Below are 144,179 nucleotides of genomic sequence, written 5' to 3'. Positions count from 1 at the left end.
GCAGCCTGTGGAAATAGAATCCAAAATGGCACCTCACGCTCTTTTTTATTTCTTCCTTGCCTGACTCACTCAGGCTAACCTATCATTAAGCTAGAAGGTCTAGTAGTTTTTCCAGATTAGGAGGAGAACCATTTTTCCAACCATGCAATTACTGCTCAAACTGTCTGGGGACTAGAGATAACCCTGATTTGTGTTGGTGAATTAATATATTCCTGCTACTTAACACTGTAGCCCCTGAGTCCTCACTGGTGGTATCCCATTGATACAAAATCAGTCACCATAAAACCTTTGACTCAAGTATTAGACACTAACTGATAAATCAAAAGCAAGAATACTCATGCCACTTAATAGAAAACAAGAATAAGGATTATCAAAATATGACGATCCAGACATAATCTGAGTCATACTCTCCCACTAATGCACATGAAATCCTTGAGGGAGAGTGGGAACACATTTACAGAAATGTAGGAAATAGGAAAGCCCATGAATTCAGGGCAATTTGCTACTCTGGACCGAAGGTCCCATTATCCTACATCTCCCTAGGAAACAGCTGCTAGGCAAAACTACTTTGCTACTATTTTCTTTCTGGTCCTCACAGTTCTCTTACTAAGTAAAATCAAGTCTCTGATACTCTTAGGATACTAAAACCATGACAAACTCTTTTAGCACACAGCCACCTCTTTTAAACTGCTAAGAATGTGTTACTCTCTTTCAGTGACATGACGTTCCCTTACATCAGAAAACTGCCAAGTGTATCTTCTCTGAAGTTCTAAAGAATTTCTCCCTCTTAGGCTGTAGATGGTGATGGGGCCGCGGAGGCTTTCCCCAGGCAGCTCTTCAAATAGCAGAGTAGTCTTATTTGTCCAATCATCTCTCAGAAAAGCCAAGTCTCTTTTCACAGCAAAGATGCTGCAAAGTCCATTTTCTGCCACTGTCTCTCCTCAAAACAGAGAGCAATTGAAAGCAACACAGGCACATCTGAGAGCTTTCATGGCTTCAAGTCTATAGATGTCACTAGATAGCAATAAGCTCAGATAGCTTTCCACATAGAGTCAAGATTCAGTTCATCTCCAATAAGCCAATCAGTGCTTAAATTCCAATCAGCTTATCTCCCTACAAAGCATCTACAAAACCTTCTAGTAAACTCAGCTCCTGTATTTTGTCATTTGGAAGCAGTTGTTCTGATAGCCTCTTGTGACTTCTGTCCCCAAATCCTTCTGTGCTCTGTTTCTTTGTCTTTTCTTTTCCCTCTCTTCTATTGTTGTCTTCTTCCTATAACTTCTCTTCTATCTTTTAATGCCTCAGATCAGTGTATCTTAATAAGAAGTGACTCATCTTTAACTTATGTTGTGAAACTCAACCATCCAACCTTTCTACAGGTATTACCCCAGCCATCCTTAAATAATCTTCCCATAATCCCTAAACAGTTAATTTATATTTTGTAAGTTATAATTTTTAAAATTCAAAAAAGTTTTATACAGGTGAACTGATAGTCCATAATGCCCTGTAGTCATTATTGCCTCTAATTACTCTACTTTCAAGCAGGTCCTTTTGTAACATTTATCTGAAGGGCAGTTTTCCCCCAGGTCTTAGAGAAGTCTGCAACTCTCCTTAGCATTTTATCGAAGAGACTGTGTTTCTTTTTTCAGGCTTATTTATATTAGTTTTCCTTATAAAAATTCTATCCCTTTCAATGAACAAAATATCCACATGCTAAAAGGACAACTTACATTTGAGTTAAACTTATATTGATGATTGTATTCAATATAGAAAATAGATACATTATAGAAAAAAACATATCTTGTTTGGGCATAGGGCCACCAACCATGTTGTAGTCAAACTATGAAACAACATATTTTTACTATATGTAATTGATATATTTTGGAAGATATGATTGCAGTTCAGTGTAACAAACATCTTTTTGGTTTCCATTATATGAATGGTGTCATACTAAGTGCTAAGTATATGTAAGACAAGGTCCCTATACTAAAAATTTACCATCTAGTAGAGGAGGAAAGACCTAGGTGAACATTTAATTAATTGATTGATTGATTGGTGTGCTTGCGGTTTGTTCTGAGCCTGGGTGTCCATCATATCTTGTCCAAGTGGAGACACAATGACCACACATAGGTCAGATACCGCTACTGATCAGCAGGGAATCTCTGACTTGATCATTTTCTGATCCACTGTGCTTTCCCACTTCATAGGCAGATTGATGCTAACACCCCACCCTCCACCGCCTCCTGGGGACTCACCATATTGGTGTCAGACTTGGGATGGTTACGCAATCAGTTTTACCCTACTTTGCTTCAGAACTCCCAAGATTAACTCCCACCAACATCAGCACCCTCAGTAGCAGGGATTATAGGTGAGCATGCCACCATGCCCAGGTCAACAATCATTTATTAAGCACTTGTGGTAGCTCACATTTATATAATGTTTTATAATTATAACATATCTTACATACATTAATTTGAATCTTGTGATCATTGTGTTAATTTGACAAGTATATCATTATTCCTATTTTACAGCTAAGAAAACAAAAGTTAAATGACTTTCCTAAGGTATATAGCCAGTAACTAGTAGAGGTAGAACCAGGTCTTCTTCCCTCAGACCCAGTTTCTCTAGTACAAAAAAAATTTAGAAGGGACAAATCACTTGGGTTTGACTGAAGAAATTACATAAGGGTACATGTGAGAGCATTTGAGGAGAGCCTTAATGACAAAAAGAATTTCATATGACAGAAATGTGGAGGGAAATGGCATTTGGGGTATAAGCGACTGTACAAGGAGTGCATTAAAGGCAGGAAAATATGGACTTCTTTGGGGAATAATGATTAAACCTGTCTGATTAGGGCAAAAGCATGTGAAAAGGAGGAGAAATGAAATAAAGGCAGAGGTGTGTTGGTAAATGTTTAACAACAGCCTTTCCAGAAATGCACAACACATTTTTTTAAGTTTACTAGGCATTTTTCTAGTTTTCTCCTTTACTTTCTTAAGTCTAGACAACCAACAAAACATCCAATGAAGCCCTGATCTGTAGCATTTACTGATTTCTAAGGTATAATTGCTCTAACTGAAATTTTAATAATCAGTTCTCATGAGCCAGTAAGAGCTGGCTCCAGCACATAATATAATACATAGCTATATAGCATCATGGTTCAATATGATAGAAATCTGGCTAGCTCATTCATTCAATTGTCTTTTTTCTATATCTCCTCATTTTCACTCCCACAGCCACCTCCCTTGTTCAACAACAACCCTGGATAAAGGTCAGAAAGGTAGATTGTAACCAGATTATGGAGGTGCTTGAATGCCGAGCAAAGGGGTTTACAGAGTATATAGCAGTTAATAAGGAATCAATTAAAGATTAGGGTTAAGGTTAGCAGAGGAATAGCATGATTAGGTCTGAGCCTTGGAAAGATAAATCTGGCATAGGAGTATGGAAAACATGGGAATAGGAACTCTTTTTGAGAAACTGTTATGGAGGTCTAGTTGAGACATAATGAATCCCTGAACCAGGAAGGTGGAAGGGAGTAGCAACAAGGAAATGTAGAAAAAAGGATAATTTAATTAATGGTCTATCTATATCATAAAGTCAAATCTAAATCATAAAAAGCCATATTGCTATACATCTCCTCTCTCAAAGAGTCCTTTTACAAAGATCATTTTATTTGAGTTTCAGAGAATTGTTATTTTTTAATGAATTTACACAAACATTAGAATCATAGCTATATGGGCAAGGATCAGTTTCCCTACCAACTATTTTGAGTAATATCATGGCTCTAATAATTAGTTGTGAGATTGAATTTATTTATCATTTCATTGGATTAATCCATCAGTTTGAATATTCTTGGTTAGAGAAGGGGATCAATGCGATCATGATGAAAAGTAATACAGATAAATGTTAAATCCTTTACTTGAGTTAAAAAATTCAACTACACAAATATGTGGCTAGAAAGAAGTTCATTTGAAAAAGATTTTAGGATTTTAGTGAACCTCTACCTCAGTATAAGTCAGCAATATATTGAATGAAAATTCAACCTTAAACTTCATGAATAGAAGTACAGTGCACAGTAGAAGCATAGGAAGCTATAGAAGTATAGAACTATAGAAGTGTAGGAAAAATGAGATGATGATCGAATTTTATACTGACCAGGTGAGGTGATATATGGAGCATTGTTCAGTTCCATGGAATCATATTTTAGAAAAGATTTTGAAAAGCTGAAGCATGTCCTAGAGTAACAGAACTTCAAACTATGTGAGTTGAAGGAATTGGAAATGTCTAGTCTGGAGAATAGAAATCTTAACTAAAGATCTATTACTATTTTCAAATATTTAAGGATGCTTCAGTTCTTTTTCAATCATGTCCAACTCTTTATGACCCCATTAGGGGTTTTCTTGGCAAAGATACTGGAGTGGTTTGCCATTCCCTTCTCCAGCTCATTTTATAGATGAGGAAACTGAGGCAAGAAGGGTTAAGTGCCTTGCCCAGGGTCATACAGCTACTAAGTGTCTGAGGTCAAATTTGAACTCAAGTCTTCTCGACTCCATGCTTGACACTCTATCTAAGTATTATCTTTTTTTCCTTCAGCATTTTTTGGGGTCTCCTTTAGCAAGGTGTTGACCTGCTTCTCACTCTTTTCTTGCATCTCTCTCATTTCTCTTCCCAGTTTTTCCTCCACCTCTCTTACTTGATTTTCAAAATCCTTTTTGAGCTCTTCCATGGCCTGAGCCTATGGTATATTTATTTTGGATGTGTGGGATACAGAAGCCTTGACTTCTGTGTCTTTCCCTGATGGTAAGCATTGTTCTTCTTCATCTGAGAGGAAGGGAGGAATTATCTGTTCACCAACAAAGTAACCTTCTATAGTCTTATTTTTTTTCCCTTTTCTGGGCATTTTCCCAGCCAGTGACTTGACTTCTGAGTTTTCTTTCCAGCCCTACCTCACCTCCAGATCTGCCCAGCTAGTGCTTGGGGTCTGAGATTCAAATGCTGCTTTCCAGCCCCAGGGCTTTGGGGAGGGCAGGGCTGCTATTCAGTTGAGATTAAGTTCAGGTGCTTGGGTGGGGGCAGGGCCTCCTCAAGGGGCTCAGTTCCCTCAGGGGGTTTATGCAAAGACCTTCAACAATGGATCTGGGCTCCTGCCTGCTTGGGGAGCCCCTGTCCGCCACAGCCCCCACTGCTGCCTCCTGAGGGGACCTGAGTTATGGAGACACCCTGCTCCCCTGTTGGCCACCCAAAAAGACTCTCTCACTCACACACCCCCCCCCCCCCCCCCCCCCCCCGTGCCCATGGGTGGAGGGACCCACGTGGCCTCTGGAGATTCTGTCCCTGAAGCCCGCTCGGATCTGTTCCTCTCAGTGCTGCGAGGCCAAGGCAGGGCTGGGCTCTGCTCTGGTCCAGTGCACAATGGACCTTTCCCATCAGGTTTTCAGGCCTCTCTGGAACAGTAATCTCCTCCACTCTGTTGTTCTGTGGCTTCTGCTGCTCCAGAATTTGTTGGGAGTTCTTCTTTACAGATATTTTATGGGCTGTGGGTTCGGACCTAGCATATGTGTGTCTTTCTACTCCGCCATCTTGGCTTCTCCCCCCATTATCTTTTTTTAATACCAAAACTTAAGTACGCGATAAGAAAAAAAACATTATAAATTTAAATATCAAAACAAATACAAAATAAGAAATGAAAAAAGCATGTCATGCGCACAGCAGACTATGAGAAGATGCAAAATATTTTGCACTAAATTTCCATTTCATTAAAGCATATATAAGAAATACTACACATTGTGTTGAGAGCTGCCCATCTCTTCTTTGCTTCCTTGTTAGTTTTCTTTTAATCTCTGATGTTTCCTTTTTACTTTACTCTTTTTTCCCCTTCCTCCCCAGCCCACCCCCATCAATAAAACTACAATTAAGAGTGGATATATTTATGTATAGATATATAGATAGACATATATATACATATATCTACATACATAAACACATACATACATACATACATAGACTCATACTCTCCCTAACAAATTTTACTTCTGATCTTTGTTTTTATGTTTGTCCATATCTTTTATTTCCTATCCCTCCTAACTCCTTTGCTTTTCTTCTACCTACTACTTTGCCCTCCTTTTACTTAGCCTACTCTCCCTCCAAAGATTCCTCCTTTATCCTCTCATTCCCATAAATGTAAACACCCTTCTGCAGCCTCCCTTTAACCTATTCCCTCAGCCTCCCCTCTAAAGATCCCTCCTTTATCCTTTCCTCCATCCCCTTAGTTTTTTTATTTATTTCTGAATTTAGAAGACTTTTATACTCTTCTAGACATACATGTGTGTATGTATTATTCCCTCTTGAACCTACTCCTGTTGAAAGTAAATTTCCAGAACTAATTCCTCTGTCAATTCTTCTTCTTGTACCTTATTTGTAAAAAATTATTATTCTTTTTAACCGTTCCTAATGGTTTTACTTTTTCAAGTCATATCATCCTCAGTTCTAACCCAATCTTTCTTACAAACTATCCAATTATTAATAACAGTCTTAGATATGTCTTTTACATTTTACATACATAAAAAAGTAAACAGTCTGTCCTTATTGAGTCCCTTGTAATTAGTCTTTGGTATGCACCTTGGATTTCTGCTGGCTCTTGTATGTCAAATCTTCTCTCAAGTTCAAGTTGGTTGATCTTTTTTTTTTAAAAAACAAAGTCCTGAAAGTCTGACAGTTCATTAAATGTCCACATATTTTTCCATTCAGGATTATGCTAAGCTTTGCTAGGTATGATATTTTCAGCCAGAACTCCAGTTCTTTTGCTCTTTGATATATAGTGTTCCAAGACCTGTGGTCTTTTGGTGTCACTGCTGCTAGGTCTTGTGTGATTCTAATTGTGGCACTGTCATATTTAAATTGTTTTTTTCCTGTTACTTATAATATTTAATCCTTGAGCTAGGGGTTTCTGAATTTAACTAAGTGTTGTCTTGTGGAAAATAGATTAGGATTAGTTTTGCATAGAAAAACATTGTGTGAAAACAAAGTTTTCAGTAATTGGAAGTATTCCAAAATGGGATGAGTTGCTTTTGGAACTAGTAAGTTCTCATTACTAGAGGTCTTTATGCAGAGGTTATATGACCACTCTAGGGGATGTTGTGTATGCAATTCATTTTGAGACAATCAGAGTTAAGTGACTTATCCATGGCCACGCAGTTAATGTCTGCAGCTGGATTTGAACTTAGGTTCTCCAGACTCTAGGGCTGGTACTCTATCCATTGTGGTACCTAGTTGCCCCCAATTTATTCTTTGGGTAGCAGAATGAACTAGATTACCACTGAGATTCATCCCAACTCTGCTATTCTGTGATTCAATTCAATCAAAACAATTGAAATGATTGTATACTTACGATTGATTAGCTGTATCTTTTTTGAGATTTTCTGAAAAGCTTTTCCTACAGCAATAAAGAAAAATTCTATTTCATTAGAAGTAATAGAAGAAGAGAAAAACTGGACAATTGATTTCATTGGAAAAAGCAGATAAGGAAGACTCTTCCACCAAAAGAGAATTTTATCTCTAGAGAACTGAGAAATATCTAAGTCATGGTGCCTGTATATGTCAAAGACAGAACTTGAACACAGGTCTTCCTGATTTCAAGGTCAGCTTTTTATCTAATACATCATGATGCCTCTAGAAGTAAAATAATTCAATGTATTTACTTACATTAAACCATACAACTATTTACTGTGTGATATGCCTTCCTTTTCTTGCAGTTACATGTTTCATGTGTTTTGGCATTGAGTTCAGAAGATTTTGTTGTATAATGCTCAATTCATCATTAACCCATATTTTTATTATCTTGGATATGTGAGGAACAGTACATTTTTCTAAGATCAGTTTTTATCATAACCCATAGTTTTTCAATGGAGTTTAAATTAGACCACTGAAGCAAGTTTATTTCCATATCTTAGATAAATTATTTAACCTTTCGTAATATGTGGCATCGAACAAGGTCATGTTAAAATATTATGATGCTACTTTGAAATTTTGTAATTCTGTTACAATTCTGCTTCTCAGCATACCAATGTATCAATTAGAATTCATCATTCATCTAACAGTGACAAAATTTTCAGACCTAATGGAGGTTTAAAATATAGATTCCTCAAGAATATGGGAAGGTGCAAATGTTTTAGTCAATGAAGATGACTAGATCTCACTGTTTTGGTAGTATTGAGTGAAAAAGTGAGTTTCATAGATGAATTACATTTTTTCCAATTTTCAGTACTCCAGTTTTTGTATTGTTCTGCCCATGAAAAGTGTTTTCCCCCTTCATAGCAGTAGTTAGTTGTTGTTTTCAACTGGTCTCCCCTTTGTTCTTGAAATTTCAAGAAGCTTATCCAACAGTGTTGAGGAATAAAAAACAACTTTTCTAGCTGCCAGGTGTCTCTGAGGAGTAATTAGTCTGTTTCGAAAGTTTGTCAGTTCTTGTCTTTCATTTTCATTTTTGATGTTACTTTCCTTTGCTGCCATGCTATTGTTGTTATTTTTTTTTGTGGGTTTCAATAATCCTTGAAAATCTTGACTTTCCTGTACCAACAATGGCTACAATATATTTAACAGTCATTGATACATGCTTTTCTAAAGAATTTGCACATGTACTTGAAATAAGAGCCATTCTTAAGGGATGAATGGAGTGTTCAAGTAAGACTAGCATCTCTGATGTGATGGCTTACCTAACCTTATCCAAGGCTGTGCATCCATGTTTGGTGTCTACCTGGCACTCAACTCTCATCTGTGGTTCCAAGAAGCTGTAGCATGGGTAGTGGCCATATCCCAGTAAACTTCTTGGCAGATGGGCTAAATCAGGTTTAGGGTAACTGATAGACTTCAAATCCATCAATGAATTAGAGGGATGCCTTCTCCAAACAAGTGAGCATTTCTCAAGGTGGAACAGGGGAATGAGAAGAATTTTTCCCAAAGACCATGAAGAAGGAGCAATGGAGAGCTTAGAGTTTGGTCAGACACTGAAGATGCCAAAATCATCCACTGCATCCAGGGCCATCATCTAACTCATGTTGCCACTGGATTTCAATGACTCTGGAACAGAGAGTGAGGGTGATGACTTTGTGCAACTCTGTCACTTAAATCCAATTCATGCACAAGTCAAGACATCAATCCATGTCTTGGTCCTCTTCAAAAACAAAGGACAAACAACAGTGATTCTTAAGGACCATGGAATAAGAAACAGAAAAAAAGTGAGCAAGGAAACACTTGTGTACATAGCACAAAATCCAGCACTCACATAGCAAAGGACATATTGAAAGTTAGGGAAACTAACTCATTTCAGTTTTTTCTGGTCAAGTTCCGAATTCTGAGTTAGCCTAGAGTCAGTAAAAGCACATGCTGTGCACATTGTTGTCACTAAATGATTGCCCCAAATAATTTGCACACCATTATGCTATGATAGCAGCAGTTATTTTCTTACTCAGTTTGCAACTTGTTTTGTTGTTCGCTTTCAGAGAGGACCAGTAACATCCCAGGGTGATATCTTGATGTGTATATGAATTGGATTTAAGTGACACAGGGTTGCACAAAGTGATCACCCTCACTCTCTGTTCCAGAGTCATTGAAATCCAGTGGCAAGACAAGTCAGAATGACCAGAGATGGCCCTGGATGCCGTGGATGATCTTGGCATCTTCAATGTCTGACCAAGCTCTAAGCTCTCCATAGCACCTTCTTCAGCCTCCTTCATGACTTTTGAAACAAATTCTTCTTATTTTCCCATTCCGCCACGGGAAGTCTTCACATGCTTGGGGAAGATACCCCTCTAACTCACTGTTGGGTCTGAGGCCCATCAGTTACCCTCAACCTGATTTAGCCCATTTGCCAAGAGGGTTTACTGGGATATGGCCACTAACCATACTACAGCTTCTTGGAGACATAGATGAGAGCTGAGTGCTAGGTAGATATCAAATGTGGATGAGCAGCCTTGAAAAGGTCTCAGCAAGCCCTCACACCAGAGGTGTTAGTCCTCCCTGAACACTGTATACTACTTAAATGTTTCCTGTCACATGAAATACATTGTAAGTATATATTAATCAGTGATTGAATCTTGGGATTTTTTATATTTTTTCATCACCTTTTCTATACTATATTATATAGGAGCTATCCAGGGCATATCCACGACAAGAAAAAAATGATCCTGAAATTCTAGGAAATATCCTCTTTTAAAACTAATACCACAATCAGTTTATTTCCCTAACCTTTGATTATGGAAGTTAAAAACTACGATACAATAACACAGATAGAGTATTGGTTTGTTTCTTAACCCATGCATCACTGAAAAAACTAAAAAGTGTGTTTCTGCTGTGTCAGTCTAGCACATTTTATTATCTAATGTATCCAGGTTCATCTTATTAAATAAGTATCAATCTATGTAAATTCCTATCACTCAGGGATGAAGGAAGTTATCAAAGAGGAAATTACTCAAAGTATACATGAATACCCTCATTCCCATCTGAGAAATGGTAGATTCTGAATGAACTCAGAATTTTATGTGATTATACGGCCTATTTTTTCTTCAAAGGGAACTTGTTTTAGGTAGTAAGGACAGCTATTTCAGAAGAAATGCATCTTGTTAAGGAAAAATTTTTCCTTCATAATAAAAGAAAGTATTTATATGTTTTGAGGAAGCATTATATAAATTCATATTTGCACTATTATACACTAGTATTTTTCCACTTTATAGATGAGGAGACTAAGGTGGATAGTGCTTAAAAGAAAGAAAAAGACAGGAAGGAAGGAAGGAAGGAAGGAAGGAAGGAAGGAAGGAAGGAAGGAAGGAAGGAAGGAAGGGAGGGAGGGAGGAAGGAAGGAAGGAAGGAAGGAAGGAAGGAAGGAAGGAAGGAAGGAAGGAAGGAAGGAAGGAAGGAAGGAAGGAAGGAAGGAAGGAAGGAAAGGAAGAGAGAGCCAGCCTTGGAATCTGGATGATTTAGGTTTCAGTCTTACCTCTGACTCATACTAGGTGTGAGACTTGGAACAAAATGCTCAATCTATCAATACCCTAAGTTCCAAAGGAGTGGCCAGTTTGTGTTGGTGGAGTTTCCTTCAGATGTTCCCTATACTGCTGAAATCATTGGTTTACTATTCCCCCACCCCCACCCCCACCAAATAGATAGATAGAGTTTATGTTTTTATAGTATATTTTTAGCTTTTGAAAAAAAGGTATTTGGTGCTCAGTGTTCAAAAGTAACTATCTTTGGAAATACCTTGTCATTCAGCAGATAATATACTGAAATTACTCACAATGCTAAAACAAACTTTGATCTCTGAATCACAGGTGTAGAATTTTAGAGATAGTTGAACCACTGCAATTCTCAAGGTCAACTAAGACCTTGAGAGATAGAGAATTTTGACTACAGTTTATGTCGTAGTAGTGGGATAGGAGGAAATAATTGGGTAAAAAATAAGACCTGAAAAGAAATAGTTCCTCTTTGCTTATCTGATCTGTGTTTTTGATGCACAATCAGCTATTTTCTTAGACACAGGATATGCCATGAAAGACACAGAATGGAGTTAATATGATTTTACAAAAAGTAAAAATATATATATATATGTCGTATCTGGAGTTAAAGGATGTAGGGTGAAGTTTGGGCTCTGCTTCATGCTGTCTGAGTGCCTTGGGTCAAGTTACCTTGGTATCCTGGTGGTAGTGATGTTAATGCTGGGAAGAAGAAAGTTACCTTAAATAATATCAAAGGTCCTTTCTAACTCTAAACTCTATCAGATTAATCCATGACAGAGATACAGATTTGGTAAATAAAGGAAAGAGGAAACATTCCAAGATTCAACCACTGATTAATAGGTCTTACAATGTATTTTAGTGTGAGAAAGAACATTTAGATAGTTAACATAAGGCTGTCTACAAGTTCTAAAGTGAGTAAGAAAATAATCTATTTTGGCCTTAAGCAAACTTTTGCATTATGTTGTACGTTACGTATTCCTCAATATGTCATGGTCCAGATAAAGGAAATATTGCTATTCGGTATTTCATTGTACTTAGAGACTGTAACAATATAAAAATTATAAAGCTCTTTTTTTTCTGGTGAAATCAGATTTGACCAGCTTTGCTTGACATTTTCATGGTATAATAATGATAATTATATATATATACAGTAAACAATAATTTGTATCTATATTACATATAAAATTTAATGTGCAATACCTATATAATATAAAAACCTATTACCTCATCTTAAGGCAGGAAATTAGATTATATGACCTATCAAAGTAACTATGGTTGTTTGCAAGTACTTAATGCACTATTTCATGGACAATTTTTATCTAGGGTTGCTTTGTTCAGTCAATATTTATCGGGCACTATAGAAAAAGGACAAGAGAACATGATGTCTGTTCTAAAGGAGCTCGTAGTAGGTAACATCCATATAGGCATTTAGGGTTAAAAACACTTTGCATACATGATCGCAGTTGAGCCCCAAACCCTATCAGACAGATACTACAAATACTATTATCCTTCTTTTACAGATAAGTAAATGGAGACTCAAAGAAGTTAAATAGTTGCAAGGCAGCTGGTGGCACAGTGGATAGTTAGAGCACTGTCTGGATTCAGGAAGTCTTAAGTTCAAATCTGGCATCAGACACTTACTAGCTGTATGACCATGGGCAAGTCACTTAACCTCTCTGTGCCCTCAGTTTTCTCAACTATAAAATAGGGATGATAACAGCACCTACCTCACAAAGGTACAGTAGGGATCAAGTGAGATAACAGTTGTAAAAAGCACTTAGCTGCCTGGTACATAGTAGTATAAATATAAAGTGGTACAGTATAAATGCTTACCTCTTCCACTTCCTTTGCCCAGGGTCAGAGAGCTAATAAGTGTCAGAGAAAGGATTGAAGTACAGGTCATCTTGAGTACAACAATCTATTGTTTCTTTAAATCTACATGGATGCATTTAGGTGGCATTCCAAAAAATATTTTTATGAATATTTAAAAGAATATATTTCAGATGTTATATGTATATGCTATTTAAGCATATAATAATGATATCAGGTATTTATATAGCTTTATTCAAAGTGCTTTATACACTTTTTTCATCTGATACTCAAAACAGCTTGGAAGTCTAAATAGTATCCTCATTTTTTAAAATGAAGAAACTGCACATCAGAGATATCATGTCAATTGTTAAAGGCTACACAGCTATAAATGGCAAATCCAGGACTCCTACAGGTTCTTCTGCCTCTCCCCCACATCCCACCCCACCCATTTCAATTCAGTTTAACAAGTTTTTCTTAAGCACCTACTATGTGCAAGTCTACATAATAGTCACAGCAGATACAAAGATAAAATCGATCTCTGACTTCCTGGAGTGAGTATTATATTTAATGGGAAAGATCATTTCCACAAATATATACAAATTGAATACAAAGTAATTTCCTTGAGGTTGGGGGGAGAAGGGGAGCACTAATGACTATGGAAATGAGTAAAGGCTATGTGTAGGAAGTGGCATTTGAGATAAATCTTGAGAAGAACCAGAAATTCCAAGTGGCAGAGATAAGGAAATGCATTTTTCCTGGCATCACAGGTGTGTGTGTGTATGTGTGTGTGTGTGCCATGTCTCTTGTTGGAGGAATGAGCAAAGAATAGTGGAAACAAAAAGGAAAAAATTATTATCACATTTTAATATCAACTTTGCATAACGTTTTACCATTACAGGAAGGGGCAGGTAGGGAGAGGGGAAAACCATCACTTTTCAGTACGAGTTGTTGATGGTTTAGTTTTTTGTGTCAGAAGGTGAAGCTATAGGCTGAACACAGTGGAATATAACAAAAGTGACTATGGGGATTAAAAAGTAGTAGATTAATTGTGTTTCTATTTACATTTCTAGTCTCAATTCTAAATGCTTTAAACTCTTGGGTTTTGGTACATTTGTATATTAACATTTTATCATCTGGACCCCTCCTACAAAAAGTAAGGCTTAAATTCTAATACGCCTGAGATGTGCTTTCATACTAAGGGGCATACTGTAGAAAGAAATCTTTAAGAAAGTCTAGTTTAAGAAACATGCTGTTTTGAAAATAGAAGTATAAACAGAAGTATGGTTCATAAGATCATATGTTCACTTAATAGCCTGTGCATGACTATATGCCCTCACAGCACATACTACAATGAGATATAGGTAATGGGTCAAACTCAAAAGTCTTTAATCCAAAGGAAAATAAATTTATTTCTCAGCAGTTGTGATGCATATGTTAATTCTAAAGTGTTCTGCTTTCTATTGTTAATTTCTAAATTTTAGTATTTTAAGTTCATATTTTATTCAAAATAAATACTAATGATACATGTATTATACTAACTTCAATTTATCCTGAATATGTTTTGAGGGGGTAGATTCTATTAATTTGGAAATAAGAATTATCATCAGCAATGGAAGATAGAAAAAATGAGCAAATTCTCTCCATACTTTGGAGGAAGCAGGGAATAATTGGAATATACAGCATTGCTCTGCTCCTTTTTGATGTGCATAGGCACAGGATTAAGAGGGGCTGTGCCCATGTTTTAACAGCTCAGAGAGAGATTATACACTGCTCTGGAGTAAGGTTTTCTTCTCTTCTGCAGCCTGTGCTAGGCAAACAATGGTGGCTAGTGAGGAGAACACTAGAACTCAGCGCTTACACACCCTTATACATGAAAGGCAAAAAAAAGAGTACATTGAGGAACACAAGATGTATATTAATAGAAAGTTGAAACTCCTCATGTCACAAAAATATGGACATACCATCTCCTAGAGACTCACATTAAACCCCCAAGTCCGTACCATTGTTATTCTAAGATTCTAGCTATATGATACCAAATATGGGAGTAAAGACTGAAAAATTCAATCAGATATTTAGATCTTTCAAGATATTTAGATGATTTTACACTAGTTATATACAAACTCATGGTACAGATACATCTAGGTAAAACGGGAGAAATACAGATTTAATCTTCATGTGGAAAGATTTTTCTTCTCTATAAATGTAGGCATGTAACTAGTGAAATAAATTATTTTATGAGCCAAGAAGGAAAGTTTTAACTATAGGGACCTTATGTTTGTTTGAACTGACATTGTTTTTAAAACTGATACTTTAATTTTTTATTATTTTTATTTCAAGTTTATACTAAGACACATTGTAATACAACCAGAGAAAAATAACCCATGTGAACCTCCATGAGCATTTTCATATCATATATATATCTTAATTTTATATACACAATTTATAGTTTCAACCTCTGAATCAATCAATCTTTTAAGTTTGTCTAAAATCACATGCAAAGACTTTTACGTCTCTGTGATTTTGCATGTCAGTTTCAACTTTTCTAGTTCAATTTTAGAACCCCCAAAGTCTCAAATGCATTTTTCAAAAAGAAGTATTTCCTCATTGTATAAAGCTTAAAAAAAGGGGAGGGGAGAACTGTATTGATTTCTATTAAAAGTACTGTTCCATACTTTATAACTAAAATTACTCTTAGAAAAAAATAAGTCAGTAACTTTTCCCAACAGAAGAAAAGTCCTGTTTCTTCTAAACAAAGCTTTCAAAGATTCTTGCATCATATACTGCAGAACATGGAAATTAGAAATTAAATATTCAAATTATATACATATATACTTACATATATATTTACATGTTTCTTGGAATCTACATGGACATATATAGGAGACACTCAGAAAAGTGAAATTATTACTAATATCAAAATGATATTTATGTTTTCAAACAGTTTGGTCTACACATCGGGTTTGGGAGAGGATTAAATATTCAGGAAAAATAACTGTAGCCTTTGAGAGAGAATTGGATTGAAATATTTTTGTTAGCTATAACTGTCATAAATCTATCTATTTTTGTTATTTATTCTTTAAATTAGCACAGATGTCAAGGAAAATTTAGATCTATAATTCTCCAGAATTTTATAAGTAGCTATTTAAATACAGTGAGGAGGAGAAGTTAATTGCAGAGTTAGTTTACTAACTTCTAAAAAATACGAAAGATAAGAATAATTTTTTAGAATTGGCAGTTCAGCTATGTAAATCATCTGGGGTGACCAAACTTAAAAAAATCTTCTCAAGTTAAATTAATATAATAATTTCAATTTTGATATATGTCTATATTCAGTTTAGGGCACGATAGTGTCATTTTCAACAATAATAATTTTATTAAAATGCTACATTATTTGAGGCTATAAATCTCTCCTGATAGTTGAGAGACTCTTTGAAGCAAATTTGTGCCCCCAGATTTAGTTCACAGTGTAAATAGAAAAGGGGAGAAATGTTGCTTCTGTCTTTTTCATCCGTGAAAAGCAGGTATTTGACTTCACTCCTAAATGTTTGGTCAGTTTGTATATTAAACCAGGACATCTCAAAGTGAAGACACCTGAGCTAAAGGAAATTTTACCCAGCACGTAGAAGCCCAATTAACATGATTTAAATTCCTACTGATTTACAAAACAAACAAACAAATTAAAAATGTCCTTTGAAAATGAATGCTGGAACTGCATATATAACTGATATGCCTAAAATGAGGGAAATTACCCATAAATTTAGTTTTCCATTTTAAGTCATGTGAAAAAAAAGTTAAATTTACTCAACTCTATAACATTGAATTTAACTAGATTCAAATGGGGATTTTGTACAGATAATTTTTAGCAGACATTTAAAAAAACTTATGTAAAGAAAGTAATAGTTAACCTTATTCATTTTGCCTAACCTTTATCAGTTCTCCCCCCCTCCAAGTAGCAATATAAGCTAACATTATGTAGTAAAATGTATGTTATTTCAGTGCTGTTAGGTCTTCAAAATTCTGATTTCAAGGAGATGAAATGTGCATCTTTTTCAACAATAGTTCCTTTTGGGAGAGTTCCAGGAGTTAGGGTTCTGTCTCCTATGCCTCCAATTATGCAGATGAATGATCCCCACATTAAAAGAATATCTTTTATGAGATTGAGAAAAGAAATAGCAATCAGGGCAGAACCAAAACATTTTAAAGTTCGACCTTCTGTATCACAATCAGGCACAATCCCTGTGTGGTTGGCACAGGATTTTTTGTTACTGGATGGGGCATGAAAGTGGTATTAAATGTTGAGAAGCAGTGAGGTCAAAAGGGGAAATTCCTATACTGGTACTGAAAGAAAATCTAGACGGGGCTAAAGGGATGTGATTGTAATTCCGTTGCCCTAATGCCAGTCAAAGACTACATTATTGAGGAAAGTTCCAGCACATCCTTAGTGCTTCTGAAACAAGTGGGTAATACCATTTTAATGACATTCTCCCCCTCTGCACCACACCCCTCACCCCCAAGATAATAGTAAAGCTGTACTTCAGAGAGGTACAGAAATGATTTTGGAGACGTTCTATTAGTGACAGTTCCCAGATAACCAAGAAATACAGTTTTCCAGGAAAGCATTCCTGAGCTTGGTGAAGAAGGAATTTCCTGACAGACCAGCCAGCCGGGCACTCAGAAGGGGCTGATGGGTTGCCCCTTCCTGTTAACTCTCACTACTTTGTTCTTTGAGTCCTCATAAAACCCTCTGCCAGATAGAAAGTGCAGCCTCTGTTCGATGTAGGCATGGGGAAATGAAGGCATTTCAAGAGTTGAGAATCATGACAGAGGCAAAAACTGGCAAAGCTATGCAATAGGTTTCCTACCTCCCAATCAATCATTTGTGGTGGTTGTTCAGTTGTTTCATTTACATCTGACTCTTCATGAACCTATTTGGAGTCATGAACAAGAAGTACTGGGGTGGTATTGTCATTTCCTTCTCCAGCTCATTTTACAGATGAGGAAATTGAGGTAAACAGAGGTTATGTGACTTGTTCAGGTTCACACAGCTAGTAAGTGTCTGAGGCTGGATTTGATCTCAGGTCTTTTGACTCCAGGCCTGACAATCTAGCCTCTGAGCCATACCTCCAAGTAAAATGAGAAATGAAATTTTTATCCAGACACTATACCTCCCTTCCCACCAAACCCCTCAAACTTACCGGCTTTAAATATCTAGATTACTTCTGCAAAAGTACTTTTTTTGTTGCCACATTAGCTCAATCTCTATGTCAGTTCTACCCCATCCTTCCTTGATCTGGCAGGTAGACATTATAAACGCAAGAAGCTGCTTTCTGTAGCAGTTCTCCAGAGGAGATTTTCGAGAGAGCCCACTAGATGGCATGAATGCACCATCCTGGGACCACTCTGCCCACTGCCTTGGGAGACAGTGTTGGATTCATTCTTTTCATGCTGTTGGCCCAGTGTTTAGTGATGTATGATACACTTTCGGAAAGATCTTTCTGTCGCATGACTCTTTTCAGGACACAAAAGAGATTTTTTTTCTCTCCACGGAAAAGGGGGATTGAATTTGGAATGACAAAAGATCTTTTCAATATTTACTAGTTTTTCAGGAGAAATTTACCTTTGGGCACTTGGGGAGACATTCTGCTATTTGTTGGCTGGCCTTACTTAATAGGGTGTTTCTTTGAAATAAGGGTCCCTTCAGCATTATTTTATGCCGAAACAACTGCAGATAAAGTTCACATGTTCTCAGCCAGACCTCTCTAATGTTCCCTGTTTTTTGTCATCAAAAATTCTCTTTGTCTTTTTTCCCCTGATAGCATAGGGGTGGTAATTAAGGCCTATAATACAAAGAGCTGAATTTTATATTGCTAACTGAATAGGAGTTGGGGTTTTTTTAATACTATTTATCAATGATGCCAAAGGAAACAGGCCAATAACTTGTTCTCCAAATGCTACATTTTTATTTTTAAGTGTTTCTATCTGACTTAATCCACCCTTCAGTGCTTATGAGACAGAAGTACATTTAAACTCAAAATATTGTTCTTACTTTTCCAATATATTAGACACTTTATACCTAGCCATTCAACTCAACAAAAAATTATCCCCCTCCTCCTGTTGTTATCATTTTCTACCAAAATAATTTCTTTGCAAAATGTCCATTTAAAAGTGGTTTTGATCTTTGGTAAATGTCTTAATTTAAAATAAAATGTAAAATTAGGCCTCTATGCTCAGCAGTGCATGAATGACAAATCTGTTGTAGTTGGGGTGTATTTTTAAGACACTCCTTTTAAATCCCTTACAGCAAATTTACATGTGCTCAAAAAAGATGTTACACATTGGCAAACTGAAGTTTATACTCCTGATATATCTATGTTTATACATAACTATAATAACTTAAAACTGCACTAAGATTTTTGGAATTTCCCGTATAAGATTTTGCAGTTTTTGAAATACTGTCTTATATACTCATCTAATCTGAAAGATTTTAAAATTCAATTCCATTTAAATTTTTTTTTTCCATTCACAAATGAGTTTCCCTCCCATCAAATAGAATGTAGTACATACTACAAAAATTTCAGTGTAATCGTTTGTGACAGTGAACTTGGGAAAATCGTGACCTTTTTTTTTAGGACATTGAGATAGTTAAGCAAGTTAGAAAACTTGGAATATGGCTAAATATAATGAGACACCTGGTATTGAGAAATAGTATTCTATCAGGCTGTGAATACCTGTATACAAGTACATGTGAATAATTTGACTGATCATATTAATAAATAGATCTAAGTCATAATAAGTTCTGTTGTAGTTGGATTTTACCATATTGTGCTATGTGAAGAGTCCATTTGGGATATAATCACTAAATATTGTTTAAAAATACAAAGTAAGTTATTGTAGAGTGTTAAAAAGACTGATGCAAGAAGTAATAGCCAAGTGGAAAAAAGAAATTCTATGTATGTGCCTTTTAACTAATTTTCCTAGAAAAGCAGAGATAAATTACAATTACAGGTTATGTATTTAAACATCGGCTAGGTCATTCAAGACCAAATGGGATATTTTGATATTACAGTGGTTAATTCTACATATTCATCTGATCAAATTTCAAGAGAAGTTGTTTTAGCTGATTGATATTGGCAACCAAGCTTTTCTTGGCATCTGCACATACAACACAAGGAAATAGTGCAATGCGAAGTGATTATGTGAAGCCATCTGGGTTATGCCCAAATGCAGAATAACTAAGAGAGTATATTTACCATGGAAAAGATCCACTGTGTTCTGTTCAAACTCTTGTCAAAAGGTTAACAGTTTGTTGGATTTGTTGTCATCGTTGGCATTGCTGCTATTGGGAGAGATACATTTTCTTCTGTCACGACTGCAGAGTGATAATTTGAAAATAGTTCTGAAAGTTTCTTTTATCTGAAAATTCACATCACATCATTTATGAAGAAATGGCTATCAATAATTTCCCCAAAAAACTGTGGGGACCAGTGATGTTTTGTTGTAAGGATGTAGGAGGGTCATGGAGAAATTAATATATAATACTTCATTATGTTTCCTATAAAATCCTATATTTGGAACACTTAGTAAACTCAGGAATAAGAGACTATGGAAAATTATGATGGGAAAACAGGATGGTTAATTTGATAGTTAATGTTATGTTAAGTATCCAAGTTTAAAATACTAAATAATGTTAGAACAGTAAGCTATTTTAAGTAGATTTTCAAATTAATTATAATGCATTTCATTCTTATGTGTAAAATTTTCAGTAATATGCATAATCTGATATACAAAATGAATTACTGGTTGTGTGTTTTTCTCTTTACATTTAAAAGGTAAGAAAAATTTGGGGGACATTTTTTAATCTTGTTTTTCTTGTTTTATTTTGCTTTTTTGATCTTCTATGGTTGGCTTTCTGGCCACATTGAAATTGAATATCAAATCTGACAGTGTGACCATGCTAAATATTAATATTAAATAACACATACTAAATAGCAGAGCACTGAGCTTCATGTTTCCCTTCACCAGGAATTTTTCAATTCATGATATGTGTTGTTTAGAACTCATTGTGAATAGTCAACAAAATCCAAACACTTCCTTAAAAGAAAGAAAACATACTGAAAAGGAATTTGCCTTTTAAGCACTTTAAGAATTCCAAAATATGTAATAAAAACATGTTTTTTTCATGAAAGAACTTTTTCTTTGCTTTATTGCTTTGGAACTGGGGTTCTATAAACAGAAAGTATGTTTTTATGCTAATCAATATCTTGAGATGAAATAAGCAATGAAAGAAAATGAGACTTTAAAATGTTCTTAGACTACAGAAAACAGGTAGACCACATGGCTTTCATTTCACTGCAACATCATAGGGTGCCTAAAACACGGAGACATACTTCCTTGACTTGTAAAATAAAGAAGGAAATATTGGAAGAGACAATGCTGATGGGGGCAAAGAAAGTGGAGTTCTTACTCCACTGGTCTTATGAGGTTACTATTAATGTCATTTTTCTCATAATTTCATAGAAGAATCAACACTCAAATTAATACATTTCAGGAAATCAATAAGAAATGAACTCATTTATCCATCTTTTGATCCCCCTTTTCCATGTGTTTTTGCCAAGCACCATCTACCTAGCACACTGCCTTAGGCCATTTAATGTGTAAAAAGCCTAGTTTCACAACTGAACCCAAAGTGAAAACTCATAACTACAGTCACCATTTCCCTGAGCTCCAATCAGAGGTTTGGCAGTCTCTTTAGTTTAGAACCAAGCCTAAGTCAGAGGAATATGTTTCCATTTCTTCTGCATCCTAAGCAACAACCACCAAAGAAAGCCTCCTTTTGAAGGAGAACAATGTTAGAGCCGTCTTATTTAATAACAACATGAGAATTGTGTGCCTCTGCTTCTTCTCTGCTTCTCTATTAAGTGAACTATTTGAAAAACATCTAAGGTGTTTCTGACTTGAACTAGGGGAATCAAATCTATCCCAGACATAAATTTGAAATCCAGGAATCTGAGCAGGAAATTCTATATGGGGGCATATCCTACTGATCCCTTCAAAGGATAGATTGGGTTGACAAAAAAAATCACACGCATGCACACACACACAAAAAAAAACCCCACCCCTAACCAAAACTGAAATAAAAGGGACATGTGTTGCTAATCCTGCTGAAAGACCATTTGCACCTGGCGTTGGCAATAGCAATGAAAAGCCAATATCCCATCCAAGGCTATTTTCTATATTACAGTTCATTAAAATGCCATCGACAAGAAGCTTATGTGAAACAATACATATCCTATTCCTAAAGCAGAACTCAGGTAACAAGAAATAAAATGTGGCTCTCGTGCTCATTTTCTTTAAGATCCACTATTTTGAAACATAGATCTAGTGCCAGGGATCAAAAAGAAAGACTGAGATAACAGTAAATTTGACTGAAGTACAAAAATATTATGCAAAAGTTGACAAAAAACCCCACTATTATCTCTTCATTTGAAGTTACATAGGTCTTGAAGAATCAAGGTTCATTTCTAGTCTTATTTCACTGCTTCTCAATCCTACATTATTAAGACCATTAGCAACTAGGAGAGTGACTGGAACATAGTAGGCATTTCTTAAGCATTCATTGAATTAATAGGTGGAGAATTTTCATCATTTTCCAAGAATACAATGTGACACGAAATGCCTTGCTCATGATTAAATAAGTTTAGAACTCAGTATTGTAGAAACCTCACTTAAAACTTTTACCACCAGGTCACATTCTCTCTATCTTTGTCAATACAAACAACGACATTTCTCTTGCCAATATCATATGGTTGCACAATTTTGATTTTTGATGCCCCTTTCATGTTTGCCATTTAATAGTGGTGCATGATTTGACCGGAGAAAGCAGTGGTATCCTTGCATAAAGAGTCACAATTCTAAGATTTAGTGTACAAACAAGAAAATGGCATTGGGGAAAACTCAGAATTCATATGTTTTTCCTAGCTACATTTTTACTTGGCATAATATAAAAAGTCAAACTATTTCTACCAAAAACAGATGTAGATCCTGGGAATAGAAATCCAATAAACCAATAGCTGAAGGTCACGTTATTGTCCTGTCCTCCTCCCCTACCTCATTTATGAAATAACATGTTTTTCTTCCCAATGTTTTCCCCCTCCTCTCTCTTTAGTGGCAGTAATGCTTACTGTTCTTGACATAATCCTTCGTTCACCCCTGACAATCATTTTTTTGAATACTATCCCAGCAATAAAACACCTGACCTGGAGTCTTTCAGATAGCCATTGGCTTGAGTTACCCCAATTAGTTAGAATCACTTGGTAATACCCGGAGAAGTCAGGTGTTCTTTTTTTCCTTTTGGCTGAACACAACATTATGGGAGAATTCAACATTTTATTCAGGTCAGCTTATCATTTCAGAAGATTTCTTATTCCTCCATGGTTTTAATACAGTTAAATAGGAATCTTAAAATATGCATATAGAAATGGGCAGGTTTTTATACCGACCATTCTGCCTTGACTGTCATGTAACACAACCTTCCTATCCCCTTATCCCCCAATTCACCCAAGAGCTTACTTCTTTATAGCAGTTAAAGAGATGTTTGTGAATGGATACTTATAATCTATTTAATATAAATTTATATGCATGTACCTTGTACATTGTACATGTACACTGTATTACATTACATCTGATGTATTTACATATGCACATAAGTAAATGTGCATACTCATGCATGTGTCTTGTTTTTGTGTGTAGATGTATATGTCTATATGTGTTCTGGGTTTATTCTTTTGGAAGCCATTGAGAACTCTCTAATGCATGGGGAGAGAGGGGGGATAAATGGAGAAAGTTATATGGACCACCAGAGTTGAAGGCAACGTGTTCTAATATGGGGACACGGACATGGACATGAATGTGTCTATCTCAGGAATAATACTAGAAGGTTTTTTCAAATTTTTTTCCTAAATCATGTCCTGAAAATTTGGGAACTGAGATAAATTTACTCAAAAGAATTTGGCAGTTTAAAACTGTCTAAATTGTACATCAAGAAATGAAATAAAGCAGTATGTTTTAATCATATTAAAAGGAGTTTTTTCATGTTTTTCTTAAAACAACCAGATAGTACAGATTTGGGTCTGTCAATTTTTTTTAACTTTATTTTGTATTTAGTACATTATCAGTACACAGCAAACACGTTTGTGTCTGTGAGTAGTATTCTTTAATTGTAGTATGATATTTTCACAATTCTTTTCTCTGTAAATCACTTAGTGGTCACATATTTTGCCCTTTTTAAAAAAAGGAAGCACCTAAGTTCACATGATAAGTAATAATACTTTATAGGGGCAAGGAAGTCCACGCAGATGAAGGTGGACGACAAATAACAAAGACTGAAATGAATGCATGTCTCTTCTTTTGACATGCAAACAGTCCACTAAGGAGAGGAAAGAGTAGAAATTGAATTTAGCTGATGCAAATGAAATTAAACCTAAATTGGTTGTCATATCAAACTGATGTTAACTATGTAAATGTTTGCTGTTTATTAAGCTACAATTTAGAATTTATAATGCTGCAAATAATAAGAATCTCTTCATATTCATTTAAAATACAAATTAAAAGGACATGTAAAATTATTTATTCTGCTTCCTCTTTTGAAAATTATTTAAAATCTCTGCTGCTTTCCCATGTGATACTTCAGTGATTATAGTTCATGAGTACTGTAGTCTAATATATGTACACTTCTGCACACACTCACACACACATATGCATTTACTTTTCTGGCCAGGCAGTATCCCATTACATCACTGTGCTGCAAATGCATTCATTCTCTTCAATATTGTTGGCTGTTTCAGGTTAACTACCAAAATCATTTGCCTGAGAAACGAAATTTAATTGTCTTACAACTACCTCTGTGAGGTACAATAGGGATTACAAGTACCCATTGATTATATTATTGGGTAGAATAAGGGACTCTTATTCTAGCGTTTCTCATTCACTTTGTCATTGCATTCTCTTTGAAAGAGACCAAATGGGTCCCAGCAGGTGAAAGCAAAGAAACCTGAAAGGCCCCCTTTGATGAATGACAATACCACAACCGCCCTCCCCCCATTTTGGGAGATTATAAAACCTTATTAAATCATGCCCTGTTAGATATTGATTGAGAGGGAGCTAAACGAAACCAACAATAGCAGCGTGAATCAGAGAACAGTGCTTTCATCAGTGGGCACTAAACACAGCTAAGCTTTCCAATCCTTTGGGGGGGGGGCAAAGGGAGGAGGTTAGTATTTTTTTTTTTTACTATTTAGTTTTGTTTAAAGCATTATCCAAGAAAGTCATACAGTTATAGCAGCTTTGTCAATCAAGAATGGATTGTAGTTGTCTAGCAATTCATCTTTTAAAATATAACAATAACATACAGACAACATTGTACTTAAAGTTAGGATTCTAGATTATTATTAGTGGAGGGGGGCAATTCTGGATAATTATCCCAACTGTCACTGACTTCATGACAAGACTGCATTAAAACATACTGCTTGGACATAACAAATTACGAAAGTTGAAAAGAGGTAGTTGCTAGAATCCAAGTTGAAAACTTACCCATGTTTTAAGGTTACCTTTGATACCAGGCAGTTTTCGTTTCTTGGCTGTCATGTCAGCCATCTGTGAACCCCACAGTAAACAACCCCTTTATGACAATCACCTCAGTATTGCTTGAATATGCCTGCTTTAGAGGAGATTTCTGTAATAAAGACTGTGTGTTAATTAACTGTCAACTTTTCTTCTTTTCCGTTTTTTTCCCCTCTTCTTTATAAACTGAGTGGATTTTAGGCAGTAGGGAGAAAAATATCCCCCTTTTCCCCCCTTTACAGAAAAACCAAATTTTTTCTTTTGAAAAACCAATCACGTTAAGCTAAAATTTACTTTCCCCTCCTTGGACTAACAGCCAGGCCTGATTTTATGTCCTTTGTTTTCCTTTAGTACTTTTCATTTGATTTATTCCCCTTTTTCCTGACAGCTGGTTGGTTACAGGTGACCACATTTTTTTCCCCTCCACAGGTGGATTCGTGTTCAAGGACATTAGTTTTAAAAAAGAAAAGAAAAATAATTTGGTTGAGAAATCAATTCACTTTGTGTTGGACATAACGGTTACAAGATAAAAAATAATTGAGAGTTAAATTTCAATAACTGCTAATCTTCCTTAAATTAATCCTGGTTAAAGAATGTAATACCCAGGTATTCGTGATAGCAGTATTAATGCTGTTATTAGTTTGATATCAAAGATAAGTAATTTGCACTTCAATAATAATAGCTTTATTTGAGGGAGTAGGATACATGCAGCTGGCAATGGTGTTTGATGCATCCTCTAGTCATAAGCATTGTATTGAACCTGAAATTTTAATGTCAACTTTCTTCCAGCTAACTTTATATATTGCTGTTCACTAAAGACACCCTCGAGGTGCTTAAAAACAAAGCACCAGAAATTAACATGTGCTTTAAAAATAGACAACAGCAGGGTAGATGCAGCAGTATTTGACAGTTAAAAATCTAACCTCTTTATAATACAACTGCAAGTTGAAGGAAAATAGGGTAAGTATAAAAGATATTTGACTTTATAAATAGTGTTTAGGAATGAGAAAAAAGAATATAAAATCATTATATTTCAACTAAATACTTATGCCAATTTTATTTTCCAGTAGTGTTTGAGAAATATCTTTACTTTAAAATCACCCTCTTGAGTGTTTCCTACTTGGAAACATATTTGGAATATGTTGTGCAACATTTGGAATGTTGACTGCCCTGTTTTTGTAAACTTGCACTATTATTCAGTAATAGACTCCCTTAAAATGTTCAAGTATCTGTCAGGAACATTATGTATCTGTCTTATTTTCTGCTTTTGTGTCTTTATTACCAATGCTGTGATATATTTAGATGTAGGTTAATAATGTAAACTTTAGTCTCATACCCTTTAATCAGTGTATCTAATGGTTATATAACCCACTTACATCAAAGATAAAAAAAGTAAAGTGATGTCAAGCTTTTTTTTTGGTATGGATGGTAGTTACTTTTCAATACGTAGTGTCATACATATATTCTTATAAATACAAAATGCCAGTTAAAATGCTTTAAATTTTCACAGGTTACTTGGGATGAATAATTAATCAAATGAAATCTGTTGCTAATTGTATTTTCATTTCATTTGATTTTTTTCAAGTGAAAGTATTATTTGATGCTTTTACACTCAGTTCTATACAGCTTTGAGTTTCGTTTTTTAATATATATATTTCCTTGTATCTACTCCTTGGCAAATTCAAATTCAGGATGTTCTCTGTGTTGGGAAAACTGCTAAAATAGCAGATAACTAACCATTGAATTGTGATATCCATGCTGGACACTTTCTGCTTTGCATGAATAAATATGAAGAATTCTTATCTCTAACTTTTCCAGAAATTTTTAAAAAAGCTTACCAATTAAAAATAAATTGATGCCCTGACTAAATGACAGCCATCACTTTTAGCTTTAATTTTTCTACAATATATCAATGAAGAAAATTAGTAGTAAGTATGCAAATATAAAAATACGTATATCATAATCTCGTTTCTTTTTTCCCCTTTATTGTATTTAGGGACAAGAATGGTCTTATAAAAATATTAAGTAGAAAATTTTGGTTATTACACTTTAAAAAAACAACCTCCCAACTATTTTTATGGAAATAATTTTTTCAACTATTTTTCATAAAAACTGTTTTAATATTTTCTCATATAGATTATTGGAGGGTGTTAAAAACTGTATTTGGATATTTAAAAAGTATGTGACATTACCATGATCATGCACCAGCTTTAGTACATTATCTAATTCCATAAAAATGTGTTTACTAACATAATGGTCCATTTAATATGCAACATTTTAAAGTATTCTACAAAGCTACTTCAAGCAGTTGATATTAGAAACATAATATAGCTATGTGTTATACACTTTACTTAATTATTTCAGAATGTGTAGGTCACAGAAAAAAACACACATAAAACTTAACTCTCCCATCTATATAATACAATCACACTTTTACAAAAAGATCTTTAAGTCAAAATAAAAGGATAGATTTTCTCATATTTTAAAAGGGCTCTAATATCTACCTTGGAAGATTTTATAGAAGAATGATATTAAAAGAGTGTACAACACCCACCTTTTACAGCTTAGAATCATCTTGCCCCACATAGTCTGTCTCACATTCTTGATCTTATATGCTAACACAGTAACAATTTGAATCAAATTTACAAATCAAATATCAATGCTGTAACTATCCCAAAAGACATTAATAATTATCCCAAAAGTCAATTACTATTCATTTTAATGATTTATTTTTTTTCTACTTATGGAAATTATATTGTCCCTTTTTGTGGTATAGCTAATTTTCATTTAAGTTGCTATAGTTTATATTTAAAGATAGACTTAGCATGATGGAATGGATGATGCACTTTTGATTGAAATAGTAGTTAGATAGTGAGTCTCTATTTTCAGACACAAATAAATTTATCTTACTCCGTTCCGTATGGCCTACATCACTTTGTACAGTTCTTTGACCATAGTAGATCCTCAATCAATATTTGCTCAATTAATGAATGAGTATTTGGAGATAATCTCATTTGTAGTGATAATATGCATTGGGAGGTAAAAGCAGAGTATTTAAATATCCCATATTATTAAATATCCCACTATATGCTAATAGCGCTTATTTGAGAAGGGAATGAACATGAAATAGGTTGTGGTTGTTTGTGACAAAAGAAGCCGTTTTCTGCTCCATGATCAATTTGTCATATTTTTTTTATATTTCTGAGGATCTGAGGGTTTTTGAAAGGTAAACTAAGTTCTAAATCCAGGAGTCTTTAAGGTAATTAATCCTTTAAATATTCTTTTTTAAGGAAATTTTATTTTGTCATTGGTGCTTTTTCATATTGTGTATGTTTAACACCAAATTGACAGTTAATCTGCTTCCAAGGTTCATAATTGTAATAAAGAAAATAAATAAATGAATGTAGATAGAAAAATGAAAGAGTGAATGAATGAATAAATAAAAGCCTGACAGTAATCAATACTTGTTTGGATCTTAGAGTGATTCAAAGTTGACTTTACATAGGTGTTGAAAGAGCCAATTGAGAAGGCCTTGCCTGAGAAGTTAAGAATGTGGGTTTACTTGGCATTACTATTCACTATGGGAAGACAACTGAGACATGGTCAATAAGCCAACAAGTACTTATTAAGTGTTAATTGTGTACCAGGCACTATACTAAGAGCTGGGAATATAAAGAAACACAAAATCAGTCCCAACCCTCAAGGAGTTACCATTGTAATAGGGAAGGCAACATATAAATCGTGAGGTACAAACAAGAGACAGATAAGTAGACAGACAGATGGATAGATAGATAGATAGATAGATAGATAGATAGATAGATAGATAGATAGATAGATAGATAGATAGATAGACAGATAGATAGATGATAGAGAGATAGATGATAGATAGATGATAGATGATAGATAGATGATAGATATAGATATATGTGAAAACATATGTGTATATGTGTGTGTATCTATATGTATACACACACACACACACAAAATGAAAGGTTATACGAGAAAGGGAGGTGCTAGTAGCTTATAGGGACCAGGAGAGGCCTCTTGCAGAAGATAGGATTTGAACTAAGTCTTAAAGGAAACCAGGGAAAGTAAGAGGGGAGACATATGAAATCAGAAAAAAAAAATCTTAGGCACAAAATCACTCGTCTCAGGTCACATTTAGCATCATCTACAGAAGAAGATAGAATTTGGGAAATTATCTTTATGACATAAGAATGAAGTAAGCTAACTATATCTCCCCATGCTTCATGGAATACTATCAGGTAGGACTATAAAATAATGGAATTGATTTTTTCATACAGAAACACCAGAAGGCACACATCCAATTAAATAGTTTTTTGTCATTCAGCTCTTTCTCAGTTATGTCCAACACTTTGTGACCCCATTTGAGGTTTTCTTGCAAAGATACTGAAGTGGTTTTCCGTTTCATTCCGCAGCTCATTTTCCAGATGAGGAAACTGAGGTAAACAGGGTTAAGTGACTTGCCCAGAGTCACACAACTAGTGCCTGAGGCCAGATTTGAATGCAAGAAGATGAGTCTTCCTGACCCTAGGCTGGGTGCTCTGTACCTCCTGGATGCCCTATTTAAATAGTGCACATTAGAATTGTCACATCTAAGGGCTACCCACACATTCCAATGCCACCTTTACCAAATGACTCATTTTGGGAATTTCTCTTTTGATGCTGATTTCAGACACAGCTTTCAAACACAGTGGCATCTCTCCTTTATAGCCACAACTTGCTTTTAACCTTAAACAGTATTCCCAACTTAATCCCCTTAATCCTTCTCATTACTTGGACTTAGCTTCACAATATTTTTTACTACTTTAAAATGTTAAACCCACCCTCCAAAGACAAGGTTTCAACATATAGGATGTCCAAGATAATGTGCCTCATCCACTGAAAGTAGTGTATATGCTCCCAATGACTATTCTGAAGGGGATAAGATGTTTTTGGATGTATAAATCTAGAATTTAAAACAAAAATCAATTATACTTCTTTGCAAACATGTAAACCTCTCTGAGACGACCAGTGACATATTAATCATAATATCCAATGGTCTTTTTTTTTTCAGTTCCCATCCTCAACTTTGCTATATCATTCGGCAATACCATCCTTTCTAAGTGAATACTCTTTCCCCCCTGGCTTCAGAGGCAGCATATTATCATGGTTCTCCCTCTATCTTTCTAACTGTTCTTTTTCTCTTTCCTTCCCTAGAGACTTAGCCTCTTCTAGAAACTTAATGTGGCTGTTCCCTAAGGGGCTGCCCTAACCCTTTTTTTGAGAGAATTTCCCCTTGGTGATTAACTCATTTCAATAGGGGCACAGAGGTAGCGCAGTTGATATAGCTTCAAGTCAGAAAGACTGGAGTCCAAATCTGACCTTAGACACTAATGTGATGTGTGACCCTGGGCAAGCCACTTAATCTCTGTTTGCCTCAGTTTATTTTTTAAGTATAAAATGGAAATAACAGTACCTACCTCGCGGGGTTATCGTGAAGATCAAATGAAATCATTGTAATGCATTTAGCACAGTAAGCTCGTAGCATGGGCACCTATATATAAACATCATATTATTAGCTCTCATTTTTGTACAGATGACTCTTAAATTTCTGGTTTCACCCTGACTTCCCTTGACAATTAAACATGTCTAATTGTCTCTAAGGCATTTTCTCCCTAGCTGTAGCCCACTGGCATCTAAAACTCCACATACCCCAAACTGAGTGCATTTTTGCCACTGCTGTCTCACTTTACTACTTCATCTGAAGTGCTACAGGCAACCTCTCATGTCTGTAACCTTCTGATCATCTTTGGCTCTCCCTTCCCCTTTACCTCTCAATCCAAACGATTAGCAAGTCTTGTTGATTAATCCCCGTGGCATCTCTTATATGTGCTCTCTCTTTTCTATGCCTACTTGCTACTTTTCTAGCACAAACTCTCATACCCATCAGCTTGGATGATCATATCTACCTCCTCACAGCTCTTCTTGAAACACTTGTGGCCATAAATCATCTCCCAAAGACCACTGGTACAAGACTCTCTCCTTCTTGGTGGGGATAAATGACTTGGCCTACATAAGGAGAGCAGAGGTAGTGAGAACCAGAGAACTTCAGCTTTCTTGAGTTATCTTCCAAACTCCTCAAGCTTCAGTCCTCTTAGAGCTTCTAGTCACTTCAGGTGCTTCTGGCTTCCAGCTTTGAGAAAAAAGGTAGAAGAGGCCAACCCCATTCATTTCTTATACCTTGATCTGGTCTTACCACACCTCTCCTCAAAAATCTTCAGTGGTATTATTACATTCATCTGTCATTCAAGGCTTTCCACAATATGATAGAACAATGACTTTCCAGACGTAACTTGTTTTACTCCCATCTGGGAACTCTACACTCTAGCCAAACTGGATTACTTTTCCTCTCTCTCTCTGTCCCCTAACACTCACCTACCACAATGTTTTGTAAATTAACGAATGTTTTCTAAATGAATGTATGCATGTATATTTGCTAAGTTTCCTGTATATTTTTTCATACTGTATAAAGCTTTAAGGTGTTCTTACAGATGAAGGGTGGGGAACCTCAGCGTTGAGGCCATGTGTGACTTTGTAGGTTCTTGGTTGTGGCCTTTTGACTGAGTCCAAGTTTTACAACACAAATCCTTTTATTAAGGGGATTCATTCTAGGAAGTCTGGATTCAGTCAAAGGGCCACACTTACAGATCTAGAGGGCCATATGTGACCATGAGATGGCAAGTTCCCCACCTCTGTTGATAGATTTAAGATAGATGGCTCAAGAATGGTTGGAGCTCTTGAGTATTGCCTTGAATGGCTATGAATAAAAATAAAGAAAAATCTTAATAGGGGATTGTGGTTTCCTCTGTCTTCAAAATCCTACTGATTTGAGACTAGCATGAATAGAATTTCACTTTTAATCTACATAAATTCTGACCTTTTAAAAAATAACTGTGCTGGAAAAGATACCTTAAAAGATACAATCTTGGAGAAAATAGATAACAATTGCACAGGATGGTTGACCATGGATAACTTAGCCATTGAATGGAATGTCTAAATTGATGTTCTGGTTTAGAGCAAGTATGTCTACCCACATGCATTTATGTTTGAACAGTGCAGTGTGTTTTACTTTCAGAGGTCCCTTCAAAATGGAAAGGCTTACAGGACAAGTCCTGTGTCCTATTATGTGTTTCTTCTCAGGAATTTGCTTAAATGCAGAGAGGGCTACCATTTTATATTTATGCTACATATTTTCATATATAACTATTATCTCCCCCATTAGAATGAAAGGTTCCCTTTGGGAGTCGAAATTGTTTGATTCTTCATACTTGTATCCCCAGTACATAGAAGTGTGCTTGGTGCATAGTATGTACTTAATAAGTATTGATCAACTGATCAATCACCAGAAGTTTTGCCATAAAATGATGAACATTTTGACCATGGCAACCCAGGAGAGATTAAATATATTATGATCTCTCACAGTCATGCATGCTGCTTGAATTCATTTTAACTCAACAATTTATCAATCATCTATTCAACACCTACTGTGTGCAGAGAATTGCATTGCTGCTAAGAATTAAGCAAAGTTTGTACATGAACATGAGTCATTCAAAACATACATACATGCATACAGCTATATCTATCTACACACACATACACATTATATATATATATATACACATTCACACATGTATGCACATTCATACACACACAGACACATACACATACACACACACACATATATATGTGTATATATACATATATGCTGATATTGCAAATATATGTGAAGGGTTTAGGGAAAGCACATATTCCATAACCTGGATCAGAATCCTAAAATAATCTAAACCTAAAAACAACCTACAGGTAATATTCACAAGTTTTATAATAACAACAGCCATATTTTATGAATATTTACTTATGAAAATTGAATAGCATTTTCAATTATGTAAAATTCTTCACTGTACAGTAAGACTATATTGTGACTTAAGAACTGAATATCCAACTTTATCTAATAGTTCAATTCGCAAATATTATGAAAAAATATTTTCTATAATATGAATTTTTTCAAATCCTTTAATTTTCCTCATTGTTTTCTAGTACCTGCTACCAGAGTGAAAAATCTTTTTTGCCTACTTGGAAACGGAAGAGAAACATATTTATAAGGTGCTGGTAGTGTTATCAGTCTGAGAAACAGGGGTTATGCATGCTTATTCCAATAGAAAAGATTGCTGGCAAACTCATCATCTTCATAGAAACAAAGACTTGGAGCTGTAAGGAACCTTAGAGACCCTTGAATCTAAGCCACCCACCCACTCCACCTCCGCGCATGGAACAAGTGAGGGAACCAAGGCACAGAGAGGTTAAGACATGGTTAATAAATATTGGAAGTGGAATTTAAACCTGATTCCATGTCTAATGTCCTATTCACTCCTCCATTTTGCCTGTAAAACCTGATTCTTCCCCAAACCTGTTTCTCATCCTGACTTTCTTATTTCTATTAATTTCTATTAATTAATGATTTGTAATCACTATTAATGGCTCCATCATTCATTCTACCAGTTACCCTCAGAGTAGTATTGAAACCTACATATCTCCAAAATCACAAACGCCTGTCAATTCCACTTTGGCAACTTCTCCTTCCCTATTATATTTCTCACTTCCTCCATTCTAGTTCAGTTTTTCATTATGTCTCCTGAATTATAGTGATAGCCTTTTACCTATTCTTTCTCCCTCCAGTCTTTCCCAATCCAATACATCCTGATCATGTCATTTTCCTGTTCAAAAGCATGCAATAACTTCCCATTGCCTGCCAGACAGTTAAAAATCTTCAATATGAATAATCACTTCTTAGTCTTATCACCCTTCGAACACCCTACATTCTGACTAAGCTCACCATTCTACAAATGCACCCTATGCTTTCCTGCCTTTTTGATATCATTTGCATACTTATCCTTGAAATGTCTAGCTCTTCATCTCTGTGTTGGACTACTGAGCTGAAAGCTCAGCTGAAATATCTTCTTTTCCACACAAGTTTCCATGGTCCTCCCAGCTTGAAGTTATTTTTCTATACCTTTATCATCACACTTTTATTTTGTATTATAGTTACCTATCTATCAAATGCCACCCATAATTCATCTTAATATTCCAAAATTACCTGGTATACATAGTAAGAGTAAGTACTCAACAAATGAGGAAGGAAGGAAAGAAGGAAGTAAGAAAAGAAAGAAGAAATAAAAAGAGAAATAAAGGGAAAAAGGAAGGGAAGAAAAGAGGAACAGATCATCTGTGCTAATTCAGTGATGGTGTTCTTTTGTAATTTTAGCCTACATACAATTTTCTGATCTACAGAGGTTGTTGCCTCTCCACCTGACTTAATATTTCCATATTTTGTTTTTTTCATAGAATTCTGTCAGTGATATCGAGTGAAATCCACAGTGCATGGCACCTTTCTTAACGCTTTATGTCAAACACTCAGTAACTTCATTGCTTCCAGACTGATGTGTGTGGCTACAGACTATTCATTCAAGAAGCATGGCATTGTTTTAAGAAGAGTATGTAAGATTTTCATGCACATTTTCATTCTGTTACAATTCTTTAAATGGAAGGACTTTTCACTGTACTTACATGTTGATGCCTGATTTCCTTCTTACATGGTTAATGTGATCACCATTTTTCCACAAAAGTCCTCATTCAGTGGAATCTTGTTTTGTTGGTTTAGTCCAGTGGTGTACAACTCAAATAGAAAGAAGCACCACTAAAGCATACATAAGGATCCCTACAGCTCACCTATTAGATAGTTACATATTTATCTATGTTTTATTGTATTTTTATGGATTTTGTTAAACATTTGCCAATTACATTTTAATCTCATTTGGGTCACATTTGGGAGTGTTGTGGGTCACATGTAGCTCATGTATGACATGTTTGATACCTCTGATTTACTCAATAGAAAATAGCTTTTATCTGATTCTATTTTTTAAGTGGCAATTCCTTTTTGTTGATTTTTTCTATAATTTTGATGAGAGGAAATCAAACAAGTCTTTTTTTGTCTGGGGAAAAGATATACTGGAAGTATATATTTTAATCATCAAACAAAGTCAAATGTAAAAACTGTTCCTGCAAGCTGCAATTTACAGGTTTCAGTCAAACCTATAAGTTAGAGCAAAGGAGGTTTATCATTTATTGGGGAGGCCAAAGGGAAGCATGAGAGAGCTATTTTCCTTTAGCACTGAAATGGAGGGGATGTTGGCTAATTGTTGACAAGTGGGAGGCACGCCACAGAGAGGATGAAAGCTGGAGTTTCCTGGTTACATTGGAATTATTGTGAAAATAGAGTGTTCAGGACAATTCCCTAAGAGCATTTTTTGAAAAACAGTTTTATAGAATGTGAAAGCAGGAAAGAAACTTGGAGATCATCTAATCCAACTTCCATATATTACAGATAAAGAAACTGAGATTTAGTAAGATTGAGTGATTTGCCCAAAATGAACTAGTTCGTGACAGAGCTGTCAGTGAACTCCCTATTAGATTGTTCATGGCCTAGACCTACTCTCAGTATTTCAGCCTTCCCCCTCTGCAGCTATTCCTGCTTCTTGGAGGGAATTATATCCAGAACTATCTCACCATTTTGAAGCTTTGCATTTGGATACAACTTTGTATTTGGATACAACAAACCATCCTCCACTCAACTGTCAAAGTGATTTTCCTAAAATGCAGGTCTAATTATGTCAACCAATCCTCAACCCCCTACTCAATAGACTCCAATGGCTTCCTATTACCTCCAGGATCAAATAGAAAGTCTTTTATTTGACTTTTAAAGCCCTGTATCACCTGGCTCCTTTCTATTTTTCCAGTCTTCTTATTATTCTGTTTCCCTCCACACTATGAACTGAGCACACTGAACTACTTGCTGTTTCTTTCACACGATATTCCATTTCCCATCTCAATGCCTTTGCAATGCTTTCCCTTATAAGGAAAGCAACTAGATGGTCCAGTGGACAGAACACTGAGACAGTGATCAGAAACATCTGAGTTCAAATGTGACCTCAGACACTTACTAGATATGTGATCCTGATCAAGTCACTTAACTTCTGCCTGCCTCAGTTTCCTCAACTATAAAATGAGAATAATAATAGCACTTATGTACCAAGATGGTTGTTGAGTCAACTCAGTTGTGTCTGACTCACCATGATCCCATTTGGGGTTTCCTTGTAAATATGCTGGAATGATTTGCCATTTCCTCTTCCAGCTTATCTTATGGATGAGGACCTGAGGCCAACAGGGTTAAGTGACTTCTGAAGGGTCACATAGCTAGCATGTGGCAGAGGCCAGATTTGAACTCAGGTCCTTCTGACTGAAGGGACTGCACACTATCTGCTGTGGCACCTAGTTGCCCCTCCCAGGTTGTAGTGATAATCAAATAGGATAACATTTGTAAAGTGCTTAGATCAGGGCCAGGCACATAGTAGGCACTTAATAAATGCATGTTTTCTTCCTTTTTTTCCTCACTTCTGCCTTTGAGAATCCTTGGCTTCTTTTGAGTTTTATCTCACCTGTCAACTCTTAGCAGGTGATTTAGTGCCTTACCTTCTAAGGTTCCACATACTCTGCATGCATACAGGTATACATTTATTTATATGTCCTCTCACCCTTCCAAATGGTTACTGTGTGAGGACAGAGACTGCTGTTGCCTTTCTTGTCTCAGTCCTTATCACCGGGCCGGTACTTAGTAACTGCTTAAGAAAATCTTGTTCTGATTGAAACTCTCCTGCTTAGTAGCTTTTGCTGCTGCTGAGGGAGGTTTCCATGTTTTTTTTTAAATACTACAACAACTGCTAAGAATTACTGAATTCATATTTTTCTGAAATAAAAAGTTTTCTTTTGTACCTAGGCCCTAGAATTATGGCCTGTGCTCCCTTATACTATGTACCAGCTAATTTTTTTCTTCTAAGCCCTAAACCTTATGACTCCAGTGACTAGTTCTTGACTATTTTTAAAAAATAGAGGTAGACCTCTAATTTTCTTCTTTTCTTAATAGAAGGTTCTAAATTCCTCAAAGAAGGAAATTTAATTCTTCTTTCTTCATCTACTTTCCTGTTTGTCTTCTTTTTTCCTGTTCTCCTCTTTCTCTTCCTGCTTCTTCCTTTCCTCACTTGGTAGACAAGTGGCATCTAATGGATGTTGTTCATTAGCTTTAGAAGGAGCTACTTCTTTCTTCAGAGTGAGGCTCAGAGATCATAGAAGAATTGTCAGGGCAGGAGTCACTGTAGTCAGCAGGCAGATCAACTAGGAACCTGTCAACCAAAAAGTCTTTCTTTCCCTCGCTATTGCAGAGCTTCTGCTACTACTGCTTCTGTCAGAACCAACTCTAAAGGGAAAATGGAATTGTCTTCTGAAATCAGAATATGTTAACTTTCCCCTTACAATAAAAGTTAGCTATTTCCAGAGGAACCATAGCCAGTATCAATATGTTGCTTTACGTATGATTCCAACACCAGAATTTGCTGGGACAGATCTGGGGGCTAGCAGTAGAGGAGAGTCCACATCAACGACATTGTTGCTGAACAGAGCAGAAATAAGGTTGAAAGTGCTGTAAACTGCACTGCTGTTCACATTACTTTCTCCCTGTCTCCCTCTTTACCTCTCTCTGTTCTTGCCCACTCCTCTCCTTCCCTCTCTGTCTATATCTCTCTTTGATTCTCTGTCCCTCTGTGTCTTTGACTGTCTCTTTCCATTCCCCAACTAATAAAATAGATACGCTAAAATGTGCATTTGGTTTTGGCTTTTTTTAAACAAGACATAAAATGGATGTTTTTTATGTGCCAGTTATTCATCATTTTGCTAATAAAAATTGTAAGTATGTGGACATTCAAGAGTTTGTTGTTTTTCCCATTTGATTGGTGCTTTTCTGGGTATTTACCATCATATAATACAGGATGATGCTTTCACTTCTGGTTAACTTCTAGGGTAAGAAACAGGGAAAGAAAAGAGGTGACCTGGGAAAAGACCTGTTTCTTGACAGTAGAAATAGTACAACCATCAGCCAGCATGCATTGAAATCATCAATAGAAAGTTATTTTTTTCTACTTATAATTGCTAACAACGAAAATGATGGACATTATCATTTCTGGTTAAAAATAAAGATAACTATGTAATTTTTTTTTGCTGTATGAAGGTTTCCATTGCAACACACACACACACACACACACACACACACCTATTTTTTCTTGAATTTTTCCAATAAAGTTTGCATTTGGCCTAATTCTGAACTTGTGTCAAAAATGCAAATATCAGATTTCTTACTACATGTTCATGTTCAGGAGAATTTTTATTTTCTTATTTTTAACATGAAAAAGATATATGTATACAGCTGGAACAATAACAATAACTGAACAAAGCATAGTTTATGTCACATCTTAATATCCATGGCTCCTCTTTAGACTCGACATTTTGTTTGTCACTGTTTCTTCTAGGCAAATACATGGCTAGTCCACACTAACTTTATAGAATGTGTCTTTCCCCAAATGCAGAACTTTCAAAAGTGTCAGTAGTAAAAATAACCAAAATTATGCTCACTCAATTCATTGTATTTAAATGAAGTTTCAAGTTCAAACGAACTTAAACAGAAAACTTTTGTTGAAGGGAAATACTGAGTTACCGGTATCCGGTATCAGATAATTGATTTGCCCACTGGACAACTAATTTCTTTGGTTTATAATGGTCTCTTATTTATTTAAGAGGATACCCCATTCCCCACTGTCATATCTTTGGCACCCACACTTAAAGGGGCACCAAATGGCAGCAGCTTCAACACAGAAACTTCCTAATGCTGACCAATATTTTTTGGAATCATCTGTTCATTAGTATACTTGCTAGCTGATTCAGTTTTTCCTCAAGAAACAAACAAAACCCCAAGACAAAAAAGATCCCTTCAGTTGAATTGCTGATCTACCAACATATGACGTTAAGAGAAAACAAGACTTGAAGATCATGCTGTGCCTTAAGAAAAGAAAATATGCTCCCTTAGGAAAATCATACACCACTGCATTTTGGCATTATATGGTAGGAAACAAAGATTTTTTGCTGTATTGTAAAGGAGGCAAATAGGAGGGGAGAGGGGGCACAGCTGTGCATTCTGTTCTCTCTTTTTTATGAAGAGAAGAAAATGTGTGTGATATTGCAAGTGATGATATATGTTTAAATCTCATGCTTGTGGGCATTTATACCCACACTTCTAGTCTTTAGTATTTAATTTCTGTCCAAAAGCCTTTGTTGAAAATGACTTTGTTGGTAACCATGGCTTGGAACAGTTTATTAGTTTATCCTTAACTGTGTGTAGACTGGAGTTTTAAAATACAGGTGTTTGAACTCATTACAACAAAGTTTTGCAAAGTTTAGTAGTTGAAAAAGGCTATTTAAGGTATGGTTTTTTCATGCTTTTAAATTATATATATCTTCTCTTTTAGATGCATTCACTAATCACTAAATCAGATGCCATGTTACTCTAACATTGAAAACCACCACTGAGCACAAGAACCTGGGATATTGAATCTACTCCCTGTTCCCAAGACATCCATCTGCATTGTGCATAGGGATGTGGTCAGAGACATGTTCAACCCTGGGCAAATTTCGCACTCTTCCTTTCCCCCTTCCTCTTATTCCAGAGCTCCAGGGACAAATTTTTTTTAAATTTAGGTTTGGTTGATGTCTAGGTATCCTCAAAAGATAGGGAGTGGAAAGTTACTCAATATATGTGGCATCAGGTATTTATTTCCTGTACATCAAAGAAATGTCAAAAAGCAGAAAAGCCTTTAAGTACCCCAACTGACAAAATGAGTTAAAACAAGATTGTGCAACATAACTTACAACTTTAGGAAGATGATAATTAAAACTTATCAAAACATAAAGCAGTCTGAGGGACTCCTAAATAAGTCTGGTCATATTTCACCTTGTTTCTGTACCATCCAAACCACTAACTCCCCTTCAACTCCCCTTCAGTTGTCATTTGGAAGAAAACATCCCTGGTGAGCTCTATGCCATTGAGGTGGCTAGACCTCTGGATTGCACAAAGTTACCTGCAAACATACAACTTGAAGCTGACATTAACTCATCTACACAATAAAAAACAAACCCAAAATGGAAAGGGCAGGCAGGGTCTAAAACTTGAGCCTGTCTGTTTGAGATTGGTCCACATGATTCTGATGAGGAAAGAGGTCATCCCGTATCCCATGCCTTCCCCCTATCCCCTCAGAGTGGAAGATTTAGAGCAACATGATACTACATGGAAAGTCAATCAGAGTGAGACAGAAGCTATTTCTCTTTTTTTTTTCAACTGACAAAGATTCTACCCTGTCCATTTTCACCTCCTAGTGTCATACCACAGGAGAGGATCAATGAAAGACTCATTTTCTCCTTCATACAAAGGCAACATGTCCTTTCAACTCTGAGTCACCACATAGTTTCCCCAAAGAATCTAAGTGCTAAGTGACATGTGGTTAATCAGAAGCAGTAAGGGAATATATACATGTTCTATACAACCCATGTTATACTATGTTATAGGATTTTCTCAGGAAGGAAGGAAGGAAGGAATCATCTATTAAAGATCCACTGTGTGTCAGCCACTAAGTATTTTACAAATATCTCATTCGATTCTCATAACAATCCTGGGAGTTAGCACTATAATATTTCCTATTTTATAGTTGTATAAATCGAGGCAGGCTGAGTGATTTGCCTAGAGTCGCACAGTTAGTATATGAGGTCAGATTTGAAATTGAGTCTTCATGGCTGCAGGCCTAGAGCTCTATCCACTATAACTCCTAAAGGCTTCAACTTTAAAACATCAATTGCTTAAAGGTATTTTCAATTTTAAACTCTCCTGCAATCAGAATGACATTTTTTGAGAGTGAAGAAGATCATTATTTGAAGAATTTAAGCTGCCCAACATGATTTTGCTTGTGTCTATCCATATATACACACATATATAGATATATATATGTGTGTGTGCATATACATATATATATAATTGTGTATGTCTGTATATATATTTATATAAATAGAGATATATTTATATGTATTATATAGGTGTATATTTATATATGTGTGGGTATATATATATAAGGGTATGCTTATATATGTGTGCATATATATATATATATATGCACACATATATGTAGCATTTGGAGAGTATGTATATACACATTTGAATGTGCATTTATAAAATTCTGGAAACATTTTGCTAACAAAGTGGCTAGTACATCCTTAACCCTTCATCTGGAGACCTGGCTCCTAGGCATGTACTTCAAAGAAATTAAAGAAAAGAAGGTCCCATATACACCAAAATATTTGAAGTAGAACTTTTTGCAGTAGCAAAGAACTGGAAACAAAGTAGATGACCATAGACTGGGTAATGGCTAAACAAACTACACTACCTGATTATAATGGAATATTACTACACTGTAAGAAAAGAGAAATTTGACAATACAGAGAAGTCTGGGAAGACTTATATGAACAGATGCAAAACTAAGCAGAACCAAGAAAATGATATAGACTGACTATGGAATAAAATAAAAATGAAAATAACAATACAAAATAAAAACAATGCTTGATGATTATAATGACCAAATTTGGCCCCAAAGAAGAGATGAGAAAATGTACTTCCCTCCATTCTTTTGCAGCAGTTGGAAACTACGAGTGTACAGTATACTGCCTAAATCCAATTACATAGTGGTTATTTTTGTGGATTTGTTTTTGTTATTATTCCCTGTTATGAAGGATGGTACCTGGATGGGGAAGATATGATGAGATATGGATTATAAAAAGATGTAATAATATTTTAAAAGAAAAAAATACATAAAACTGGATTAAAAAAGGAATTTGAAGTTTTAGTCATCTTGATTCAATTTTCTATTTTATTTTGCTAGTGTAGATCTAGCCCTTTTTCAATGATCTTGGTTTATAAGTTGGTAAAATGCACAAGTAGAATATTTTGAAGAACCTAAAATTAATTATCATGAAGGAAGGTGAAGGATATTAATATACAGATGTTAAATAGCATTAAATGAATTTTGTTTATTGTTTGTGGTGAAGCAAAACAAGTATATTCAAATTCATAAAGTTATTTGCCACCAAATTACATTTCCCCCATATTGACACAATGTGCTCTATTAAACCAAGTTATATTGTAAAATAATGAAGTTAAGACATGATTTACTTTTTATGAAAAATCGGTCAGATTAGATGCTTTACCAACAATACTTAGAATTCAATAATGAAACAGAGAATGGAAAAGAAATACTGATTATGTGGTTCACAATAGGGAGTAAACTAGGTAGGTCAAATTTATGTTGGTATTTTGGAGGGGATGCTTCTCCTTCCTTCTGTATCCCTTATACAGTCCTGATCTTTTTTCAGTTTCACCTATCATTCTGAAATATTTAAATCCTGATTTATCTTCTGGCCTCTCTTGAATACTTACTTCAATGTTTCAAAGGTGTGTGATTTAACCAGTTTGGTAATTCCCTCCATCAACAAAAATCAAAACTGTTTTCCACCTTATAACATCTTTGGGAGTTACCATATTTGAAAAAATAATAGCTAGCACTTTTATGCCACTTTAAAATTTATAGAATGATTTAGAAATATTAGCTTGTTTTATCTGGGAGGTGAAAGGTGTGAAATATCCCCGTTTTACAGATAAGGAAACTTCGCCTTGACAGTGGTTAAGTGATTTGTCCAGGCAGGGTGATATAACTAGGAAGTATCTGAGGCAGCATTTGAACTTGGGTTTTCCTTACTCCAGGTCCAGCACTTTATCTATTGTACCACCTTGCTGCTTAAAAAATCAGCACATGTTAGAAAAAAAAATGCAGCCACTACCACATACCCCACCTTCTAGTGATAAGCCTCTAACTTAGGTTGCTCCTTGTACAATTGTCTCCAGGCCCATGCTGAGTTTGTGATCTGGTTACAGAGTCTTTGAAAACACAAGACTAAATTCTAATGTACTCTTATGCACTATAACCCACTTATAGCCTGCCAGTTTGGAATTAGATGGAGAGAGAAAGAAGAAGTGGGATTGAAAAGAGTATTGTAAGAAAAGAGGGAAATTCAAAGTAGAAGACAAGAAGACTTCTTTCAATGGTTTTTCACACATTCAGAAGTGGGAGAAGAAAATAGAATTCAAGTAGACCCTCCTGTTTGGTTGTCAGTCATGGTACAGTGAAAAGAACACTAGACTGGGAAAAATAAGACTTCTGCCAGTTGTGTGTCTAAAATAGGTGCATGACACTGGCAAAATCATTTCTCTTTCTGTATCTCAGTTTCCCTTATCTGGAAAATAAAAAGCTAGAACCAACTAATCTCTAAAGTCCTTTCTAGTTCTGTTTTGGGATTGCAATCTTTCTCCACTTCATTAATTATATTTCTGATGCATACACTAAAGCATTCTATAGTTCTGAAAGAATTTATGAGCCTAACTTAGAATACAAAGAATCTGGCCTCCTAATGTAGAAATTAATTTTTTTAAATTTCAAGATTATTCCAACTCATGAAACTAAGATAAATTCACCAAAGCTAAAATCTACCAAATGAGCAGTCTGGAAAAAAATAAAGCTAACCAAGGAAAGAAAGTTAATCATAAGTTGATTTTCATTCTATTTTGGTATTAGCTACTGATCTGTCTAGCCCAGCAATTTTGGTTTTTTCCCATTGAATGTCAACAAAATGTACTCTAATTTTTCTTATAAGTCAATATTTGTTGGATCCATGATATAATTGGAGTGGGCATCCTCTCCACCAGTAAAAGGCGATCCCTCTCCTAATGTCCAACTCATTGTGATGTAGTGGTGAGCCTTAATTCTCAACAGTTTTGCCAGCAGAGAGAAAACGTTGGCAAGTATTACTAAACTGGAAAGACTGAGAGTATGGGCCCAGTGTCAGATCAATATGTTGTCCAAGGACTCATTTAGCTTAATGTGTAGAGCTTAGCACATTGCCAGATGGTAGAGGTTTTGAGCCAGAGCCATAGCTGAGTAGTGCTTGCAAGAATACCTATGTATCCTTGTACTTTTATGAAATAGCCACAATATGGAAACAAGTACCACCCCCACCCCAAAACCTCCCCCCACTAACTACTGTATTACATTCTACACCAAAATACTAATCGTTACAGTCAGCAAGTTTCCCTCAGTCATATTCCTGGTTGTCTGTGGAGCGTCTATGTTTCTGGATGCTCAAGGGAGTCCAAATGGCTTGTTAAAATGTTTACCAGAGTACACCCTACCTATTATACCCTGGTTCAAAGCACTCCTGCTCTACAGGTTCAATCTCACTCCTTTTTCCACCTTCCACCTTCTAGAAGTACAACTTTCTCTTACACATCATGACTTTCCCCACTGCAGTTTCAATATATTGTGGGTCACTGTAAGAAATTAAATGGTAGTTTTGGGAGAGCTTTGTGGAAGCTACAGAGGACACACGAATGCTGGCAGACAACACAGAAAAAGTTTAGAAACTCAGAAATGCATAAAATATGTGTATAGAATTATATAAAATAGCATTTTTTATCTTTTAATACCATAAAAATTCAGATTTCTCTGGTAAGAAATGGAAGGTCAAAAAATTTTACGTGGATTTCCTGGATCACAGGAGCACCACGCCCCTAACTCCCCTGATGTGGAAGGGATAACTTTACAAGTATGTCCTAAAGGACCTAATATAAGAAATTATGAGGCCCTAGATTTATAGCTGGAAGAGAACTTCAAAATTGTCTACTCCAACCCCTTCATTTTGTAAGTAGAGAAATTTGAGGCCCAGCAGGTTAAGTGATTATAATTAAGGCTATGCAGGTGCTTAAGAGTAGAAATGAGGTTCAAACTCAGGCCCTGTGACTCCAAATTCAGGTCTTTTTCCACTATGTTCCACTATTACACATAACTTCCCAAGTAAATTCAAAACCTAACAAAACATGCAAACAAACAAGAAAACTCTAAAGTTCTAAAACTATCCTTCTTTCATTCAGGTTAACTTCATTCGGAGCCTAAGGTTCATTCCAGTCCCCACACATCGTTCAATTCAAGGAATCTTAAATGCTCCAGGTTAGTAAGAGTGTAGAGATGGTGACAGGGAACATTTCATAGCCACACTATTATTGTTTGACAGGATTAATCCCTAGCATATGCCTACTGAAAGCATGAGATGGGTTATACAGGAGACACACTTACCATTCCAAGAAATTATCAGAGACACAGTGGTTAGTTAGTGTAATGGACTGAACCACACCTGAAATCAGGAAGATCTGAGTTCAAATCCTGCTGCGTGGTCCTAGTTACATTATTTAATCCATGTCTGCCTCAGTTTATTCATCTTTAAAATGGTATTAAAAATAACAACTACCTCCCAGAGCTGTTTAAGGATAAAATAATGAGATAATAGCTTCAAAATACTTTACAAACCCCTTAAAACATAATGTAAATACTGGTTATTAGTAATTCATCTGTAATAACATGAAGTTTAGTCAATCTTAGTACACCCCATTTTCAGATGAATTTAATTCTGTAAAATCTATAATGCACTTTCCCCTTAATTTTAAAACCGGACAAGTTTGGATTTGCATGTTTTTTTAATCATTTGCATTTTACTCATCAAAATGCTGTTTAATAAGCTATTTGATATCCAAGAATTCCTAGGATCCTTCTGATAATCTTTTCAAAGCTTTTTCCCCCTTTTCTTGAAATAAAAAGATTCTCATTGCTCTTTTATTTCCCCTTTCCCCCACCTCTTTCTTTACTAGCTCTGGAGAAAAATAAAAACCCCACATGGCTTAAACAAACTCAAGAGTTAGGAACTCTGAAATCTGAAGACGTTCTGCATTTGCAAAACTTGCTCTATCATCATCCATAAGTATCATGGGAAATGCAATGTTCCTATATTTAGAGCATTACAAATGCATTCCTAAATAAGCCTTCACATAAATGATTCTTTTCTGGAAACTGTTATGTGTAAGTAAAAATCATATTTTCCCCTCAAGTAAAGATAGTATATTCAAAATGTGTCTAAATTCTATATGTGAATATTCATTGTATGTAGTACTGAACAGAATCTTTTCATTTTTACATGTGGACAATTTCCAAGGTATAGGGTGAACTTACTAAAGGAAAAGGGAAATATGTAATATTTGGGACATAGCAAAGTATATGACATATAGGAGCTATTTTCATTTGGATATTAAAAGTATAAAATGTTAGCTAGCTAGAGTTAAATATATTAAATTGGGCTTCATCTACCACCTACACAACCAGGTTCTCATTTCTGGTTTTCAGTTGACCTAGACTGATCTGGACTCAGATATTCTTCTGAAATTGGGGCATCTTTACTATCAAGTGAATGCATAGTTTGTGGAATCTGCAATTTAGAATAACCTGGTGAATTATAAAAGTGAGTTTCTTTTTAAAAAGGAAGTGTTACAGTGAATTGTCTTCGTCATTTTTTTTTGTTATTAATAGTGCTTGACACCCTCAGTGCTGTACCATGCTTTCACATTATTTTCTCTTGCAAGTACAGCTCAGCTTTCAGATCCTACTGTTTCCCCTGTTCAGGCAGCTAATTAAACACATAAACCTGTGAGGAAGCGACTGTTAAATCCGTCCTGCTTTAAAAAGATGATTTCTCAATAGACCTGATAGCAAATGTGTTTGAGGTACATGGCTGAAACCTCCTCATGGAAAGAAATGCATTTGCTCCTAAGATGCCACGTGATCTCTGTGATTGTCTTAAATTAGACACTAGCATTTGATCACTCACCACAGACCTCTGTGGGAAGACAACTTTGACTTTAATGAATATTCTAAATAAGCTTTCAACAAATGTTGGACCTTTAAAAGGTGTGTGAATCAACATGAAGTGGACATTGACCTTGTTCAACTAAACCTTCGTGGAAACGTAATCTTTTAAAATCATTTTATAGTTTAAAAATGTTTTCTCTCCCTTTCTCCCTAGATAATCACTTAGTTCCACATATTAACTTTGTCTTTCTCAACTAAGACATATCAACTAGGTATTTTTTGGCTATGTGACAAACCAATCAATGTTTTCCATTGAAGTAGAATTAGTCTATAGGGAATATCTGTCATACACTATAAATGTAATCAATTAGTCCTGGTAAATACACTTAAAATTTTTATTCAGCATGATGAAAATAGCTTTTCACTTCAACAAATAGTGTGATGCAAACCCTAGTAAACTAAGTGCTGTTTGACTCATCGCTGCTGAATAATTGAATAAAGAGAAGGGCTAGGTAAATGGTGTGGAAAAAAATATTCTACATCACTCTTATCCAAATGATAGTCATTTCAAAAATGAAAATGATTTCTGTTCTTATAAGTGGTGCAATCACTGCTTAACTTTTATTTCAGGAAAAAATATTTTTTCCTCAATTGACACACATACACATATACATGGACACACACACACACACACACACACACACACACACACTCCACCACTGCCACCATGACACCAAAACAGTCAGGCATGTGCCTGTGTGATAACTTAATACATCAAAAATTTATTATTCTTTTCTTTAATTACATAGTTTGGTTTTTGGAGGAGAGGGTAATACAATTAATCCTAGTCATTTGTTTAGATCAGAGCAGAGTTGCATATATCTGTTTAAAAAAAGAATCCAATGTCTATCAATAAATTCCAATTCTTAGCAATAATATTGTCAATAAAACAGCTGAAATCTATTATGGAGAGCAGTAAATATACAGCACAGTGCTTTGGATCCTTTGGACACCATGGTACCTAAGTCGTGTGCAGTATGTCTTGTGTAACGTATCTTAGTGTTTTTGGTATGATTTTGGATTTTAGGTTTACAGAGAAACTCCCTTCTTGTCTTAGGGTTACCTAAGAAATTGTTAGGGAATTTCAACTACGCTTTCAAAGTTGATCCTTTTCTATTTGTTTGGGATTTTTTGTTTTGAATGTAGAATAACCATGTGATGTGATGTTACCATGGAGAACATGTATTTGTCGATTATTATCAATTAATGTTAATTGAATTCTCACAAGCCTTGTATGTATAGCATAATCCCCAACCCCTCTTGGAATGCACCAATTTCCTCTGGGAGTGGCTATTTGTGGATGAAATCCCTCTCCACAGATACACATTCTGGTACAATCATAAGGACTGTAACTGTCTCATAAAAAATTTCTCTGTGGACAATCTTGCTGTTAGATATGTTTTTACCTGTGGTCTTATGCTGATTTTAGATAATCATAGGGTTTTCCTGACCATGTTTCCGTATCATTACCTAATACAGTTTAAGATGGAAGTGCGACCTGATAGTCTGTTAATAGAAACCTAAGGTTCCTAAGTATGCCTTCAGAGATTACTACATTCAGTTCGACTAGGATTCTGCAGACTTGACCCTTAGTATAGTTAGGAAGGAACTGAATTCCTGAGCAAGGAACTGAGAACACTGTGCCCTCCCTGCTACATGCCTCTGATGCCAACTCCCTGTGACCTGGGGCAAGTTACTTATCCACCCTGGGCCTCAATTTCCTCATCTGTTAAAGGACAGGGTTAACTAGATGACCTCTGGGGTCCCCTCCAGCCCTAGACCTATAAGCACATGATTTAATACACTGATGGTTTATGGCTCAATGCCAGGAAATGAGAAGCAAGGCAAGGAGCTGGAATTCTACGGAAAGGTGATGTTTGAGCTTTAAGGCATTTCCAGAAAAGATTCACTGCAGGTCTCACAATATTGTAAAGAAGCTTTTTGAGCAGAACCCCTCCTGGGAGTTAACTTCAGGAACATAATGCACTGTGTGACTCCTGGAGTTAAACTCAACCCACTTCCCCATTATTCTCTTCTGCCTATTTTCCATTGTGGTTCTAATTCCAAATTACTGACACTTACATTTGTTAATAGAAAACTTCTAATTTTCTAAATTCTCAGTAATTTAGCAGCCATTATACACCATTCAGGTGTGAGTCAATTCCAGAGTTTGGCTATTACTATCATGGAGGCAAAGGATAGATAGGCAGATGATAGAGACAGACAAACAGATGAGAAAGAGAGAGAGAAATAGATACACAGACATATATTATCTATCTATAAATTCCTCTTGTAAGCATCTTGATTTAAGAAAACTTACTGTACAGAAATTGAAATGTAAAGCATTATAATAAATTAGATTACTCTTTGTACTACAAAAGGATCTTTTGCTTTGTGAAATACTCATTACCTGTTCCAATAAGAAATTAACATCTCCCAATATGTTTTACTTATTATATTTCTATTTATGCATGTTTTTTAGGAAGCAACAGGATATGATGGAGAGAGGGCTGGGCTGGTTGTCAGGAGTTCAGTTAAAATCTCACTTCTGTTACCTGGCTACCTTGAGCAAGCCACCTTCTCAAACCTTTATTTCACTATCTGCAAAATGAGCTCTAAGATTCCCTCCAGCTATAAAATCCTGTCATGTTTAGACCTGAAATGGATCTTAAAACTCATCTGATTCAACCCCCTCATTTTATTTTTTAACAAAGAAACCCCATTTATTCAAGTCAACAGCAAAACAGAAATTAGAGAAAGTTTACCTATTAGAATATGCACCAAAAATACAAAGTGAAGGAGTTCTTCACTGAAAGAAAGTAACACAATTCAACCAAGAGAGAGCCCCAGATCTGTGGTGGAATAACTAAGGAAATGATCCAAACTATGTGATTTATTAGCAAAACAACCATGATAAATGGGTCCATAAACTCACTAGTTGGTCCAAAGAGCATAAATACAGAGTGAAACAGATTTCTATTTATGAAAAATAATCAAATAAAACCAATTAATTAAAAGAAAACAATTTACCAGATTATAACATTAGGTAATCTGATTAGGGACCTTCCAGGTTGGGAGGGGGAGAGTGAACAGGTGCAATTCCCTGAAATCTGAAAAAAAAAAAATCTCACTCCTCCCAAGTATCTGTGAACAGTCAAAAGAAAGTGGAAACAATACCCCATCCCTTCATTTTAAAAGGGGGAAGCTGAGAATCATCGAAGCAAAATAACTTTTCTAAAGCCACACAGGGAGTGAACACCAGAACCAAGCTCTGATGTGCCCAAGTCTTCTGACTTCAAATCCTGTGACTAGTGACGGCGTGTAAGGCACACCCACGGGGCACTGACATGGGAAAGCACCTGTTAAAGTGTCTTTTGCTGGGTCATTTTTTTAAAGCAGAATCGTAAGAATGAGTGATCCATTGAAACAATCACTGTCTGAAGGGTTAAGGGAATATAAGATCTTCCCTGTTCATTTATAGGCCCTATATGACCCCATGTGTCTCCTTTTTGCCTTGGAACAAGGGTTGTGTTCCTAGTTCTAAAGGTACAAAGGTATTTCCATCACAGATATCTTGCTGCTTTGAACTGCAGTTCAATTTATAGTTGTTATACCTAATGTGCTGAGTCACATAGGTTTTCACACCTTTCGGTGCTGAGACCATTAGACACTGAGTCATGTAGGTTGTGATACCTTCTGACTCTGAGCCTGTAAGTTCAAAACTATATATATTGGGATGTTGGTATTTTACTTTGGGGCTTACCCAGGGGAAGAATGTTCGCCTGAGGTCTTTGTGATTTGACCAGATGAGACTCTGGGTAGCCATTGTTAAGGGGTTCCCCAACTTTCTGAACCCAGGTGTTGGTGCTCCCTGGTCTGGTGATTATGTATCTATTCTCATTGTTAAATTAAAGTAAGATTATTAACCCCTTTGAAGCTGTCTTTCCTTTAGAAAAGGAGATCAAGAACCTCTGTTAGCATCCCCCCCTCCCAGTGTACTGGTGCTATTGGTCTTACACCCCCCAGCAGCTGCTAGGAGCATTCCTGCTACAATGTCTAAAAGGGAAATCTTTCCTTTATTCAGGAATCTAGTAAACTATTTGATAAAGGGGAAAAGGCAGAAACATTTAATTTGAATTCAACAACTCTATAGGTTTCTACCTCACAGAGAAAGCTGTGCAGGAAAGGATGATGACAGAGGAAGGGGAAATAGAACCAGGCTAATCCTAACTCTGTTGAAAGTTTTAAATGTCTTCTCTCTGTGCCCCAGTTGCTTGCTCAGGGCTAGGAAGAAGAATGGGGAAAAAACCCTTTCTCTACTATATTAATATAGTCTCTAAGGTAACTGGGAAAAGTCTGTTTTCCTTAGAGAACCAACACCACTGTAACTATACTCATTGCAGCTCCTTGACTGAGTCAAAATGGTAAATAGATTGCTGGAATAGAGTGAGGAAAATCGGGGTTCAGATTTCATATTTGACTCATACTAACAGTTTAGGGATGACTAGGTGGTGCAGTGGCTAGAGCATCATCCCTGTCCCATTAGGAGGAACTGAGTTCAAATCCAACCTCAGAAACTTACTAGCTCTGTGATCCAGGGCAATTCATTTAATCCCTTTGCTTCCCCAAAATAAACAAGATAACAACAAATGAAAACTAGCTTACCCATGGGCAAGTCACTTCCATTCTTTGAACCTCAGCTCCTTTATCAGTAAAATGAGAACAAAAATACCTATCCTACCTAACTTAGAAGTTTGTTAAGAGGATCAAAGGAGAAAAATTGTGTAAAATATTGTTTTGTAAATCACTAAGCGCTATGTAAGTGCCAACATCATCAAAAGCCTTTTCTGCTCTTACATTTTTAGTATATCGTGTCTGAAACAATTTCCAAATTGACTGAGAAAGTCATACTGGGCACAAGACAGTCTGGAGTTCTCCAAACCAAGGAAGAAAAAGAGTAGGAAACAAATCATGATGAACTATTAAAAAGAGGAAGAGTTAGATCATAAGCCCTCTCCCCTAGTCTCATTGCGGCATCATCTCTCATCTTTCCCTTCTTTGCAAGGCAGGACATTTCTTAATGGACTTCTAGTTTTAGATGTGTATTCTGCTTTTCTCCCTCCCTGCCAAGTATTCTTAGTATGACTACTGTGCTACCTGCTCCGGAACTGAACACTTCTAGAGAGCATCCCTACGCCATAAGACCATAAATTTAGATCTAGAAAGGACCTTAAAAGCCATTGAATCCAACTCTCATTTTACATGAAACTAAGGCTCAGAGAACGTAAATGACTTGCTCGAGGTCACATGGTTGAGTTTTTGAATCCACATTTGAACTCAGGTCTTCCTGATGCCAAATTCAGCTCTCTGCCCACCATACCACCTTTCTTTTCTTTAAGTTTTGGAACATCCCTTCTAAAGAGAACCCATGGTCCTATTGTAGTTGAAATACTGATGTCATTCTTCCTGGCTCCTCAGGAGAAAGTTCCTAATTCTCACAAAGTCAGCATGGAACTAGAAGGAGAATTGGATCTATTATTTTATTTAAAAGCAAATTTGGATCATCCATTTATTAGGTAAAATGTACCACTCTTTTAGACAACTTCTGACTCTTCATCTATGAAATCATTACATTTAAAGGGTTGTCATGATCTATGGTAACTCCCTTGCTTTGGCTAATTATCCTCTCTAAAACTTCAGAAATTTAGTTCTTAGTATACATACACAAATGTCAATATGTGTGTCCATGAAACAGACATATATATATCCAGGAAACAGAAAGGGTAGAAAGATTTCAATAAAGTTCAATAGTTATAGATATGGAAAATTTCAATAGTTAAAGATGTGGAAAGAATCCATTCCAAATCACAACTGGGATGGCGTACTCATATGTGTGCATTTGTATGCATACATATGTATATACATTTATATATGCATATACACTGTGTGCATGTCTGTACTCATACTTGGATGTATACACCTATGTGAATATATGCCTATATGTGTCTTCCTAATTGTGATTTGGAATGGAATCTCTCTCACTATTGAAATCCTTCCAGTTGAAAGAGAGAGAGAGAGAGAGAGAGAGAGAGAGAGAGAGAGAGAGAGAGAGATTCATTATATGCAAACATTTAAATATATATATATATACATTCACACACACACACACAGACATATATATATATATATGTATGTGAGTATAGTTAGTTATAGTTTGCCCTCTTCCACCTCTGTGGGTTTCTGCCCACCATCATCCACCCTTGGAAATGACGCTTCCCATATCTCTATCTGCTGAAATCATTCCCCCCAATCTGTTTCCTGGCTACATTCAAGTGAGGAGTGCTGTAAGCCTCCAAATGGAAACAAAGACCTCTGGTCTTCATCTAGATACCCAGGCTGCTGACATGTGACTGGGCACATCATGTAGCTGTTTTCTGTCTCTGTGTATCTATTCTTTCCTACTCATAGGTGTGTTGGAGATGAAACAGACTAGAATGCAACCTTGTAAGATCTGAAAAGTCAGAGGAACAGATATCTGGTGAAAGTACAAGAAAAACCCTGAAGAGCAACCTGCAGGTCCCAGCACAACAGTGAACAGGACCTGGCAGCTAAGACACCGTTTGCTGGAAAACTTCATCCATCCGTAATGCCACATTTGGAAGCGATCTTGGTGGGTGAATATTCTCAGCAACTGCTTTAATTCTGAGCTTTCTTCCTATGGGGATTGAGGTGATAGATGGGAGAGTGTGCCCTGGTTCAGAGGAATGGTTTGAAATTATATTCTTGCCAAATTGTCTTAGTAAATATGCCTTTATAAAAGCTAAAGGAAAAAATAATCACCCATCCTCCAACTTCTTTTAAGTCCCATCACACTTTTTCCATGACACCATCCTTCCTTAAGACTTATAGACTCTACTTGGCCCCTCCTGTCATATTACAGTTATTGTGCATATGCCTCATCTAGTTTACCAAATTGCAAACTTCTTGAGAATACAGATCATATCTCATTTCATTCCTATGCCTGGCATATAGTAAGCATTTTTTAAATGATTGTTAAATTAAATTGAGTGTTTCTTATGTCAGATAACAAATATGAGTGCCATATAGACTGGCATATATAGGGTCCATTTTTTTTTTTTACAGATGAAAATCTGGAAATTTCACTTTCTATGGTGGCAAGACATGACTCTTTTGAGATTAGAAATTCAGAAGTTGTGCAGATTTGTTAGGTGATCCTGTCCAGTAACTTTCATATACTAAGTTTATCTCTGGGTAGGTGGGGAAACCATAAAATTAAAAAAAAAAAAACAATCTTCCCTTACCATTTGCAAATTCCATGATAAAGTACTGAGGAATTTGAACTATCTCTTCATAGTGAGACATTTTGTCAAATCATATATATGTGGTTTGGGAGGAAGCACAGTGAACTTATAGAAAAAGTGTCCAATGTAACATGGGGATGGGGAAAATATGGCTCAGTGCAATACAATGATGGTAGGTAATACCAGTTTTCTGTCTGATCTCATGGCTGTAGAAAGTGTGGAGAAATGAAACTGTCACTGTTGGTGATGTACTCCTGAGGTGACAGGCACTGGTAGTTTCTGAGGTTCTCTCTTTCACTTAAATCATTTTGGGCTCTCATCTTTTCAGGTGTCTGTGCTTTTATTAACTTGGAGTCCACTGGAAGAGCTTGCCCTTCATTTTTCTTTAGACTTAGAACTGGTATTACTGAGTCATCTTGAACATTGAAAGATGATACCAACTTCATGAGTTCCTTTCCCTCCAAGCTTTACACACTTGTCTTTTGTGTCTGTGCCAAGAGGCATATATATGTTTCCTTTGTGCCAAAGACCAGGGTTGTTCTGTTGTTCCCAGTATTCTTGATGGAGTACAAGCCCAAGCCAAGACCTTTGTTCCTTGGACTGGGAGGGTTTTGGTCCCATTTATCTGAAGGGCCCCGGAAAGTCTGGTCTTGGGGAGTTTCCTTGGATTACCTGTACTTGTTTTAGCATCTTTTTGATATTTCTCCCTTCCTACCACTTCTTAACATTCTGTTAAGGTCCTAGATTGTAGATTGTATGGACTACCTGCCACTCCCATCAGGATCCCCCTGAGTTTGATCTACCTTCCCTATCTAGAACATTCCTGGGACCAGAGACTGTTTGGTGACACTTGTATTCTTCCCTCAGCCTTTTTTTGTATTTCAGTTCCATCTCACCTCCATGAAAGCACTCAGATTCAATATAGTTCAGACTCTGTCTAGTTGAGATTCTACCTGACCGCTTGTTAATTAATACAAGTGTTACAAATGCTTAGGTTCCTTAAGAGTCAACCCAGTATGGTGAATCTTTAATAAACTTTGTTTTTCTTTGGCTTTAGGAAGGCTTATGTTGAATTTATTTGAGCAGGACCTGGCATGTTGGTATTTTGGGGTCCCCACCACTCCAAACCTCAACATTCTCTGTAAATATCTGAGGAGGAAATAACTTACAAGCCATGTTCTTCTATGGAATATGTTAGATTTTAGCAGAAGACTCCTCAAACTGTACATCAAAAGTATTCTAATGTCTTCTCCTGTCTGGGGAAAGGGGGACAGTATTAATCTCTTAATAGCATTGTCTTAATAACCCTATACTAGCCAATAGTAACTGTCATCTTTTTAAGTTAGACTTACCATTTCATTGATGTACAGAGTTCTCAGTAAGGAACATGAAGTACAAAAGTTATCTGGGGAATACTGAGAGATTAAATGAAACGCCCAGGGTTACATACCCAAGATGGGTCAGAAGCAAGACTTCGACTCCCATTTTGCTGATGCAGGAGCTGACTCTCTATCCATTATACCATTCTAGTTTTCTTTGATTTTCTATATAGTCAAAAGTTATTTTGCCTTTTCTTAAATTATGACCCACAGAAATATTTATTACCTTCATAATCTAATAGAAACTACTGTTCCATACGAATATTTAGTTCCACTTACATTAGAGCTACTGTATATTTCCAAAGCAAACTTACAAGATAGATAATAAAGATAGAGACTGTTTTCACGATTTTATCATATAAGGATTTCCCAGAGGAGGAAACTCCCTCTAGCCAAGTAGGTCAGCGCCTTCTCCAGAATTTATACTTTAACAACCTCCCTAAAGCAATGAGAGGATAAGTGACTTGTCCTGGATTGAAGGACAGCTCTCTACATACAATGCTATGATGCCTTTTCTATAGATCAAATAAAAAACATTAACTAAGTGCCTGCCATGTGCCAGGCACTATGCCAAGAGCTGATGATACAAGAAGATAGTCCCTGCCCTGAAGGAACTTACAATCTTGTGTTTGTCCTTTGTTGTGAAGAAGACCATGTATCAGAGAAATGATGACATTACTTACATGTGACTTTGTTTGAGTGAGGGAGGGCTATGTAGGTCACCAGTCGCACTTCTCCAGCAACAGAGGCAAGTCACCGAAATTAAGAGGAGATAAGGGAAGCTTCCTAGAAGGTGAGATTTTAGTTGGAATTTAAAGAAAGATAGGAAGTTCAGTAGTCAGAGTAGAGAAGGAACTGCATTGCAGTATGAAGGACCGCCAGAGAATATTTCTAGGGTCAAGAGATGGAGTGTCTTGTTCATGAAACAGCCAAGAGGCCAGTGTTGTGGAATCGAAGGGTGTGTGTCAGGGAGTAAAGGGTAAGAAGCCTGGAAAGACACAAGGGAGCTAGGTAATAAAGGGCTTTGAATGCCAAGTAAGCATTTTGTATTTAATCCTGGAGGCAATAGGAAGAGCCATTGGAGTTTATTGAATGCGGTGGGGAGGGTGGTGAGGAAGACATGATCAGATTTGTGTTTCACAATAATCACTTTAGTGACTGAATGCGGGATGGATTAGAATGGGAAGACACTCAAGGATGGCAGATTCTCCAGCAAGCTATTGCAATAATCCAGGTGTGGGGTGATGAGAAACTGTACTAGAATTGTGGCAGTGTGAGAGGAGAGAAAGGGGGCATATTCAAGATATGTTGCACTATAAGCCTTGGCAAGAGTTTGGGGATGACGAATCCAGGATGATTCCTAGGGCGTAAGACTGAAAGACAGGGAGTCTGGTGTTGTACTCTACAGTAATAGAGAAAGCAGGAGTTAGGAAGGGTTTGGGGACAAAGATGTTGCTGTTTGTCCTTCATTCTTGAAGAGGACCATGACATCAGGAAGGTGATGCCATGACTTGGCAAGTGAATTGGATTTAAGTGAGTAAGGACTGTGCAAAGTCACCATTTTGGATGTATTGAGTTTTAAGATGTGGCAATAAGGAAGGAGGAAGTCATTTGGACTCCCCAAATGGTCCAGTTGTTTACAACTAAAGTCCTGCAATGGTTTATGAACTCTTTAGAAAGGAAGATAAAAGTAAACGCCTCATCTACAGCAAAATAAGGAACAACACACTAGACTGTGAATTATTTGAGAGCAAGGACTGTATTTTTGCCTTTCTTTGTATCCCTAGCACTTGGTATGTAGTAGACTCTTATTAATGCTACTTGACTGAGTAACAGAAATGTTTCATTTCCTTCATCATCATCTCCTTGACTGTAGATGATTTCCATAAAACAGGTAAAAATAAGTATCTTTTCTTAGTTTAAAATTAAAATTAATCAAATTAAATTTAAAAAGGTTTAGTAAAAAGTTTAGATTCACACAATTATCAGCAAAACAACACATAGTGATGTAGAGTTGAAGGAAAAACAACACAATCTTTCAAAATACTGATACACCACAATATATTCTATTGAACCTGCAAAATTCGCATTTACATAACCCACATATTCCAATGCCACTCATCACCTTTACATATTTCAATGCCACTAGTTCAGGGGTTAGCTGGAGGCATCTTGAACTGGCTCATAAGAGTCAATTGCTAAATTTTCTGTGAGAACATTTGCACCTTGGAAATTGGCAAATGCTACAAATTGGAGCTTGGTTTACTGTTTTGTTGATTGTCTGGACTTAAGAAAGTAATAGAGAAAATGTTACTAATGCAGATTAAACTTTAAAGTGTGGTATGTGTATATTTTCTCCAGAGAGCTAGTTGTTAAATATTTACCATATACCTTTACATTAGTTATTCATCTTTTCATTATTTTCAAAATTAAAAAATAATCCTCCAACAGTAAAATCTTAATTAAACAGGGGAGAGAAATGATCATAAAAGATAAAATAGTGTGATTACATGAAATTGAAAAGATTTTGTATTTTTTGCATAAAAAATTGATTGGGGGAGTGATGAATTATATTTGATTGATAAGTTATATATTGATAAGAAATTACATCAATATAATTACTATGCTATAAGAAATAAGGAATACAGAAGTGGGAGGGGGACTATGGATGTGGAATATTACATATAATGGCAAACACTTTTTGAAGTGTTGGTTGGCTCTCCTGGACTTTTTTTTTAGTCCTTCTTATAGGTGATGGTTCTCTGGGAGGGGGAGCACAAAATGACACGCTGGAAAATTTAGGTGATGTAAAAACAAAATTGACCAACAAAATTCATTTTTTAAAATGGTTCTCAATTTTTTAAAAAATGGTTCTCAATATTTTTTTTAGCCCTGGGCTTATCGTTTACTTGCTTATATGTCGGTTCTCAAAAGGTTAATATTTGAGTGTGGCATGAGCACAGGATATTTTATAGCAAACTGAAGTTCCTCTTCATCAATTTGGATTCCTTTTGTATATTCTTTGTGTTTTTAATCTACATATTTGTTGTATCCTCCTAGCAGAATGTAAGTTCCTTGAGGTAAGAAAATGTTCTGTTTTTGTCTTTGTTTTTATCTTTTTTTAAGTGCCTTTCTCATAAGTACTTAATAAGTTCTTATTCAATTAAAGTGAATGGGATATTGCAATGTTGTATGCATGTTAATTTTATTTCAGTTCCTTTGTACAATCTATTTGTGGCAAAGGACAGATTCATGATGAAATAGTCCAAAGAATGGGAGAGATTGTTGCAGTTCCATATGTTATCAATAAGAACAATTTCTGAAGCTCAGTCATGATTCAACCTTGTTGAATTTTTTAAAGCCTTTGCCTAATAATGGTTCTGTTTCTCTGCTGAAGATCCCTATTGTTTAATTCAAAAATCCTATGCTTTCTTTTTTTGATAAAGAGTAATCAAAACCCAGAGTGTTTACATGTTTCACATATCAGATCAATGGCAGAACTTGTTCACCTAGTCATATTCTTTGATGATACTGGCTATCGAGAATCCCATGTGAATCTTCATAAGAAAACTATACTTTCATAGTGATGTGGGAGATATTTTTATATTGGGTTTCTGTGGGGTTTTTTCAAGTTTCATGTTTTTGTCTGTTTTCCTTCCCAGTTCTAAAAACTGTGTTGGGAGCAATCATTACTATTCTAACATCAAATCTGGGGAGACTAGAAATCATAGGATCAGAAGGCTAGAAGAAAGTTGGGGATATTACAACTCCATTAGGAATATGAGAAGCCATTGACCTCCTCCATGTGTCTATATAACTGTCACAGATAAAGTCATCATTTATGTAGTAAATAGTTAGCAGCCAGCAATTTTCAGGTACAATGAAGTTGTTAGAGGTAGAAACATTGGAGCATGGTAGGTGTACTGTCCCGTGAGTCCTCCTGACTGGTCTTCCTGCCTTTAGTCAATCCCTTCTCCCCTGTATTCTCTTCTCCCCTCTGCCAAAGTACTCTTCCTAATTAACCTGATCACATCACTCTTCTACTCAAAAATGTACAGTAGCTCCCTAATGCCCATCATACAAAGTTGAAACTCCTGATTCTGCTACTCTAGCCCCATGTTCTGCCTCCAATCTATTTTCCTAGCATTATATCACACTGTTTCCATCCATAGCCTAACTAAGCTGGATTGGCTTCCTGTCTCCTTTTCTTATCCTACATTCTCCCACCTCTGTGCCTTAGCTCCTCCCATCTTCATGTCTAGAATGGACTCTCTTTCCCCCATTTTTATTACTTGGTGCTCCTTCCTGACTTTCTTCAAAGCTCAACTTAGTTGCCATCTCTTCTATCAAGTCATCAGTCCTCTGCCTCCCTCAAGAGGAAATGATTTCTCCCTCCCTAAATTTAATAACGCACTTTGCCTAGACCTCTCTTTTGTAGTTCTGTCATTCTCATTTGCATCATAAATATTAGTGTGCCCCTCTCTCCAGTTCCCTGCACCAGCTTTGGATTGTAAACTCCTTTACAGCAGAGTCTATGTCATTGCTATCTCTGTATCTTCAGTGTCTAAAAATAGTAGGTGCTTATAAATCTTTGGTGAATAAATGAATGAATCCTCCATCCTTCAAGGGAATCACATTACAACTTTTGACATGGCATATATATTTCCAAGATCTGTGATGTCTTTAGGTCTGTATACTACTGCTGTCAACACAGATTACAACCTCTCGACTACTAAGGAGGAAGTAGTCAAGAGCTGCTGCAGCTGAAAAATTCATCAGCCCTGTGGTCAACCTGGCCTGTTGATAACCTGCTCTAAACTGAGCAAGGCTGGTTCAGATGACAGACTAAGAACTTGTTCCTAGACCCAAATTCAAATTCATACTAGGTTAGTAGGCAGGAGTTACCAAGTCTTCTGCCATGTTGGCAAACCCTTCAAGAACCTAGGGTCACTGGGTCATAACCCATAGTTTAAGAAGCACAAGATATATTGTATAACTATTACCACTGTTTACAATGTTACCTGTTATTTAACTATTTATTATTTTAATCTCTGATCAATTTGCTAAATTGGTTTTAGGATGGTGCAAATGACATCAAAGTCATCTGTGTCACTTATAATGTGTCAGGCACTATGTGACATGATGAGTTTACAAAAAAAGGCAAAAATGTGATTCCTGCCTTCAAGAAGCTCACAGACAACATGAAAATAATTCTGTGCATGAAAAATTAAATTCAGTGTAATGGAGGTCATCTCAGAGGGAAGGCACTAACAGGCTAAGGGACAACACATACACCCAAATGAATATTGTCCCCCTCAAAGTAGTACCCTAGAATGCAAATGTACATTTGTCCCAAAAAAGTCCACTTCTCAAAACACTTTTGGAGTTGCTCTTTTAGAACTGTGTATAGAGAATATAGCTTTTCTTTTTAGAAATCCTCCATGGAGGAAATCTTCACCCTTTCACTTTTGTTCTTCCTTATTTATTGTCATTATATTTAGTCAACAAGACAACCTAAGCTTTTATATAAACTAGCTATATTGTGTATTTATGGCACTTACCTTTGCTGTGCTCCATGACCAAATATTGTACCTACCCACTGACTCAGACCAACCATCTTATAAGCCCACGCTGCTGGCTGAAGAACAGATTCATAAGAGTCAATCCATTACCACTACTAGGAAACCAACCAGAAAATGGTAATTGACACTGATTCAATAGTGTCATCTCAGTGCCTGAAGAACACCGATTTTTTTACTGCCAAGGTTAGACTTCATTTTTCTATCATTTTAACAATGAAGACACACCAACATAAAACTATTTGAAAACATTTTTTTTCTAAATGGGATTTTTTTAATGATCTGAAGTAATTTTTTTAATCTCTCCTTTGTATATATTTCAGTCACAATTAGACACTATAACTTAGAAAGCTTATAGTATTTTGACTTTGTTGGAATTTTTCCATGACCCACTGTTGTTGGATGAAGGAAAGTCTTCTAGGCCTCTACCACTGAATACAGAAAATGGCCTTTCTAATAGAATGTCATATACCAAATACATCTTGTTATGTGGACCTCTGCATAGTGGTAATAAATTTTATTATTTAGTTGGATTACTTTTACATCAAACTAACTGACAAGAATTCAAACTTTACCCACATCTATGCACTACATTAAATGAAAAATGGGGAGATGGCATGGTGGAACGTTGAAGTTCTAACACTGTGGTCTGGGGATTCTTAGGAGCTGTTGAAACTCTTTTAGGGGGTCCATGAGGTCAACATTATTTTCATAATAATACCAATATTTGATTTTGAATGGGGTAAATATCAATAGATAAAATTCTCATAACCAAAAAATCTTTGTGGAATGTCCTCAATAAAAAACAAACAAAAAACAAAGAACCTCTCTCTCTCTCTCTCTCTCTCTCTCTCTCTCTCTCTCAAGTCACAAGTCACAGAATAAAAAAACCCTCCCAAATACTTAAAAACAAACAAAAAAATCTATTTCAGCAGAAGCTGTCATAAGTACAGGACAATGCAAGACAAATAAAAATAAAGAACATTGAAAAAAAAGAGTGTAAAGGAGCCCTGAGACTAAAAAGAAAAAAAAAATGGAACTACTGGTGTATAGAGTGCTGGACTTTGAGTCAGAAAGACATGGACTCAAATCCTAGTTCTGCAATTTGCCAGCTGTGTGACCCTGGGTGAGTCATTTAATCTCTTTGGGATTCACTTTCCTCATCTATAAAAGGAAGGGATTGGATTTGATGGCTTCAAAGGTTCTGTCCAGTTCTGACCATGTCACTCAATAAACTCTCATGGCTCCCTCTTACTTCCACAATCAAATATAAAAACCTGTTTGGCAGTCAAAGCCCTTTATAACCTGTGCATGTACACACACACACATACACACACACAGACACACACACACAGACACACACACATACACACACACACATACACACACACACACACACACACACACACTTTTTCAGTTGTCTTATGACTCATTACATAATCTTTGACCCAGGGACACTGGCCTCTTTGCTATCCCTCTCACTAGGCATTCCATCTCCAAACTCTATGCACTCTTACTGGCTAATGCTCAGGCCTGGGATTCGCTTCCTTTTCATCTCTGCCTCCTGAATTGCCTGGCTTCTGTCAAGTCCCAAGTACAATCCCACCTTCTACAAAAGATTTTTCCTGATCTTCCCCTCAATACTAGTGCCTTTCATCTGAGACAAACTCCAATTCATCCTACATAGAACTTTTTGTTAATAGTTGTTTGTGTGTTTTCTCCCCATTGGAAGAGTGAACTCCCTGAAAATAGGGTCTGTCTTTTGTCTTTCTTTGTAATCGCAGCATCTACCACAGTGCCTGGCCCTCAGTAATGCTTAATAAAAAGCTTATTGATTGACTTACTGACTGACTTCCAATTCTAAAATGCTATGTCAATGACTAATGTGGAAATATGTTTAACATGATTTTACGTGTATAATATATCGGAGTGCCTGCTCTTTTGAGGAGGGAGGAGAAAAGGTGGGGAGGGAAAATAATTTGGACCTCAAAATCTTACAAAAACGAATGTGGAAAACTATCTTTACAAGTAATTGGAAAAAATAAAATACTATTAAGAAAAAATGCTATGTTTAAAAGAGTAGAGAAAAAAATTCATTACTTCCAATCGATTTTTCAATTTTAACTGATTAGAGAAAAAGTAGGTTATCCAAAATTAATAAATAACTACTAGAATATTTTCTAACAGGAAATAGTCAGTGTAAGCAGTGGCTAAGGAAACCAAATTCCATTGTCCCTGGCCTCTGGATTCTTAAGAATAGAGCTCAATTTCCTATTCATTTCTGTAGGAGAGAAGAAAAAAAAAAGATGAACTTATTCAGAATTCTATGTACTTTGGCCTTTAGAACTTGATGGTGTTACTGAAAGTAATATGGATCCCAGTGCATTACAATATATAAATATCAGAAGCTGAATATAAATGCGCAGTGCATCCTTGGCCTTTGGGATATGAAAATGCTTGATGATCCACAGATACACATTCAGTTAAAAAGTAAAAGGTAGCCCCTTGAAGTTATATCATGAACTCACCAGCCAGGGACAGAGACTCATTTGAGGCCTTGCACACAACTCAGCATATGTTGACATCTATCATCCACTCAACAAAAACATAAATGATGTGTCATTGGGGGCCTTTGGTTATGCTGGGAACGGGCACAACTGAGATTCTAATACCTCTGCCTCCATGCAGTATCTGCATGTTAGTCTCATCTGCTAAAGCTTGCCATTTCCCTCTTTGCAATGTTGCTTCAACCTGCCTTTTACAAATTAATTCATTCATTCACTCACTCATTCCCTCAATATGCATTGATTGCTTACCATCCTGGGCTAGTCAGATTACCAAATCTCTTGTTGGTTTTCAGACTTCCACATTTCCTCAACATGTTGTTTCACTTATTTTTTTCTCTCCTTTATCTCATTCCAAATGCCTCTCCCAAAGTTGATCTTCCCCCTCTAAATTCAGTGATGACACTGTCATACTGAAAATCCTGTCATATCCATAGAAATTTGTTAGCAAATTTTCAACCATGATCTTTGTTTCTATCTGTTAAAAGTCTTGCTAGACTTTTTATAAAATATTTTATACTGTCTACTGATCTATTTGAGAGACAGTGTGATGGAGTGGAGAGGGTAATGGAAAACTGGGTTCAAATCTTACCATTGACATATATGTGCTGCATGACCAACAGAAAATTGCTTGACTTTTCTCCAGAATTGTAGACAAGTTGTAATCTGGTTTTGATGGAGGTTGCTCAAACCAACAGAATTGAAATTCTTAATGTATTGGTTTGGCTTCTTTTGTATTTTTGCCACTTTTGCCATCAACTCTCCCTTTTCCTGCTCCCACTTTTAAACAACTGTGGGGAAAAAAAGAGTTTGGCACTTCCCTTATTCTTCATATCTTCTGAAATCATTGCTTTGTTTTCTTTCCACCATTGAAGTCCCAGCTTCCAGAGACATTGTATCTAGCAGGTATTGAATAGGTGATAAATTAATTAATGAACTCAATAGAAGCACATGCAAGCTAATGCCCAGATCCAATGATCTTTACTTCTCACTCTTTCATTGAGAAAACATAGCACATTACTTTTTGATATTTTTTCTTTTATTCTATTATAAATCTTGTTCATTAACATCAAATATATACACAGTATCCACTGGGGTTACAAAATATAAAACAGTCCTAACCCTGGAGGAGATGATACAGTTTGAAATCAAGACAATGAGTTGAATGACAATTCCAGGTAGCATAGGCTAAGGGTCTTTCCTGGGATTCTGTTTTTTGTTCATTAAAACGGCTATTCCCTGACTACTTCTTAAAGAGGCCTATTCATTCAATGGGTGTTACCTGCCTGTAAAGGAATACCTGAAAAGGTCAACCTAAAAAAGCCAAGATCTCCCATTGCATATTGGGCCATCTCCAGTCATCCTGATGAATATCTGGTCATAGGACCCAGATGGCTTAGGAGGAGAAAGTGAGGTTGGTGACCTTTCATAGCCCTCCCTGACTCAAAACAAAGTCAAGTGCAAGTCATGTCATTATTTGTCTGATGTCATGGACTTCTTCAAAAATGAAGGATGAACACAGACAGGCAGACAGACAGAGAAGGATCCAATAAGTGTTAGAAGTAAGAATGCTATAGATATTCAGAAGGGGGAATATATTCTCCCTTCTTACCTCCATCTCTTGGGATCTTTAGCTCCCTTTCAGATTCAGATCAAGTGTCCCCTTCTACAAAAGGGTTTTCATAACTATGAATTTAATAAATGCTTAATGAATTTATTTGAGGAAATAACCCCAGAGGGGTTTGGCCAACTAAGGAAAATTTCTTGAAGGAGATAAGATAGACCTGGGCACTTAGAGGGAAGGTAAACATTCAGAGAAAAGGTGAGGGAATATTCCAGGTTAAGGAACTTTTATGAACAAAATAGTGAGGCAGGAATCTACATGGTAGATTTGGTGGATAATGAATAGACCAGATTGACTAGAATGAAGGGATTCATGAAGAGTAAATAAGGTTGGAAAAAAACAGCCATATTGGGGGCAGGGAATGCTTTTTGAGTACTAGACTAAGGAGTTTAGATTAGAGGCAATGCCCCCTAGCAAAGCTTCATGGTGGCATAAAGAGAAAAGGGGAGTTCAGCCCATCAGCAGCACAGCCATAGTGATAAACTGGAGGGAACTATACTTTAACGAGATGTGTGTGTGTGTGTGTGTGTGTGTGTGTGCCTGAGAGACACAGACAGAGAAAGAGAGAGAGAGAGAGAGAGAGAGAGAGAGAGAGAGAGAGAGAGAGAGAGAGAGAGAGAGAGAGAGAGAGGGAGAGAGACAGATTCAGAGAGAGACAGAGAAAGAGACAGAGAGGGACAGAGAAAGAGACAGAAAGAGACAGAGAGAGAGAAGGCATAACCATGCGCCTCTGACTCTATAACCTCCAATCCTTTGGTACTGGTTTTTATTGTTTAAGTTTGAGGGCAGGGATAACATAGGATCATGACATGGTCATAGGATATAAAACTTGAATGATCTTTAGATCTCATTTTATTCAATTCCCTCATTTATGCAAGTTAGGAAACTGAGGCTTGCCAGAGATTGTACAGGCAGCAAATGGGAAAAGCAGGGTTTGATGTACAGCCTTGCAGCTGCCAAATCCAGTGTTCTTTTCATTGACTACATTCTGCCCCCATCATTTCCTTAATCTGTGGCACCCTTGGAATTCTTCATAAATATTCTTTGATTATAAGATGGATGCTTGGGTGGAAGTTTTTTTATCGCATGTTTCCCTATCATGAAATTCTAGCAATATTCTGATCAGATGACACTGTGTATCTAGATAATAACTGAGTTTATAACCATAGCCATGGAAGCATTATACAAACACAGGAGAATGATGATAGGCATTGTGATATATCAGGCATGTATTCTAATTCCCTTGTAAGAAAGGTCATGCTCTGGAATGCTGAGTTCTCTTTTAGAGATGATTGCTGCACCAGGGCTGCCTTTGTTCTGTTTGCTTCTGCTCTGCAAAGAGACCCTTTGAATCACTCCTCTAGGTGGCCACATACATCCCTAGTGCACACTCTTTAAAGGACAAGAATATTCCTTTCAGTGGTGGCAGCTTCCTTTAAATACTAAATAATAATTCTCTTTATGTAGCAGGTACAGTTTTGTCAAATATGAATATGTGTGTGAAATTACTTCGCTTACTCTTCATGTTACTAATGAAGCCATTTTCTCTTTGGAAATGCCACTCTTTTCAAGCTGAGGGGCTTCAGATTTTAGGTAGAAGCAATACTGAGAAACACCTCTGCTATTTTAGAAACAGGGCACACTAGATCATCGGCTTATCTCATCTGAATCTATTTTAGGACCTAGTTATTAAAATTTTAAATGCAAGGGGGAAAGGCGGGACTCAGGAAAGCTTATGCTCCATCCTAGTGTCTGGGTGTGTTAATGGAATTATGGTGACTTAAGAGAGCCATGAAAATTCTGCATGTTTCCTGCACCATCATTATACCATCAGAAATGCCCTGTCCATTTCACTGTGACAGTCCATAGGTTATAGATTCACTTCCGGACTCCTCCATCATGTTCCAGAAAACTCCTAATCCTGGAAGATCACTTTAGTCCAGGAATGCTCATTTCAGAAGTACCTGCAGCCCCTGCAGCCCCTTCCCCTGACTGGCCAGCTGCTCCCAGAACCTCTGTGTAAGAAGGAGGGCCAGGTCAGCCATCTCTTTATTTCTCACTAGCTGTTTCCAGGCTCCTCCTCAGCCTTCCTATGCTGCATACCATCCTCCCCACTGCCTTCCCTCTGTTCAGTTTTCCTTTTATATGTCATCTTCCCTTGTCAGAATAGAAACTCCTTAAGAATAGGGAATATTTTTTTCTGCTTGTATTTGTATTTCCAGTTCTTAGCAAAGTGCCTGACACATTGTAAACTCTTAATAAATGCTTGTTAACTAAGTAATAGAGAGCATTCTGCTTACCAGAATGAGGGAGGAGAGGAGCTTTCAAGTGATATGAATGACTTTTCCAGAACAATTATCTTGAACTTCACCCAAAATTTCTCCAATGCCTGGGTTGTCCCACTCAATGGAATGAAAGAAGCTCCGGTATCTATGGGGTCACTAGCACTGTGGGATTTTTGTCTCTATGGCAGGAGTGAGCAGCAGCAGTCCTGTGGCCCTTGTGAACTCTGCCTAATCATGTGCCATCAGGAGAATCGCCTGGTCAGCTTCTTGGAAGGAGTTCACCTCTACATATTGCTGAGAGCCACGGCTTCCCACAGAATTAGTTTTAACAAGTTTCCTGAGGCTTTGCTGGGCTATGAATGTGTCTAACCTTCGAACTGAGATGGATTCAAATATCTTGTGTCTTTTGATTCCCAGGAAGAGCAATGACACCATCTAGCTCCCTTCCTCTTTTTCTCCCTCCCTCACACAAATACATCACAAGCCATACCCAGCATATTCTACTGGGACACATGAAGTGTTCTCTGAGTGTTCCCTTCCTCTCCATCCAACCTCCCATTTCTTATAGCACTTTGTCTAGAGCTCTCTTTTGTCCTTACTGTATAATATCTTGTATGACATCTATTTGTGTATGTGTCCTACTCCTATGCAACCCAAGTCCAATACATGCAACTTATAAAAGGAAAACTAAACAGAGGGCAGGGAGTGGGGAGGATGGCAGGCAATTTAGGAAAGATGAGGAGGATCCGGGCAACAGCTGGTGAGAAATGAAGAGATGGCTGACCGGCCCTCCTTCTTACACAGAGATTCTGGGAGTAGCCATCCAGTCAGGGAGAGGGACTGCAGGTACTTTGGAAATGAGCATTCCTGGACTGCATTGATCTTCCAGGATTAGGAGTTTTCTGGGACATGATGGAGGATTTATTTATACAAATGTATGGGATTTTCTTCTCATTGGTGGAGATTGGTTGTCAGAGCTTGAGCGAGGGCAGGGGTAGAGTTGGCAAGAGCTAGAATGGAGGTCTGATCTCTTCAAGTTCTTGAGTTTTTCAGTCTCTGCCATCTCTTTGGGCTTTGCAGTTGCTTTGGACACTTCTGGCTTCCCCTTTAAGAGAGATGTATGATGCCAACCCCTCTTAAGGTTGTTAAAAGGAGAATAAGATTCTGGGAAGAAGGCAATATGAGAAGAACTGGCAGTCTCCATCAGCTTACTGCCCCAAATTGCTACTTTAGAGATTTAGGGGAATGGCCCCTAGGTGAGATCTGAGATTATCTCCTGGTGGAGCTGAGTTATCTTGCTCCCAATGGGAGGTCTTCTTCATCCTGCATTGTCTGGTATATATCATCCTATGTATACTTTCTCCAAGTTCTGTTTTGCTATTGTCTTAGTTCAATGGGTTTCTTTGCTCCCTGCTGCATGTGTTCATTGCAGAACTGTATTTGTGGGAAGGAAGTCAAGCCTTAGATATAAAATTTGAGTCTTCCTTTTCTCATTAATGAATAGCAATCAGAAGTTTAGCTTGAACCTGAAAACAACATTCTCTAGACTAATAATAATAGTTGAGGGAGTAGATAGATATAATTGTAACCCAGAAACCCTTCCCTCTGAAGAGAGCAGAGTGGCCAAGCTCCTAACTCCAACCTCTTGTTTCCCTTCCTGAAAGGACTGAAGTTTCCCCTGGAGAAGGGTAGTGGAAAGAAAAACCTAAAGATGTCTATAGGAGCCATATGATGACAGCTCCTTTGCTACATGGGTGGGGGCAGACTCACTGTACCAGTAGATGGCGACCTCCTTGATAACTTTCTTTTTGTTTCTCCACTCATATGTGCATTACCTTGCACATAGTAGGTCCTTAATAAGTGTTTGTTCAATTCAGCTTGAATATTCATGAAGTTCTGGTTCTTAAAAAATACACAGAATTTTCCTCTTACTCAGGCTCACTATCCCCTCAGCTGCCACCAGACCAGGTTGGCACCTCGTAAGCAGCTCTTTAACACAAACATATTATTGGCCTGACGAGAACAAAGAGAATAACACCTCCCCCCAACCTCTCTTCAAAGAAAGTTTTTGAGGATGAAGGCTATGCTGTTGGCGAGCATTTTGTTCCTCAGAAGACAGCCACCCCATAGGTACAAGGTGTTACTACTGTTATTACCATGTTTAACATGTAGCAAATAGAAGGAAAGTTCTTTTACAATCCTGGTTGTGAACTATAGCTGTGGATTTTTTGTCCACTTTTTCAAAGCTATTCCAGAGACTTTGAACAATGATACCGAAGCAATAATAAAGTACATCTCTTTGCTTAATGAATAACAATACTCTTAATGATCAGAGCTTGTTAAACATCACATTGACTGAAGTACCAAGTACAAAAATGGGGGATTTCTTTCTGCCTTCCATGTTTTTCCTGTTTTGCTGATAGTGGAGCTGGGGAGGGAGGGAACAATGATTATCAGAGCTGGGCATTTTTTTTTATTACCTTTTCAACTATTCAGCTGCTGTTGTATTTTTCATTCTACAAGTGTGTGCTTTTGTCTCATGCTGGCGCTTGTCATAGGAGCTGGTATCATTCAAGGGGTCTGCTGATAGGCAAAGCACTGCTGCTAAGCTCTGAGTTTTGCCATCAGAGAAGCGCAATGCTACATTTTCACATGTGGCAATGACCAACATGGAAGTGGGTGGGGGGAGAACAAGGGTGGGAAATGAGTAAGAGGGAAAGTTGCTTAAAGGCATACACTGGTCACAGCTGTCAGGGAGCAGGCAGGCAGCTGGAATATCTATCACAGTGCCATTCGTGAATTGCAGGTGACTGGAGGCATACTTCACCGACTGTATCAGAGTTTATGTATTTTACTAACCTTATTTCATTGGGTTGAAGCTATACAGTTTTATGAGCCCCCCAATCCTCTACTAGTTGGAAATAAATTCCTCCTAGGCTATATATCAGAGAATGGCATTGCTGGTTGGGTCCTCTCTCTGGGTAGACCCATTGCTTGTATTTCTTTTACTTTTTTTTCTTTATCTGGGGTTAGAGGGCAGTGCCAAAGGTTGAAGGATAGTGGTAGAGGATGGCAGGGTGGGGAGGATGTCTCTGCTGAGTGTCAGGGAGTGCAGGTTGCTGTTCAAGGTGAGGAAGCCATGAAACCCAGATGCCAGCTTTGCCTCTTGTTCGATCCCTTGCCTTGCAAATTGTTCAATCCGCTGGTGATTTGAATGGTTAGCACTATTGTCAGCTATCTCTCCTCTCCAGCTTTTCTCTCCCCTGGCAGGAACATCTGGGACACAGACTTTACAAACAGTCATAATAACCCTACTTTAGCTTTCACATTTTTGCAGTTGTTATTATGTCATCATGGTAAATGACCATAATTGACCCCCACAATAAAATGTTGCCAACATTCGTATGAATAGCAACTGTAATCGCTGGAGCTAGCAGGGATGTGCTTCTCAAATAAAAATTTTGCTGAATGGCCCAAATCTCAGACTCATTTGGGAACCTTAGTATTTCTGAATTATAATAGGAAAAGACTTTGGTCCTGAAACCTGAGTGCTTGTATAGAGCCACCTAAACAGGAGGTCAGGGGGAGGTAGGCAGGTATTGAAGGTAGATTTCTAGGATTTACAGGAGCCCATTAGCCCCCCAGAGGCTGATTCAGATACAAAGCGATGAGTCATGAGACTGTCTTCACCTGGCCTGTGAATTCCTGTGATTTCTTTTTCGCAATGGCAGCAGAAAAGGAATTCACAGTCCCAAGGTTTACGCTGACCTTTCTCAACCTTTGTTCTTCCATGGAAAGAATGGAACCAGATGGAGAAATGGCAAGGGGAAGAAGATGAGAAGGGGACTGATAATATCCTCCATGTATAAACTGTTTACCCTGTATGTTAATAACGTGAGACTCCTTGGTTGTTGTGAACAGATCTTCTCGGTGCTCTTCTCATTTACTCTAACAACTTGAGTCTCGAAGAGATGAGTTTCACACCAAAACAAGGCTCAAATTCATGGACCTCCATCTCTTTGGAAAGCTACTGCCTTGCATCCTACTTATATGTTGCTGGACTGATCTTTTTCCAACTGGACATACCATATGGAAATGAAACCCAACTCAATACAGAGAGCAGAAACCTTGAAATTAGCTTCATATTTTTATGGGACCTATAAAAATCTCTCCTGGCTTAGATATTGTCATAAAATCACGTTAAAAGGACCCATATTGACTTTCAAAACTCTGTCCCAGACCATTCATGATTGAAGTTAAAGGTTAGGCCTTGTACTTCACCACCCATCTATTAGGTTATTCTTTTTGGCAATCTTTGTTACTATTTCCACATCTTTCCCCATATCGTCACTTAACGGCTAGAAAAGCTTTGAGTCATCTCCCTCGGTTTATTCAAAAACTAACTCAAGCCTGTATCTTCCAGAAAACCTGCTCCCAGTGGACTTGGAGTTGGAAGACATGGGTTGAGTCCTGACTTGGTCACTTACTATGTGAGCCTTGTTTTTCTCATTTATAAAATGGGGATAGTAATAATTGAGCTTTCTCCCTGCTCTCTATCTATTGTGAGGACCAAGTGAAATAATATATGAGACCTTTGACATAAACTTGGAGGAGCTATAAAATGTTATTTTCCAAAATTTTCTAACATTTTATAAAACATTTAAAATTAACAAAAATACAAATCATGAAATTTTCATAAGCAATGACTGGCACATAATAAGCATTTTATAAATGCAGGCTGATAAAGAGTATATGCTTCTAGTGGGTCAGGTCATTTATTTTACATTTCCATGTAATATATTCTATTTTGTAAAAATTCTATCTATGTAACCTGGTTTTTTTTTTTAACCAGCTTGATCATTTTTATTTGAGGGGAGGGGAAAGGCTCCTCATCCCAAAACATGGTTATAAAGTAATTTTCATATGTACTCTGGATATCTAGGGCTAGGCCAAAGAAAAATTCCTTTCATTACTCAACTTCCCTATTCCCACTCTGAGTGAGAGTCCCCAACATTGAACTAGGCCATCTCCTGTCTCTCCAAGCAACTCTAATCACAGGAGCTAGCAGTGATGTGATGGAGCTAACAGGGCCTACGCAGTTATTCTCCTCAAGACTATTATCAAGGAGCTATCTTAGGGGCTTCAACCAACATGCTAAAAATGTGGCAACTCTATCCTACAACTTGTCATTTTTAATTTGGGGAATATAGTTCTTTTGGAGGAGTGAGGAGGATGGGAGGGAGATGAGAAAGAGCTTTGGGGCGCAGAAGAAATTTGGATTTGTTATTACTCAGGGTTTGAATTTCTCCCTTTAGCATCAGAAAGGCATGAATTGGGCATTCTGTTAGGTTTGTTGGAATAATGCAAGAAGGCAAGCTCAGCTGAAAAAAATTGTGAAGCCTGATAATGACCCATTTCATTAACTGACAAGGTATGACCATTTGGAGAAAAAAGATGTTTTAAAGGAAATTTTAGCCTGAAGCTTCTCTAATATCTGATTCAGAAGCCTTGGAAAACTTTATAGGTAAAGACAAGGGAAACGATGAGTTCCTCTGAGCTCTTTTAAAGTGAGCCTTTGGTCTTCTATCAGGGCATTTCTTATTGACACTTTTGAACTTTGGAAGCATAAATTGTGTACTCTGGTAGAGATGAGTAGTTCTACCTTCATCTAGTAATGACTTCCTAGAGGCACGTCTATAAGAACCTACAGATGAGTTAGTGGGCTATGGACTAGCAAGTTTTTACATCCATTCTTCTACAAGAACTTCACTACAGTCCTGTGAGGTAAGTTCTCCAAGCAGTATTCCCTCCATTTTATAAATGAGGAGCTAATAATTTTAACAATGGTAACAATAACATAGCCAACATTTATATATAAGGTTTGATACGTGTGTGTGTGTATACGTATATATATATTATATCTATACAGTTTTCAAAATGCTTTACAAGTATTATCTCATTTTACTTTTACAACAACCCTCGGAGGTAGGTCCTGTTACTATTCTCATTTTACAGATGAAGAAACTGAGGGTGAAGGTTAAGTGATTTGCTCAGGATCACATAGATGAATAATAAAGTCTGGGGATGGATTTGAATTCAGGTCTTCTAGATTCCAGTCAGTACTCTAGCTACCAAGCCACTCCGATTCCTCAAGCCTAAAGGACTTGTCCAGGGCTACACAGATAGTAACAGTCAGGATCTGAAGCTGCCTCCTCTGAACTCTTTCAACAGTCATTCCATTACACTCAATGTGCTTATTAGAGCTCACTGGTCAACTACATTTGTAATGTATTAAGAAATTAACTTTCCTGTACAATTTCTACTAGGTTTGTATTTTTATTTTATGCTATCTCTGAATTTTAGGATATTTTCCAAGGTTAATCATTTGACACAGTGGCACAAGCCAGGACCATACTGAGCTACATTTTTCTATTCTTTTGTAAGAGTTACATTAGGGTTTATTCCTTTATGACACGCAGTGTCCTCATTTTCCTACCAGACCCCCTATGCTACATAATAACTGTGGTGTTCAAGAATTCATGGATGAATCTGGCTGTGAACATAGCAACCTGAATGTAATTGATCATTCTTCCTAGGAACTATCTCTAATTGTCATCATTATTGGTGTTGCTGAATTCTAGAGCAAGGTCACACTTTCCCCCTTGCTGGCACTTCTCAATCTCAAGCTTCTGTCTAATGACTGGGATTGATATGGAAGACTCTAGTTTTCACTCAGATTCTATGGCACACACTAATAAAAGTTATTTTTGCCTCATCAGACAGCAGTGATTTCTCTCTCTGTTCCTCCTGTTCTGTAGCAAGGAACAACCTGTAATAATCTGCTCCCACTTCATTACCAAAAATAAAATCTTTTTTTAAAAAAATTAAATACTCTTATCTTCAACTGTGATAGCACCAAATCTGCTCAAGATTATGACAATTAAAAAGCTTCAACTTCAAATCTTCCAAATAACATTGGATGCAAGCTTTCAAATTCTAGGGAAAATTTCCTTACAGAGTAAGTCCTGGTCTCCTGGTTATGGAGAACTCCAGATCTGGACCATGGTTTATCTCTTCCTTGTGGGTTCTGTTTTTATCAAGCCTTCATTGCTACTCTCATAAGCTTCTGCAAAAGATTCCTAATGTCTCTCCATGCCTCGCCACTCCATTTCTTCCTCCATCCTATGTAGCATGAATAGATCAGCTTTAGGATTGGAATACAAATTTAGAGTTAGAAGAGACCTTCCGTGTTAGATCATCTAAGCCTCTTATTTTAAAGATGAGGAGCTTGAGGTCCAAAGTACTTTTCCAGAAGACATAATATCAATGAGCATCAGAACCAAGCAAAAATAAAGATAACATTGCCCTGCTTAACACACACACACACACACACACACACACACACACACACACTCACCTTTGATAACTTTCTATTGTCTATGTAGGATTTAAAAAAAGAGAGAAATAGCAGTATTCAAGGATGTCCATGATATGGACCCTACCTACATTACTAAGCTTATTTCCCCTTATTCTTTATGAGTATTTCCCAATGAAATTCCAATCAATTTGATGTTTTCCAAATAAAACATTTTTATCATTTTACTATCATTGCTATTTTTATTGTAACATGTTCCTACTTCTACATTTTTATGTACCTCTTCTTTCCTCCTGGAATTCCTTTCATTCATCTCTCTGCCTATCTCAGTCCTATCCTTCCTTAGATGTCTACAAAGTGCAGTGGACTTGCAGTCAGGAAAATGTGAGCTCAGATCCAATCTCAGGCATTTATTAGCTATGTTACTATGGCAAAATCATTTCTGTTTGTCTCAGTCTCCTCATCTAGAAAATGAGAACAATAATAGCATCTATCTCTCAGGGTTGAATGATGGTAAAATAAGATGATATATAAGGTATTTTAGAAACATATAAGTGGTCATGTTTTTCCAAGATCCAGCATTGTACTGATAATGCATTTTTTGTTTTAGTATAATCAAGTACCTCTGACTAAAAATGTGATTGAAGATGTCCCCCACCCATTAATAAACCTGAGAAGATTTGTAGGAAGGCCCACACCTTTTGTTAATGAGGTACTAACTCTCAAGGGTTGTGATGCCCTCTGGCTCTGAAAAGTATGTAAAGATCCTGAGGGGAGGTTTTACTTTGGGGGCTTACTGATTGGAAGTGTTTGTTTGGCCAGATGAGACTCTGAACAGCTGCTAAGGAGCCCCCCAGCTTTGAAAACTCAGATGTTAGTGCTTCTCCTTCTGGTAACTATGTATGTATGTAATGGTTAGACAGCTGGATCTGTCTGTTGATCTGTGATGTATGTATTGCTTATGTCAGACAGTTGGAAGACATATCCATAGATTATTATTTCTCTGTATTTTCTCTGCAGTTCAGGGTGCTTTTTCCCCCAAACTAAGTGATTGATGCATATGCTTGATTAAAGTGATTGTTGACCCCTCAAAAGTTGCTTTCCTTTTAAAAATGCAGATCTAAGAACCTGTGATAGCTGACCTTCCTGTGTATGTTTGGGTTCTTGCTTTTACAAGCATAAATTCCACTTCCTCTATGAAAGTAAATCACACTTTTCTCTCTCTCTGTTCCATTCCTATGATACTTATTGTGTATATCACTTGTTTAACACAATATACAATAGCTTATATAGCTGCTTTTATTTTTACATGCAGAAAAAAGAAAAAATACTTCAACATACTATTTTGATCTACTAAATCAATTATGTTTTTAGTAGTCAACACAAATAAACCCAGTGTTGATATGTTTACATCACTAGTCTCCAAAATCTGGTGTGCATTAGCCAGGAGACATATGATGATCCACTGGAGTTCAGCAAGAAGATACTAGAACTTTTATAAATACCTATTTTTATCTGAAAACAGAAAAGAAATTAAACTTTACTAATATTTTCATATATAAACTGACACTGGTACCTTATTCAGTCTCTACATCAGATGATCACCTCTCACATATAGTATACAAAGTATCCTGAGGAAAGACTGAAAAGTCTCCTAATGCAGAGGGATTGACAGTGGTAACCACATTCTTTTATTCACCTTCAGCATATTGTTAATTATTACAGATCATGAATCTGAACTGGCAGATTATATCATCTGGTTTTATCTAAACTTTCACAAAAATGGGCAAATGGCTTAAAAAGATACTTACAAAGACACCACAAATCTTTCATAAGTTAGGTACAAACCACAAACAAGCAGAAAAGAACAAAATGTCACACCTGACTCTTCCTCTTCTAGTACATGCAAAGTAAGTGGATGGCAATCAGAATGAGTTAAGTCAAGGTAAAACAATAGTCAACAGCATTTATAAAATGCTTATTAAGTGTCAGGCACTATGCTAAGCACTGGAGATACAAAGTAAAACAAAAACAATTTTTAAAAAACAGTCCTTGTTCTCAAACAACTCACAGTTTGGGGTGGGGGGAGAACATGCAAACAGCTATGCACAAACAAAATATATACAGGATAAATTGAAGCTAATCAGCAGAAAGGACTAGTATTAAAGGGGACTGGGAAAGACTGAAAGAATGTATGATGTTAGCTGGGACCTGAAGGAAGTCATGGAAGTCAGGAGACAGAGATGAGGAGGGAGAGCATTCTAGGCATGGGGAACACGCAGGGCAAAAGCATGGAATGTAGAGAGGGAATGTCTTGTGCAAGAAACAGCAAGGTCAGAGTCACTGGATCACAGAGTGTATGGAGATGGAGTAAGAAGCTTGGAAAGGTGGGAATAGATGAGGTTATGAAGGACTTTAAAAGCCAAACAGAAGGCTCTATGTTTGATCCTAGAAGTAACAGGGAGTCAGTGGAGGTTATTGAATGGGGGTAATATGGTCACTGGGGCAGCTAGATGGTGCAGTGGATAGAATGCCTGGCTTGGAGTCAGGAAGACTAATCTTTCTGGGTTCAATTCTGGACTCACTAACTCATCGTGTAACCCTGAGCAATTCCCTTAATCCTGTTTGCCTCAATTTTCTCATCTGTAAAAAGGTGGAGGAGAAAATGACAAACCACTCCAGTATCTTTGCCAAGAAAACCCCAAATGAGGTCACAAAGAGTTGGATGTGACTAAAAAACAACTGAGGAACAGCAACCACAACATGGTCATACCTTCACTTTAGAAAGATCAATTTGACAACTGAATATAAGATGGACTGGAGAAGATTGGTGGAAGTAAAACCAACTAGAAGGCTGTTGAAATAGTTCAGACATGAGGGGAAAAGAATCTGAACCAGGGTGGTAACAATGACAGAAGAGAAGGGAGTTTGTACAGGATATTAGAGATAATAGGAAGGATTTGACAATTGTCTAGATAGAGGCAGGCAGGAAGCATTTATTAAGTGCTTACTATGTATCAGGCACTATTAGAAGTTAAAGCAACTAGGAAGGTCTGTCTGAAATCCTCAAAACCATGGCCAGTTTAATACCACCGTCAGTATGATACCACTACTTAAAATGTAATTTAAAAAACCCACAGGGCAGGAATAGGGTTGTTAACTTGTTCTGCATAAATCTGCCATGATGCTGCTGATGTTTTAATTGCTAAATCTGATGGTCTTTTTTCAATCCTATTCTTTCCTGTCATAAATACTTCATTTGACACTGTTGACAACTCTCTTTCTGGATGCTCTCTCATCTATGGGTTTATGGGATATTCATTCCTGGTTTGTGCGCTACCTATCTGACCATGCCTTTTTAATCTCCTTTGCTGGTTCATCATCCACATAATTCCCGTGTAAGTATTCCCCAAGATTCTATATTAGGTCCTCATCTCCCTCTACTTTTTCTCTCTTGGTAACCTGTATTAGCAAGCACCCTAGCATTAAACAGGATGACCTGATAACACAAGTTCTTGGATCTGCTTTTCTTAAAGGAAAGCAATTTTTAAGGGGTTAACAAACTTCTTTAATTATATTCACTAGTTCAGGGGAAAAACCTGACTTTTTTTTTCACCTAGAGAAAATGCAAGCAGAGAAATTAGCATACAGATTAACAGACTGCCTGAATCAAAGCAATATTGCTACACACTTTACATACACCACTGAATAGAGAGAGCCTTTATGTCTGAGCAGTTGGTGGGACCTGAACATATGGCTACTCAAAGTCTCGACCAGGGAATCACAAGGTCCTTCTCATAAGTGAGCCACCAAAGCAAACTCAGAGTATATATATATATATATATACACTTCTCAAAGCCAGAAGGCATCACAACCCTTGTGATTCAGTGCCTAATCAACTTAGTACCAAAAGGTATGGAACTCTTTCTACAAGCAAGCTTCCCTCTAAGCAAACTCCTCCTTAGGCAAGTTCCTCCTTCAATGGATGGGGAAGATCTTATTATCCCATTAACATTGCATAACCTTATCAACTACAATGGATTTACTATCATCTCTATGCAGGTAACTTTAACATCTATTTGTCCAGACCCTATTTCTCCCCTGAACTTTAATCCTCCATTACTAATTGCTCATTAGACATTTCAAACTGGATGTCCCAAAGACATCTCAAATTCAACAAATCCAGAGATGAACTCATTATCTTTCTCCCTCATACTTCTCTTCCAGACTTTCTTATTCTTTTTCAAACATTTACAAGTTCTTCACTAGTGAAGGGATCTAATCAGAAAAGTCTATTCCGGGAATGTAGCACATGAAAAGTTTCTAGTGGTCATATCAGGGGCCAGCTAGATAAACCTGAAGATCACAACTGTCTATCTATAGGCAAGAAGCTAGACCAGAGATGAGCCAGCTGCACCTAGATTATTATGCAAGACTTGGTAGCTATTGCCATAAAGAAAAGAAAAGCTTGAAATATGATTTTACAGTAGACAAAAGGTATTAACTAAAAATAACTTACCTGGCAAAAATGAGGTTAAAATTTCAGGAGGGAAACAGATCTTTGGTGAAATAACATTCTTTGACCAAACCAGAGCTATATAGATACTTTGAAAAGTCAATACAGCATTCAAGGGAAATATAGAGAAGTAAATAGATAAATGTAGAAAAGTAAATAGTAAAAAAGAAATTTAAAAAAGTAAATAAAAAACAAAAGAGTAAAGTAAAAAATAGAAAAGGTAAAAGAAAAAGTAAATAGAAAAAGTAAATGAAGAGTAAATTTGAATAACTGAATGGAACTATATGATGATGAAATGCTAGCATTCAAATCAAGAGAGAACAAAATGTCTTCTTAGAACACTAATGTCTTCAAGGGTCATAGAAGGAGTGAAATAGAAGAAAATAGTGGTGTTATTGTACTTTGACGCTCTTAAGAGAAAAGAAAAAAGAAAAAAACAAGGGGAAAATGAATTTAGTAAGGAAGGAAAAGGATGGAACTAACTAGCTGTCTCACATAATTGGAATTGATTTATGGGGAGAAATATATAGTAAAATCATAGCAGTTAGAAACAGTCATCTCCTACTTTTAGACCTAAAGATAGCTAACCAAAAGATAAGCAATAAAGAAATTAAGACCTGAGAAGAATTTTAGAAAAGTTACATATGATAACCTTCACTTAATGGGAGCAAAAAAAAGTATACATATTCTCATCCTGAGTAAGTATTAAGGAATCAAAACTGCACGAAAGAAAGAGAAAAGCTGAAATATTGTACATATCTTTTACTGGTCACAAATCAACAAAAATACTACTGGAGAAAGGCTTTTTAAGAAAAGATTAAAATTAATTGAAGACTAACTTAAGTCTAAAGAATTCAAGTCAAAGAACATATCTCAGAAACAATAAATAATTTTATCAAAGAAAATTATGAAACAACATACCAAAAGTTTAAAATGCAGCAAAAACATTAGCCAATTTAATTTTTAAAAGGAGATAATAAGTCAAAATGATAAATATCCAAAATGAATACAACAACTTACAATAAGTGAAGGAATAAAATAAATTATTAGAAATTAATTTTCCCCAATTATATGCCAACAACACAATGAACCTAAATAAAATAGATGACTATTTATAAAAATATAAACTCAGGCTAACAGGATAAGAAATAGAGCATTTAAATAATTCAGTCTTGGAAATAGAAATTTTAATATTCAAGGAACTTCCAAATGAAATGAAATATCAGGACCATATGGATTCACAAGGAAATTCTGTCAAGCACTCCAAGGAAAAAAAAATTCTAAAACTACATATACTCTTTACTAAAATGGAAAAAGAAGGGATCCTGACACATTCTTCCTATGCCACAAATATAGTCTTGATACCTAAAGCATAGGAGAACAAAACAAAGAAAGCTATAGACAAGTATCCTTAATGAACACTGACCCAAAAGTTATAAAATAGGATATAGTGGCATATAAAAAAGATTGTACACTTTCACCACATAGGATTTATAACAGGAATAAAAGTTTCATTCAATATTAGAAAAACTATCAATAGAATAGATGAGATGAAACAAATCCAGTAAAAGTCACCTGATCAAATCAATAGATTCAGAAAAGGATTTTGGCAAAATGCAGCACTCATTTCTGTTTAAGGGGAAAAATTGTAAAGCCACAAGAATAAATGCAATGTTCTTTAATATAATAGATAATATCTATCTAAGAGAAAGATATAATAATAGATGTAGTAAAGACAAACAAAAACCTTTTCCAGTAAGTTCAGGGGTGAAGCAAGGGTGTCCATTATCAATGTTATCTGATAAAGTGCTAGAAATAGTATAGCAATAAGACATGAAGAAAGAAACTGAGGGAATAAAAGTTGACAGGAAAGAAACAAAATTGCTTCTTTCTTGAAGATGTGACAGCCTACTTAAAGGGCCCATAGACTTAACTAAAACACACACACACACACACATACACACATACACATACACAATTGAAACAATTATTAATTCCAGCAAAGATATGGTATATAAAATAAATCCATGTAACATTAGATTTTCCATATGTTACCAGCAAAACTCAAGAGGAATAGACAGAAAGAGAGATTCCATTCACAATGCCTAAGGAATGTGTAAAATTTGGGGGACTTTATCTCCAACACATACAAAAGAAATATGGTTACAACTACCCCCCCACCAAAAAAAAAAAACCCCAGCAACTCTTTTTACAGTATGGATTCTTAAATCTTGATAGAGTTCAGGAGGTACCACAACTTGCATGGTAAAGATATTTCTGATAACCTTATTTCAGTAAAATTGTTTTACTTTAAAATTCTCCTCATTGACATTTTTTACCTCTTTTGCTAATTGACTTAGCCTTATTTTTAAAGGGGTTATCTTTTTCAGCATATTTTGGGGTTTCGTTTAGCAAGCTGTTGACTCACTTTTCATGATTTTCTTGCATTGCTCTCATTTCTCTTCCCAATTTTTCTTCTACCTCTCTTTCTTGATTTTCAAAATCCTCTTTGAGCTCTTCCATGGACTGAGACCACTGCATACTTATTTTGGAGGTTTTGGATGCGGGAGACTTGACTTTTAGGTCTTCCTCTGATGGTATGCATTGTACTTCCTCATCTGAAAGAATGGAAGAAAATATCTGTTCACCAAGAAAGTAGCCTTCTATAGTCTTACTTTTTTTTTCCTTTTTGGGGCATTTTCCCAGCCAGTTCCTTGACTTTTGAGTCCTTTCTCAAGAGGAGGGTATTCTCTGGGGACCTGTAAGTTCTCAGTTCCTTCAAGGTGGCACAATCAAGGGAGAAGAGTTTATTCCTCTCCTGGTCTGAGCTTTAGTCTTGAGCAACTATAAGCACTCTGTTCTGTTCAGGATCTATGAGTAGAATTCCCTCTCCACAACTACCTCCAACTCCACCACACCAGCTCTCCTCCTCCTCACCCCAGGGCCACCACTCAGGGTTGAGATTCTGATTAGCTGCTCAATTCCCCCAGGGGCTTTAGGCTGAGGGCTCCAAAAATGAATGCTGCCTCTGTAGTCTCTGCGACTGGCAGAACCAGACTGCACTCCCTTCTCCCACAGGTGGAAGAGCTTTCTCATTGACATTTGAAGCTGTCTCTGGCATTTGCTGGTTGAGGAAACTGGGAACTTCAGCTGCTGCCCAGGATTCTGTCCCTGAGGCCTGCTCCAGTCCTGTTCCTGCCAGTGCCATGCAACCAAAGCTGGGCTGGTCTCTGCAAGCTGCATTCCTCTCCTTGCCCAGTGTGATAGACCTTTCCTGTCTGCCTTCCAGGCTGTCTTGGGCTGAAAAATCTCTTTTACTCTGTCATTTTTTGGCTTCTGCTGCTCTAGAATTTGTTTAGAGTCATTTTCTACAGGTATTTTATAGGCTATAGGGGGTAGATTCTACAGGTCCATTCTTCTACTCTGTCATCTTGGCTTTGCCCTCCCTTGCCACCTTTTCTTAATCTCTTCTGTTTCTGTTAAATCCTTACCTTTTTTGTCTTTTTTATCATGCCCATTTTTGAATAAAACTTTTCTTTGATATCTCTGATTTTCTTGAGGAGATATCTTGTCTTTCCCATTCTGTTGGGTTTTTTCTATTTCTTTGCATTGCTCATTTAAGAAAACCCTATTTCTCCTTGCTATTTTCTGGAATTCTGCATTAACTTATATCTCTCTCTCTCTCTCTCTCTCTCTCTCTCTATCTATCTATCTATCTATTTCTCTTTATATATATGTGTGTGTATATATATATGTGTGTGTGTGTGTGTGTTTGTGTGTGTGTGTGTGTGTGTGTGTGTGTGTGCATTTATCCTTTCCCTTTGGCTTTCCTTTTTTTCCCCTTGCTATTTGTAAAGCATCACTAGTCAATCATTTTACTTTCTAGCTTTCCTTTTGCTTTGGAATGGCTTTTTTTTGGTTGCTGCCTCCTGTGCAATGTTATGAACTTCTCCCATATTCTTTAGGTACTTTATCTACCAGATCTAATCTCTTAAATTTATTCATCACTTTCACTTCATATTCATAAAGTTTGTCATTTAGGTCATACCCACATGGTTTCATGGTGTTCTTTATTTCTTTCAATTTAAGTCAAAATTTTGCAGGAAAAAGTTCTTGATCTGAGCCACAGACAGCCCTGGGTCTTATTTCAACTGACTGTATAGAGCTTCCTCACCTTTGGTTACAAAGTATATGATCAGTCTGATTTCTGTATTGATCATCTGGTGATGTCCATGTGTAGATTTGCTTTTTAAATTATTTAAAGGTAGTGTTTCTTATGACCAGCTAGTTATCTTGACAAAACTTTTTTATGAAATATTACTTCACCATAAAAAATGATGAAGAGTGTTGCACAGAAATCTAGGAAGTTTTGCATGAACTGATGCAGAGTAAAGTGAGAAGAACCAGAACAGTTTATGTGATAACACTGTAAAAAAAATGTAAATTTTCCATGTTGGAATGCTCTCAGAAACTGCAAAACAAAAAAAAGGAAAGTCTCTCATCCTTGATCTTGAGTCCCTCTTTCTTATTGGGATAGTTCTCATTTATGCACTATAAATCATAGAATTAGGCATGTGATTTTTTTTCTTAATGGCCATGTGACTTATTGAAACATCAAAAGATAATTTTAAAAAAATAGCATATCATCACAACAAAACTATTCAACTTTCTAAAATTAAACTGAAATATTGTATGTCTCTTAGATCAACTCCCCTTCAACCTTTACTTCTATGCAACCCTCCATACACATATATCCTCCTAGCTTGAAAGAAGCATTGAAAAAATGGAAAGACTGAGTCAAATGTACAACAATACAAGTCATTCCCCAATTGATAAATGGTCAAAGGATATGAACAGACAATTTTCAGAGGAAGAAATTAAATCATATGAAAAAATGCTCTAAATCACTTTTGATTAGAGAGATGCAAATCAAAACAACTCTGCGGTACTATATCACACCTGTCAGATTGGCAAACATTACAGAACAGGAACATGATAAATGTTGGAGAGGATGTGGGAGAGTTGGAACACTAATTCATTGTTGGTGGAGCTGTGAGCTGATCCAATCATTCTGGAGAGCAATTTGGAACTATGCCCAAAAGGCTACAAAAATGTGCATACCCTTCGACCCAACAATATCACTTCTAGGACTGTACCCCCCAAGAGATCATAAAAATAGGAAAGGATCCTACATGTACAAAAATATTTATAGCAGCACTCTTTGTAGTGGCCAAAAACTGGAAATCAAGGGGATGCCCTTCAATTGGGGAGTGGTTGAATAAATTATGGTATATGAATGTAATGGAACACTATTGTGCTATGAGAAATGATGAACAGGAAGACTTCAGAGAGGCCTGGAAAGACTTATATGATCTGATGCTGAGCAAAAGGCGCAGAACCAGGAGAACTTTGTGCACGGCAACAACCACAGTGTGAGAGAGTTTTTCTGGTAGACTTGGAATTTCATAGCAATGCAAGGACTTAAAAAAAAAAATTCCCAATGGTGTTCTAAAGCAAAATGCCTTCCACATCCAGAGAAAGAACTATGGAAGTCAATCGCCAAATGTAGCAGATCATTTTTTGTGTGTGTATTATGTTTCGGTTTGTTGTATGATTTCCCCAATTCATTTTAGTTCTTCTACACAGCATGACTATAGTAAAAATGTGTTCAATAAGAACGTATGTGTCGATCCTATATAGAACTGTATGCCATCTCAGGGAGGGAGGAGGGAGGTGGGGGATAGGTGGGAGGAAAAAAAATCTAAGTTTCATGGTAGCGATTGTAGAACACTAAAAATAAATAAAATTAATATATTTAAAAAAAGGAAAAAGAAAAAATGGAACGGTTGAGATAACTTTTAGAACTTTCCAGACCTTGCTGCAGAGAGCAATGAGGGAACAGAAGGAGAAAGAAGCCCTAGAATTGTTTCTCTTTGATGTCACAGAAGCTCTGGTCTAGTGCATACTCTTCTTACCAGCTTAAAACCATATCTGGTCTGCTCCATCTTCACTCTACGAAAGATCTTCAGGCTTCCGTGTTTGCTTGTGAAACCCATCATTTTCTATAAGCAGTCTTAGCTATGTCTTCACTCTGCACTACTTGGAGGCAATAACCAAGATAAAGATTCACTTACCCTACCTCCCCCCCCCCCAATATTTCTGAAGAAAAATCCAAAATAAAGCTTAAGAAGTCTTTTTATCTGGCATAAATCTGGAAAATTCAGAAGGAAATGACCTACTGTACACTCATAGCTAGGCTGAATACCTACAGAGAGGTTGTTATGTTCCCTCAGAGTTCCAATGGGTGCCCCTCAGGGGCTTCAGGTATCTTTTCAGTACATAGACAAAGAGCTGATCTACTCAAGATTATCAGTTGGTAATCAATTCAGTCAGCCAATCTTAAGCAGTTTATTTTTAGATAAGAGTATTTACACACACACACACACACACACACACACACACACACACACACACAAAATTTGCTAGACTCCCTTCAGAGTCATAAATCTACATGTAGCCTATCCTTAGCTCCCAGTGCAGACATGGCCAACAGCTGATTCTAGAATACCAATGAGAATATGGGAAGATCGAACTATTTTCTCCGACAATAGAAAATAATTTCCTTTTGAGTAGGGATCATTTCATTCCTCTTATATCCTCAGTGCCTATTACAATGTTGTTATTGTGTTGCTTGTCCTTCATTTTCAAAGGGGACCAATGACATCTGGTGATGGCTAATGTCTCAGTGGAGAACTGGATTTAAGTTTGGCAAAGTTGCACAAAGTCATGAGCCTTACTCTCTCTTCCAGAGTCATTGAAATCCAGTCACAAAACAAAAGTCAAGATGACTGGCAATGGCCCAGGATGCAGTGGATGTCTTTGATGTCTGACAAAGCTCAAAGCATACCACTGCACCTGCTTCAGCTACTGTCATAGCCATTGGAACAAATTGCTCTCATCTGCCCATTCCACCGGGAAAATGTCTTCACATGCTTAGAGTAGATATCACCTTAACTCACCAAAGGTTAAAGACCTGTTGGTTACCCTCAACCTGCATGTCCGCTGAGAGGGATTTACTAGAATGTGACCAACTACATATGCTACAACTTCTTGGAGGCACAGGTGAGAGTTGGGTGACAGGTGGACACTAAAGTTGGGTGATCACCCTGAAAAGGGCTTGGCAAACCCACCAAAGGTGCTAATCCTCCCTGAACATGTAGACACTTAATAAATACTTATTGATTGATAAATGGCTTGCAATATGCAAGGCAGATCTGACAAAGATGATAACATACTCATGTTTGGAGAGTTCGAAGGGGTACCAGAATCCATCTTGTTCAATTCCTTCATTTTAGAGATGAGGAACTGAGGCTGAGTGGTTTGATAACTTGGCCAATGTCATACAAATAGTAAATATCCAAGCCAGTATTTGAACCTAGGTCCTTTGACTTGAGCTCCAGCATAATCTCTGTTGCATTGCACTGAACCATACTATCCTTACTATTTTTGAGATCATAGAATCATCAACATCCAAAGAAATGATAAGTAACAAGAATGTTAGAAAGAGAGCAGAAAGAGATCTGAATTCAAATCATGTCTCTGATAGGGACACCTGTGTAATTATGAACATATCATTTAGACTATCTTAATCTCAGCATTCTAATGTGTATAATAGAGATAACAACACTTGCACTACCTAGCTTAAATATTTGTTGGAATGAAATCATTTTGTGAGCCTTAAAACATTCTAGAAATAAGAGTCATAGTCCAAATGAGCAGCTATTTTCTCCTCACCTGCACTGTAGGTAGGAATGGCATCTTCTTTCTATCCCCAGCTCCTAGAATTGTTCTTTGGACATAAAACCATACTTTGATAAAGTTCACTGGGATTCAAATGGAGTTACCTGACCATGCCATAAACCCAAAATCACTCCGGCTCTCACTGATTGGCCAATAATAGGTCCTTGCCCAAGCCTCACTTGGTCATTGTTTGGGTTTTGATGTCTCAGAGTGAATGTAAATAGTAATCGTTTCTGTTCTGATCAGAAACCATGAGGATCTTCCCCTCCCTGTTTGATTTTTTTTTTTTGAGTTGGCAAACTAGGCCATCTTTTGTCTTATTTCTTACCTAGCCTTAAATTACTAAATGGGTGTTGCCTCAGACAAACTTAACTTAAAAAGGCCAAGATCTCCCACAGCATTAAGAGTCATCTCCAGTCATCCTGATCTATGTCTATGTCAGATGATCCTAGAGGAGAGAGTGAGGCTGATGACTTTGCCTAGCTCTGACTCACTTAAATCCAATTCACTTGCAAGTCAAGACATCAGCCTCCTGATATCATTGATCCTCTTTGAGAACCAAGCACAAACAACAACTGTGGACACATAGTACACACTCCATCATTTTTTTAAGAACAAATGGATGTGAATATTATATTCCTCAAGCAGCAAATGTGTTTCCAGAAATTTCAAGGGTAAAGGCCTAAATGAAAAGAGGTAGTTTCTTGTCACTGTACATCTTTTTTTTATTTTGCAAATAACAAAAGTCAGAAGTCCCCTTTCTGAAATCTTTGCTTGGCAGTGCAGAATTTAAACTTGTACCACTCCCCTCAGGACATCTCTTGAATCATATTTCTTAATTTAACAGGCAGTACTTGGATTTAATGAGCTCAAGAGCATAAGATCAGAAGCTCCACAGTTAATAGTTAACAACTTATCAAGAGCACTTTACCATAAAACTGCTCTGAAGTAGGTTTTCAGTTCCACCTCTGGCCCCAGTGGAAAATGGTTTATCTTCTGGGTGTTTTTTCAAATTTTGTTTATTTCTAATAAATCTGTTTGCTGTCGTTTGATATTATTGGGGGTTTTATTTGTTTGTTTGTTTTGCTTTGTTTTTCAAAAGTGCCTGTCATGTTGAGCTTGATACAAATGCCAGAAATTCTATCTTTTTGGTTTAATCACAGTGTATGTCTAAATCAGAATAGGACATGCAGAAACATGACTTTTCTAACATGTCAATTTCTTAATAAATATATTTAGAAAAGCAGAGAGTTCAGGAAATTATCAGGGCAATGGATAAAAAGCAAATACTTGCAGCATAGAAAAGCAGCCTCTCCCCTCCTGCCTCACACTTGTTTAAGCTGAATTTTTCAGATTTACCAAAATATCATATTTACCAGGTATGGCAAGTGATTGACTTTCCACTTGACTTGCTTATAACTGATTAAATGAATGAATGAAAAAGGGTTTATTACATTCTTACTAGGTGCAAAGGCACTGTGTCAAGTTCTGGGAGTATAAGAGAAAAGCAAAACAGTCCTTATTCTCAAGAGCTCACTTTTTTTTTTTTTTTAATCATTCATTTTTAAATTTTGAGTTACAAATTCTCTCCCTCCCTCCTGCCCTTTCCCCATTCATAGAGAAGGTAAGCAATATATCAATCAATGTAAAGTCATACAAAACATTTCCATATTAGTCATATTGCAAAAATAATAATTATAATAAGTGAAAAAACATGCTTCAATCTGCATTCGGTTCATGAGTTCTCTCTCTCTCCAGAGGTGGATAACATTTCTCATCACGAATCCTTTGGAATTGTTATGAATCATTGTATCAGTCAGAATAGTTAAGTCTTTCACAGTTGTTCATCATTATTATGTTGCTATTAAAATGCACAATATTCTCCTGGTTCTGCTTACTTCACTTTGTATCAGTTCATATAAGTCCACTCAGGATTTTCTGAAACCATCTCATTTTTCATTTTTTTCAGCACAATAGTATTTCCTAACGATCATATATCACAATTTGTTCAGTCATTCCCCAACTGATGGGTATCACCTCAATTTTTAATTCTTTGCCACCACAAAAAGAGCTGCTAGAAATATTTTCGTACATATGGGTCTTTTTTCCTTTTATCTCTTTGGTATGCAGATCAAAAGATATGCACAGTTTTATAGCCTTGTGGGCATAGTTCCAAATTATTCCCCAGAATAGTTGGACCAGTCCACAAAGGAACTCACTTTTTAGTGAGGGAGAAAACAAACAGAGGAAGTTTCATCTGCAAGTCATATGGAAAATCCCCATAGTCCTTAGGGTGCAACAACATAGTGAGTGGGGACACTTCTCTTTTATCTTCATTTCCATTGATAAAACCAAAACCATTTCTGATGTTGAATCATTTGAGAGTTTCCATAAAGACTTTGGGAAATAGAATTTATTTTCTGAGTCTTCAATAACTATGGCAACTAAGAGGACAGGTGCTTTATCACTTATAGAAGCATTTTCTGAGTCTCTTCCCAAAATATTTTCTTCCTTCTATAATGGCAGCAGAGACTGGGCAAGGCTGGAAGTATGGCAGGTGGAAAAAAAGGGGAGAGAATGTTTTTCTCAGGGCTCTCTGGCTCTCTCTCCTGGGCTATCTCTGTCAAAGTGTAGTAATGGTAGTGGTGGCTCAGTACACCTGGTAAATGATGACACCTGTATCTCACTCAGAGTAAAAGAACCTTTCACCAACATCCTTCTTTCTCAGTGGCATCGATTCTCTGGTCATCACTGTCAAAGTGTATCTCATTGATAAAACTCAACTGCAAAGCACCCAATTCAAAAAAATATTTAAATGAAGGAAGTGATTCTTCACTTCATGATAGGACATCGTTTTATTAATACACATAATACATCCTTGTATTAATAGTTTTTACAGTAGACCACCTTCATTACCCAGTGTATTCTCCCCTGTATCTCACCATAGAATCATCCCTTATAACAAATAATAAAGAAGAAAAACAAAAGTTCAGAAAACTAAATAACAGCCAAGATCAACAGCAAATCCAGAGTTTCTCACTCATGGTTCCTCATCTCCACAAAGAAGAGATGAAAATATGGTTAGCCTATCTCTTCTAGACCAAACTTGATAAACAGAATTGCATGACATTTAGATTTCATTTTTTGTTGCTATTTCCATTTACATGAGGGTAGTTATGTATATTTTTAACCTAGAGTTGCTTATTTTGTTTTGTAACAATTCCTAAGTCTTCCCATCTTTCTCATTCTTTATAGTCAATGCTGCTTATGGTATGACAATATTCACTTACAATTGTGTACTGCAATTTGTTCATCTACTCTTTAATCTATGGGCATGCATCTAATTTACTTCCACTTCTTGCTACTAAATATTTTACTGAAGTATTTTGGTGTATGTGGGATGCTTCTGTCCTTAACCTCCTTGGGTCAAAGTTATATATATGATATGTGTCTCACAGTGGGATCTTTGGGTCAAAGGGTATCAGCATTTTAAATACTTTTGAAGCATGATCCCAAATCGTTTTCCAGATAATAATTGTCTTTTAAATCATGAGCTCCTCTAGTGCTTTTTAAAAAGTTATTTAATTCAAAAAAGAAAAAAAACACCCCAAAAATCTCTTTACTGTACTACTTCTATAACATGGCTATTGCATAACATGAAGGGTAGCCATGTAAATTACTCAAGAAAGTATGGAGCATGCCTAGGCATAACTGTGTCATCATACCAAAAATAGTGGTGCATTTAAAAAAAAAAACTTTCTTCACAGCAACTTCACAAGGTAGATAACATAAATATTATGCCCATTTTATAGATAAGAAAACTAAGGCTAAAAGAGTCTTGTTCAGCATTATAAATCAAGTTGGTGGCAAAGCTAAACCCAGGTCTCCTGACTCGAAATCTTGTACTCTTTCCACTATCACATACCATGTTTTAAGTAGAAAATAAATTGTCTTTGGCAACAGCCCACCTCATTTTCGCACCTTTTGCACAAGGCCGATGTTCTCCTTTATCCAGACATTTATCCCATGTCCTATTTCCACAGGGCTGAAGGACAGATTGAGTCACTTCATGAACACTAAGGTGTTAGTTGATAATAACTTAAGAAGTTACTGTTCCTAGGGGTATTGACATTTTAATAGGGGCCTTTTGAAAATGAATGAGTCTTCAAGGCCCAAAGGAATGAATCTTTAATTTCAGACATCATGGTAAGTAGCATGTGAGATATTTGGGGGCAAGTCGCTGCTTGTTCAGCACTACTCAGATCCTACCACATAGGAGGCTATCTGCTTTATGAGGAAGGTCAGCCCTGGAGAATCCCGGGTAATCAGGATCATACCCGTAACTCTATAGAAATCTTCTTACTATGACCAAAGACTCCTTGGGAGAACACAAGGGAAACAGTCCAGTCTCTATAGTCCAGAGGATGCTGCTGTAAGAGATTCCCATAAGCTCCTGGATTTAGTTGGAAAGGTCTTTGTATGTCGTCAAGTCTAATCCCCTGATTTTATAGATGAGGAAACTGAGGTCCAGGGAAGATAAACGATTTTCCTGAAGTCATTCCAGGGCAGGTAGGTAGTACACTGGATAGAGTGCTGGGCCTGAAGTCAGGAAGATTCCTTTTCCTGAGTTTAAATCTGGCCTCAGACACTTACTGTGTGACCCTGGGCAAATCACTTAACACGGCTTGCCTTAGTTTCTTTATCTGTAAAATGCGTTGAAAAAGGAAATAGCAAACCACTCCAATATCTTTGCCAAGAAAACCCCAGATGGGGTCATGAAGGGTCAGACATAAGTGAAACAAATGAACAACAACAAAAAAAGATATACAGCTAAACTCAGATGGGATTTAAACACTGGTCTTCCTGCAGCTGCGTAGTGACTAGAGAGCAAGGCCAAGAGTTGGGAAGACCTGAATTCAAATCTGGCCTCAGACACTAACTAGCTGTGTGACTCTGGGCAAGTCACTTAACCCTGTTCACCTCAGTTTCCTCATCTGTAAAACGGCAAACTACTCCCGGATCTTGGCCAAGAAAACCCCAAATTCACCCTGAAGAGTTGGACAAGCTGAAATGACCCCACGATGACAGCTTCCTGATTCCAAGTCCAACATTCTATCCCTTACAGTGTTGTTACACTCATACAGAAATGAGGGCAGAGAATACATAAGGATCCCCAAAGCTGCATACTGACTTAGTTTTAAAACGTGAAGTTATCAATGGTTTATTATATTTTTATTTATTTTGTGGGATATTCTCCAGTTACATTTTAATCCAGTTCTGGGACCCTGGGGTTGTTGCACCTGAGGTCTTGTGTTCGACACGTCTGACACTTCGACATCACAATGCTTCTCTTTTGGGGTCTTTCCCAGGCTCCAGTTTGTTTTAAATCCCCATAGGAATCTCCTAAAGAGGTTAGACCCAGAAAATGCATGCTCCCCACACTCTACCTGAGCAAGTCTGAGTCCTAGGAGGCAAAAGGGCAAACTCAGGAGGCAAAAGCCCATGACACTTCCAGTTAATCTGGGTCTTTTGTCCTGGACATTTTTCTATGATTTTTCTATTAGTTGTCTAGTTTTGTCTTTTCTGTATCTCCTACAGAGGCTTGGCTCCCAGATGTTACCAGTCTGCCTCCCACGGTACTTGATAGCTGTAAATATAATACTCTTACCATCAGTCAGAAGACTGTGTACAATTAAAGAACAAGTTTGGATAGACAGTATTCAATGAACTCGAGTTCCTTGGGCACCTGCTTCAAGGCTGAGACCAGTCATCGTTATCAGAGGCCACAATGGGGAACTAAGGACCTTCCCCACCTTTTCTTTGCCCACTAATAGGCCCACAAATAGATCATCCATTACCATCTGTTCCATTGCTCTCCCTCCCAGAACTGAAGTATTACCTGGCCTTTCCATCTATTATGAACTAAAACATGAGCATGAGTCTGCTTTTATGTACTGTCTTCTCCAACTGCAATGTGAACCTCTCTAGATCAGGTACTATCAGAGTTTTCTATTTGTGTCTCTAGTACTTAGTACAGTTTATAACACATAGTGAGAACTTAATCATTTTTTTCTCATTCCTGTCCATATGGGAGTATATTGACACATCCTATCCAGGAATAATGGCGGAGTAGATTTGTTGGGTCACATTTCCAGAACTGAAGGGAGTAGGAGGAGAAAGAGAATGCAAAGAAACTAGAGTTTTCTTGAAATCATGGTTTGGAAGACATACTCGTCAAACAGTAAAGCAGGACCCTAGGGCAGAAGTTCCAGAGATGAAACAGTTAAAACCACCTGGGCATGATCTCTTGTATAGGAAAAAAGTAATTGATAGAGGATAGTACTATAGAGGGCTGGATGCCTTCCTCACTCAAATATCTGTAAGTATGCAATTAAATGTTAGGTGAAGCAATCCATGAATATTTTATGGTTTGGGGCATAAACTTTCTTTCTAAAAAAAACAAAAGGAGCAGAAAGAAGTGAAGCATGACTGGCTTCTCTGAGAGTGTAGCACAGGAGAGGGAGTCACTAAGCTAGACCTTGGGGCCCCAAGGTACAAGGACATTGCAGAGATGCTTTCTTTTAGGAGGAAATAACTACCTTCTCTTTAAGAAAAATTTTATAATATTTTCTTTAATTCCAACTCTTCAGTCGGTGATCCTCCTTCTTTTTTCTTCTGTGTCGTGTTCTTTTAGTCTCTATGCAGGACTTTTTTTTTCTTTTCATGACAAATTCCTTTCCCTTCTCCACCATGACAGTCCATGGATCAATGGTCCTATAATTCATTGTCTGATTTCAACACAAAAATACCATATTAAGGCAAATATTAGGGAATGAATGCTCTCACAAACTTCCTCAAAGTGGGTTTGGTAGAAAAGATATGCAAAGTTTGAAGTTATCTCCCACATGTTTGTGGGGAAATTATTTATTGTATTGTTCAGAAAACTTATTAATTATTATAATGTTTAAATTTAACTTTGTAACTAGAGATGTTTGAATCAAAAATGTTGCCCTGATTTCAGCAATTCTCTAGGAATTCTGGAGAGGGCTACAAGAAATTTTGGGTTCTCTGAGGTCCTGGTTCTGGAATGTTTTGAGTCCTTTCACCCAAGTCTTGCTTTGGTTCCACCCAAGCTTGTGTTTTGTATCCCCTTGGATTTGGCGTTTGCCTCAACTTCATTGAATGTTTACATTTACCCGTATCTACCTCAATCTTCCTTACTTTCAAGTTGCTCTCTTACAAAATTGCCTAACTATGTGTAACGTGCTTTGTGTGTGTATCCTTGTCTAAATCCTATATAATGAAAACTTCCCAGAGTCTAAGGAGAGTGGGCTGCACACCTACTCTCCTGCTTGCTCTCCTCTACCGAATGACCTAATAAATTTCTTTCTAAGACTATTTCGGATTTTGGGGTTTGTGCAATGAACATGATCCTCAGATTAAGAAAAATTTCAAATATCTTTTCTTGGAATTCAAGATCCTCTACCACTTGATGTCAGGCAAACTTTCCAATCTTATTTATACCATTCTCCTACACAAACCTATGTTCAAGACAAATTGGACACCTTTCTGCCCTGGTCATGAAGACCATTCTTACCTCTCTAGGTCTTTTCTTGGGCATTTGCTTAGGATGACATCCCTTCTTTCTTCACCTGTTAACTCATCCCCAACCTTTAAATTTTGACTCAAAGGCATTCTCCTCTAAGAAACCTTGTCGTATCCTTATCATTGGTAATAATCATCCTCCCCATCCCCACATAACTGGTGTATTTATGAAGTAACATTGTGTATTCTATCTGCGTTGTGCTTGAATGAACAATAAATTCCTTGACAATAAACTTTGTATATCCCCCAGCCCTAAGCACAAGGCTTTGTACTCAGTAGGTGCTTAGTAAATGTTCATTGAATTTGATTTTGATTTTGATAGTGGACAGGAGCCAACACTACAAGTGACTCTGGAACTACAATGAAAACATCAGTGTCATCAGAACTGAGAGTGAGTTGGGTATGGGTCCAAAATCTAAGAGACATTGTAGACCAAAGGAGAATTCCTCCTTCAGGGCTAGAAAAGCTTCACTGGAAGGTGGTATGAAGAAGGCATCACTCTCAAAGGAATTTGCTTTATTATATTCAGTAATTCAAGGCCAAGTAATGGAAAGAGAAGGCTGCCCCATTAAAATGTCACCCAAGAATAAGGGAGGGACAAAGATAAGGAGTTAATTCCTTTAAGTGAGCGTTAGAGGGCTGGATGACTTCCTTGCTCAAATATCTGTAACTATGCAAATTAAACATTAGTTGAAGCAATACATGAATATTTTATGGTTTGGGGCATAAACTTTTCATCTGTAAAAAAAAAAAAATCCAGATGACTCTCTGTTTAGCCAGATCACTGCTCAAGACCAGCACAGTATATTCTGAGTTTTCCTCTTTTGCACCGAACTGCACAGCGCTGAACCCTGCAGGAGGAAGAATGCTGAGGCTAATTTGGCCAATCCACTATGACTAATCCTATGTCCTTATAATACAGAGTTCAGTTCCCAAGAGCAAAAAATTCTTTTATGTATTAGTTTGGAGAAAAATTGTCCACCCTCATCCCACTTTGTAATCACTCTGTTGACTTCCCCTTGAGTAACACATCAACTATAAATTATCCTTCTGGCCTCTTTTTAAATTGGACATTTCCCTTTAAATGAACAAGATGATGATTGGAAACATTAGTTTAAAAGGTATTAATGATGGCAAAGAAGGTTCCATGATGCACAACTAATCAATGGCCATTCAAAAAGCCAAAAGAGTGAATGCTAGCCGGCAGGTGACATTCTGGTACTGACCCGAATCCTCTGAGACACTAGGAGCCTAGCTTACCCTGCAGCAGGCAGAATTTATCACACCTCAGGGTGCAAGACAAAGCAAAGAACTTTATTTTATGTGTTATACATTTCAGTAAATATGGCTGTGTCCCTAAAAGAATATTAGTTTTAAAGGCCCTAAAGATTTTGAGTTCTTGAGTACTCTGACATTTCTGGATATTTGAGACTTACCTATATTGGCAAAATAAAATCTCTGTTTCCACAGAATTTTTTAAGTTGTTTGAAAATGGTGTGATCTCGTAACATTATTTTAATGTGATTTTTGAGCTTGAAATCACTAAAGGTCATGAACATTGGAAAATGGTTATACATATGCTCCCAGTACACTGGTTTCTCCCCCCTCATATACACACACACACACACACTCAAACACACCTATTTTTCTGTCTTTAATTTGAGGGTAGAAAAGGAAGAAAATATAGAGGCCTAAGAACAAACTCTCTAATCTTCAGTATTGATCTAAAAACTCAATTAAGAGAAAATATTATCTATAAAACTAAACAATCCCACATTGCTTAAAACTCTGTCATATTCCTCTTGGTCTCCTCATTTCAAATCTGGGTCTCATGTACTTCCTGAGGAGCAAGAAGCAAAAAGTCTGAAAAAAAAAGTGACCAACAAATTTCAAGCTCTTCTATATCAGGTTGATAATTGAAATGAACAGAAGGGAGAGTCCTCATGTGCTATTCAGAATTGAGGTGGGACCACCTGGGGTTTCCAGTTTTAGATATAACTCTTTTGGTAATTAGCAAATCTCTGAGCATCCGCCTCCCTTGGTATTTAGGTAAATTAATAATGTTAAGGGTTTCTAAAATAAGAAATGGGTTAGAAGGTATGTCAAAGCACCTCGAGAATAATTGGCTTGGTTACCTTTTTCCCAAAGGGACCTCCTCCAGGCACAAGCCTCCAGCATCTATACTGGTATGCTCAGAACCTAAGAATTCATCTAATTCAGGAAGGTAGGAGACAATGAAACTTAATTATCCTGTCCCCTCTCCCCAACTTAATTCCAGTGTCTAGGACATCTATTTCTTTCAAAAACTCAGCCTTCAGCTCCTACATCAATATTTTTTCTGTGTGCCATTTTCCATTTCAAAACACTAAATCAAAGACACTAAGTTCCCTGGTCTTCTCTGTTACGACATCCCATCTCTTTTACTTCCAGGTATTTACACCTTCCCATTTGCAGACCAACCTGAGTAACAAGAACATAAACTCAAGAGCCTATTGTCAGGTACTGTGCTATGCATGGGGACCTGAATACAAAGTCCTGAAGGAGCTTATAGTCTTATCAGATAAGGCAACACAAATAGGATAGTGGTGACCAGGAAAAGAAATTTTGGTCTGGGGTATCCCTGGATGGTGAATGGCACCACAAAGGACAATTATCTCAGTCTTTCCAGAAACAGTGATAGTACTGATTAACTTAGCACAGGGTCTAGCACACAGTAGGTACTTGATAAATATTGATTGGTCGATCGATCAATTGCTATTCCCAGAACAAAAGATTAGGCAGGCAAAGAAGAAAGGAGGCAGTAGGATGGGTGGCAAGGCTCCTGAGCATGGATGGCTAGCTGGATGACATTTGAAGTCTAAGCTAGAGTCAGACAGGGTTAGGTACTTCAAAAGGTCCAAGTTGTCATATGGCATCTATGATGGTGAAAAATCAGTAAGAGGCTTGCTTTTATTGTGAGAAAATATTTACCAAGGTTGCTTTTAACTTTTAACCCAGTTCCAAAACTCCAAGAGGGTTTTTCTAAATTAAAGTTCTCAAAATTCTAGTCCTGGGGTAGTAAAATTGTTTATTGTTTCAAACCTTTCTGAGGCTGAAGCAATGGCCTAAAAGGCTTTGCTTCATGAATAAAGACCTTGAATGAAGATAAAGGGAAGGAGGTTGACAGAGTTAACACTTCTCCATAGTTCTTCACCCACATGGTATTGGAACTCTTGGCTGCTGGAATGCCTCAGTTAAGAGCATGGTATCTTGATGATACAGTCATACGATCTGTATCCACAATTCCAAGTCCATTAAACTTAGAGACTCATATCCTATAGAATACATGAAGTATCCACCAAGACCCTCAAACTACTCAGTACAACTATCATGGTCTCCGTTGTGCATTTTCTCAATATGGAAGGTGTGATGGCAGGATCTTTATGGAACTGGTATTCCATCAAATTTTCAAGAGTGACTCAAAGTAGAGGCTATTATAGTAGATCAGAATAAAAATAATCATAGAACAGCTATTTGTTTTGCATTTTAAAAGCAAGCTTTAAAAAAATAACATTTTACAATGTATCATGATTAATTATTAATTATTAAATTAATATTCACCACAATATCCTATAGTGGACAACTACCAACTACCAATATTGAGGAATTATTTTTGCTTGTTTGTTGAAAATATTTTGAACTCTTTATATTCAGTCCAATGTATTGTTAAAATAATGGGTCGCACAAAGTTTTCCATTTTAAGAGATTTCCCGAAAGTTTCAATGCACTTTTAAGCTGTTAAAGCAAACTTCCAAATGATGTCCGTGCTTCTTAACCACTTCATGTAGCACAGGGTTGGAAAGGGGACAATCTAGTCTTCCTGATGAGATTATGTGAGTGTAGAATTTATTCCCATTGGAATTTACTTCTTTAGACTCAAAACAATCAGCACTGTTTGTACTATTTTCATCAGTGTAGATTAAAGCAATATTGTAAGATATAGATAACGTATTTCATACCATTGTTAGCAAGCAGTATTATGGAAAATGATTGAACTTAACCCCCTACTGTTACAGAGAGATACTTTCCATGGACTGCTGACTGATGGGAAAAAGAAATTCAAGGCAGGGGTAGGGGTGTGGGGGAGAAGTGATTTTACACTTTATTTCTCTAAATTTTTCTTATTTTGTTTAACATCCAATTTTCAGCTGTTTTTTTCCCCCTAGGGGTTTTTAATTTCTTTTTTTTTTAACCTCCTGAGAGAAATTCAATGAGAAATTTATAAATATTTTTAAAGTAGTTTTCACAAGTTAAATGCATCTATCACAAAATGGCTAATTCCCAAATCATCTATTTTTCAAGGGTCTGGTATGGCATGAGGCAGTATACACATAATTATGCAATATATGTAATGGTAATATTATATAATATGTATGTAGATGGCAGCTAGCTGGCTCAATGAGTAGAATATTGGCCCTATAGTGAAGACCTAAGTTCAAATTTGACTTCAGACACTTACTACCTATGTGAACCTAAGTAAGTCACTTAACTTCTGTTTGCCTTAACATTCTGGAGAAGGAAATGGCAAACCACTCCAATACCTTTGCCAAGAAATCCCATGGACAGTATTGGTGTGCTATGGTCCATGGGGTTACAAAGAGTCCGACAGACTGAATAACTACAATAAAAATTTCGTAAACAGATCATCTATTTTATACAAGCTTTATCTTTAAAGATATCAAAGTTTATGGAAATGCTGGCTTTAAAGTTAGATGAGCCAATTTCAAATCCCACCTTTAATCTACTTAATACCTATGCATCCATTAACAAATCAAGTAAGATCCCTTGGCCTCAGTTTCTTTGACTATAAAATGAAGGAGTAGCCCTGGATGGCAGCAATATGAATGCAAAGGAGAGATGTATGAGATTAGGGTGAAAACATAGGTTGTAGCCAGATTTTAGAATGGTAGGAGTGGAAAGAAGGAGCTGACAGTGAGAGATATTATATGACTAGGCCTGACAGGATTTGGCAAGCGGTTAGAAGTGTGGTGTTAGGGTTGGGTTTGTCCTTCATTCTCAAAGAGGACCATGACATCATGGAGGTGATGACATGAATTGCAGTTGACTTTGATTTGAGTGAGGGAGGGTTATGCAAGGTCTCCAGTCTCTCTTTTCTCCTCCAGGGTCATCTGGGTTCAGTAGCCAGATATTCATCAGAATGCCTGGAGATGACCCAGGATACAATGGAAAGACATGAAGGAGAGAAAGAATGAATGGTGACTACAAGGATAGTACCTAGACAAATGGTTGTTCTTATTTGTCACATGAATTACAGGTCCCCTAAGGCTGAAGTATATAGAAGGAGGGAGTGCTAAGGTGGGTACCCAAATCTCCCTGCAAGGGTATGATGTTGTACAAGTAACTGGTCTGTAGGGGGGAAAGCAACATTCAAGGCAACTCAATGATGCCCATGACTGTGTCACCTCCCACATTTATTCTGGGACCTGAGAGTTTTAGAAATAGGGCCCTGCAGAAGGGATTTATAAATGCCAGAGACTGATCTCTTCTCTCTTAATCTTTATCTACTAGCTAAAGACTCTCACGTAAGTACCAGCAGAGAGATATGTGGGCTTTCAAATGACTCCTATCTCCTTGCTTCCATTTTCCATGCATCAGCATTGAGAGCTCTTTGGCAGATTGCACAAAGGGTTTCTCTATAGGAGAAAGAGAAGTAATACTGTGTGTTTGACTTACAGTGTGCTCACATTTCAAACTTGTCTACTGTTTCAATACATGAAAGGAGTTGTTAAACCCTAAACAAAAGCGAAATAAGAAATGTGAAACTGAAAAAAAGAATAAAAAACTGTCGTTAAGGGTGACCAGTGTGGTTTCCCAGAATGACAAGGAAACAATAAACATTAAGTGTTGTCAAATAACTTCCACAAAAAAGAATTTCCACATATGTGCAGACAGGAAGAGGAACCAAACACAGGGCCAGATCATAGAGATTTTGTATGTAATCAAGCAGTAGAGGTGATAGAAAGCCCTTGAGACCTGTAGAATACCAGAAAGTTGTGTTTCTTCATTCTGCAATCTTGTTGACAAGGTTCATCTCTCCTTAATTGACTATCCAGTGGCTCTTCAGGTCCTCTCTTTGACCATCTACTTAACAATGCACTCAGTGCTATTAGGGTAGTTGCAGAAGGAAAAAAAAAGATAGTTGTAGGGACCAGATTCTTTTTTAAATCTAAGGTAGATGTAGCAATATGCACATGGTCAATTCCTTTAAAAATGAGAGAAACAGAAAGACAGAAAGAAACAGAGAGACACAAAGACAGCGAGACAAAGACATACATACACACAAAGAGAGAATAACCAGGTTTGTTCTTCTTCCCTGTCCATTCATCTGTGAAAATGGATCCTTACAAAATATCTAGTCAACCTCCTTGTATCCTCTTTCTTTGGGGCTGCAAAATGTTTTAATGAAATTAAATTGGAAAGAAACAAAACAAAATAGAACACAAACTTGTGACTTAAAATACCTAAGCCAACTGCAATGACAACTCTGAAGGATTTATGATGAAAAATGCTATCCATCCCCAGAGAAAAAACTGATAGCATCTGAATACAGATTGCAGTATGCTTTTATTTTTGCTTTCTTTATTTTTTTGAGGTTTTGTTTAGTAATTTTTTGTCTATGTTTTCTTTCACAATTCGACTGTTATGGGGAAATATTTTCCATGAATACAAATATATGATCTAGATTGAATTGCTTGCCTTGTCAATGAGGAGGGCTGAAATCAGGAGGCAGAGAGATAATCTGGAACTCAAACATTTTAAAAATGAATGTTAAAAATTGTTTTTACATGTAACTGGCAAAAAAATAAAATACTAAACTAAAAAAAATAAGCAAACAAAAAAGAAATATCTAAGCCATTACAGGAAGTGTTTTAGATTAGAAAGCTATCTGAATGCACCAAAAGAAAAAAGAAAAAAATGAAAAGACTTTTCTGAATCTGAAAGAATAGAAAAGACAACTCAATGTAATGGTATTGATTAAGCACCTACTGTATACCAGGCACAATACTAGGTGCTGAAGATAGGATAAGGATAAAGACTAGACCTGTAGTTGGTTTGATAAAGGGAGCTCCCCCTACCAATGTAGGTCAGTACCTTCTCTCCAATGGAGTCACAAAGTCTCCTGGAACATGAAAAGGTTAGGTGACTTGCCCTAAATCACACTACCAGGATGGATCTCAATAATTCCTGGGTTATAAGACCAGCTCCCCACCCACTTCACCAAGCAGCCTCTTTAGGTACTAGAGAAAACAAAAATGAAGCAGTCTCTGGTCTTGATCATAAATAACCAATTGTTAATATTGGGGAGAACAAGGATTCTTTACCTTCCTAGGTCAAATCAGTCTCTGAAGAACAGGGCTGATCATGAGACTGAATTTAAAATTCTCCCCAATCTTGTTCAGACCTCACCCAATTAGGGAATCTTAGTTTTGATTAAAGAATAAAAGGAATCTAATCTGGGTAAATTCTAGCCCGTTGTGTTCTTCTTAGGCTTAGCTGGGAGTTACCTCCTTTGTCTAGATTGCCTGGGCTGTGGGTGATCTGGGAATAAGAGTGACATAATCAGAGTCACAACCCTGGCCCAACATTAGAATGGATCCACCTCTCATAATAATATTCATGCTCTCATTAATTGTTAACCAATCAGAGTTGATTGCCACTTGCCAGGAACATCCACTCTTCTAAGGGTATACAAGGGTCAAGAAGCCTTGAGGAGGGGTCCTTGCTTTAGAGATGGTCAAATAACCATGCTTGTATTAATTATTCACTAGCCATAATTAATAAAATGATTAATTACCCAGAAATTATGTCTCTCAAACTTTTCATTCATCACATCTAGGAAACTGAGAGAACCTAACAACCTGCCCTGAGGAAACCTGACCTTTAATGAGTGGGGTCAGGCTATTATGTCTATCCCTTGGTGCCTACAGCACAGCATTTTAAAGAAGAAGTCCTCTTTAGCTCATGTTTAGGATCTCCAGAGAAGGAGAATAGAAAGGTACATAAAGTACAAAATGAGTTGATATAGGGTAGGTACTTTTTTCCAACACACAAAAGAAAAGCAAACAACACAAAATATTCACAACATACATTGACAAGACTTCTGAAATCAGTAAATCATTGCATAGTTATTATCAGATTGTAGTTGTTGAAGGACTGGGATGGGACTGGTTTTGCCTCTTTTATGTATCCTGAGTGCTTAGCTCAGTGATTGGCACGTAGCAGGCACTTAACAAATGTTTGATTGGTTATAATCTCCTAGGAAATTGAATTAAAAACATCAGAATATGGATGTTTATTGTTTCTTTTTAGAGTCCACAAGCATCCAGCTCCTCTTGGGTGCACCGTCTCTGTTGGGTGGGTTGTTCGGGCAGGTTTCACTACATGATTACATTCAGGGATCCTGTTCTCAGACTTGATCATATGGAACAAGTATTCCAGCTCTCTGAATTGTTCCTCCAGATCTCTGTAACTACTGAACTCTCAAACTACTGAGAGAATTTCTCTCTCTAGGAAGATCACAGATGCCATGGGAGGGAAGAGCTCCTCATTGGGAAAAAAGGAAGGGACAAGAAAGAACAGGGCTCTCCTGAAGGATTTTTCACTATAAAGCATTCCATTAAATCAAACTATGGCACCTAGGACTTAGCTTTTTAACCCTGAATGACATGTCTACCTTTGTTTGTTCAATGAGATAGCTTCAACTAAAATGCAAAACTAAAGGCTAGTATTGTCTCAAGGCCCTAGTATTCAAAATTACCTACAAAAATACAGACTGACCCCTTTACTCAACCCAGTCACACAATTAATGTCAGTGAAACAATCTGCCAGCTATGAAAGACACTGACGGTAAGGGACAGGCAGATGGCAGAGAAAAAATAGCTTCATAGCTATATGTTTTCATCAGATGTTGCCCCTTTGGAAGCCTTTATCCTAATCCTGTAAGGACCAGCATTGGAGACACCTTTCCTGCTGGTAATCTAATCTGGTTGCATTTGTCACCCTTGTAGAGCAGGGTGTGATTTCATAGCTAGGGCAATGTGCAGAACTACGCAGCCTAGGGAATTCCCTTTCTTCAGTGTCTGGGATCCCTTTTTCAACAAGTCTGGCATGTGAGCTTGAGTGACTCTTTCAATGTCAATCTATTTAGAATCAGCACAGAGGAAATGTTCTGTCTTTGTGCTCCTGAGAGACTAAGGGTTCTGCTAGCCTGAATTCTCATCTAATGATGTGTCTTCGAGTAGTGGAAAAGAATTTGAAGGTTAGCCTAAGCTGAGGAAATTCTTATGTTGCTGATGTACACCAGTCCTAGATTTGACAAATTAGGCTCTGATCTAAAAATGTTACTCTGAGACTCTTGTCTCATCTCTTAAGGATAGACAACTGGAGGACAAAAGACAATATCCTCTCATATACTGTTTCATAGAGAAGAACTTAAACCCTCAATTTCCTAAAAATCTTTTATTTGCTGACCTAAAGGTTCTAATGAATCAAATTCAAAATGGGGAATATCTTCATAATCTCTCAGCTCCTCAGCACAGCCACTAGTCATTAGATGACCAATTATGTCACAAGGCCATCCTTAATGTGCTATGAAGATCTAGCAGAGTTCCTCATTCACTTTTCACAATTTTTAGCTAGAGAAGGGAAGTAATGGAATGGTTGGGTCAGGAACTATGGTAGAGAAAGGAAAGATTATGGCTGGTATGTATTTATCATATTCTTATTAGTAGTAATGATGACTCATAAAGTGCTTTAGGATTTACAAAGTACTTTATGGAAATTATCTCATTTGATCCTCACAATAGCCTTATGTTGTAGGTACCATCATCATACCTGTTTTACATGTAAGACAATAGAAGTTCAATGACTTGGCCAGGGTCATATGTGAAGTAAGTAAAAGAGGTGGAATCTAAGCCAGATTCAAGAGTGCCCCCCTCATCTACACCATTATGCCTCTAGCTTTCAGAGTATTGGGATCCAGATGGCTGAACCAGTGGAGGGCTGGCTGGCTATATTCCCAGGGATGGGGGAGGGCAATGTTCTTTCTCACTGTGTGTCCCAATGTAGCTCAGCAAGTTAACAAATACATGATGGAAAAAGGCTGTAAGACTGCACCCTTTCACAGCTTCACTGGAAATCTGTTTTAAAAACCTTGACACACAAACGACTCATCGTGAGCTTATTTTCACCTTTCTCTTCAAGAAAACAAATAATGTGCATTCCTCTCTGTGCAAAAGTCACAGAGAACATCTCTACATATATTTCTGACATCTCCTCTCCTTCCTCCCCACCTGAACCTACTTTTATTTTTCCAAAATGCATGCAGGTTTCTGGAACATTGCCTGTACTATTGTAATAGCCTGCTGGTCAACTTCTCTGCCACAAATCTCTCCCCATTCCAGTTCATCCATCACTCACTGCCAAAGAGATCTTCCTAAAGTGCGGGTCTGATGGTGTTACTACTTTACTCAATAAATTCTACTGGCTCTCTGTCATCAGCCTATCAAATATAAAATCTTCTGTTTGATATTCAAAGCCCTTCATAACCTACATTCCCCCTCCCTCAGCAATTCAGTGTTCTTACACCTTTCCCCTTCCCCCTCCATGTTTTCTGTTATCCAGAGTACACTGACTTCTCTACTGTTCCTTGAACAAGTAACTCCATTTACGGACTCTGAGTCTTTTCTCTGTCTGTCCCCCATCTTTGAAATTCTCTCTCTCTTCATCTTCATCTGGTTTCCCTGGCTTTCTTTTCAGTTGCTGTTATTGTTTATGTTGCTGTTCAGTCATTTTCAATTGTGTCCAACTCTTCGTGACCCCATTTGGGGTTTTCTTGGCAAAAATATTAGAGTGGTTTGCCATTTCCTTCTATGGATCATTTTACAGGTGATAAAAGTGAGGCAAACAGGGTTAAGTGACTTGCCCAGAGTCACACAGCTAGTGTGTAGTCTTCTTGACTCCAGGCCCAGCACTATATCTACTGTGACTTTAACACTTAGTTAAAACCACACCTTCTACAGAAAGACTTTCTGATTCTTCCTTAATTCTAGTGCCTTCCCTCTATTGATTATCTACAATGTATGGCATGTATATGCACATATATATGATATGTATGTATGTTATATATAACATATATATTATCTTGTTTGTACGTAGGTGTGGGCTTGCCGTCACTGCCACCACCCCCATTAGACTGTGATATTCTTGAGAAGAAGGATTGTCTTTGTTATTGCCACTGCTTAGTACAGTGCCTGGCACATGGTAGGTACATAGATTTGTTGACTGATTAGTTATTTTAACATTCCTTGGAACATGCTGCCTCATCTTTTTTTTTATTTAAAGTTTTCAACATTCATTTCCACAAAATTTTGAGTTCCAAATTTTCTCCCCACCTCTCCCCTCTCCCCACCCCAAAACACCTTGCATTCTGATTACCCCTTCTACCGATCTGCCCTCCCTTCTAATCCCCCTCCCTTCCCTTATCCCCATCTTCTCTCTTGCCCTGTAGGGCAAGATAAATTTCTATACATTACCTGTATTTCTTATTTCCCAATTGTATGCAAAAATAATTGTCAACATTTGTTCCTAAAATTTTGAGTTCCAACTTCTCTTCATTCCTCCCTCCCTACCCATCCCCACTGAGAAAGCCAGCAATTCAGCATAGGCTATATATGTGTAGTGTTGCAAATGACTTCCCAAATAGTCATGTTGTGTAAGACTAACTATATTTCCCTCCATCCTATCCTGCCCCTCATTTCTTCTGTTCTCTTTTTGACCTTGTCCCACCCCAAGAGTGTTTACTACTAATTGCTCCCCTCTCCCTTTTACCCTCCTTTCCATCATCCCCCCCTGCTTATCCCTCTCTCCCCTACTTTCCTGTAGTGTAAGATAGGTTTTCATACCAAATTGAGTGTGCATGTTATTCCTTCCTTGAGCCAAATGTGATGAGAGTAAACTTCACTTTTTCCCTCTCACCTCCCCCCTTTCCCCCTCCACTGGAAAAGCTTTTTCTTGCCTCTTTTATAAGAGATAATTTGCCCCATTTCATGTCTCCCTTTCCCCTTCCAATATATTCCTCTCTCAACCCGTAATTTTATTTTTTTAGATATGATCCCTTCCTATTCAACTCACTCTGTGCTCTCTCTCTTCTCTCTCTCTCTCTCTCTCTCTCTCTCTCTCTCTCTCTCTCTCTCTCTCTCTATATATATATATATATATATATATATATATATATATATATAGGAGGGGGGTTGGGGGGGTGGGTGTGTGTACAATCCCTCCAACTATCCAGATACTGAAAAAAGTTTCATGAGTTACAAAGATTATCTTTCCATATAGGAATGTCAGCAGTTCAACTTTAGTAAGTCCCTTGTGATTTCTCTTTCCTGTTTACCTTTTCATGCTTCTCTTCATTCTTGTGTTTGAAAATCAGATTTTCTTTTCAGCTCTGGTCTTTTCATCAAGAATGCTTGAAAGTCCTCTATTTCATTGAAAGACCAATTTTTTCCTCTGAAGTATTATACTCAGTTTTGCTGGGTAGGTGATTCTTGGTTTTAATCCTAGTTCCTTTGACTTCTGGAATATCATATTCCAAGCCCTTAGATCCCTTAATGTAGAAGATGCTAGATCTTGTGTTATCCTGATTGTATTTCCACAATACTTGAATTGTTTCTTTCTAGCTGCTCACAATATTTTCTCCTTGACCTGGGAGCTCTGGAATTTGGCTACAACATTCCTAGGAGTTTCTCTTTTTGCATCTCTTTCAGGAGGTGATCGGTGGATTCTTAAATATTTATTTTGCCCTCTGGCTCTAGAATCTCAGGGCAGTTTTCCTTGATAATTTCATGAAAGATGATGTCTAGGCTCTTTTTTTGATCATGGCTTTCAGGTAGTCCTATAATTTTTAAATTGTCTCTCCTGGATCTATTTTCCAGGTCAGTTGTTTTTCCAATGAGGTATTTCACATTATCTTTCATTTTTTCATTCTTTTGGTTTTGTTTTGTAATTTCTTGGTTTCTCATAAAGTCATTAACTTCCATCTGCTCCATTCTAATTTTTAAAGGACTATTTTCTTTGGTGAGCTTTTGATCCTCCTTTTCCATTTGGCCAATTTTAAAGCATTCTTCTCCTCACTGACTTTTTGGACCTCTTTTGCCAATTGAGTTAGCCTATTTTTAAAGGTGTTATTTTCTTCAGCATTTTTTGGGGTCTTCTTGCTGTTGACTCGCTTTTCATGATTTTCATACATTGCTCTCATTTCTCTTCTCAATTTTTCCTCCACCTCTCTTACTTGATTTTCAAAATCCTTTTTGAGCTCTTTCATGGCCTGAGTTGAATGCATATTTATTTTGGATGTTTGGGAAACAGAAGCCTTCACTTTTATGTCTTCCCCTGATAGTAAGCATTGTTCTTCTTCATCTGAAAGGATGGGAGAAAACATCTGTTCACCAAGAAAGTAACTTCTATAGTCATTTTCCCCCCTTTTTGGGCATTTTATCAACGAGCTACTTGACTTTTGGGTCCTTTGTCAAGTCTAGGGTATACTCTGGGGACCTACCTGTAAGTTCTCAGTTCCTCCAAGGTGGCACAATCAAGAGAGAGGAATTTATTCCCTGGCCTGTCTCAGTGCTCAGATTCAGATCAGCTGCTCACTTCCTCCAGGGGCTTTAGGTGGGAGGAGGGCCACCACTCAGGCCTGTGGTTCAGATCAGGAACTTAATTCCCCCAGGGGCTTTATCCAACAATGGATGCTGGTTGCTGCCTACCATGATGGCCACCACCACTGCCACCAGCCACAGCACTTCTTGGGGCTAGGGTGAGGGGAGGACCCTACTCCCTTTTCACCTAGGTGAAAAAACCCTCTCCCTGACCTTTGAAGTGTCTTTGTCATCTGTGAGTTGAGGGATCTGAGAATCACCACTGCTGCTGGGGATTCTGTCCCAGAGGTCTGCTCTGGTCCTGCTTCTCCTAGTGCTACATGGGTCAGGCTGGGCTGTGCTCCACTCTGCATCTGGTGTGACAGACTTTTCCCTTTGCCCTTTCAGGTCACCCTGGGCTGGAAATCTCCTCCACTCCATCATTCTGTGGCTTCTGCTGCTCTAGAATTTGTTCAGAGTCATCCTTTACAGGTATTTTATGGGCTGTGGGGGAAGAATATGTACATCTTTCTACTCCACCATCTTGGCTCCATCCCCATGCTGCTTCATCTTCATACTGATGACACTGCTCATCCTCGAAATTTTCACTTCTTTCTCTGAGAACTGTAAGCAAATGTACAATATCACTAAAGCATATATCAGATAACTGTCCTCACAAGTTTTCTGCTCAACATCTTTATGACTTTAAAGACATGACTACCTTTCCTGACTATCACTATCCTAGGTGTGTTACTTCCTGCATTAAAATGTATGTCCTTAAGGATAGGAACTGTTTGTCTCCCTTTTGTTTTTGTTTCCACGGTGCTTATTACAATGCTTTGCTCATGGCAAATGATAGCATTAGTCCAAGAAAATGTTTATCCCTGTTTGGTTTTAGTAAAATGAAGCTTCAATATATCTTCCTGCAAAGGAATCTTTGCTAAGTAGATAGATGAAATGGCTGTTTGATTTCGGCATCTTTTTTTTGCAAAAATTATTCTCCTTACAAAGAGGGAATTTAAACAATTCTTCTGAATCACTATGCCCCTGTGAACAGACACCAGGATTATCTCAGGTGTGGTATTAAGTGACATAGTACCAGATTTCATTGAATTGATTGGTTTTTGAAATTTTGTCTTACTGAGAATAAGCTGAAGTATGTCTCTAATGGATCTAATTAATTAGTTATACATTTCTCCCTCTCCCCCTTCATTACTATTGCTTGTACATGTTCAGCACCTTGGTTAGCTATCCAAAAATAACTAATAGCTTCAATGGCCAACAAAGACTCACCATGGCATGACCAGAACTTGTGACTTCATTAAAAGGGTATCAGGCATTACCACTGCATGTTAATCAGCAACGTTGATTGTTCTTCCACCTTAGACCAACTTTGTATTCAAAGTTGTAGAAAGTTACCAAAGTAATAAAAAAAAATTAAAGAGCTGACAATCTTGAAGAAAAGATTCAGAGGATAAAGTCAGCAAATACTGACTTACTCCCCTTCTCATTAACATTTGAATCAAAGAGCAAAGGACAGAGAGGGATTAGTCCAACCCTGTTAGGGAGAGAATGATTATAGTCTACCTTCTAATGATTTCTGTTCTTCCCTGTCTCCCTCCCAGGAGTTAGATCGCATACATAGTCCCCACAAAACTCAAAGCATCAGTGAGCTTAGATGCCCACCCTCAAACCAATATGCTGAGATACCAACTTTATTATAAGTAGTAATGATACACACTGTTCTGTCACTTTAAGGTTTATAAAATGCTGGTGGATGGTTATCTTCTAGAAAAGTGATGGATTAAATGATCCCTAAGGTCCCTTCCAATTAATATCATATGATTCTAATACAAGTGCCCATATTGGGGCATAGAGAGGGGAGTAAGGAAAGGAAATTATGGCAAAATGAATGTCAAGTCATCTTTAAAGCTTGATAATATATATAATTGAACCACAAGAGAAATAGCCCCTTGTCCTCTACTCCCCTCCTTACTGCATACATACACACACACACACACACACACACACACACACACACACACACACACACACACACACCTCTGCAATTTGGGACAATTCAAATAAAAACAGGAATGTCTGTTTTAAATAGCATGTAGACAGCCATAGCCATGCTTCCATTTACTCCTTACATTCCTGAATTTTTGTCAGTGCTTTCATTATGCAAGGCCCCCACCCTATAGGGCTATATAGGTGGATAGGATAATGGTTATTGCAAAGTCTTGTAAGTTTACATGTGTGCTACTTATATTCACATAAGCCAGAACAGTATTAATGTTTTTGTGCCAAGGGGAGCACAAAACCAGTTGTGGCAAAAGCCTGATCAAAGCTGAAATAAAGTGACCACTACCTCTGATCCAGTGTAACCTCCTGGGTTGCCAAAATGTGGCTCAGCTCCCCACCCTCCCTCATGGAAGCAGGTAACTAAAAATTTCTTGGAAAACAGAAGATAAATTGAACAATTTTAATTACATAAAATTTAAAAGTTTTGCATCAACAAATCCAATGCAGCTCAGATTAAAAGGGGGAAAAGTTTCCTGGGGGAAAAAATTGGAGCGAATTTCTCTGAAAATGGTCTCAGTTCCATGAGATATAAGGAACTAATGCAAATGTATAAGAATAACAGCCATTCCCCAATGAAGAAATGGTCTAAGGATGTGAATGGACAGTTCTCAAGAAAAGAAACCCCAAAACTCTATAGCACTATTAAAAAAATGCTCCAAATCACTAATAATCATAGCATGATTTTGATACCCATGTTGGCACAAAACTTTGGTGATCACTTGGTCATAAAACCATCTGCCTTCCAGGGTTGTGAGGATCAAATGAGATATTATTTGTAAAGTTGTTATCACAGTTCCTACCACATAGTAAGCCCTTGGTAAATATTTCCTTCCTCCCTTTCTCCCCTCCTCACTACTTCTTCCCTCCCTCCTTCTCTTCCTTCTTTACTTCATTCCTTCTTCTTATTCTTCCCTCCTTCCCTTCTTCCTCCCTGTCCATCCTTCTTTCCTTCATCTTTCCCTTTCTCCTTCCTTCTAACTTTCCTTCTTTTGTCCCTTCCTCCCTCCTTTCATCCTCCTTTCTTTTCTTCCCTTCCTTCCTCTATCTCTTATTTTCCTCCCTCCTTCTTTCCCTTTCCTTCTTTCCTTTTGCCTTCCTCCCTTTTTCTCCCTATATCCCTTCTTTACTCCTTTCTTTCCTCTCTTCCCATCCTTCCTTTCCTCTTTCCTTCCTCTGTCCTTCTCCTTCCTTCTTATTTTTGAGTCCTTCCTTCCTCCCTTCCTTTCTTCCTCTTTCTTTCCCTCTCTCCTTTCTTCTTCCACCCCTCTTCTTCCTTCATTCCTCCTTCTCCTTCCTCCCTTTCTCCTCCCTTCCTTACTTTCCTTTTCCTCCTTCTTTCCTTGGTTTACATAGTTACCCAAATGTTGGGGTGACTCCAGGAAGTTTACAGGTTTCTAGATTCAAAATAACTTAAATAAACCTTGTGCATTTTTTTTTACCTATGCCTATATGTTATATGGGTCATTTCCTCCAATAGAATGTTTATTCTTCAAGGGCAAAGAATATTTCACTTCTGCCTTTGTATCACAGCACCTCGAACAGTGCCTGAAATATATTAGTTGATTAATAACAAATGTTTATGCATTGGAATGACAGGAAAGAATATAGAATGTAGAAATGAAGCTACAAAGTGTTACTGGCAGAGATCCAATGTAATCAATTAAAATAATCTAAATCACTTTGAATTCCTCTTGAGGTTGGCTAAAGTATTCAGGATGGTGTGAAATAATGACTGCTTTAATCTACAGCACTGGTCAGAACCCATATGATGACTATAGATTTAAGCAACCAGGCAAATCTATAGTTAAAAAATACCCAATTAATCATCACAAACAGCACGTACCATGCATTCATCAGTACTTTAGATATGTCCTGAGAGGATCCTCCTTGCTCCTGGCCCCCCTCCCTTTCAGATTGCAATCTCCTTCAGGGCAAGGCCTATCTCACTTTTTAATCTCTCTAGTGCCTAGTACTATGCCTCATACATAGAAGGCACTTTAATGCCACTGTCTATCACCTCATAGTACTTAATAGACATTTGACTGACTGAGTAATACTGGGTGATGGACTGAATAACAGATATTAAAAATCTTACTTCTATTTTTCTAATGGGATATTGTGTGTGTGTGTGTGTGTGTGTGTGTGTGTGTGTGTGAGTGTGAGGGAGAGAGAGAGAGAGAGAGAGAGAGAGAGAGAGAGAGAGAGAGAGAGAGAGAGAGAGAAGATGGTGATGGTGATGATGATGATGATTTGAGAGGAAACATAGTGTAGTAAAAAGGACATTGAAATTAGAGTCAAGACAGCTGGGCATTGGTCTCAGCTGTGCTATTCACTAGTTATGGAGAACTGTAAACAGCAGTTTTTAAACCTGGGACAAGCATCTGAAAAAGCACCAGGAGGAAACAGCATGAAACATGCCTTCAATTGAACTTTTTGTGACAAATTCACAAGTGGAAAGGAAGAGACTCCAAGATATCACTTCATGGTATACAGACAGAGGTGTCAAAATACTGCAAGGCTGCTACTCAGATAACTGCCACTGAGAAAGGGAATGTGGATTGGACTTGGCTAGGAAGAAGATGGGATGGGAGCTAACAGGGATGGAGTCACTGGTGAGGAGTTATGGGAATAGTAGAGGGCTATTCTCACTTCTAATCCTGACATAGCTTATATATATAAATATATATATATATATATATATATATATATATATATATATATATATATATATACTGTTCCTGTGCTTTAATAATGATATAGCACGCTCATATTTGAGAGCTTCCTATTTCAAGTAGTTATGTATAATAAGATGCTAAGTCAGTTCTTTCTGTATCACTGAAAGAGCAGAATTTCAGTTGGTGCCTTTTAAATGTCAGTGCCCCATGACAAAATACCAGTCCCCTGTACCTAATTATGTCTCTTTACTATATAATTGTGGGCAGGTCACTCTCTGGACCTCAGTTTCCTCATTTGTAAAATTAAGTGGTTGGATATTTAGTCTCTAGGGACCTTTCCAAATCCCTTACAGTACATGTTCTAATTGCAGTTCAGGCCAAGAATTTTATTTTTTAGAATTGCTTGAGTATAAGAAGAGGCCAGGAGAACCATAAACTGAAGAAGGAAAAAGGGAGGGAGTAGAAAGATGCACATACGCTACCTCTGAACCCACTGCCCATAAAATATCTGTAAAAAAAGAACCACTGGTGAATTCTGGAGCAACAGAAACCACAGAACAACAGAGTGAAGGAGATTTCTGCTCCAGGATCCGGAAAACCTCTCGCAAAAAGTCCCTCACGCCCCGGACCTGGAACAGAGCCCAACCCTGCCTCAGCGGCGCAGCGTGGAAAGGAGCAGATCCGAGCAGGCTTCAGGGATGGAATCTCCAGCGGCCGCGCGGATCCCTCCACCCACAGGTGACGGGGGTCGGTGAGAGGGTCTCTTTGGTGGGTCGAGAGGGGTGTGGGGTGCCCCCATAACTCAGGACCCCTCAGGAGGCAGCAGTGGAGGCGGGAGCAGACCGGGGCTCCCCAAGTAGGCAAGAGCCCAGATCCATTGTTGAAGGTCTCTGCATAAACCCCCTAAGGAAACTGAGCCTGAGAGGTGGCCCTGCCCCCACCTGAGCACCTGAACTTAACCTCACATTGAATAGCAGCCTTTCTCCCTCCCAAAACCCTGAGGCTGGGAAGCAGCATTTGAATCTCAGACCCCAAGCACTGGCTGGGAAGATCTGGAGGTGAAGTGGGGGTGGAGAGGACACTCAGAAGTCAAGTCACTGGCTGGGAAAATGCCTAGAAAAGGGAAAAAAAATAAGACTATAGAAGGTTACTTTCTTGGTGAACAGGTTTCTCCTCCCTTCCTTTCTGATGAGGAAGAACAATGCTTACCATCAGGGAAACACACAGAAGTCAAGGCTTCTGTATCCCAGCCAACTCAATGGGCTCAGGCCATGGAAAAGCTCAAAAAGGATTTTGAAAATCAAGTTAGAGAGGTGGAGGAAAAACTGGGAAGAGAAATGAGAGACATGCAGGTAAAGCATGAACAGCAGGTCAACACCCTGCTAAAGGAGACCCCAAAAAATGCTGAAGAAAATAACACCTTGAAAAATAGGCTAACTCAATTGGCAAAAGAGGTTCAAAAAGCCAATGAGGAGAAGATTGCTTGCAAAAGCAGAATTAGCCAAATGGAAAAGGAGATTCAAAAGCTCACTGAAGAAAATAGTTCTTTCAAAATTATAATGGAACAGATGGAGGCTAATGACTTTATGAGAAACCAAGAAATCACAAAACAAAACCAAAAGAATGAAAAAATGGAAGATAATGTGAAATATCTCATTGGAAAAACAACTGACCTGGAGAATAGATCCAGGAGAGACAATTTAAAAATTATGGGCCTACCTGAAAGCCATGATCAAAAAAAAAGCCTAGACATCATCTTTCATGAAATTATCAAGGAAAACTGCCCTGAGATTCTAGAACCAGAGAGCAAAATAAGTATTCAAGGATTCCACAGATCACCACCTGAAAGAGATCCAAAAAGAGAAACTCCTAGGAACATTGTGGCCAAATTCCAGAGTTCTCAGGTCAAGGAGAAAATATTGCAAGCAGCTAGAAAGAAACAATTCAAGTATTGTGGAAATACAATCAGGATAACACAAGATCTAGCAGCTTCTACATTAAGGGATTGAAGGGCATGGAATAGGATATTCCAGAAGTCAAAGGAACTAGGACTAAAACCAAGAATCACCTACCCAGCAAAACTGAGTATAATACTTCAGGGAAAAAATTGGTCTTTCAATGAAATAGAGGACTTTCAAGCATTCTTGATGAAAAGACGAGAGCTGAAAAGAAAATTTGACTTTCAAACACAAGAATGAAGAGAAGCATGAGAAGATGAATAGCAAAGAGAAGTCATAAGGGACTTATAAAAGGTGAACTGTTTACATTCCTACATGGAAAGACAATATTTGTAAGTCTTGAAACTATTCAGTATCTGGGTACTGGGTGGGATTACCCACACACACATGCACACGCACAGGCACACACACATAGAGACAGAGTGCACAGAGTGAATTGAAGAGGATGGGATCATATCTTAAAAAAATGAAATCAAGCAGTGAGAGAGAAATATATTGGGAGGAGAAAGGGAGAAATGGAATGGGGTAAAATTATCTCTCATAAAAGAAGCAAGCAAAAGACTTATTAGTGGAGGGATAAAGAGGGGAGGTGAGAGAAAAACATGAAGTTTACTCTCATCACATTCCACCAAAGGAAGGAATAAAATGCACACTCATTTTGGTATGAAAACCTATCTTACAATACAGGAAAGTGGGGGAGAAGGGGATAAGCAGATTAGGGGGCATGATGGAAGGGAGGGCATGGGGAGGAGGGAGCAATTTGAGGTCTACACTCATGGGGAGGGACAGGATCAAAAGAGAGAACAGAAGTAATGGGGGACAGGATAGGATGGAGGGAAATATAATTAGTTCTTACACAACACTACTATTATGGAAGTCATTTGCAAAACTACACAGATTTGGCCTATATTGAATTGCTTGCCTTCCAAAGGGAAGGGGTGGGGAGGGAGGGAGGAAGAGAAGTTGGAACTCAAAGTTTTAGGAGCAACTGTTGAGTACTGTTCTTGCCACTAGGAAATAAGAAATACATGTAAAGGGGTATAGGATGGAGACAAGGGCAGAAAGGGAAGAGAGGGCAGATTGGCAGACAGGGGCAATTAGAACACTTGGTGTTTTGGGGTGGGGGGAGGGGACAAAAGGGGAGAAAATTTGGAACCTAAAATTTTGTGAAAATGAATGTTAAAAGTTAAATAAATAAATAAAGGGGAAAAAAAAGAAGGAGAAAGGGAGCAGCTTTGCAAATTGAGAACAAAGAAATAAATTTCTGAATCTGTGACTCAAGAAATGGAGACTAACATAGACTAGGTTCAACTTTGAAACCTTCTCTATCATCATCATCATCTCTGTTATAATCTCAATAACTCATTTGGGCTGTATTCATGTCTTCTGAGGCATACCAGGATCTGATTTATGTCTCCCAAGATCCTGGACCCATAAAAGTAATCAGCGCTATCAATGCCTTCACACAATACAATTTTAATAAAGGACATTTAAAGAACAGAAGGAGCTGAACCATATTTTAGCCTCTCAGGAAGCTATGATATTGGATCAGAGGTAACAACTACCATATTTCATCTTTGGTGAGGCTTGATCAGTTCTTGACACGTGTGAAGTTTACATGCACAAAAACGATAACATTGCTCTAGCTTGTGGTCAGCCTTGTAAGTTATCTTATACAGCACACATGTGTAATTACATGACCTTTCAAGTAACCATTATTTTGTCCAAGTCACTATATGGTCCACCATCCCATGAGTATTGTCCTTTCCTCCATACAAAAGGTTTCGTAACATATTAACCTCAAGCTCAACTGGTAAAGTACCTTTCTGCTGTGTTCCTTTTGATGATTCTGAGACTGGTCTTGTGCCCTCCTCTTTCTGAAGTTGACACACGTTTTGATCTGTCACCCACTGCTTATCCTAGCTACCAATGACTACTATCTGTTCACCACCACTGCCACCATTTAGGAATGTCCTTTACCTCTGTGGTACCCTATGTAGTACTTCCCTATTATCTAGCTACCAAGGCTCCATTTCATCTCAGTAATTACTTAGACATCTTTTTGACTCTTCTATACAAAAGCTCTTTCTCATAGATGCGCTTGGAACCTAGTGATTTTTTTTTGGTCCACAAATAGAAGAGGTAAAAAGCTGTCTGTTATGCTTCCACTATTCTTTATTGCTTCTGTGTTTTAAACCAATATCAGTCAATCATTCCCTGGTAAACATACCCTCAAATGGTATGGAAAGTTAGGCAATGCTTGAACCTCACTGTCATTGGAATTGGTCCAAAGAGGGAAGAATATAGGTATAGATATATATACATATTTATATATATGATACATAAACACATATATACACATTCAGTTGTGTATAGAAATGCAATTTTATATTCCCAAGAGGGAAATTACAGGGGAAAGGGATAAAAGAAGGGTCTGGATAGGCTGAAAGGAGGGTGGCTTAAGGGAGGCAGTGTTTAGAAGCAAAATAAACTTTTGAGGAGGGAAAGGATAAAAAGAGAAAAAAACAGAAGAAAATGGGAGGAAGGGAAATACACAGTTAGGAATCTTAACTCTGAATGTGAATGGGACAAGTTTACTCATGAAATAGAAGTAGAGGGCAAAATAGATTAGAAAGCAGAATCCAATAATATGTCATCTATAAAAGAAAGACTTGAAACAGAAAGATACACATAGTTGAAGTTAAGGGTTAGAACAGAATCTAATGTGCTTCAGCTAAAGTATAAAAGGCAGGAGTAGCAATCCTGATCTCAGGCAAAGCAAAAGCAAAAATAGACCCAATTAAAAGAGATAATCAGAAAACTCATTATGCTATGTACTCTGAACAGTGAAGTCATATAAACAAAATTTTACAGCAAGTTTCTCTGATGAAGGACTCATTTCTCAAATATGTACTGAGTATAGGATTGAGTCAAATTTATAAAAAATAGGAGCCATTCCCCAATTGATAAATGCTCAAAGGATATCAACAGGCAATTTTCAGAAGAAGAAGCCAAAGCTAACAATAGTCATATAAAATGTTCTAAATCCCTATCAATTAGCAAAATGTAAATTTAAACAACTCTGAGGAACTACTCATACCTATTAGAAATGACAAATGCTGGAGGGGATGAGGGAAAAATAGGTACACTCATCAGCTGCTGGTAGAGTAGTGAACTGGTCCAACCATTCTGAAAAACAATTTGGAATTATGCCCAAAGGGCTATAAAACTGTGCATACTTTTTTTGACCCAGCAATATCACTACTAGGTCTGTATCCCAAAGAGGTTAAAGAAAATGGAAGAGGACCTATGTATAGAAAATTATTTATAGTAGCTTCTTTGTGGTGGCAAAGAATTGGAAGTTGAGGGACTGCCCATCAGTTGGGGAATGACTGAACAAATTATGTCATATTATTGTGATGGAGTATTATTATGCAATAAGAAATAACAAGAGGGGGTAATGATGGTTGCAGGAAAAAACATGGCAAGATGTAAATGAACAGATGCAAAGTGAAGTGAAAAGAACCAGGAGATCACTGTTCACAATAACAGCAGAGTTGTAATGATGATCAACCAGGAAAGATTTGGCTACTCTGATCAAAATAGTGATCCAAGACAATTCCAAAGGACTCATGAGGAAGAAAAGGATATCTACCTCCAGAGAGAGAACTAATGAACTCAGGTGCACACTGAAGTATAATTTTCTCACATTATTATTTTTTCATTCTTTGTTTTTTGAAATATGGCTAATATGAAAATGTTTTGCATGATTTCACATGTATAACTGATATGATATTATTTGCCTTTTCAGTGACTGGAATTGGGGGAGAAGGAAGGAGAGAGGGAGAGGATTTGGAATTCAAAATTTACAAAAAATGTTTAAAATAAATAAATAAACAACTGAAATATTAAAAAAAGTTAGATACTTGTCTAAACCAAAGAAGTCCCGCATACCATCATTAATTTTCCATTTATAATAGGGAAGGGAATAAACATTTATTAAGTGCCTACTATATGCTAGGCACTATGATAAGTACTTTACAAATGTCTCATTTGATGCTTACATCACTCATGTGAGATCCTATATCATAAAAGGTGATATAATTCCCGTTTTACATTTGAGGAAGCTGAGACAAATAGAGGTTAAGTCATTTGCCCAGGTTCTCACAGCTAGTAAATATCTGAGGCCAGTTTTGAACCTGGGTCTTCTTGACTCCAAGTCAAATGCTCTTTCTACTGTACCTCCTAACTGGCTCCTTTACAGAAGAGGAGCATTGATAGATCATTTAAAAAGGTCAGATTTTATTGTTTTCATTGCATTCCATATCTTCTTATAACTTTTATTTTTTCTAATTTAGTGTTAATTATATTTTTGTTCCAATAAGCTGAACTGACTGTACAGAGAGAGTAATTTTGGCAGCAATAAGTATAAATGACTGGCAAAATAGTGCTTTAAGAATCATGCTTCTTTTTTTATATACAGTCACACACAATACTTGTAACATTTAACTATTGGTGTTGTACATGTGAGATCTTTGTCAAGTGATCAAAAGTTGATATCCTACTATAAGAACTGGAGGACATCTATAATGACTCATTTTCTATAAAAGAAGCTAGAATCACAGAAGCCCAGAGTTAGAAGGATTCCTGAAGTCATCAAGTCCAATCTTTACCCAAGAATATCCCTGATGTCATCTCCAGCACATGCCAAAATTAGAACAAAGATGAAAATCAATGAAACATTTGAGGAAAAGATAAAGTAAGAATAAAATTTTGCATGTAACTAACAACTCCAGCCCAAGCTAATTAAATCATTTCTGTGGTATTTAAATATCTCTTTCTCTTGCTTGGAAATCGCTAAGGAAAGGAAATCAACTGCCTCTCAACACAGATCATTCCACTTTTGAATAGCTCTCATCCTTAGGAAGTTTCTCCTTATGTTGAACCTAAATCTTTCTTTAATTTCTCCCCATTGCTACAATTCCTTTCCTCTGAGACCATGCAGATGAAACCTGAACCCAAATATTTAAATACTAGCTATTATATCTACCAACCACTATACTTACAGTAACCTGGGATGGGGACCTGCAACTTTGAGGCCACATGTAACCCCTGTGCCTAGTCTTCTTTTCTCCAGGTGAATTATTCCCAGGCCCTTCCAGAAATCTTTGTATAGTTGCATCTGGAGTTCTCTAGTCATCAGATATCAGTCTTATTCATAAAATGTAGCTACCAGAACTGAAATCTAATTTCCGGATATGATCTGACCTGGGAAAAAAACAGTGGACCTATAAGCAACCTCATTTTGGACAAGATTCCTTTCCTGTTACATACAGTTCAAGCACTTGTTTTTTTCTGTCTGCTTTATACCACTAATATTGAATTTGCAATCCAGTAAAACTCACAGATTTTTTTTCAATCTAGTTATACTTCGCCCTTAAAGGTGATTTTCAAACCAAAGCATGACTATTACAGGTCCAGACCATAAAACTTGATACTTATCCCTATTAAATTTCATCTGATTAGATTCAGCCCAATGTTTTAGTATGACAAGGTCTTTTTTTAATCTTAATTCTTCCATCCAGCATTCTCTCCTTCCCAAATTATGCCACCTGGGTTAGAAGACATGAAGATGTTATAACTAAATGGAAAAATGGCTCATAACTCTTTATCTGCTACATGATGCTGCCTTTCATATATCATAATATGGAGGAAATAACTGATTACCTGAGAATTATTTCCAAAGCCACTTTCAGCATGCAGGATCTCAACAGGCAGACATATGGAGGGACTGCAGTACAAGCATAAAGGACAAGGTGGCAAATGAATGGACAAGAGTGGAAGTATATGATGAAATATGGAAAGATCTAGGAGTGGAACAATATGATATAAGGCTAAAAAAGTAGTCAAACCATTGAGAAATTAGAGCAAAAATTAAAATAAATACATTTGAAGAAAAGATAAAGTAAGAACAAAATTTTGCATGTAACTAACAACTCCAGTCCAACCTAATTAAATCATTTCTGTGGCATTTAAATATCTCTTTCTCTAGATATCACTATCTCTATATATTTATCTAATCTATCTGTTGCAGTTAGTTGGTGCAGTGGATAGAGCACCAGACTTGGAGTCAAGAAGACCTGAGTTCAAATCTGGTTTCAGATACTTACCAGCTGTGTGACCCTGGGCAATTCACTTAACCCTGTTTGCCATAGTTTTTTTTTAATCTGTAAAATGAGTAAGAGAAGGAAAGGGAAACCACTTCAATATCTTTGCCATGAAAACTCCAGATGGGGTCATGAAGAGTTGGACATGACTGAAATGACTGAACTACATATCCAAACACACACAAACAAAAATATATATATATGCATATGTGTACATATAGTTATATGTGTGTATACATATGTATGTATATAAAATCAGGGTCTCCCTAGAATCTTCCTTAGATGCTTCGTTGTGCATAGGAGTGACCCAAATTCTTGAAAGCTATGTTAGTGGAAACAAAGCTCTGGCAGTTCCTACTAAGCTGGAAAGGCCTTGAGTATAGTCTGGGAAACAGGCCAAGTCTGCTTTTGAGCACCTGCCTAGGTAAGTACAAAAAAGACTCATCCCCAGCAGGTTGGCTATTAGTGCGGTACATTCTTTAGCCAAAAAAATCCATGAACCAAAGAAAAATACAAAATGGCCCTCAATCCTCTTCAATGAAAGTGACAAAGTAAGAGAAAAGGGAACAGAAGGTGCTAAGAATGACATAGTTTTTAGATCATCCATAAACTATAATCTAACTCTTGATTCCTTAAATGTGAGATCCTTGTCCAATGAGCAGTGAGTGGTCGTTTTCCTGGAGGAACTGAATCATACCATTCTTGACATTCTTGCTATAAATGAAACCAGAAAAGTAAGATGGAAATTGCAGCTAAATTGATGGATGTCTCACAGTGTCTCCTTAGAGAAGCAAATAAAGGAATTGGTGGAGTTGTTTTAATCACACATGCAAGGGCAACAAGACACATGGTTTTGTGGGACATTTGGTCATTTAGCATTGCAGTGCTCGTGATTAAGCATTTTCAAAAAGACCACCACAAAAATAATTGTAGGTTATGCACCAATAACTACTAAAATGGGAAAAGAAAAAAAAATAGAAAAATCCTATAAAGAAAGTAATCACACCCTCCAAATTAAATCAACATATACTTTAATACTCTGTGACTCCAGTACAAACGTAGGATTAGGTGAGGTTGGTGAGAAATAAATAGGAAACAATGAGTCAGAAAAAATAATCAGACAGGCCAAGCCAATAATCTATACAGAATCCTCATGTTTCTATTTCATGAATACTTTCTTCAAAAGTTTCTGGGCATCAGATATGACAAACACGAAAAAATATCGCATAAATGAAATTGATCCCACTTTGACAAAGAAGACATAACTCATCACTGATATGGGAGGCATTCCTTAATAAGTTGTTCTGGTACAGACAGACTTCTCATTGACTTATTAGAGAAGTGACCAAAACGTGCTCTGAGCAAATAGTAAAAATGAAGAAACAATATAGCATATAAATGAAACAACTTAAACTGACCAATTCAAACAAGTTATTGACGATGAAAAATGAGATCTGTATAGAAGAAAGGAGATAGAGACAATATTATAAAGAAGTTTAACTGATATACATTAACTGCCATAATAAGGTGCCAAAAGAATCTTACGCTGCAAATAAAACCTGCTTTCCAAATATATATATAGTATTAAAATATAAACTTATTTGGAAAAGTCTTATGGAGAGAGATGATAGAAGACGATGAGCAGCATGACTTTATGAAATAGAAATAGTAGAGGGTGAAACAGATTTGAAGAAAGCTAAGCAAGAGACTCAATTAAGCAAAGTTATCCTAAGGACATTTGAGAAAAAAAATGGGGTCATGTGACCAAAAAGATGGCAGATGAGACATTTTCTGTGATCCTCATGACCTCTCGAACCTCTCCAAAATAATTATTAAGTGCAAGAAGTAAAGCAATTACAGTTGTCTTCGCAGTCAAAGACACCGAATGAGGTAATGAGGTAACAACCGATGCACTACCAGCTGAGAAGGCTAACTCGTAATCCATAACACACTAGCTAGGCACTCCTCTCCCACCAACCTTTCTACTCTGATAGGGCAGCACAATTCCAAGTTTGTGCTTGGGCATCCACTCAGCAATTACCTTACTGGTGCTGCAATCTCTACTAACTGATTCCTTACCCTACTTTGCAACCCCGACCCTCCACACCTATAGTGAGCAGTCAGTGAAGCTGCTAATGAACAGAGGGAATTGAGGGAGGCATCAGTATTTATGTGGGACTCCACCAGTCCTGAATGAAAATCATCCAGATGAAGCCAGTTTGTTCCCACCCAGAAGTCACAAGGGCAGAAAATAAAGCCAATGAAAAGGGCAGAAGTAGCCTGAGAGAGCTCTGAGGTCCAGCCCCCAGAAAAACTGTCATCAAAGAAAGGTGAAGATGTCAGAAACAGAGTGCCAGGAAGATTATTTGGGGGTAGAGAGAGGAAGAGAGAGAGAGAGAAAGAGAGAGACAGAGACAGAGACAGAGAAATAATCATAGACCTAAGAGGAAAAAAATTCACTTTATCTTTTTAAAAGTTTTTACATAATTTATTTATGCTCTGATTTTTTAGTTATTTTATTTATTTTCAGTGGTCTACAGTTACTTCCATATAACTTAGATTTTTTTCCCCTCCCTTCCCCTCCTTCCCCCCTACCTCTTTACTCCCTCCCTGAGACAGCATACAATTTTATATAAGTTTTTTGTATATATACATTCCTATTAAATATATTTTCACTTTAGTCATGTTGCATAGAAGAATTAAAATGAATGGGAGAAACCATAAAACAAACCGAAATGTAATACAAAAGGAAAATGATCTTCTACATTCTGTGATTAAATCCCATAGTTCTTTCTCCAGATGTGGAAGGCATCTTGCCTTAAAAGACCATTGAGAATTTTTTTTAAGTCCTTGCATTGCAATGAAGTTCCAAGTCTACCAGAAAAAATCCTCACACACTGTGTTTGTTGCTGTGTACAAAGTTCTCCTGGTTCTGCTCCTTTCACTCAGCATCAGATCATATTTCTAGACTTCTCTGAAGTCTTCCTGTTCATCATTTCTTATGGCACAATAGTATTCCATTACATTCATACACAACAATTTATTCAGCTATTCCCCAATTGATGGGCATCCCCTTGATTTCCAGTTTTGGGCCACCACAAAGAGAGCTACTGTAAATATTTTTGTACGTGTGGGTCCTTTTCCCATTTTTATGATCTCTTGGGGATACAGTCCTAGAAGCGATATTGCTGAGTCAATGCTGACATTTTTGTAGTCCTTTAGGCATAGTTCCAAATTGCTCTCCCGAATGGTTGGATCAGCTCACAGCTCCACCAACAATGAATTAGTGTTTCAACTCTCCCATATCCTCTCCAACGTTTATCATCTTTCTGTTCTGTCATGTTAGCCGATCTGATAGGTGTAAGATGATATCTTAGAGTTGTTTTGATTTGCATCTCTCTAATCAATAGTGATTTAGAACATTTTTTCATATGACTATAGGTAGTTTTAATTTCTTCCTCTGAAAACTGCCTGTTCATATCCTTTGACCATTTATCAATTGGGGAATGACTTGTATGCTTGTACATTTGACTCAGTTCTCTAAGTATTTTAGAAATGAGACCTTTATCAGACACTAGTTTGCAAAAATTATTTCCCAGTTTTCTGCTTCCTTCCTAATCTTGATTGCTATACTCTGATTTTTAAAAAATCCATACTAACTTAACAGATAAGTATCATCTTTCTTTTTGCCAGCACCAACATTCATACCTTTGCAGTATCCCTGACTTTCTTCTTTCTTGGATTCTTTTCACTGATTCCTTGATGTCTTTTTCTTCTCATACAGGTCATGCCTTGAAAGTCGGTGCTTCAGTTCCATTTTTCTCTGCATAAGTGAGAAAATCGTAAATCATGCCCAAGCATGTTATTTTGCCACCAGCAAAATGGGTTCCAAAGCCAAAGACAAAAATGACGTCTGAAGCTGTCTTGTACATCTTGACCAGTTTTTCTTGATTGTCAATCTCAGACTCAGTGACCTTCCCAGGATGGACATCTATACCACCTGTTTATATGTAAGAAATTTGTTTGTCATGAACTTCCTCCTTTTGATGTTCATAGTGGTAGCCAGCTCCTTGAGCAGCAGGAGAGGAAAAGGCAGAAGAAAATCAGTTTTAAAACCTTAAATACATGCAGATAACCAACAGGGAAGATGTAAATAACAGAAGGGAATATGGCCTCCAGATCATCTAAATTAATTCGAACTCTGGCTAAATATTGCAAAGAAAGAGAAATGAATCAAACTGTGATTCTAAAGGGATGGAACTACAGCAGGATGTCTGAATGGTTAAAAAGAGGAATAAGAAGCCTCCAAGCAGACTTTATGCCCAGGACAGCAGAAATAATTGTCAGAATAGAAAAACTTTAATCCGTATCGGCAAGTCCCACCAAAGAAAGAAAAACTAATTAAGAATGAAAATATATAGAAGGAAAGGACAATCTGGAAGATGAGAAGCAAAAGGCAATGATATAACAAGCAAAACATAGACAGGATAGATAGGTCTCACAGAAGAGCGCAAGAACTTAAAAAGTCACCAACATCATCTTCAAGAAATAACATAAGAATATTGCTCAGAAGTTCCGAACATGGAAAATAAGGTACCAGTTGAAAGATTCCACAGATTTAGAAAAAAATTATCCTGAAAAGTTCAAGACAAATAGTGTTTCATTTTAGCAATTCCATAGAAAAACAACAAATCCTCCAAATGAACAGGAGAAAGACCTTCAAATAGGAGTGAAAATAAGTTCCAAGAAGACAAGACCACTCTGTATCCACCAGAAGTTGAAGAAAAGAAGGGAACAATGTGTTCCAAAGAGTAAAGGGCTCAAGATGCAATCCAAGGTGACGTACCTTGCAAATTTGAGCTTGATCATCAATGAAAACAGATGGACATTCAATAAAATAAAGCATTTAAAGCATTCCTATAGAGGATAAAAATGGAAAGTGTACAATAAACAGAAGGAAAATGGAGAAGACAGGAAAAAATTTTATAATAAACTTTTTTTGCTGTCATAGTAAAAACACATAGAATCTTACATCCAAGTTCCAGATGTGCTTATAGAAGTTGTAGGATGGTACTGGGAAAAAAACATATGGAAATTTATTTGGATTGGGTCAAGTATAAATAAAGGAAATTCATACTGGATGTCATACATTTATTAAGGAATTGAGAAATCAATTCCCAAAGCAGCAGAGGAACAGGAACATACATGGAAAAAACATGGGGGAAAAGAAGACAAGGAAAAAAATCTCAGACTTTTTTCATTCTAAAAACAGCAACCAAGAAAATATAACAACTACTTACATGTGTATGCACATCAAAGGTATCCTCAATAGAAAATTAATAAGAAACAGGCTTTCACAAGTGATTTTTCATGATCAATGACTTCTTTAGGATCACATGATTAACTGAAAGATGTAGAGGATATAGGATCCCACTGTACTTTTTATTATTTGTAGATTACTTTTAAAAGATTTTATTTAGCTCACTAAAATGCCACCTAAAAGTCTACATTCCAACAAGGTGTCCCTTAATCATACATCAGATGTATTCAAGATTATTTGAGTCATATAACAACAGATGGCCTTATTCATTAACCCCCTAGGGATAATAATAGTACCTACTTCTCAAGGATGCTGTGAGGATCAAATGAGACAATAACTGGAAGTCTCTAGTACAGAACCCGGTGCATCATAACTGCTATATAAGCATTAGCTATTATTATCAGTGCCTCATTGCCATATCAAGGAAACTCCTGAGAGCACAGACTGTCTTTCACCTTTGTATCCTCAGAGCTTAGTGCTGTACCTGGCACGTAGCAGGTAGAAAGAAATACACATTTATTAAGCACCTACAATTTGCCAAAGCACTATGCTAAGTATTTCACAAATATCATCTTATTTAATCCTCACAACACCCCTGGGAAGTAGGTTATATTATGATTTTCATTTTTCAATGAAAAAAACTGAGAGGTTAAATGACTTGCCCAGAGATAAATAGCATGTAACTGTAAGAAGCTAAATTTCATCCTGTGAGATATGACTGCTATTCACTGAAGTTACTTTCTCCTATACCCTGGTCTCCCACATACTCAGCATGGATTAGGGAGTTAGGTCTATTTTCCCCTGAAAGATGACAAAGCTGTTTTCTGGATTTAAATGACCAAGGAAACAAAGGCTCAAACTGTATCTCCCTTGATGAAGCTTCCTGGTAGCCTCTAGATATATTGACATGATGTCCTAGTCATCTCAAGTGCATAAAATGGCCCACAAATATTGAACATGGACCCTTTAGAGCTGGCAGATGTCCCAAGACCAACTAAGTCGCTACAAACTACACTGCTGATCAGACATATGGAGCCTATGTCTACTCAAGCTAAGTCTTTCAGTATCCTTGACTTTCCAGAGATGACACGTGACCACTAGTAAATCTAAAGATGGATTTCAACTTCAGTCTCCCTGATTCCAAGTTCAGACAATGTACCACCTCACTGACATGGTTTGACTGAAAAGGCTGACTGTTGATTGGCAACCAATTTTCCTACCTTTACATAAAGACCTTTTTTTTATTGGCTCCAAAACCCATTTGTAAACTCTGATTTTACTCTTTCAAAATTTATTAGCAAATACAATGCCTTTTCTTCATCCTTCTCCTCCTTGATCCTTATGCAGCATTTAACATTGACTGCTGAAATTATCCCCCCACATGCATAAAACATACACACATACATACACACACTCACACACACTGTCCTTCAATTCTCATGTTGCTCTTTTTCCTCATCTTATTTAACTGATCCTTTCTTAATGGTGTTCTCCATCTTTCCATGGTTATGTCTATTGAGGATATATGTTCCTAATGTCAGCAAAGGTTGTTGTTGTGTTCATCCTTCATTTTCAAAGAAGACCTGTATTCAGAGAAATGATGACATGACTTGCACTTGACTTTGTTTTGAGTGAGCAAGGGCTGTGTAAGGTCACCAGCCTCACTTTCTTCTCCTGAGCCATCTGGATTCAGTGACCAGATATTCATCAGGATGACCAGAGATGGCCCAGGATCCAACAAAGGTAACAAATTCCTGGAGGAGAACCTTTAAAGCTACATTTTGCTGGACTGAGTCAAATGCTTTCTTGAAATAAACAAACAATAAACCAGGTGGGTCCTTTATTCTCTGTATCTCTCAGTCATTTGTGTGACTGTGGAAAGGCTGTTATCTGTACAACATTTTCAGTGAAAGTCTGCCAGTTTATCTTCATCAAGAATACCTTAAATGTGTACATAGATTATTCACATGAATCTATGTACATAGGGATTTACTCACATATATACCCTGGGATAAGGGAAGGTGAACTATAACTAGAGTTGGGAATTGGTGCTTGCAATGTTATCATGAGGTAGGACTGCACATCTTAGTTTGCTTTGTCATCCTCAGCAGAGGATGAGAGTTATCATAATATCTACATAGGATCATTGTAATAAAAGTCAGTAAATGTGCATATGTGTATATGTATGTAGTATGCCTATGTCTATAACATATGTGTGCATATATGCATATGGACACTATGTACAACCACATGTATATGTAGTATGTACTGTATTGTACATGTATATACATATTGCATATATATGTCTATACATATATATACACACTCATTGATATGTATGCTCATGCATATATGTGCATATACACATATTTGTAACAACATGCAGCACTATTCAAATTAATTATCTATCAAGCAATGAGTATATGTTCAACACTGTGAGACATAGATACCATACAAAAAGTGTCTGGAAACCTTATAGCATGACACAAATAGAAATAATGATCATTTTAATCATTATTAATATGAAAAAGAACAAGATATGAGTCCTGCTTTCAAAGAGTCAATAACCTAGTTGTCCATAAAATAACTACGGTCTATGTAAATCAGTAAATTAGCTGAGTATGCCTATCCCCGTGGTGACTTTAATGTGTAGTATGGCCAAAACATACAAACGCACAAAACTTGAAGGACTTTCCTGATCTCACCTAAGCACAGCTTTTTCTTTTCTCTTGAAATTACTTTTTTTTAAATTATTTTTGCACATACTTTGTCCTCATTTATCTGTTTTTATGCCCTATTCCTTTCCGCTTCCCACCTCAGGACAGTGTAAGCTCCTTGAGGAGGCCAGTACTATTTCATTTTTTGTCCTTATATCCTAAATACCTAGCACATAGTATGTACTTCAAAGTTTGAGGAGTCAGATTGGATCAATTCAGATTACAGGTGAGTAGCTCAGTCATCAACTGGTGAGTTGTGTGACTGTAGAAAAAACATCACTTAATCCTCATTTGTCTTCATTTCTACAGTCATAAAGTGATCAAGAGTAATAAGTCTTCCACATGATTTTTAGGGTTGTTATGAGGATAAGGATGCTTTAAAACAGTGTAGTGTAGTGGAAAAGAAACTACATTTATAGTCTGAAAACTTGGCCTCAAATCTTACCTTTGTTACTGACTGTTTGATCTTGGACAGTCACTTAACATCTTTGACTTTAGTTTCCTCCTCCTTATTTGTTGTCGTTGTGTTTATCCTTCATTCTCGAAGAGGACCATGACATCAGGGAGATGATGACATGACTTGAAGTTGACTTTGATTTGAGTGAGGGAGGACTGTGCAAGGTCAGCAGCCTCACTTTCTTCTCCAGAGTCGTCTGTGTCCAGTGGATATCAAGATGATAAATTCATCTGTAAAACAATGGGATTGGAATAGATGGACCCTGAGGAGTCCCTTGGCTCCAGATCCATAATTCTAGATATACATTAAATGCAATGCTATATTGTTATTTTCCTCCTCTCTGTTCTCTGTAGTGTTGTCGTTTGTCCTTCTCTCTCTAAGAGGACCGTGACATCAGGGAGGTGATGCCAGGACATGCAAATGAATTGGATTTAAGTGAAGAAAGGCTGTGTGAAGTTATCAGTCTCACTCTCCTCTGGAGCTAGCTGGTCCACTGAGAAGATATAGATCAGGAGGCCCGGTGATGGCTCTGAATGCAGGGAGAGACCTTGACCTTTTTAAGCTAAGGTCTTTAACAAGTGTGTTTGATTGAGGCAACACCCACTCAGTGATGAAGGCTAGGAAAGAAATAGGGCAAAGAATGTCCTCCTTACCTAGTCAAAGAAAAAAATCACTTTGGGGGGGTAAGATCCTCAGGGTTTCTAACCTACACAGAAATAATTGCTATTTACAATCACTCTGAGCCAATCAGGACGCAAACAATGACGAAGTGGGTCTTGGCCTGGGACCAATTGTTGGTCAATCAACGAGAGCCAGTGTGATTTGAATTTAAAGCATGGTCCTTAAGAAAAAAAGTTTTCAGCTATCAAAATTACATTCCTTTGGGCAGAACACTAGCAGGGAAAAGTATGATACTCTATATGGACAAAGGAAAGAGAAAGAAAAAAGAGAAGAAGAGAGAGAGAGACAGAGACAGGTTGTTGTTGTGGTGGTTGTATTTGTCTTTCATTCTCCAAGAGGACCATGACATCAAGATGATGGCATGACTTGCAGGTGACTTTGATTTGAGTGAGGGTGGGTTGTGCAAGGTCACCATCATTAACAGGTGAGCTGTGTAATGACAGAAATAAAAATCACTTAATCCTTATTCTTCTCCTGAGCCATCTGAGTCCAGAGGCCTGATATTTGTCAGGATGACTGGAGATGGCCCAGGATGCAATGGGAGATGCTGGCCCTTTCAGCCTTAGGTGTTATCACATTCTCACTTTGAGTGAGATATGCCCATTCAATGAAAAGGAAGGAGGGAGGGAGGGAAGGAGGGAGGAAGGAAGGAACTGTGTTGTCCAATTGGTCTCCCTCACTTAAATCCAATTCACTTGCAAGTCACGGCATCACCTTCCTGATATCATGGTCCTCTGAAAACAAAGGACAAATAACAACTTCTATGAGTAGAAATAGGACCTGGTGAGGTGGGCAACACAACTCTTTCTTTATTTCCTTCCTACTTTCCTTCCCTCCTTCCTGACTTCTTTCCTTTCTTTCTTTCCTTCTTTCCTTCCTTCTTTCCTTCTTTCCTTCTTTCTCTCTCATTGATTGACCAACAATAGGTCCCAGGTCATTGTTTGGTCTCCATTTGGTCATTGTTTACCCTCTGATTGGTCAGAGTGAATGTAAATAATAATTGTTTCTGTTTTGACCAGAAACTCCTGTCTGCTATAACACAGATAGAAAAAAGCTACCATATTAGCCTAGGAAAAATAAATATTACATATAATGTATCATTTTGCCCTCTTCAAAGTCCTACTTCAATACCACATCATGGAATAGAGGTGATCTTGGGTTCTTGAATATTACTCTAGTGATGGTCCTAAACTAAAATCCTCTTCTAATTCTCCCTCACAGTATGGTGGCAACCCCATGCCCTCAAAGGTTATGCCAGGAAAGCGTCATTGCTGGCAATTCCTAGAAACCCAGAAAATCTCTGAATTTAGATCTGGTGAGGGACTCTCTATTGTCCAAGGATCAGATTAGAAGAGGAATAAATTCTTGGTATATTATTCTTTCCATGATTTCCTACCTTGACTTTCCATAACAGTAAAGCTCCAAGTTTCTTTGGAATTCACTGATGTAGGGTGAATTTGACCCTCTTCCCCAGGTTATCTGAGTTTGTCCCACTATTGAATGTCATTTGAATTCATGTTTCAATGTTTTGTGTTAAATCAAGCAAACGTAGCATGAACTCAAGATGGCACAGTTAATGTTTTCCTGTGCGGCTTAGAACCTCTACCTTACAGTACACTTGTTTTCTTTGGAGGCACTCTATTGCCAATCTTCCTGCCACCTTCCTTGCTTAAACAAAGGACTTTTATCCCTCTGTCTCCCAGCAGCTACTTGCCACTTCAAGGTGACAATGCATTCTTCACTTCTGTAAGGCGATATAGGCAGCCTATCAGGAAGAGGTCCAGGTACCTCCAATTAAAAATTGTTCTATAAGTACAAAAATTCAAGAATTTAAGACTAAAATCAAATCCCTGGTGGGTTGTTGATAGAAAAGTTATTAAAGATTTGCCAAGCTTTAATAAGTATGATAACAAGAAATTGTAAGCCTCTACAAACTATTCTGTAAACATTTGGTTAAGGCTGAAATTAAGATTCTGAGTATATGTATTTCACTGATCTGTTCTTTTTAGCTGGCTTTCATATTACAAAATCAGCAGCATATGTCTACAGATCCAATTGACCTTCAAGCCAGAGTTTGAACATCCTAGGTGTATGTCACCTCTTCTCAGGCTTTGATCTGCTGTTAGAGAGAGAAATATAATTATTAGCACGTTGTTCTGCACAGCTGACAGAGCATCTGGTATTTTAGAAATGCTTTTGAGATGCCTAAATTGATTTGGTAGTGGGCTGGAAGGGAGCTTGGAAAACATGCAACATCTTTACAGCATTAGTAATTAAAAGAAATAACTGAGTTTGATCAGCACGATGCTACAGCTGAAAATAAAACACCTAAAGATGATTAAGGTGAGAACTAATGGGAGGGAAATGATAACTTGGAAGGTTCCCAATGAATGATTAGTCAACTTTCTTCCTGATATAGACAATTCAATTACATTTCTTTATTCCAGGATCACCACTCACCTGGCTGCCTTGATAGACCTTCCATCATGGACTACGGTGTCTGAGTTTCCATTATAAATAGCGGTTTGTTTGTTTTTTTAAAGTTTCAAATCTCAGGCCATTTCAAATTAGATCAGGCTTTTTAACTTGGCACATGAGCTGTTAGTTCAACAGCCATTATTATTATTTTTTAAAGAATCATTTGAATCCTTCAGTTCTGAAATGTCAAAAAATAATAGAATTTTCATGGTTTTTCCCCTCAAAGCTCTGGTGCAGTGAAAAAGAAAAAAGTTTTTTTCCTTAAATGTTTCAACACTAGTTCTGATTCAAATGAATGAAAAGTAGGACTATTCATTTGGATAGGAGTTACTGTCATAACACACATTTGAAAGAAGAAAAAGAAGGTCAAAAAAATAAAGAAAATCATCTGGAAAAGCGACTAGTTAAAAATGTTGCTCATGAGTTTGCTGATTGAAGTTAATGGTATCTGAGTTCACTATGTCCTGTGTCAACAATCTTAGTCAGAAAACACTTTCAAATATATAGATGAAAATGTATCTAACAGTCTTCTTTCCTTTCCAAGTATATGTGTAGTCATGTAACTAAGATGTACTTGCAAGGAAGGGGCATTGTAATGCTTTAGTAGTGGTTCAGAATCTGAATTCTAGAAGGGTCACTGCTGCATTGCCAGCAGTTCAAACCAACTCCATTGATAGCTAGACTTTCCTTTGCAGATCTAGTTGTGGAGATGCAATGTAACTATTAATCTTTAAGTATTAAGGCACTATTTCTACTCTTTTATGATGCAGAAGCATCTATCGTATAGGCGATGCACCTTGGACTCATCAAGACCTGATTTCCAATCCTTCTGCTGACATACTAGCTGTGGAGTTCTAGGCTAATCCTAAACTATTCAATACCCAAGGCTCCAGAGCCAATGCCTTCTACTTTGTCAGGAGTTACCTCATTAGTAGTTTTCAATACCAATGAAAGCATAGGTGTGGACATCACTTTTTTTCAATCAACTATTCCCCAATGCATCAAGTGGAGAATTTGTTCCTACAGCTCTCTAGAGCTGTTACTCCTTCTGCTCCAAAGATGTTTCTAAAAAGTACTTTGTAAATTGCAAAGTGTTATGTACCTCCAAGGTACTGATCTTATAAGATGACTCAAAATTAATTTAAATAGATGAAGTTATTTTATAAATTATTATGATTTTGAGACCATAAAGCAGTGTGGGAATATGGTATGATTCCATACATGAATCACAAAATGTTAGAGATAAAAGGAATTTTGAGCCCTTCTAGTTTTCAACATCTTCATTTTATGGATGAAGAAACTGAGAGACTCAGAATAAATGAAAGAATAAATGAATGAAATGGTATTTATTAAGTTCAACATACTAGACATTGTGCTAAGTGCCGAGGATACCAACACTAGAAAACAGTACAGACCTTCCCTTCAAGGAGCCTGTATTCTAAATAGAGAAAGATAACACAGAGAGTGTTTTGAATAGGCAAGTCAGAGAGATGGTTATTGTAGCCATGGTGATGAGGTTTAGAGTTACTAGACTCGGTTCAGGTATAAAAGAATTCACTATAGACCTTCTCTGTAGCCATTAGGAGCTTTGTTGACACAAAAGCATTCTGGGTCTTCCAGCAAGAAAGCTAAGTGAGATTTCGATATTTGGGGAAGTTATATTTATATAGAAATTTCAGAATGATGATGCTGTTTTAGAGAAGATTAGAGACAGAACAGGATGACATAGGATGAGGGAGATAAAGGGAAGTCTTTATGGTTTAAGGATTTAAGGACAGGGCAGGAAGATACAGATTAAAAATTAAAGGACCCCGAGAAACACAGAGTAAGGGACACAAAAGCAACTCTTTTGGTACAGGTTTAAGAGAAGAAGGAAAGGACTTTGGGGCACCTTCAGTTTACAGAACAAACTTGTTCGTTGCTGAAGAAGACCATGCCTTCAGAAAAATAATGACATGACTTGCACTTGACTTTTTTTTTTTTTTTGAGTGAGGGAGGGCTGTGCAGGCCACCAGCCTCACTCCTCCTCCAGAGCCATCTGAATCCAGTGACCAGATATTCATCAGGATGACTGGAGATGACCCAGGATGAGGCAATTGGGGTTAAGTGACTTGCCCAAGGTCACACAGCTAGTGAGTGTCAAGTGTCTGAGGTGAGATTTGAACTTAGGTCCTCCTGACTCCTGCACTGCACTCTATCCACTGCACCACCTAGCTGCCCTACAGAATAAACTAGGGGTTTAACAAAGTACTGGGAAAGCAACTCAACCCTTGGGACACCGTTTGTATCATCTTCATTTCCCCACTCAACCACTAGACTGGACAAATCTTTCTGAAAAGGCGCGAAGGTCATTGTGTCTTTGATCACTTTTCTGGCTGGTCACATCCTTTTCTTATCTCCTATCTCACACCTTTCCTCCATCTACCTCAAGCACTTTTTTCTACCTCATCAATGGAGCAACTGGTTGATACATCCTGTCCAAAAAGAGTGTTGATTTTATTACTATTCCCAGAACTAAAATTGGAAAACTGGGGAAACAGTTCAAGGGGAGAATGACATAAAAATGTCCTGGAAGTGTCAAGGTTGGTCTTCATCTGGAAAACCAGGTCAATGACCAGCCAATAACAAGCCCAGAGAACCAAGGAAAGAGCCCAAGTTCTCAGTCAGATGTGGAAGTGTCTTGTCCAAGGTCATAAAACTTAGGCATTTAAAAATGGCATTCATCTTGTCTGTTTAGAGCTGTAGAGGCTAGGGAAGCAACATTGCTGCATTGGAGGCCTCTCCTAGTTTTCCTTCTTTCTCATACAGTACTTACCCTACTGCTTCAAAATGACATTGGCATTGATCAGTTTCCTGTTCATGGAGTCCTACAGTTAATGATTGTCTCCATGAGGGAACAGTATCCCCAGGTGCTACTCTCCAGGGTCCAGATCTGTGTACTGCTGCCTCTCTCACCTTTGCTAATCCAGACTCTGAATGCTTTAGGTTCAGTCCATTCCTGCAACTAACATGATACCTCTAAGGGACCTGTATACAAAATTGGTCAAATGCTGGAGCTTGCTCCACAATCCTGATCTTAGAGAAAGGTTTCTCTCTGAATTTCTCCCTAAATTGATACACAGAAAGCAAACAATCACATACAAAGGCCAGAGTTGCCTTTATTTCCTGAGTCAGACTCTGTCTCTTTGCCATGTAGAGATAGCATTTCCTTGTATATCCAATGCTTCTGTGAAGTGGAAGCTGAAGGGAAGGGGTGGCAGGGGAAGGAGGGCAGCCGCCCACATTTTTCTAATAGTGGTTGAAGGGAGTGTTTGTAAGGTTCTGCATGTCTTTTTTTAAAAAGCTAATATGAATCACAGCTGTGTTCTTTGTCACCCCATATCCTTTAATCTAGGCTCTCAACCATTCTCCCCAGGAATATTACCATAATTTCCCAACGGGTCACCTTGCTTCCAATCCTTTCCCTCTCCAATCGAGTTTAGTAATCAAAGGATCTGCAAATGGAAGCTAGGTGTCACAGTGGGTAAGAGTGCTGGATCTGGAGTCAGGAAGAGCAGAGTTCAAATTCTGTCTTAGACACTTATCAGCTATGAAACATTGGGCAAAGCATTTAACTTTTTCTGCCTCAGTTTCCTCATCTGTAAAATAGGACAACACTTACCTCACAGGATTGTTATGAAGATCAAATGAAACAATATAATAATGGAATAATATAATAAATATGCAGTGTGTAAAACCTGAGGTGCTATATAAATGCTAGCAATTAGTATTATTATTCTTAGTTCATGAATATGGGCATTCCATCCAGAGGAACAGATCTAGCTCATTCACACCTTTCCCAACCTGCCCAACATCTGTTCATATCCTCCAATAAATCTCCCCTTCTCTGGATCTCTCAACCTCATGTGAGTGGCTATGGAGTACTTAGTTTATCTAGCTTTTACTTGAATACCTTCATCGAAGGAAAAGCCACCATATCAGTTATTAGTACTCCTTTCTACCTTTGGACAGTTCTGATTTTGGGGTAGTATCCCCCCCATATCAGGCTCATATTTGCTTCTATGTAATTTTAACCATTGCTCTTGACTCTGAAGCCAAAGACAGTAATTCTAAGCCCTCTTTCAAATGACAGCCCTTCAAATACTGGAAGAAAGTTACCATGGTCCCCATCAGTCTTCTCTTGGGTGGACAACAATGTGGTTTAGTAGTTTCAGCTGTGTCCTACTCTTCATGACCCTTTTTGGGGTTTACTTGGCAAAGATACTGGAGTGGTTGGTCATTTCCTTCTCCAGTGCATTTTACATATGAAAAACTAAGGCAAACTGAGACAAATGATTTCCCCAGGGTCACTCAGCCAGTAAATGTCTGAAGCCAGATTTGAGCTCAGGAAGATAAATCTTCCTGACTTCAGGCCCAGAACTCTATGCGTTATGGTGTCATCTAGCTGCCCAACATATAGGCCCCTAGATTTTCAGTCAGAGGACTAAGACTGCAATCTCACCTCTGCTTCCAACCACCTGTGTGATCTAAAGAAAGTCACCTAACCTCTCTGAACCTCAGTTTCCTCAACCATAAAGGTATGAGACTGGACTAGATCTCTAAGTCTTCTTCATCTCTAATTCCTGTGAACCTTTTAGTTATAGTGACTAAGAAAAGTTTCATGGATGTCTTTGGTTTATGTATCATAGCCATTTCTTGATAACCTGTGTATCCCCTAGCAACTGAACCCTCCCTTATAACAAAGGGAAGCAATGTAGCAGAACAATTGATATAATGAGCACCTTGGAGAACGTATGAAGCATTCTGCCCTCATGGGCTTCTCTACTGAAAGGATAGAAGTATCTTTTATCTGTTCTCTCAGACAAAGATTGGCTATTCCAGTCACAATTCGTCTTCCTTTTAATGTTCTTTTAACTTCTATCATTCTAGACATTGTATAGTTTGGGGGGATTTTTTTTTTGGTTTTGCTTATTTCATGATGCATCAATTCATACAATCTTCACATGTTTCTCGGCATTCTTCATGTTCATCATTTCTTTACTCATGATAACTTCCCATTACCATCGTATACCAGTTTGGCATTCCTGAAATCATAAGCACCCACTCACTTTGTTTCCAGTTTTGTCTACTATAAATACTGATATGAATATTTTATCATATGCTGGGTCATTTTTTTCTGTTCTTCCCCCTTTTGGAGTATATATCCGGTAGTGAGGTTATTGGGTAAACAGGTATTAATTGATTTATTCACTTTGTTTAATTCCAAATTATTTTCCATAGAAGTTGAAATAATTCACAGCTACTGACCTATAACAGTGTACCTAATGTGCTTGTCTCTCCATTCATGATCATTTGTTGATGCTCTTTTTAAGAAGGAGATAAGCATGTGAAGTTTTTTTCCTACATATAACTATGATATTGATGCCAAAAACTGACAAAATCAAGATGTTGATGTATATAATGTGACAATAATACAGAAAATGAGCAAGGCCTTATGGGAATATATGGAAATACTATCTATAACGGTGTGATTCCAAAACTTGGAAATGACAATAGGAAAGCAGATAAAGGTGCTGAGAAACGGTTCAACAGGGGCAGTTTCTGAGCAGCAATATCAGACAGGTCAGAAAGACCAAGGACAGTGCCCCAAAGAATAATAAACATAAATAGGAAGAATCTGCTGTGGTTTGTTAAAGAGCAAAGGTAGAGTCTACATGAAATGTGTGCATTTTGAAAGTCACCTTCTGTGTACGTCCTCTAGCAACATGATGGTGTTGTTGCCTAAAAAGCCCAGGTGAATTGGATCTTAAGAACCAGTCTAACTGAAAACAGATGTCGCCTGAATTATTGTAGGTAAATGGCTACCTATCTTGCTCCTGGTATGCACAGGCTCTCATTTCCCTGTTTATCTGGTGAAGCCAAGTTTACTCTTGATCAATGGAAGTTCCTTCCACTTCGAGACACATGGTGGAAGAATAGAATGATTCTCCAAATGGATTAGTCCTGAATTTCACATTTTGGGAGTCTCCTTTCTCCTAGAATCCTTTGGTTCCAATAATACTCAGCAGCAGACATGGCCAGTAAACCTCCAGTCGTCTTTCCTTCTTTTGTCAAGAAGAACTAGTGAAAACCATCACTGAATTATCTATAAGATTCTGCAGCAATAAAGGACTATGGGAAGGGACTGGACACATCTTCATCCTCCTGCACTGAAGTCCTGCTGATAATGATAGCCATAAATGACAAGTATATAACTGGAATCAAGTTCAAAGTTATCTAGGTGTCCTGAAGGCATAAAAGCACTGAGCTTTGGTTGAAAGGAAACATCAACACTGACAAGATAAGGAATATTTATTACTCAGGTATCTTTTGCAAATTTCTTTTTCCTTTAATACAGCCAAAGTATGTCAGTTTAAGAGACCAGGAGTATAAATCAGTGACAAAGTATTAGCTTCATCGAAACTGTAGTGTCCTTTTACGCACCAGTTACGAAATGGTCTATCACAAATCATATCATTAAGTCATCCTTTTTTTATTAAGGCTGGTTCCTTCCATGTTGGAAAGATGCCATTTGTTAACATGGGGCAAAGCTTATTTTTCTGCCAAATGTTATAGTAATGACCATTGATAAGAGCTCCATAGTTGCCATCTTCAATGAGATGCCCCTCCTGAACAACGCCCATATATGCCTAAAATTGCTGATGACAGTTATAAGCTTTTTTGCCTCCTTATCTGTCTGCCTTCCACATGACCCTAAATTAGGCCTTAGAAGGTATAGCATTTAATAGAGATTCTGGGCACAATATACCTTCTCACAATTAGTAGAAAGTGCTGTTTTGTAATTAAAGGGTGAAGTGGGGCATGATGAACATATGGAAAAGGAGACCCTTAATAAGTGATGGAGCCTTCAAAAGAAATGGCTAATTAGTATGCATTTGATGTGCACTATACCAATTTTAAGACTTTGCCTTGAATAAATTGCTATGTTGGGTGTTCGAAGGAGTGGTGAGATTAGCATTTACAAAGGGGGCAATTTTCTGTCTTCTTGACTCTGTTAAATGGAGGAAATAACTTCCAAGACTGGAGCAGTAGTTAGCCCATCAATCATTCTCACAGCTGGAAACTGGGGATCCCAAATGCTGAGATCAGTTAATCCGTCAGCTAATAAGTTCATAGTGGCACCATATGGCGCAGGGCCACTCCACACTGGGGCAAGGACAGAACTGTTTACACAGGCATGCTGCTTTCTCAGGTAGCTCCCTGCTGACAAAGCCCTTTGTTCTGAAGGATCAATTTACTTTGCACAGTAAATTGACTGAATTGATCAGTTCAGAGCATATAATTGTTAGCTAATCCTTTGGAATCATGTCCCATCCATATGGGAGGGACAAAGAGGTGCTGCTAGTGGCCTAGTTTCTTGCTCCATCCCAGAAGCTATTTTCACTGGACATGATGGACCCCGATTGGTACGACCAAGAGGTAGATGTGTAATCTATATTGACTTTAAATGACAGAGCATGTCCTTAACTCCCAGAAAGGCTATTTGAGGTATCTTGACTCTATTGGAATCATAACTTGATTTGAGATAAAAAAAACTGGTTCAGTTCAAGCAGCTTAACAGCTGATCTCCTTTCCTCCTATACTTGCCCCAAATGACCAAGAGGTGCTGCTACACTCACAAATCAAAGAAGGCTCGTCACTGCAATTTGTCTCAAAGTTAACCCAATCACTAAAGATAGTTAAAAAAAAGAAAAGAGGAGAAGAGAGAATAGAAGAGAAAAGAAGGAGAGGAGAGGAGAGGAAAGGAGAGGAGAGGAGAGAAGAGGAAAGGAGAGGAGAGGAGAGGACAGGAGAGGAGAGGAGAGGAGAGGAGAGGAGAGGAGAGGAGAGGAGAGAAGACAGATTCAGGAATTTATGTGGACAAAAGCAAAGACTTAGAAAATTAAAGCAGAAACACAATTGTTAGGCACCCTGAAAAAGTGACTAAGCAAATTCACAGCTATGCCTACGTATGGGAAACTACATCAGAGCCTTTCATTGCAAATTAAAGCAGAATTCCCCTGCCCCACCCCACACCCTGTGAACTAGTCTAAACCGCATAGCTTTATTCTATGGATGTGTTTGATCTGACTTTGTGTTTTTCCACTCACATACAAAATAGATGAAGAATAAGTAAATTTTTTAAAATCCGACCACTTGAGATAAACGTTGGACATGGTTTCCTTAAACCAAAGGTTTTACTTCAATAGCTAATGTCAATAGAATCATTGCACATCAATGGTTTGAAAAGAAAATTGTATTCAATAGGAACAGAAGCCATTTGGAATGCTGAGAGGACATTTACTTATTAAACATCTGAACAGTAATGAATTTTGCACTACGAAGCCAAGAGTTTCCACCAATTAAGTAGATGGTGACTCTTTTCATTTTTACTGACATATAAACCTCTAAGAAAGGGATAAACCTAGTGGAAACTACAACTTATTCAGCAGTGTGTGTGTATTTTGAACAAGCCTGGCTCTTTAAAGCTACTCCTTACCTGGTAAGAGTGCCTAACCAAACAAGAAAGACAGATACTTCAAATACAGCTTTTACAACAGACTCCCAAACTAACTCACTCCCATATGTTATCAATTTATCTTCCTAGATTCCTATGTTTTCAAGATTTTTTTCCAGTGCAGATTTTAATTTCTGGTCCATTACCACATCCACAATTCCCAGGACTCTGCAGGTTCGGGAATGGCAAAACCAAAATGCTTTTTTCCGTTTTATTTTAGGAGATGTTATTCTGAGAATAAGACAAAATGTGAGTAATGCCTGGAAGAAAATGGGAGGAAAGAGTGAGAACTTCATATTTCTGACTTGTAAAAATTAAGGAAACAGAAAAGGTCAAGTAAAATATTTAAATTTTGAAACAAATCTTCATAAACATTCTAATTCCAAAGTTGGCATTTTTGTGAAAGGAATCATCTTGTGAGTGTTTAGCACATTAATTTTTGTCTTGCAAATATGATTTTTACTGACACAGATTCTCCCTGTACAACTGGGTGTGAGACAATTTCAGAGCTGGTCTTGGCTCTGTTCACACTGGGCACAGTGGCATACTCCTGTAATCTCTGCACCCAGGAAGGCTAAGGCAAGTGGATCAATTGAAATCAGGAATTATGAACTACAATGGGTTAAGCCAAACAGATGCGTGCACTAAGTTTGGTATTAAACATAATGAATCCAACGTAACTAACATGGTAATATGTTTCACAGGATTTGAATATGTATAACGATTTGAATAAGGATTTGAATAAGTTGATTACTGCCTCAGGGAGAGGTTAGGTGAGGAAGGGAGAAAGAAAATTTGGAACGCAAAATTTTTTTTAAAAATAAATGTTAAAAATTGTCTTTATGTGTAACTGGATAAAAATTTAAAAATTATTTTTTTAAAAACCATGGTGAATCCCCCAAATCAGGGTACCACCAGATTGTCTAACTATAGGTGAACCATCCAGTGTTGGAAGCAGGAGATCAAAGCTTCCATGTCAGTCAATAGCATGAATAGGACTCTGAGAGCTACTGTATTTCCAGCTTGAGCAAGATAGAAACTTATCTTTAAAAAAACAATAACACAAACCTCCTTCTAGTAACACAGATGCCAAGTATTGCTCATTAGAGTCAACTGCAGTGACTTGCAGTTAATTTACATTCCTCTGGAGTGAATGTGAATCATTAGACTACTCTGTTTTATCTGTTCCTTTTGGAATGCCCTTTCCCCTCAACCTCCTTCTCCACAACTTATGGGGCAGCAAAATGGCAAGAGTGCTGGACCTGGAGCCAGAAAGACCTGAGTTCAATTTAGCCTGAGATATTTACTAGCTGTGTGAAGCTGGGAAGGTCACTTAACTTCTATCTGCCTCAATATCCTCATCTGCAAAATGAGAAAAATTACAGAACCTGCCTCCCAGGGCTGTGGTGAGAATAAAATGAGATAATATTTGTAAACTGCTTTGTAAAACTTAAGGCATTATATAAATTCCACCTATTATTGTTCTGAGTTTAGCTTGTAAGAGTATCAAAGAGTTGCTACTTGAACTGAGAGACAAAATATATACAAACTCATTGAAATGAACCCTTTATTCTAATGGTCATGATTTCTTCATATGATGAGATTTAAGAAAATATTAACAAACTCAGGAACCTTAAGAAGTTTAAAAATCATATTTAAAGCTTTTTGCTACATGTAAAAATATATTGGAGACTATAATATATATAATATATAATATAATGAGTTTCCATTATTATATTGCCTTGGAATTTGAGCATTATTTTTCCTTTATCTTAGGTAAACATATATGATTCCTTTCATCATTAGGCCCAAGAAACATAATCTTAGACTTCTTTAGAACTGAAATAGTTGGAAAAACAGAATATGTATCTCATTGATATCTTATTGGTTAGTATGTCAACTTCTTAGAAGTCTTTTTTGTCTCAAAATCTGTAAGGAGGTTTAAAAGCATTATGTGAATGTTCAACATTTTAAACTCTTTTTTTTTTTAACTTTAGAAAAAATGATGATTTCAAGAGGAGGTTTAAAAAAACCCTTTTTTTCTTCTTCTTTATCATCTGACC

The sequence above is a fragment of the Notamacropus eugenii genome, chromosome 4 (genome assembly GCF_028372415.1).
Source record: "Notamacropus eugenii isolate mMacEug1 chromosome 4, mMacEug1.pri_v2, whole genome shotgun sequence".
Classification (NCBI taxonomy): Eukaryota; Metazoa; Chordata; class Mammalia; order Diprotodontia; family Macropodidae; genus Notamacropus; species Notamacropus eugenii.
The sequence above is the reverse complement of the archived record's forward strand: the minus strand, read 5'-3'. Positions refer to the sequence as shown.